At 36.0% G+C, this 144,179-nt stretch overlaps 2 protein-coding genes and 1 long non-coding RNA gene across 3 annotated transcripts in view; 2 read left to right on the forward strand and 1 right to left on the reverse strand.

The window, feature by feature from the left end:
• Nucleotides 1–17,916: 17,916 nt before the first annotated feature.
• On the reverse strand, nt 17,917–77,664 carry LOC115928856. Its single transcript, XR_004066253.1, has 4 exons — nt 77,469–77,664; nt 56,780–56,823; nt 37,977–38,030; nt 17,917–17,944 (listed from the first exon to the last, which is right to left on the reverse strand). It is a non-coding gene; the product is annotated as an uncharacterized LOC115928856 (long non-coding RNA).
• Nucleotides 77,665–116,745: 39,081 nt separating this feature from the next.
• LOC105441649 (calcyphosin-like protein) lies at nt 116,746–128,418 on the forward strand. The gene is made up of 4 exons (XM_030996457.1): nt 116,746–117,353; nt 118,099–118,276; nt 119,289–119,498; nt 128,057–128,418. Exons 1-4 carry the CDS (start codon nt 117,214–117,216, stop codon nt 128,156–128,158), a joined length of 630 nt encoding a protein of 209 aa, XP_030852317.1. The 5' UTR covers nt 116,746–117,213; the 3' UTR covers nt 128,159–128,418.
• A 7,001-nt stretch (nt 128,419–135,419) lies between these two features.
• LOC584895 (mucolipin-3) overlaps nt 135,420–144,179 on the forward strand; it is a 17,830-nt gene continuing 9,070 nt past the window's right edge. Inside the window, exons 1-5 of the mRNA XM_030996444.1 lie at nt 135,420–135,804; nt 136,820–137,160; nt 140,422–140,613; nt 142,462–142,615; nt 143,386–143,473. Coding sequence (XP_030852304.1) covers nt 135,552–135,804; nt 136,820–137,160; nt 140,422–140,613; nt 142,462–142,615; nt 143,386–143,473 — 1,028 coding nt within the window. The 5' untranslated portion in view covers nt 135,420–135,551. The remainder of the gene's footprint in view (nt 135,805–136,819; nt 137,161–140,421; nt 140,614–142,461; nt 142,616–143,385; nt 143,474–144,179) is intronic.

Here is a 144,179-nt window from a genome sequence, read left to right on the forward strand (position 1 = left end):
AATGAGAAAGAAAAAAGAAGAAGAATATTTTAACTACTTGTTAAGGCAATTTCAATAGCCTTGTGCATCACTTATTGAAATCTACGCACTTGACAATGACGCATTACATAATTTGAAGAAGACTTCTATGGGACATACAATAGGGTTGTTTAAAATAGATGTGATCGTGTTGAAAGGTGAACTTTCTTCAAAATTAGTGGACATATAAATTTAAAGACAGCACTAAGTTTCAATCATATGGATCCCTTCAGTAAATTAAAAGGCAAACTTGGATAGTGATGTAAAGATGTAGAATTAATTGAGTCAATTTTCTCAGTGTGAATTGACCCTAGCCATGACAATGGTACAGGAGTGGACCCCTTCTCATTGGTTGACATAAAGCATTAAACAGCAAATCACTCTTGTAAATCTACAAGACTTTGATGTACAAACATCCGGAGGCTGTGCCCTGCATCGTATTGCCCAAATAATCTTTCCATTAGACCAGGTCCACAATACAAGCCCCATGCCAATGATCTACTATTCCACCCATTCTCATATTTCATCAAATATAATTAATTTTCTTTTTTAGCATTATTGGACGACTTCAAAAGTCTGTAAACTTCTCATCTATTGAGGGCCAGCATGTTTAATAGTCAATGCCTTCCTCGCTCTGAGCAGGCATATGTAGTTTAAGCCCTCAGCCAATAATTGAAGTCTAATGTATTTTAAGTCCCTTGATAGAGCATTGTAACTACAGTTGCTTCTCTCCACCCATGAGTAGTACATAAGGGTAATGTACTATTGGGGGATCATTCAGTGATTAAAGTATGTTTTGCAGTTGTACAACCAGTGTAATACAAGGGGGCTAACTATAGACATCATTACACTCTTCTGATAACTAATTCCTGTGAAAAATACAAATATAAAGAACCAAATAGTCAATTTGGCATTACTCATAAAACCCTGTAATAGGGGAGGGTGAAAGTTAAAATAAATATAATTTTAATGATGTATTTGCACTTTTATGATTCAATACATAACCAATTTAACAGAGTCGATGACATACACAATTCAGACAATCACATATTTGTCAACACGATACATTAATCTCGTTGAACAATCGCTTCACTGCCAAGTTCATTGATTGGCCACTGTTCAATGAAAACCTGCAAACTATGATACACTGATTCACAAAACTGGCTTAAAAATGAGCTCAATTTTTAGCAGATCAAGTACGTATGCAACAAAAGCCTGCAGCAACTTCTCACTAAACAAAAAGTCCCAAATCCTTCCTAAATCCCCCCCGAATCGACATCCGATGGTTTTCTATTGTGCATATTATGATTAAAATCATATTAAGGTCAAGAAGATTGTTTTGGAAGTGTAGAGGGTATTTCCGGAGAGAGGGCTATGGGGGAGCAAAAAAAGTGCGGCTTGGCTTGGCATCATCTCCGTGAACCAGACGAGAATGCGGCCAATTCAGGAAGTTATGGTTATTAACGCAAGAAATGAACTTGCCAGGAATGAACCGAGAAGGATAAACGAATTGATGAGGGGAATATCATACAACAAATATTTTGTCTCCCATAATATAGCTCAAGGTAATGTTATGGTCTTAAACACTTCCAGAGCAAATGTATGTTAAACAACTAATAAACACACAATTTGCAGACCAATTAACAAATGGTTTCAATTACATAAAGATATAATGAAAAAGAAAGCTTTCCATTCCACTTTTATAAGAACAGTTACAATTACCATGCATCATCTATATAAATCTCAATATCATACTGAGATCTATGCTTTAGAGACTGATAATTTAAACTTGCTCTCGTAAAAACGTAATCTAAAATGGATATTACCTGGGGGGTGTTTCATAAAGAGTTTGTAAAGTTATGCATGACTTTACGAACGACTTGTATATGAAGTGCCAGATAGGATGCCCAAAGTTTTTTCTGATATTTCCAATAACCTCAATTAAATTATGGCAAAAAATATACTTTGCATTAAAAATGTTTGTTATAATAAGAATGTTAATCTACATCTGCACAGTTCAACTTAATAAATAATAATCAATAATGATTGAGCATCCCATTTGGCTTTTTATATACAAGTCGTTCGTAAAGTCATGCGTAACTTTACGAACAGCTTTATGAAACACCCCCAGATCTTAATTAGAAGGTAAATGTATATTAGATTGAAAGGCTGGCTACACGATGCTTCCCAACCTAATAAGAAAAGGTTCAGAATGCAATTAGTGGCAGAATGTGAAAAGAACATATGGTTACAGTAATAACTGGAGATATCCTTGACATAAGGAGATAAAACTACAAACCCTTCAAACATTATTGGGTCTTTGTTTATGATCTTCAAATAGATCCACCCATAATGTGTATATCACAGGTGTGTTTTACTGTCGTTCATCTCATGCTTCCTTCGTAGGAATGTTGTACCAAGGTGATGAAAATAACAAGTCAACAATAGATGCCAATATAAAGAGCTTGTGTTTTAATTAGGAAAGCAATGGCTAGATGATAAGTTTTAAAATAGCTACATTGAAAAAACACAATTTTATCCCTTTTTATAATTCGATTAATTAATTCATTTCCTTTTTTTCTTTTTATTTTGTGTTAATACTAATTCATGACTAAACAGGAGTTTGACAGAAAGATAGATATAGAGACACAGAGACAAAGAGAGAGAGAGAGAAAGGGAGAGACAGAGAGAGAGAGAGAGAGAGAGGGAGAGACAGAGAGAGCAAACGGGGGATAGATAAAGACAGAGGGGGAGAGAGAGAGAGAGAGAGAGAGAGAGAGAGATGGAGAGACACTTGGAGAGAGGAATGAAGAGAGACAGAGAGAGAGGGAGAGAGGAATGAAGAGAGAGAGAGACAGAGAGAGAGAGAGAGACAGAGAGAGAGAGAGAGAGAGAGAGACAGAGAGACAGAGTATAATAGAGAGACTGAGTAAGGGGGAGAAGCTAGGATACTGACCCAAAACTTTTCCAAAAAGTTCAAGAAGCCACCAGAAACCACAAGTTCAAAGCAAATACACACTTACATATCTTATGCACAAACCTATCACCCGGTGACCAAATCCTTTAGCCATACACAAGACCAGGAAGGGGATGGATACCTAAACAAAATGCCATTTAATACCAAAATAAAACTAGTTAAGTGTGAAACAAGATTAAAAGATGTCATCCAAACACTCCTACAAATCCTATTTGCCCAACAACTCTCTTTGGGTACAAGTTTGCTGGTGGTATTAGGCTAATAGCCAGTTCAGACTACAGGAGAAATGTCTACTAAACTGGCATAAAGAAATATAGTAGAAGAACGTAACACTTTTACAAATCATCTTTAAAAATTGTGGCATGAAAATTCAATCATTCAAATTCTATACACATAATGAATACACATAGTTCTGTTTAACTATATGTCTCAATCTGTTACGCACATGGTGAGCGTGTAGAATTTATAAACATCCCTAAATCTAGTCAGTATATATATTTATTATTACAAGCAATCATCAATCATCCTAGATATTCATCTAAGAAAGAATTAAAAATCGAAAGGAAATTATAAAGTTAAGTTCAACAAACAAAATGTCAACTGAGAGGTGTGGGTGGTTTTGAAGAACACTTGCACTAAAATCATATTTGCATTAACTCTTGACTTGAGAGTGATCACCCATCATAAATAAACATACTGAAAATGCTGAACAAATAGGAAAATCACGATAACGACCACTCCCAAAGCAAAAATGAAATATTTGATGTTAGATATCTCTCTCTCTCTCTCTCTCTCTCTCTCTCTCTCTTCTCTTTTTTTCCTCCCAATATATTCTTATCTTTCTCACATATCTATCTCACATTGAATTATATATTTTTTAGTTCTGGCTCTCTCCCCCTCTTTATGTACATTTCAAGATGAGCCATAACATTTTAGAAATCTAAAACATTTCTTCCACTATCTATAAAATACAATCTTAAAATTTCTTCAGTATTTGAAAATTTCTGATATAAATGAGAATTCTCAAGTGACAGTAGAGAAAACTATCTTGTCATATCAAAAGCTCAACACAAGCACACTCACAAAACAAAATAGTATTTATGTTTGAGATTAAGTATAGCACAACAATTTATGTACACATAATTTGGCATAGCAAATGCATTTTCCCTAAATATTCCATTAACCTGCCATCATAAAATGGGAAGGTTAAACTGACAGCCAACTCCACAACTCACAACTTACAGCTAACAACTGTGAAGTGACTGAAGCCAGAAATGCATGTACCGGAAACAATCATTAAAACCTTGATGATAATTATGTTCATACTTTGGATGGGTAGAAAATGTTTCATTTAAGGTCAAAATGAATGAAAGGACATACTTTGCCAAATCTCTCAAAGAAATCTATGACTATTGGTGAGTAATTCACACTTTAGATACATTAGAAAATGTATAGAGGGGTGCGGATGTGACAGTCAACCGATACGTCTTACATCAGATAAACATCCTCATATCCTTTATTCTATAGCCTACTTTCTTTTCTTCTTCTTTTTTTTTTGGGGGGGGGGTGGAGGGGCATATTAATACAAATATATTTCCCATTGTTTCAGATTGATGATATACAATCAAAGGAATATCTTTAGATGCATTAATATTATCTGCTGAAAGCCAAAAAAGCATTACATGAGTGATCTCTGTTCATCTATAAATAAGTCATAAAAACTGTAACATTGTAAGAAGACTTTCACAAATGTGCTGGAGACAAATTATTTTTCTAATCTGATGAAAAACTTCTTGAAAAACTTTGTCAAATGCATAAAAGCCTGAGATACAACTAGAAATCATATCAACAGCATTGAGAATGTTAATACTGCCTTACATCTAACATATACACAGGGACATAAGGCATAAATGCTTTCTAATGACAGTGAAAACTTTAGGGAAAAAATTGATTGATTTGAAAGGATGAACACTATTAATCTAGTGACAAATCTGAAGATCACAAATTCAAGCTTAAATCTCTGACTTGTCACTTGGTGATTCAATGGTTAAGAATAACAAATATTTTGCTATTTTGGTGCAAAACAAAAAGAAAAAAGCTAGCATCCGCATATATGACAAATGCTTCATCAGATGACTACATAGACAGATACAAAGGCATCCTCTTTGGGGATCCAAGCTAGATCAAGCTCAAGAAAGGGAAGAGTCATTTGGGCCATGGCAACAGAGGCTTAGCAACAGAATTCCAATCCTCTCCTTCCTCACTCCCACAACTGTATGGCGGCGCGGGGAGAGATGGAACTGAAATCACTTAAAATCACAAATCATTTATTGCAAAAACTCCTGGAAACACTCTCTTGGTATATACTGCTGGGGGATGACAGAGATTGGGTTTTAATTGGTCGGCAACTGCTCCCCACAGACCTGCATTGGCTGATGGACGGAATTCTGGGAGTGCTGGGTACCAAAGCAGGCGGAACTCTCTTTGCGTCAGGTCTTCCCTTGGAAGTAGCTATATTTAAAGGTAATACAAAGTTTTGGGAAATTTTGAAAATTTGGTAGATAGTGATTCTTTACAATTTTGATATATTTGGATGCCCCTGTAGATGAATTATAAGCACTAGAAAAATTAGCCCCCAAAACACTGCTGCTTTCGAGAAAAATTGAATATAAAAATTTACCGGTGCTCCCGGTAAATTTTTGATTAATTTCAAATAGCGCCTACGGCCATACCATAGTAGCTGCGACCATGAAAATCTCAGAATATGTAGTTGTGATATATAATTTTCATATGGGAATAGCTAATCGGTCGATTTTAGTCAACAAACATTGTGTTATAGCTTAATTAATATCTTGACCTTGAGAGGGAGCTATACATCATAAAGGGTTTATTATTTATAATTTCATAACTTTAGGCTCGATTTCAACCGCGACAACGATCACTGAATATTGTAGGATCGCATATGCTTCCAATTATGTGCATTTGAACCAAATTCATGACCCCATACCAAAACTTTGTAATACCTTTAAGTTGTTGACGCCATTCAGGTCGTATCTGCACAAGACTGCTCGGCTGGCAGTCTTAGTGTACGTAGGGTAACAGATATGACACAGAGAGTTTAGAGTAGTGATATTAGTTACAGTAATTTCCTCTAAAATTTCTTTATATTTACAGCTGGAAACAGAAAGGATGGGCTGTTCCTTATCATAGCCAAAGTTCTTAGATGATAACAATTTTCTTTCTTTTATTGCTGACTCTTTGACTGTCTATTGTTGTCTGTCTGAATGACTCCTTTTCTCTCTCTCTCTCTCTCTCTCTCTCTTTCTCTCTCTCTTCATTTACCCGTTTGTCTGCATCAATCCTAACTTAGTCGTACTTGGAGTTTGAAAGTCACAAATCAAAGACATTTCCCCCCTTAAAAACAAGACAGGATAAATCAAGAACAAGTCAAACATCCCAGTTTACAAAGCAAGTACCTGTTATTAAAGACCTTGAAATACATCAAAGATCAGTACCTGCCAATTAAAATGGAGATCTGAACTTATGAACCTATGACCAATAGATACCTTGGGATTAAAAGGTGTTCAGTGGGGGAGAAAGATGGATAAAGCAGGGATATCAGGCTTAATCTCTTGGATTAGAAGCCGGATAGGTGATTTCATTCCATCAGAATTCATTCAATTGTTTCATAGGCCCTATGGGCAATTACAAATTGACCTGTACAATTCTGTACTCGACCTTGACATACAAATTATTCCCCCCCCCCCCTAGCTCTCTCTCTCTCTCTCTCTCTCTGGTACTTTTCAAAAATTTAAAATGACACTTAAACATGATTTTTCACATCATATGACCAACAAAGATAGCCAACGTAAAAAGTGATAGAAACATTTCTCACTTAACTTATATGAATGAATTTATATAAAATCAAAGTGAGTTTTTATGTGAATTGTTATGTTTGCCAATGGAATGGATATAAACAGCATTAATAACAAGATACACAATCAAAATTCTCTTTTATTAAAATTAATTACCAACCATCTTGTTTAAAACTTTCTAATAGCACAAGTATTCTATGTAGATAATTAAAAAACAAAATCCCATATTGTTTGAACTCTTGGCAGTGGAAGAACTATGACCCTATTCTTTACACAAGAAACTGTCATTGCCAATAGACTAGGCAATATAAGATGACCTTATTTCAACGACGGAAGATAGCATAACCACAGCAACACTAGATTGCTGTTTCAACTATCTATTGGTGGTTTCAGTGGTATAGGTTCAACTATTGACTTTTTCCTGTCTGAAATACTGGATCTATACTATCCAGTCCTATCGCTATAAGCTTATAGGGTATTTCAGAAAAATATACAAGATTTTAAGCTGATATCAAGTTAATTATATCACATAATGGTAAGAGGGTCACCAAAATATAGCTCAGACTTTGACCTGTTTTAATGTCCTAAAAGTGCATTGCTCTGATCAAATATTGAGTTTGGTATTGCCCATAAAGTTCTTTTAATACATACTTTTTGAATGGACTAGCTGTAAAAGGTGACCTATAGACCTAAGCAAATTAAATTCTGAATGTGTAGAAATGCTTTAAAAATCATATCAATCTAACACAGTAAATACACAGAGGTCTCTTGTGCTCTAACTTACTTATACATACAACAAATGACATTTCATGAGAAGTTTTTCAATAAGAGTTCTCCTTTTTCATTGTTTATCTTGATAAAGTGTTCCTCCATGATAAATTCATCATTCATAACCTATTTTTAATTTCAAGACAAAACAGAAACTTCTCATTACCGGTATTCAAATTTGTATGTCTTGTGCAAATTACCTCAGGAAAACAAAGAGACCGTCTTTTAACTGCTGTTTACAAATATTTGGTTAACTTTTCAAATGTCATATAACAGCTTAATACTTAGTAGAGGACTGGTTTATTTATTTATTTCATATTACATGTTTTGAGGGTGAAAACCTGTTCAGGAATACTAAAAAGTACCAACTTGGTTTTGTTCTTGAAGATTTGAGTGTACAAGAATTCACTGAACGAGAGCCTGCATATTTTGAATGCTCAAAAGCTGGTCATGCAGTCTATGATCATGTCCAGTTCTATCCAGTTGTCACATAATCAAAGCCCTTATCATATCCCCATGTTCAAACATGACATCAATGGAGAGATAATGAGAGCATCTCTCTCTCTCTCTCTCTCTCTTTCTCTCTTTCTCTCTGTCTCTCTCTGTCTCTTGATTACATCATAGCAAATGTAAATGTTACTAGGACAATCCTCAAATCACTTCAACAAATATTGACAGAGATCGATATGAGTAGACTTTTATGAGCCCTTTATCTGCGTAATCTATTACCAAGTGACGCTATTCGCAGAGTGGACTTCATGATTATTGCTATGAAAACCCAAAACAGAGGCTGATTAAATAGTGATGAGATAATTGTGAAGTGGAGCATGTGACAACTGGCTAGAACTGGACGTTCTCATAGACTGACCAACTTATGACCAATTCAAAATACAAAGGTTCTTTATTCTGTGATTTCTGTATCACTAAATCTTCCTAAAGGTCCCTAGTTGATGACTTTTTATCTATGAATATGTTTTTATTTTAATAAGTAGTAGTGTGAAATAAGTACACAAATGAACCAGTCATCTCTCAAGTTGGCTCTTACATGAAATTAGAAAAGTTAACACAGCATATTCAGTCTTAACAGCATGAAAATGATTATCCCTTTTTTCCTAAGGTAAACTTACATGACACAAAATTTGCTGATTGTTGTAATGCACAGAATGGAAAAATGGAAAATTTAAAAATGCTATAATCTCTGCCAATAAAACCAGAAGATAATGATGTCCTTGTCAAACAAGTTTGAGTCAATATGGCTACAACTTTTTTTTGTAATAGAAGTTCAATTCATTAAAAGGTTCACACCTTAAAAGGCTATAAATGCTTACTAGAATATCAAAACAGTTAAGAAAACATTTTTTTCAAAAAAGTTGATCTCTTGTAATTTCTCTTCCTCTCATGGCAGGCAGGCAAAAAGTTTCTTAAAAAAAAATAATATTTTGAGCAGCTTACCTTCTTTTCCCGCCATAACTGTTTCTATTAATCCTTATCTAACCAGTATCCACTTGAAGATCCATTCATAACATATCATAACATCAATCCACAGTCCATTCAAATCTACCCACCGTCGGCCATTGTTCCTCGCAGACGCTCAGGCCTCGCCGCCGCAACCATAAAGATCCTCGTCCAATTCAACAAACTTTTTAACGGATTAAGATTACTTATCGACCTACGCGAGAGTGAGTCGCAGATCCAACTGACTCAGTGCCAAGAGTTGGATAATAGTCGCCCCACGCACGCCAGCCAGCGGAGCTCTGTAAATTGCGTTAGCGAGGGAGACAGAGGAGGGGGGCAAGCTTACGTCATGTCATGCAACGCTAGCACTGCGTATGGAGAGAGAGAAAGAGAGAGATAGAGAGAGAGAGAGAGAGAGAGAGAGAGAGAGGCAAGGGCACTGACGTGAAGCTCTCAGCTTTCAGCTCAGGAAGTTAACCTTCATTACAAGTTTTGCGAGACATATCTTTCCCCCAATCTCTCTCTAGCTTTCCCTCTCTCTCTCTCTCCCTCTGTCACTTTCTCTCGTTCCATTCTGCAGTGTCTAAAGAACACACCCTAACCTCGATTGAGTTGTTTCCGTCCAAGAATGTATCCTTCATGTTACAATGGAGATTATTACTTTCACAGTTAGAATGATGTGTTTGTAAATATATACTAAATCCAACAGAGCTCCAAAATCCTACATTTTCTCTCTTCTTGCATAAGGCCATTAAAAAAATATACCGTACATGTTTAGCGTCCCGCCCGCTTCCTTTTTGGGGCCGCCTCCTATTTTTTTTTTGTGAATTTTTTTTATTTTTTTTTTTTTTTATGAAAAACACTGCTAAAATGGATCTATTTCTGATTTAAAAAAAAAAAAAAAAAAATGTCAGCAGCCACCTGAAAAATAGCCCGACTGTCAGGGAAAATATACCGAGCGGCCATTTATAAAGGAAAAAAAGAAGAAAAAAAAGGGCCTCCTCCTTCCCATTTTTTGAAAAAACAGGACGCTAAACATGTTTTTTTTTTTTTTTTTTTTGTCTAATGGGTCCTTTTTGTCCTATGCCTCCTCCTCTTTCTTCCAGGTTAAACAAAAGTCCTATGCTATAATAGATACATAAAAGACCTTTTGGAAAAGATCCATAGACCCCCCCCCCCCCCCCCCCCCCCCCCTCAGGAGCCAAGTTATCTTTTTGTCACAGGAGGGGATTTCTAGGCTTCAAAAATATTTTTAAATGTGTATATATTTTTTGCCTTGCTTGGTTTTTATTTTACAGCAAAGAATGATAGATGTCTGATCTTCCCCCTTTCAGTTCCCCCTTTCAGTTCCCCCTTTCAGTCCCCCTATCTCTCTCTCTATCTACATCTCTTTCTCTCTATCTATATCTCTCTCTCTTAATCTCTCTCTCTCTCTATATTTCTCTATCTCTCTCTCTCTCTCTCTCTCTCTCTCTCTCTATATATAAATATATACCTTTCTCTATCTCTCTCTCTCTCTCTCTCTCTCTCTTTCGTCCTATCCCCCTATCCCACTGACCCTTCTTTCTGATAAGTTACCGTCACATGACTTACCAGGTGCACACATTACAATTCAGCTATGATGACTGTTTCACTCCATGCCAATTTATCAATTCATACATGACTATTAATCACCCTATTGGCCTTCTACACATCTAACTACCCTTTCCATACCCCACTTGTCTATTACTCTATTTGATTCCAAAATTTCTATTTTATGAGCCATAATTTGTGTTTCACATTGGGATAGGGTACTGGCAAGTTGCCCCCCCCCCCCCCCTCCCCCTCCTCTTTTTTCGCAGAGAGATACAGAACCATTGGCTTGCACTTAATTGTATACATAACATATGACTACAGGTAGAAATTAAAGAAGTGTCAAGGAAAACAGTTGGTGATTATCTAATTAGAAGCCATTTCCTTGTAATCGGAATCGTTGATTATTCTATTGACCCGCAGGTTGTCATCACTATTTCCACTTGCAAAAATTAACGGTCATTAGGAATGCTCTAATTAGAACATTAAGAACGATAGTATCCAATTGTAATTGGTATAATTGACATTACAAACTAGTTCCAACAACTAAATCAAATTTATGCTTTATCCAACAGTTTATTAGCTAAGCATAATTAAACATAATTAAATTGCCATTGTAACAGTTCCATTTTTAAGCATTTAAGAGAAAAATTCAGAAGTGTCTCCAGTCCTCGATTGTGATTTTTATTGCAGTTTTTACAGCTAGCCATGTTCAAGCCTTCAGCCTTCAATAACCACTTTTAAAATGTGAAACTAAAAGGCTTTCCTTGCCAAATTTCAGTGTTGCAGTCATTATTTAATTAGAATACAAAAACCCCAACCTTCTGTACTAATAATGGAGAATTAATCATTTAAGTAAGAATCTGCCAAAATATATCTTAAAGCAAATAACCTAAAAAAAAGAAAATAAACCTATTTGTTCTGGCGAACACATCTTCATAAGATGTAAAACAATAATACACGGTAAACAAAACTAAGTGTAGTTCATTACTGTGTGCTCTTGGATTCAATGCAGCACAAAGACCTATACTTTGTGTCTTTCTGATGAAAACTATGATTATGTTGTTGCAGGACTTATACAATTCTGTTTTATAAATGAAATGATAATTCTAGAAGAAAACTGACTAATTTATAAATAGTTTGAAGTCAGCACCACGTGAAATACAATTTAAAGCTACTTACCTCATATATGTCATCTCTAAACAAAGAGAATTTTGAATTCACTTATTAAGTGCATGGTAGTTAAAAACTAGCCATTTCCTTTGAAAATTAATGATTTCAATGACAAATACCAATACTCTGCAATAGCAGAATAAAACACACTAAATATCATTCATATCACATAAAACCACAGACATTTTTCTTACCAAATTCAAGAAATAAAGTCCTTCTCGAACCCCTGCGTCCGACAAATGAAAGAAAAATATTCATCCACTGGGTGAAGCTAGGCTTCTGAAAACTACTCCGTATACCTGGAAGTGGAAGGCCTATATACCTTGAGAATCTATTCAAACTTCTTTGACTACTGAATGAAATAACCCTAGATGTAACACGTTTTATATACCAGATCATTTCCTCTTTTATCAAGTACCTGCTTGTTTCCAAAACGATGGAAAAAAAGAAAGAAAACAAAGTCTATAAGAAAGCAAAAAAGGGAATGATTACACTGGGGCAGGTTTTTTTTAAAGCGTATTGTTTTAATCGGGTCAGAATTTTCTTGACTTTTCAAGTATGAACTTGTAATCAAGAGTGATTTTATATTTCTTTTAAATAGATGGATTCATGTGTACATTACCGGTATATATACTTTACTAATTTGAGTTCTGAAAATAAGTTTTCCACAATATAAACATTTTGGGTTATTCCTATTTTTAAATCATGACACCATTTCCCGCGTATTCATGCTACTGCAAGTCAGCAAAACAAGAAGAAAAAAACTAAATGTATATTCCCAGGTAAACCTTTTCCAAGGTCAATGTATATTTATGTAACCGATACCAAAAAAAGCTTTTGTGGTTGATACCATATGTTCAATGGCAATAGAATTCAACTTTAGCTTAACATGTGTCATACTATACGTACATGCACACGTCTTTCTCCTCATGTATTTGACTCATTTGTCTTTTTTTGTCTGTTTGTCTTCTTCTTTCTCTCCATACCATTCTCTCTCTGCCTCCCTCCCCCTCCCCGTCTCTCTCCGTCTCTCTCTCTCTCTCTCTCTCTGCCTCTCTATGTCTCTCTGTCTCTGCAAACTGAAGCAGGCACTAGCTTTGAAATTATCGGTAGTATATCATGTTCAGCTCTTCATCTTTAAAGAGCATTCTTTTCAGACTTTTTTCCCAATATATTTAGAGATTTTCTTCTTCTTCACAAGGTCTCCCGGGACATAAAATTGCCTTAAACGTCGAAGCAAAAAATCGCTAGCTTTGGGATTGATATCATGTTAAGGTCTTATTCTTCCAGACTTTTTTCCAAAATATTCAAAGATTTTCCTGATTCTTCAACAGGTCTCCCACTTCAAATAATTCCTCTAAACATGAAAGAAAAAACCACTAGCTTTGGAATCGGTAGAATATCATGTTCAGCTCTTCATCTTTAGAGAGCATTCTTCCAGACATTTTCTCCAAAATATTCAATGATTTTTCGTCTCCTTCGAAAGGTCTCCCGGGTCATAAAATTGCCCTTAACATCCAAGAATGAAGGCATGTTGCCAATTTGACGCTCCCAAGACTCGGTTACCGCTGTAATGGTTCGTTTAAAACTAAAATGCATGAAAAAGTAGTAGATGTCTAGGCATGATAAACACACTCAAAGCCCAAGGCAAGCCTACTCCTGTAACATTCATGATATCCTCGGAGTCAACCGGGAGAATTCTGAGACAAACATGTATAGGTTACAGCCACATTCGGTGTTAAATTTGACAGTTACACGCAAATAACACACAAAGGTAACCTACAAAAAGTGAACTTTTGTTTCCTTTCTAGCCCTTCAAGGATAGGAGAGGGAGAACTTGCTTTTTTCATGTAGAATGATATACATTTTAGAGGAACAGTTGTTTTTTATGATAGCTTCACATATTCCAATCCATGAACAGAATGTTAATGTCATTGCCTCATTGGAAACATTGATTCAGTTGATGCATTTTCAGAGATTTAATATCAATAATGAAAGAAATCTGGTAAATTCATTTTCTTTAGCTGACATAGGGTCATTCCCCCAAAAGCATGATGATCCAGGATTCCAGGGAGTGAGATTAATGTCCGAGATATATTAACAAAAAGATATGATATTCCAAACAGTAATAGACTCAGAAAATAGATATACCACAGGCTCGGGACTCAGGTACAGGATTATTAATAAATACTTCATATATGAAATAATTCTAGACTTGAAATCCTGGCCCAATTTTGAAGATAAATTTCCTGCAGTGACTTGACTTTTCATGTATTCACAAGTTTGTCATTGTTTCCATCTTTCCTCTCTCTCTCTCTCTCTCTCTCTCTCTCTCTCTCTCTCTCTCTCTCTCACAATAATAATAATACTTAAGGTCATAGAGATTCAGGAAATGGGAGATTCACAAGTTTGTCATTGTTTCCATCTTTCCTCCTCCCCCCACTCTCTCTCTCTATCTCTCCCTCTCTCTCTCTCTCTCTCATAATAATAATACTTAAGGTCATAGAGATTCAGGAAATGGGAGATTCACAAGTTTGTCATTGTTTCCATCTTTCCTCCCCCCCCCCCCCCCTCTTCCCCCCCTCTCTCTCTCTCTCTCTCTCTCTCTCTCTCTCTCTCTCTTTCACTCTCTCTCATAATAATAATAATATAATAATAATAATTAAGGTCATAAAGATTCAGGAAATGGGCAATACATCAACAATGTCTGCGCAGGAAGGTAACATCAGATTCCCATCCTCAAATGCTACAGGATTGTCCATGAATGACGTCATGGATCGATTCAACCTCCCTTGGATATTGTCTGCTGATTGGCATGAGGGCATTAAACGATATCATTCTGGTTCTCAGCAGAACATACTAGGCCTGTCCTCATCAGCTTGAGATTGCCAAATAGCCCGCTATTTCTGATTTGGGAAATAATCCCTAAGTTACAAATTGCATCTTCATCAGCTAGAGACTCGAGCTCAAGAAATTTTGCTCAGCGTTCACGCATAGTGCAAGTCTTTGGGCTGGGGCTGGTGAAGACGCACCGGAAAAATACCAGAATATTTTGCAAACTAGCCCAAGATATCTTGGGATTAATTATCTTTACCAAATATCCCGCTAATTGCAACTGTGGGCTGATGAAGACGCAAATTAGCTGGATAATTTGTGATCGGGATAGTTAAAATAGCGGGTTATTTGGAAATCTCGAGCTGATGAAAACAGGCCTATTGATGAAGTATATGGAAACTTGTTTCCTATGGCTTTAGACTAGTCATCTAATGTCCTCAATTTTATGGATGTCGCTTCCCGGAACCTTGGATAACAACCTATCAAATTTAGCAAAGAGTGATGAGTCTGCATAGCATATCTATGGATGGATTAAACACCTTGAAAACAAGAAATGTTGATATGTTGGGTAATGAATTGAATCTCGTAGAAACATTTGACTCTGATGCATAGGTGAATCATCTATCAAGTAATCCATTTGACTGACTAGGTGCATCTCATCCTTGGTTTATCCCAATTGAAAGCATCCTTGAGTTGAAGTTAAAAGTTGTGACTGTTTTTCTCTTGATAAATCACAAATTTACTCATAAATTGGAACGATAGATCAGAAAGCCAAGTTATATTACCAAGGTGAATGTGGCGCTACGTCAGAGGCAAAAACTGGAGCAATATGTATGACAAAACTTTAACTTTGTTTTGAGATATCTTTGTTTAAATTACCAATCAAGAATCATATCATAAGCAAGAAATGGAAAGAGTTTGTCATAATGTAAGAGGGCATGTGTGATTTGACCCCCCCCCCCCCCCAGAAGAAAAAAAAATGTAAATAAATAATTTTTAAAAAAATTACAATATACATCTGTTCATGCTGTTGAGAGACAAAAAGGATGTGAACTCTGTGAAAAGAACTAAACGTGTATGATTAGTCTTCTAGCTCTCAACAGGCAATAATCTATCTCTACTATTTTCTAGCACCTTTCACATATATGAATAACTTTGGATATGCCTGCTACGATTATTGTAACAATTTTGAAGAGTCAGCGTCGTCTGCCAAACCTTTAAGACCCTTTTGTGTATTCCAATGTCAGCCACTAATCTCATTATCAAATCTTCCATGTCTATCGCAGCTACGGTTTATGCAGATGAACGTGCACTTTGTGAAGGAGACAGGAAAAGAGGAGACAAAACTGGGAGGGGTAAGGATGATCAATGAAACAGAGGAAGGGGAAGATTTCCTCTGTCTGGTCGACGGCAATGAGGAGAGATTCTTTTCTAAGCAAACTTGGTAACAGGAACTGGGAGGTTTTTGCACCATTACCATTTTTTCTGGTTTGGATGTTATATCAATCTCTTAAGACAATGTTTTTTAATAACTTCTGCATATTGAATGAAAATGAATTAGAGTGGTCTGAAGAAAAAAATCACCAATGAACAGGTTACAAAATGACTCTGTCAAATTTGTTCTTCAGATCTTCTTACCATTAACCTGTTACAGAGCTATAGACAATGGAATTCCTACTGTGAGAACATGCAACTTTGCAAAGACCTATTCTATATGTCATGCTGGAATCGGTTATTGAATTTCATGTTTATTCATTCATTTTCATTCATGAATAGCTGTATTTCTAATATGCTGACAAGGCATGCAATTTGCACCCCCCCCCCACCCACACAAAAAATAGATGATAACTAAGAATTGTCCATTTCAAAGGCGATGCATGAAACATCTTTTTTATGATTTGGGGGTAAAGGAGAAAAGGGGAAAGGGTATCAGCCAGCAGGAAGGGTGATTCATTATTTTTTTTCACCCTCAAAATCTGGATAAAATCAGGAGAATAAATCTCGAGCATGGGACTTTGGACGGATCGAAGGACAGAATTTCTAAGGCTTCGTTTGAGGGAACTGTCAATGAGCATTTCAGTAGTACCAGGAGAGGGTGATTATGACAGAATGACTTAGGAGCTGATAGACAGAACGTCTGTGCTTGCTCGGTGATTGAAGGGGCAGGGAAAGACGAGAGGGTTTGAAATGTATTGGAATGGTCAATATGATAATTGATTTCAAATGTCTGTACTTTCTAGGCTTTACCTTCATCATCGCAAATCTGCAGAAAGGTTAACCGAGGATCAATGACAGTGTCATTCTGGGATTCCTTGAAGATGGCATCTATTTCCTGGATCCTTGTCTCTGGTGTTTCATACGATTCACCCAAAGGCCATGCACTGATCAGTTATGCCACGCCAATACATCAAAAGTCATATGCACTATCTGTCAAAGGGTCAGTAAAGTTCTTTGGTTCAAATCGGACAGAACTAGATAAATTGTTTTAAAAAATGTACATACAGTTAGAACAAGTTGCTCCAAAGTAGAGCGTATCTCCTCAAAGGCAGAAACACAAGAGATGAGGAAGATCATAAAAAATGAAGAGAAAAAATGAGTACCGGTACATCAACCTGTTGACTACTGAACTCCATCACATACAATGACCATCTGGTTCCCGTAAAGATGACAACTGTCTAGAAGGCATCAGAACATAGAAAGATATGGATAGGTACCTTCCAGAAGATCCTCCTTTAGTATTGGGAATCATTGACCCTAATATCATATCAGTGATTTTAAATTTCCTTTGAGCTTTATTTTGCCAGAGATGAAGGGATAGTTTTAGGGTTCCATTTAGGATTTACAATAGCTTTAGTACATATACATTGCTGAAGTATATAAGCATAAACATTTGATTGCTGCACACTTGTTGTCGAAATACACTTTATGCAATCGAAGAAAGCAAATTTGGTGAAAGACCACGAAAGTCGATGGAAGACGACATTGGTGGCTATTCATTGAATATCACTGAAATTTTAAAGTGGGGTAGAATGACAGAGGATTGTATAGAAACATAATTCAGATATAGAATCGGTAGTTTTAGGTCAATTTCTAGCCCTAAATAACATAGATTAGAGATAGCTACAGTATATAAATTCATACCACAAATACATTATGTACTATTTAAAGTAAATTGTGTAGGCTTTGGTACTTACCACATAGTATTCCTAGATGTAAGTATTCCGAGATGTCAGTATGTCCCCTAGTAGCTTAAAAGTCCAAGTCGAATGCACTGTAATGAGACAATGAGAAGAAGAATATAAGAAATAAAGTCAATGTTGCAAAGGCATTTCCATCTTATCCTGGGTAGAGAGATTCACATCAGTTGACCTGCTTACAAGAATCACAACACTATTCACTACTTCAAGGATAACAACATATTCAAAACCCAGTGTCAAAAATGCTTTTTGGTGTTCTCTGCATAACACATTTAAACATGAAAAGAATAACGCTCCTGTTCACTGTAATTATTCTGTTTGACTGAGAGAAAAAAACATACATCATGAAACATAGATTTCACTTTCAAAATTCTAAAGCACCAGCAAATTGATATCAAAATCCTTCTCTGCCAGACCTACATTATTTTGACAACTTCAAAACACAGTATCGTCCCTTTTTTCACGAAGTGACGGTAGTGAGGAAAATCGTAACGCAAAGTGAATGCAATTTTTTTCTCACTACCGTCACTTCGTGAAAACAGCGACGGTATGTACAAGTAGTCTACACAATCAATCAGTCATGCTTATTAACTTGTCAAGTGTGTCTAGCCTAACCACTGATGCATTCCAAAACATGCCAGTCAAACATTCTTTTACATATCTGCAGTAAAACTTTTCATCTTCTCGCTTACTAATCCACCTAAGGGCAAATTAATCCATTAATTTCTCACATTTTGAAATCATTCGGCACCAATGGATTCAGAGAATAACAATCAAATGTAAACATGTCTCAAGTTTGAAATAATTTCAAAACAAGCCAGCTCCACATTCTTCTAGAAACTTGGACTGCTGGTAAATGGCAGACATAGAAAACACCAGTAATGTTCATCTACCTCCAACATCACCTTTTATACTATTTGTTAAAAAGCTAGTTAAAATACTGATTGGAAGCAATAATACATATGGACTGCAACGGTTGTATGCAATTCCTTTCTCTAGTACTCTAGTTGCAATATCTATGTTACTAGGGTTATCCATACTGCGTTTTGAATAGAATGCTGATTTTGTGGAAAGCCAGAAATCAAGCAACATGAAACTTTTAAAAATAGTGAAGAATTGATCTGCACTGCAAGAAACTTTCCCAAATTGCAAAAACTTGTAGTAATGTTGATTATGACCCAAGCAATTATGTGCTGAGCAACTTTTGCAAATCTAAACCACTTGCGAAATTCACACACATTTCATAAATACTGGTTTTACAGTTATAACGTTATAATCTAATACTGAAACTGTATAATTATATAAAATGTTTCCATACTAAACATTGATCCTTTTTTTAAACTTTCAGGAATTTTTGAAATAATCTTTGCTAAACCAATTAAACTACGTTCATGGCCATGTGGAAATGATATATATATATATATATATATATATATATATATATATATATATATATATATATATACATGTAGAACTGTTAACGTACCCCATACAAGGTAAAACCTTGGCACTGCATGGATTTCAATTCAAAAGTACACTGCATGTCGTACTTCATGTTTCTAAAGGTCACCCCAACTATTCACCATGAGAGAGAGAGAGCACTTTAAATCCTTACAACAGCTACTGAGCACAAGGAGACAGCATAATCTTCGGCAGAGACAGGCCGGGCGTTACAGAGCAAGTAGCATTTCTGGATGCGATTTGCTTTGCGGCTAATCCAGGATGTAATTAATAAACAAGATTTCAAATGGGATCCCCCGCTTGCGACACCCCAAATCCATCCTCCCTCGCAAGCTACCACGTTCTGACATTGAAGCAAGATGATCCGAGATGGGTGGAGATACGGGATCAAGAGAGAAACCCAGAAAAAAATGTTGAGGATTGAGCTGAATGTGAGAGCAAGAAATTGGGCTTTGTGCATGTAGAGCCGGACTCACTAACAGAAAAAATTCAAAAGAAACTTTCAATTTGCTGTGATATTCCTAACAGCCAATATAATGATGACCAGTGGGATATGAATAATGCATAAATACTAAAAACAAAATAATAAGCCCCCCCCCCCCTGGAGTAACAATGATCTTTAATTGCTTTCAGAGTAAATTACAGGAGTGACAATACAGGAGTAACAATCTGTTATTGTATAATGCTTCTAGAAAACAAAGGGAAGTAATGAGAAAGCACAACAAAAACCAGACTAGCATTATAGTCATAACATGATCATGGGGAAAAGATATAAGAACAAAGTATCAATAAAGCAAAAAATATAGTATTGTTAGAATTTGACCCTACTGCTTCATAAATTGTCTTCATTGTTTCCAGTGGCACCTATGAGCTACTCATAGTATCCAGTGGACAGACAGTGGACTGAAACAAAGAGGGAGAACCATATGCCTGCAGAATAAAGACATGGATTAATCAAAGACTTAAATTTAAGCTATATGTCTAAAAGTTAAAAACCAGGATCAAGAAATCGGCAGAAAGGAGTATGTCAGTCTCTGACAGGGTAATCTTCCATCATTCCCAAGATGCGATGAGTGTACAATGGCCAACCCACACTAGATTATGATGAGCCACCTATCCCTCTTGAGGATGTCATCTGTGGGGAGCCAGAAGGGCCTTTTAACTCTGTGTAAAGTATATGAGTAGATGACCTTCTGGCTCTAGGCAGGAGATATGAACTTTGGAGCGGCATCCTTCTTTACCATCAAGTTCACAAGTCATTAGCTTGACCTTGAAACATAAAACATTGCCTTGTCAAACACAGAATCTATGGTCTGCCCTTTTACATCTTAGTAATGGATCTCTCTAGTCCTAGAGTTTGGGTGTAGGTCATTGATACCTACAGTGGTTAAATAGGTTAAAAACTTTAAATCTAAAACAGCAATAAGGAATATATCGTCCATTTGGAGCCAGAAGGGCAAAAACTCTTGTATTTCAATGCCCTTATGGATCGAAACAGGCATATTGTTGGTCCTATACTGTAACTCTGTCTCTCTCCGAGTCTAATTGTAGAAGGATAGAGTAGTGTCCGAACCCCAAACTTCACCACAGTCACCAGTGACAATACCACAGATCCTTCCGCGAGGCACACACACTCACACTCCAGTCACAGGCATCGGTCACAGCTGATGACCACCAATCCTATCTTCTATCTAAAGCTAACCCCCAAAAAGGACACTAGGAACTCTCCATAAGTTAGTTTGAACCCTAAACACCACCACAGAGTCACCCTACCACTAAACCACATATCCTTCAAACCAGCATACTCACTATACTCCAATCACCCTCTATCATCATCAAGCCTATCTCGGCATTCCCGCTGACACTAGAGGACACAGGGAATTCCCATATGTCAGTTTGAACCCTATAGTTCCAATCACAGAGTTACCCTACCACTAGACCACATACCCTCAAACCAGCATACTCACTACTCCAATCACCCTCTATCACCTTCAACCCTATCTCGGCTCTCCCGCTGACACAAGAGGACACGGGGAATTCCCGTAGGTTTCCCACGGATCCATCCCAATTTCCCTGATCTCGTCAAAGACTACGGAGTTAACGGTGGCATCTCGGCACCCGCTGAGATGCAACGATTACTGTCCCATACCCTCAGATCACATAACCACAGTATAGAGAGCCCACGGTGCAACCTCATGGTCTCACAGAACACTCACTTACTTCTCTCCCTGGTTGTTGCAAGGTGCAATCAGGCATAAATAAAGAACAGTTTCAACCTAAATTCTTCTTTTTTAACCCGATAAATTTCAGACAACTGTAGGATATCTTTGTAAAAAAAATGTAAAACAAAATGTATCATACTTTCAAAAAATGTCCCCATACTCTTCAAAGACACTGTACTTTTTGAAATATGAAAGCAATCAAACCATCTTTGATAATTAATTAATACCTCTTGATAGTTTCCTCTCAAATAATTTCTTTTCTACTATCTGTTTCTGTGTCATTCCTGATCAAGTCACATCTATCCCTAGTGTGTTTGATCAGATTAAAACATTGAGGATATGTACTGCAGATTTTTGCTCCTTGGAGTGAGTGCCTTCTGATTGATAAAGGGCTGATATCAATTAGAATTCAGGTTTACACTTAGATTTCTCAATTATGATTGATGATTTGAGAAAGCTCACAGATTAATTGCCTCAAGGGTCTAAGATTCTTGAGGAAAAGGGCAATATACATCAGTTATCATTTTGAATTTTAAAGGTCAAATATGTTCAAATACAAGGATCTTTATCAATTATCATGAAGTGACCTAAATATCATGTTCAAACCATGTGCTATTTCCCTACCTCTTATGGAAATACTTCAAACTTTTAATGAATTTGGTTATGTCTGATTGAGACTTGATGAAAGTGCTGTTAAAATGACTGTAAAAGCCTAAATAAAGTAATCAAAGTTCTTCAAATAATAACATACATTATGACCTTGAACTCTGATTAAGAAAGAGACAGAGATCAGAGTTAAACTAGATGGAATTTTGACTGCGCGCAGTCGAAAATGATGCCTCCGCCATAGAGCAATTTAAACAAGTTTGGAGTTTAAATCTCCAGTGGTTCTTGAGATATCATGATAACAATCTCAATGTATGGAATTTCATAAGTTGACCTCTGTGACCCTTGACCTTTGACCTACGTGCTCCAAAATCTAATCAGATTGTCTTCCTATGGTGATACACACTATCATTAAGTTTGAAGTTTAAATCTCCAGTGGTTCGTTGGTGATACATACTATCATTAAGTTTGAAGTGAAAATTCTCCAGTGGTTCTTGAGATATCGCGATAACGATCTCAATGTATGGAATTTCATAAGTTGACCTCTGTGACCCTTGACCTTTGACCTACGTGCTCCAAAATCTAATCAGATTGTCTTCCTATGCTGATACACACTATCATTAAGTTTGAAGTTTAAATCTCCAGTAGTTCTTGAGATATTATGATAACAATCTCAATGTATGGAATTTCATAAGTTGACCTCTGTGACCCTTGACCTTTGACCTACGTGCTCCAAAATCTAATCAGATCGTCTTCCTATGGTGATACATACTATCCTTAAGTTTGAAGTTTAAATCTCCAGTGGTTCTTGAGAAATCATGATAACAATCTCAATGTATGGAATTTCATAAGTTGACCTCTATGACCCTTGACCTTTGACCTACGTGCTCCAAAATGTAATCAGATTGTTTTCCTATAGTGATACACACTATCACTAAGTTTGAAGTTTAAATCTCAAATGGTTCTTGAGATATCGCGCTAACAAACTCAATACAAGGAATTTCATAAGTTGACCTCTGTGACCTGTGACCTTTGACCTACGTACTCCAAAATCTAATCAGATCGTCTTCCTATGGTGATAAATACTATTCCCGAGTCTTAAGTTTAAATCTTAAATGGTTCTTGAGATATTGTGATAATGGTCAAACGGGACGGACGTACGGACGTACATGTACGGACGTACGGACGGACAACCCGAAAACATGATGCCTCCGGCACCACCTTCGGTGGCGGAGGCATAAAAAGAAACACCTAAACCATTTCTATGTTCCTTTAACATAATTTAAGATTCATTCTCGCCCGACATACCTCACATTTTAAACTTTCTCTCTTTTTGGGTGTTATTTTGAAACAACATGTATCTGGTGCCTTCCTTATGCTTTCTAGATCACTTGGCTATGTCATGGATGTTTTTTGCTAAATTGTCTGGCAAGTGATTATTGATTTAGAACTACATAAAAGGAAATATTAGAGGTAAAACACAACCACACTTAATGGTCTTATTCTCCCTTGTCTGTCTTATCTCAAATAAACCATTCCTTTCAATACATTTTAACACAATTATATATTTCCTTTGTCTACTTGGGGTGCAATTATGTCAGAGCACATACCGGTAATGTCATGATGTCACATGACTGAGCATAATGTCATTGTATGTCAACTCCTCAACACATTTTAACTAGAATTACCAAGAATTGGATTTGCTGATATTTCTTACACCTAAAGTAATGGTGCATCCTTTTGTTACTAGTTTACTACATGTGTGTTAAGCCCACCAAAGAAACTTAAGAGCAATAGTATAAGATAAGAAATTATTAGCTTCCAACTAATGATAATAATACAAACAAGAATTTTAGTGCATTAAACTTTTTTAGTTAGAACAAAAACTGAATTGGCTTCACATCATAGATAATCTCACTATACTAGATCGACATCGATTACTAAAATCCTGAGCCAATTTCACTTTGCTTCTTCCAAGGAAACATGAAATCCCTTGAAATTTAGATTTTCTTAATCATGTGACTATTCAGATCCTCAGCAATAAAGATTTTACATGTTTGAATGTTCGTCACAAATGCTATTGAAAATTCTTCCGAAATCGGATTGTAGTTGGATCGTTTCGTGTGCCGTAGGCTGTAGGTATGCACAATTTATTCGATTTGAAACCATCATGAATGACCAGGAAACTTTCAGAGAATGTGAATCTAAAGAAAATTAAGTGTAAAACTTTTGAAAAAAGAGAGAATATAATTGAGGTTAAACAGTTCTTGAAACTAGCTGCATAATATACTTAATGGCCTCATTATCAAATTCTTCCTTCTGCATTAGCAGCATTACAAAAATATGCTTTACTTAAAAACAAGAATTCCATGAATGAAAAGAAACATACAATGGAAGACAAATGACCTATGCTTCATTCCGTATTTCATCTAAAGATTACTTTGAAGAATTCCGCAAACTATCCTTGCAATTGCATACTGTTAACATTCTTAGCAACTCTGGTTACATATGCAGAGCTCATTACATCCCTACCTCTCATCTCTTATTCTCTTGTGTGTTTCGTTTCAAATCGTGACATCTTGTGAGTTTGGACATGGTCATCAAGTGATCGAAGGTGTTCTTGCTATCAAAGTCCAAGTCCACTCCAAAAATAACTTACTTTCAATAGAAGCAGAAAAATCAGACTAACCAATCAAAAAAAGTCTAAGTAAAATCGGATAACTAATAAGAAAGTTATGAATTTGTAATGACATTACAAACTTTGAAAATCACTAGACAAATTGGCAACTCACTCATGAGTCTGTGGCGTCATGTCCTCACTATCCACTAATTATTTTCTTTATATTGATGATATAAATTTCCTATTTTCTTTTCAAGAATCTTATTTCTTCACACCAGCATCCAAGTTAGATTAATAGTAATATCGTCCTTGTTTTCACGAAGTGACGGTAGTGAGGAAAATCGTAACGCAAAGTGAATGCAATTTTTTTTCACTACCGTCACTTCGTGAAAACAGCGACGATATGTTTTTGTGTGGATGAACTAATATAGAGTAATGTTGTTTTCCAATTAAATCATGAAAAATGTGAATTTTGATAAACTATTTATATAAAAATCAATAATTATGAATATACAATATTCAGAAAATACTGAGTATAAATTCCTCAAAGTTCATGAAAGATTTTGTGAAATGTCATGCACGCCATATGGTACAAATCATATAACCTGGGCAAAGGCATGGGGAAGTCAAGTTTTGGGTAATAAAAAGGGGAATTAATGGGATTAAACCATATAGAGCAATTGATAAATAGTGAGGACATGACGTTATAAACTGATAACCATCTTGGCAATTTGTGTTGTGATTCTCATTGTTCCATAGTTTTACATACTTTTTCAAAAATTCATAACTTTCTTATTAGTTATCTGATTTTGCTCAAACTTTGTTGATTGGTTTGTCTGATTTTTCTGCTTCTATTGAAAATAAGTTATTTTTCGAGTGGACTTGTCCTTTAAAGTCCACTGATTCTAGTGATGTTCACATGGGACTGTTGTACTTTAAACATTTACATTAGCGAAAGTAGCCTAAGCGAAAACAATGACTTACTATTTCAAGATGATGTAGGTTCACAAAGGTTCGAAACAGCAAGTGCTTTAAAGCTTATCTGCCGTAGTTTACAGGAGGGATTAAACCGCCCTACAAGGTCACTGGACAGGTGGTTATCTCATCAACTCAGCTCTCAGTTAACATAAGAAAAAGAGGATCATGGTGGACCAATTATGGTCACCGATTAGGCATTGTTTGTTATATAGAGGGCGCAAGTAGCTACAAGTAGTGCAGTGGGCCTTTAAGATGTTGACAACAAGCCGAGCAAGTAGTCTTTGTAACTATACAAGCTGGCAAATGCTGAAGTTACCTGAGTCTGCACAGCAGGTAATTTTGATTAATGACCCTCCGAGGCTTGTAGTTATTGTGCCAACCAAAAGATCGCTTGTGGTTCAAAACTTTTTAAAACTTCAAATTTCAGACCCTCGAGTGCGTCCACACAGTCCTGAACTACAATATATCCTAAACGTTCAAAACCACAAGCATAACTATACCTTAATGGTCTCTCGTGTGGACCTTCTTGGGTGAAAGCCTAGCTCCTGGCATGTCCAGCTATTCTGATTTCAATTCATATTTGCCTGCAGGTGAGGAAATTCTAGATCCATGATGCCTGTCCTAATGATTTGTAGTTGACGTACTGGTGGGCATCGCCCAACCTGACTCAAAACGATTTGATGATTCTTTGAGATGGAAAGCATCTTGTTTCAATTAGTAAAGATGACTTGGTCATTGGGGAGAGACTCAATCTCTTCATGGTTCATCTTTCTCAAGTCTCTTTCTCTCTCTAATACTCACTAACTATTCTCTTTTTCATTTTCCTCATTGTCCATCACTGACTCATCTGATTTGTTTTTCTTCTCCATTCCCAAACTTCTCCAAAATTTTGCAATTAACTTAATCTAAGTGATTATTACTATATTTTTGTTCTCTCTTCCTTTCTCTTCTCCTTTTTCAACCTCCCTCTGATTTCATATGTTGCTCTATATCTCTCTGTATATACCTCTAAACCAAATAGTTTTAACATTATTAACTTCTAAACTGACATCAAGGGGATCTCCTAGCTTACGAACCTCCTCTTTTTTTTTCTTTTCTTTTTTTTTTTTATTTCCCCTTCTCATTTCTCTATGTATCTCATTCTAATTCTATCCCTTTGCGCCTCAGAATAGTTTACTAGATCAATGGCGCATAATAAATGCTGTATTATTATTATTATTATTCTCACATCTTTGATTGTATCAAAATGACAAACAATCGTTTGAGATTGAAACGCATATGTATTTGAAAACCTGAACAGAGCTTTTACAATGTCCAGTCAGAGCCATAAGATGATATGCATCAAATATATGACATAACAGTTACATAAACACCAAGACTAAATATCACATGGAGATCATCTCTTACATAACCCGTCACAAGACCTAGTAAGTCACCCTACTCAAGAACCCGTACCATGAAGTCCCTCAAAATGACTCATTTCGCACAAAGCCTGAAAACTTAAACCATGGCCCCTAACTTCTTCACATCAGGCCTGTTTTCATCAGACCAAAGTTGCAAAAGAACCGGCTATTTTAACTAGCCCGATCTCAAATTAGCCAGCTAATTTGCGTCTTCATCTGCCCGCATAATACTACATTTGGTTGAGAAAATATCCTGAGAAATCTTTGTCTTGTTTCCAACCTATCCCGCTATTTGGGAAATACCGGGCTAATTTGCGCCTGTCCGAGCTACAAGAGTTGAGCGTATCGGTCTGGTGAGAACACAATTTTGAGCTTCGGGAAAATACCCCGAGTCTGAAAATAGTGGGTTATTTTGCAACTTTGGTCTGATAAAGTCAGGCCTATCTTCTCCTTACTACACCTGTTGGTGAGCTTCCAGGTGATCATGTATAATCTTCTAGGTATGAGGAGATAACGTCCTACTATAATAGGTCAAACGGGTCAATGCCCAGTTGTCCACTCAGGTCACTTGTCGCCCTGTACAAATTAACTCCCAGCCATTGCCCATTTGTCCATTAGAATGGTCACTTTTCCACTCCAGCCACTTGTTCCTCTTCACAAATTAAGTTACAATTGTATTAAAGTGTTAAAACTGATTTATTCAAAGGAGCAGGACTCATGAGGAGGCGCAATGGCTCAGTGGTAGAGCAGTGATCTCGTAACCAGGAGGTCCCAGGTTTAAAACCAAGTCAACGCACTTGTGCCTTTGGTAAGGCATTAATCCTTATTACCAAGTCCCTCAGAGGTCCCTCTATATGCTTTCTTAGCTGTCAGGTAAAATGGTCATCATCTAACATCAAACACTTTGACTGACATACAAAAACTAGGCTAAATCAAGCTTCAAATTTATATGATATATGGCTACCAACAATGGGACAATTGAAGCAAACAGCAAATGAATGTCTTTGGAAAATAATGAAAAAAAATACTTTGTCTTGTTTAAAATGTTCAATGAAATTGGGGGGTGTGTGAGAATTACTATTGGTTATACATATAGCATGAAATTATTATATATTTTTTGGGACTCAAATTTCTATGTTTTTAAGGTTTTTATGGTAAAGCCTTACATTTGATTCAGTGGATCAATTTCTGATATTCAATGGAATATTCCTCCTCTAAATAACACTGATTTTGTTCCAAGAAACCTATAAAATTAGCCTACATTTCAATTATGTGCAGGCAATTACTGAACTGCCCTCCTTTCTATACAAGGGTTAAAACTTTACAGCTTTCTTAAAAAAACATTATGTCAAAAGCTGCCAAATTGTGATGACTTTCACAGACAGTATATTGCACAAAACACACGATACGTTAGAGAGGGGAATACCCATAGAAAGTTTGACGACGGAAAATGTTGCAATCTATTGCGGGCTTTGTTTTGAAAACAGGAATGATTTCGTAACCATGATCTATATAAAGTTAATCATTTTAACCCCCTGACTGCTGGATTTTCTAATTCCCAATAGGTTTTGATACAGGAACAACTTGAATCCAGGAAGGCAGTGTGTCAACCCAGAATTTTGTCTTTGTTTTGAGAAGACTTCATTACTTTTCACAGGAAGAGACTTGAGACAATGAGAATATAGACCCTTTATTGGAAACATAATGGTGGTTCAATGACTGTCAAAGACCGCAACCTAGGAAGGTTTGATGATAAAAGTCCCTGGTTCTGCTTAAGCTTAATGACAAAAATTGATTTAGCATGATAATCGAGTCTGTCTTGAAGTAAAGGTCGTGAAGGAAAACTTTGACAGAAAAGATTGAGAAAGGTTCCACAACCTTTCATATTAACATTTCTTTAGCTTGCATGGAACATTCTGGAATGAATTTAGAAAGAGGGCTCATGGTAGTGATGTGTTGTTAAAATTGTAACTTTGACTTCTTATGATAATCTAAAGAAATTACAATTGATACAAAGATAAATATGCAATCCGATAGCATTGAGCAAGTCGTATAAAGAAAATGCAAATTTAACTTGATAATAAAAACATAAAAAGTAAATGCAATTCACAGGTAAGTGATAACATACTGAGCTTTACCAACTCCTTTTACTCCACAATAGAGCAACAAGTGTTTCTATTTTAGTTCAGATTTTTTAAATGACTAAACCACCCTTGAAACAGAAATGAAAACATGTTTGCTTTTGATAAGCATGACATAAACAAATCATATAAAGTACTGTCATGAAAGGAGCCCAGTTTTAATAAATGAACAATTCCTCAAAACAAATATTAGCACCTCATGCAAACGTAATAAAAAACTCCCTTTCATTTCCATTCCCATCCTTTTGTATTTCCTTTGATAATTGGGACTAGAACCTGAAATCTAACCTACGCATGTTCTGTGCAGTGACAATGATTAGTGGTACGGAAAACACTTCAATTATTCTAAACACCCTCAGCAGTATGCCAATTAAGACAAGGAGGTAAATTAAAAAAATTGAAGAAAGCAACTGCATTTCCTTATCATTGAACCAACATGTAGAGAAAACTAATTTAATTTAGTGCAACACATTTTACAATTTATAATGAGAAAGATAAGGTGATGTAGGAGTAATTCCCTACCTCTGGTTAATCTAGCTCAATAGAACCCTAATTTGTATGCAAAATATTTCTTTTCAGGTTGAAGAAGCTATTATGAATAGCAATGTAGTTGAAAATAAATGAAATGCATCACTAAATTAACAATTAACATCCAACGCTTAGTATATATTTCTTGACATTCCTTAATACTTTACTATCTACTGCGGATCTACATTTGACTGGATTGTCACTTTTATTATTTGCAAAGTACAATAATTTACTAAATATTAACAATATGTACAGTAAAAGAACAAGTGTTTGATAGATTTTACTATGTATCAACTTCACTGCACATCCATTTTTCATGAATGATGACTTTTAATATCATAACTAGTTTTGACCTGAATATTCAAAGAGCAAATATTTTTACTATCTGCTTTGATAACATCCCAAAGTTTGGTGTCGAAGACTAACTCATTATCACACCTGTTGATGTGAAATTAAGAGCCTTGTTGGTTGTTACAGGTCTAATTGTGGTCATTGATGAGTCCTTTGTATATAGAGACCATGCCTTTCATTACTGAGTGATTACAGCTAAGTGTTGATTATACTGATAACCAAGCCAGGGACGTACATCTTCTTCGATTAGCTATGTTTGCACGAGACTGTTTGAGTTTTAAATATTAAATTTGCTGAACCTCAAGGTTTCAAACAACGACGGACTAACAATGACGCAGGTTCGCAAGGGACTGAAAAGAGTGTTTGAAGTTTTAAACTAGCATCCAAGCAAGCAGTCATTATAACTTCAGGCTGGTAAACCCTCAAAGTTAGTTGTGTCCACCCACTAAATAATTTGGACTGAGGACCCCTTGCTACTCATAGTTTTCACATTCATTTTATTTGCTCATAATTTAAAAATTGGAGTAAACTTAAAGTTGCAATACCATCTGTGGTACTAGATTATTTCAATGCTTAAACCACAAGCTTATTTATAAGTTTAAAGACTCGTGTAGACCTATCTATTGTCTATTCACATGTTATAAGTATTCATGTACAGGTAGATGACTTGAATAATTCTATAATGAGATGAGAATTTAGGGATATGAAACAAGTACTCATCTGTAACGTCAAAAATTAGGCGTTTCTTTCAAAACTAATTGTATAATGAAATGAGAATAAGCGTGGAGGACATGGAATTCATCTTAAAATGGTGTAATTACCTGTACTATCAAAGAAAATTGGTTTTAAAAAATCCACAAAGCAGTAAGTGAGTTAGACATTACAATTAGCATATTATGTAACAGGTTAACAAATATTTTGAGATTTAAATTCATGTCTGGCTACTGGAAAATGTTTAAAACTATTTCAACACATGTTTTATTCATAATATACCATTTGTATAATGTCTGCTGATCGAGAGCCAGAAGTGCATTAACTCTGAGTAAAGTGCTTTCACTTTTTGATTTCACCTTTTTGTATTATGTTCTCATTACAACAAAACTTTAACAACTTTTTAGAGTCTCACTGCACATATATATGTTATACACATGACGTATCACCCTTTTCTCACATCAACCACACTGTAAAGGTCCATTCGCGAAAGTCTTCACTGACTATAAAAACACAATATAAATATGCAAAAAAGGGAAAACTGCATAGCTAGACAAACCGTCCCATTCCCACACCTTTTAGCCAGTATGTTGATAACTTGATATATCAAAATATAGGCCAATATAAAGTTGACATATAAATGTGCATAATTTGGAACCCCCTTTCACGCTACATACATGTCTATGTAATTTCTCCGATACACACAGACTATAAGGAACACTTAAAAACAAAGAAAGCTTTTCGATAGCTGTAAATTGAAATAAATCTTAGTCATAAGTACCTATCTAAGCGATACAACACCGTGCAGTCTTTAGCCCTAATCTTCAGTCTTTAAACCCAGTGTGTGTCATATTTCTACGGATAAAGTAGAAAGTGTGTCTAAATATAGCGCGCTACTACAGCTCATCTCTTGACGAATGCTTTGCAATTTGATAGCCAAAGACAGTTGAGGGCTGTATTATGCGTGAAAGATACTTTTTTTTCTTATTGGAGCAAAATAAACACTGGGGCCTGAGTAATAGCTTATTTCTTCAACAGTTTCCTGTAGCTTTGCCGCAAAAATCCCGGGGAAACTATTTTGGGATGGCCTGACAGGTACTCAGGTAAGAGTACATGAACATCTATGAACATATGTTGTGTGTGTGGAGGGGGGGGGGGGGTAGTGTGAGCTGAATGTGCTGTTGCTCATCAGGCAAAGAACTCACAGAAATAATCAAAAAGGTCTTCAGAAATAGTATTGTACCTAATAAAGAAAGTAAAATTTAAGCATGCAGTATCATGTGTACTGAAATCATCAAAACAAGTATTCTTTGGAAAATATCTCAGAAATACTGAAAGAAATGTATTCATAAAATAAGGATATTTTTCATTTTTTATAACATTACTAAGGTCCAAATTGACTATTGTATTTTAATAGATATGTTCATGTGCCATGTACCGCAGGTATAATGATAAGAGAGTGTATTTGTTCAAAAATATATAATTATACAATTTAGTTCCTGAAGAACTATTTATAAAAAGTACAGGGAAAGGAAAAATATTACAGAGAGGCACAGAAAAAACAAAACAAAAATACAAGGGCAAATTATTAAAACGGACTAAGAAGAGAGCAAGAAAAGGAAAAGAGAGAGAGAGAGAGAGAGAGAGAGAGAGAGAGAGGGAGACAAAAAGAGGAGGAAGGCAACCTACACTTTTCATTTTTTCTCAATCTGTCTCAAAAACTAATGAAATTTTCAACTAGAAACAAATCATCTTTCACATACATCACTGGTAAAAAAAAAAGTAAGCTCCAAAACACAGTAATAAATTCTTCCACTATTCCTTGATCACATCCCAGATTCCTTCTACTTAAGGTTAATTAATAACTTAAGCTATTACGGTAATGGGTGTGGCTGAACAGTCGCGCTAATGACAACACGGATCATAGGATCGTTATAAACCCCTTCATTAGAGAACTATTTCTTGAGTTGCACCCAGCCTGCTCTGAAAGCCTCAAGAACCCATCATTATCAACACGCACCAGCCAAGATGGTGCATGAGCACAACGGAACAAATTCATCCCCGACTTTGACAGAAGATCCCAGCGGAGAGTCTAAGCGAGTGACGACAAGTTCCAAGTCGTGACATCATCCAGAGAAAGAGATGGAATCTGGAGATATATGCCTGTGACGCATCGGTCACAAAGACGGAGCCTCCACCGCTGCAGTTTCATCAAGTTTACAAGAGTTGTTGAAGGATGTTTTTCCTGCCGAAGGTTCCTCTTCCGACCCTGCCGACATTGCCGACCTTCTTCAGGGTGTCTTAGAGATGACTTTTAATCTGATTATTCTACTTTAGGGTGTGTCTTAGAAGCGCGATCTCGTAAGGAGCCAAGATAAGATCATTAATCTCCTCCAACATGTAGCCCTTTTGAATGAGATAATTTAATTATATCTCATGAAGTTCACCCAAACTATATCGGGATAAAGCTTGGGTAAATGGTCATATAGTGATAATGTTGTTGTGAATGAAGTGTCCTTACAACTGTCCAGAAGTTTAGATTTCACTTTTACAAGACTTAAGATCATCTTCATAAGATTTTGATCTCAATAATCTAATCCTGTTGTTTAATATGATTTTATATTATACTTCACACTAACTTTAAGCTTAATCATTCATAAAGTAATGTCCTTGGTATAATTTTAACTATATGATAACTGGTAATGTCAAGACTTTGTGAATAAAGTCAATATTTAAAAAAATACATGAGATTGTTGGCCACTGAATACTGCGAATATTCAGGAACACCAAATTAGAAATGACAGCTACCTAATTTGATTGCATCTTTTACATCCTCTTTCGAGTGAATATATTGAATGATACCTTGCATTTGGCTCATGCAGGTGCAACAATTACTGATAATCAATTTGATTTAAATCATTTTACTCTCTACCCTTTTCATTACCTGTTAGACAAATCACTTTAGTGTGACTAACTAACCCTAAACACAACATCCGTTGCCTTTCATGGGATGTCTTTTTTTTCTCTGCATGCAGGTACAACCAGCAAGGCACGCCTCTAAATGAATAGTTTTGGGAGGGGTGGGGTGCTGGGGGCGGGGTGCTGGGGGTGGGTTGCTGGGGGGGGGGGGGCTTGGGGTTTCTTACTTTCATTTTGTACATGTGCATCACTTGGGTTCATTTCTAATCAAGAACTTTAATTTTCTATTTTCTATTTCTTTGTTTCCTTTTTTTTTTAAATCTTTTATTATTCATATCTTTCTTCTTCTTCTTTTTTTTTCTTTTTTTTTTTTTTTTTGGGGGGGGGGGAGGGGGCTGATGGGGGGGGGGCTGGTTTTTGAGCATTCCAAGCCCCCTCTACAACCAACACTAGGCCATACTAGGTACATCCTTGTTCCGCTAACACTCACCATCGTTCTTCCGCTCTAAACATCGTCATCCTCCAAAATGACTGTACTAATGTAATGGGAAGCGGAATTTACCCAGTTACCATGTTTCTTGTCTCTTGGCAAAGTCAAACACAAGGGGATCCAGAGGTGATTCATGAATTAATGTTTCGCTGGATACCCATAATATTTGTCCTCGGAAAACTCTGATGTTTGTAAACTTCTAGAAGATGTGACTCAGAAACATGATTGACTTCTAGTAATTAGGCAGAGTACATTTCACCTTGTGTTTATAGCTTCTTCACACGCAGCGCTGCTATCAGAAAATGTTTCACATCAATCAAAAGATGGTCCATTTATATCTTAAAGTGGGACTGTCCTACTTGTAGCTACTTGCTCCCTCTATATAGCAAACAATGCCTAAGCGGTACCGGTTGGTCCCCATGATTCCCTTTTTCTTATGTTAATTGAGAGCTGATTTGATGAGACCTGTCAGTGACCATGCGGGGAGGTCTAATCCCTCCTGGCCAAAATAGTGCAGATAGATTTTAAGGTATACAATAAGTTAAGAAATTTCTTTCAAAAGTTTATGAATGTTTACATATATTAATTTAACTCTGAATATTAAATACAATATTGTTCCATGACATTTAGGTAGGCTTTGTGAAAATTTGTGACTATGGCAATAAAGTATTGGTGAAAAATATCCACTATCTCAGAGAGAACAGTCTTGCTCCATTTTCGTTTTCCTTTTAAATTGATAGAACTTACTACCATCGTAAAATGCAGTAATAAGAATTGTTCATGTTTTTAATTTCTTGACAACTGCACTTTTATTCTTAAAAAAAGAAGAACTATGATAAACATGTACATAGCTATTTGTCTAATAATTTTTCGAGGTATATAGCCCCTTGGTAAAATCATTAAAAAAACAAATAAAGTGAATTAAATAATAAAAAAAGTTCAAAACATATTTAATAAATCCTAAGTTTTTGTAATTGTCCAAGCTATTCATTGACCGTATTGCCGTTTCATGCACATTCACATCATAATTGATTACGTACAGCGGAATTCCGTTATGAGCAATACTCCATCCTAATTGATTACTTAAATAAGGGGAACTCCCCTCCCTTTCCTCTACCTTCGATGGAGTCACTGACCAATTGTTCTGGAGGATGGTGTCCTTTCTTAACCCTAACCCGATGTAGAACAGATCTGGAAATTATCCATGAGAAATGATTCATGTCTGTTTCGAATTAGCCTTATTAGCAAGCATAACTCATCACCCTGTGGTCAATTGCCCATACAAAAACAATTATGGTAATGATCATATATCCTGATGTATTTAATATCTATTACCTATTGAATACATAACATAATTGCATATATCCCGGAACAGCTTCAGAATAAGACTGCAAGGGTTATGGTAGAAAAAAACAAAGCCCCCTCTTCAGAAATCTCTTTTTACTTAAATGTATAAAAAGCGTACCAGTAGATGTATAGCTAGCATCAACAATTTTTATTAGAAGTGAGACAATATACCCCCCCCCCCCCTCCCAACAAACAAACAAACAAAAATATTCATGTTTTGTATCTAGCATCCTACTAATTCACAAAATAATAAGTCCTCTGAAAGGAACAGAACTGCACTATGACTCTGGAAAAATATGGAATTAAATTTGTTGTAGTTATCCCTAAAGGGAGAAGGGACATCCAAAATTCAATGTTAATCAATAAACCAAAGAAACTATATACCAAAAAAGCTAAGTTCCAAAAGTGTACATTTTTATTCTCCCACAGGTCTTTGGTGTCACAGACCTTTGGTCATCTGTGCTAAAGCTCCTAAAAATGGAAGTCACTGGTGATGAGTAGTGTCCTGAGCCTTGGTCAATATTTTTTTCTGTGGCTTTCCTCACTTAAATTGCCACTTCTGGGTTTTTTATAATTCAAAGCAGCAAACACTGACTGCACCCAAAGCATGCTGCACTTAGTCATAAATCATAAAATGGCATAAATGATAATATTTCAGCTTCTACACTAATTCAATTTTTTTCTTTCCAATTATCAATTGTCACTAATAATTTTGTTTTGTAGAACAAAGAATTCAACAGGCTTTGATTTTCAATGTTCTTGTTCCTGTTTTATTATGACTGTTGTTATTGTGTTTTTTTTATTGATCAGGATCAGGAAGCATTTTTCTCTCAGAAAGCCTTATGTCATATATTGTAAGAATGTAAATTCCTCTTTTATATTCCTTTTTTCCCTCTCCTTCTCCCACCCCCCCCCCCCCTCCCTTCCCCTCTCTCTCTCTCTCTCTCTCTCCCTCTCATTTCTCTCCATTCCAGTTTCTCTCAATCTCAATAATCTCTCTCTCTCTCTCTCTCTCTCTCTCTCTCTCTCTCTCTCTCCCTCTCCCTCCCTCCACTATGGAATAGCTGAACTAAAACTAGCCCAGTAAAACTAGCTCAGATTTCCCTAAAAATATAATTCTGAAATGCAATCTTCCAGCCTTCTTGGTTCATCCGTTTCAAGCAGTGAGGATAGACGAGACCTTTTGATGAATTTAAAACCAACATTCTTGACCCATGGCGGAATGGGGTATATGATATTGGTAACAAGGACAAATTCTTGCTTCTTGTTGACAGAGCCTCCTTATTAACATCCCTCTTCATCATGCTGATAACAAATTTTCAGAAATTAACTGAGACATGATTATACATCACAAAACACTATAATCTGCATCAGAATGGCTTTCAAAAATCATGCATAGCTTCCAAACAGAAAACAGCTATGTATTTAATACAATTTATTAAAACAAGTATCAAATAGTGAAGCCTAGACCACTTTGTGGTTAATGAGTGAAGTCAATAAGTATTATATATCTTCACTCATATATAAGGAGAGGATCATGATATAGTTAAGTGCATCATAAAACATTATAAAAAAAGTGAAAATTCTGCATCATGTATAGCTGTACCGGCCATACACATCCTACAATACAAATATCTACTGAAATATAATATGATGCCTTTTGTTTTCTATACAACAATATCAGACCTAACTTGGCAACTCCCAATCTGTGTTCATAGACAATATAATACTCGATTAAAAACTGGCAATTTTCAGTTACATGTAATGGCTGACTCATGCTACCGTCACACAAATGACAAGGCTATTAAATCATGCAATTCGTGCAAACTTGTTCTGAGCACGACATGTTTCAAGCTCTGCGCAAGAAAGATTTAAGCCAGACTGAGCCTATATGCAAGGTTAAAAGACTTCTAGCCAAACAAATTAATACAGGATCAATCTTAAAACCAGTAATTAAATTAAGCGCAATCTCCTACATTGTAAGTAGCCCCATTACAGCACAAGGATTTACAAACTTTTTCAAGCCGAGAGTAAAGAATTGAGAATGAGTTTCTCTTTCCTTCTTTCTATAGGCTTAATTAAGTTTAAATCTTGTTTTATTAAACAAGTTTTAAGATCATGTCTTGTTCAAGTACTTATCTTGTAAGAAAAATCAACATTCAGTAATACAAATAGATGATACCAGTAGCCAATATATCAATACCCAATAAGTGCTCATAAATTGTTTTCAACTTGCATACAAGCTTTCTGAAATTATGTAAAGAAGTTTCAAACTATACTCCTATTTCATTATTTCTTTTTAAAAACTTATACAAATTCAGTTTCTTACCTTTCAGTGCTCACACAGGATGTCTGTTACTCCCTGCCCCGATCAAATACAGATCTGAAATGACAACAACAAAAATTGACACAAATATGTAAAATATAGGCCTGTCAATATTTTCATTTCAAACACAAGGAAATCAATCTAGAAAATGAAGAATAATTACTAATCAATCTTTATCAATGAAAGTAAATGATTAGAAAAGAAGGCCAACAACTGTGTAGGGACACTGCTACTATATATGTTCCTTGGTATCTCATTTTTGCATCTTTCAAAGGGTTGATTTTGACCCCTTCTATCTTCTTCAAAACTCTTATCTGGGTGTGGCGTACGTATACAACGTACACAATTATAGATGCTGCTTTCTATAATGTAAGAGTATTTGATAAACTAGTGCTCTTTCTCAGTGAACTATACAAGCACTCAGTTACTTTATTTAAAAAAATATATAGAATATTAAATAAAGAATTAAAAAAGAGAAATGGAGAAAAAAAAAGTGTGATAGGGAATTATATCCATAAGGAAAAATATTTTAATGACAAATAAAGAAAGATTGAAGGATGGATGAGGAAAGAGAGGGAAAAGAGAGGAAAGAGAGAAGAGGGGTCTTATATTATACATGTAGCAGGGGGAGGGGGTGAGAGGGGTGATCTACAGACATCCAGGTAGAGAGACAGACAGAAACACAACAAGAGACAGAGACAGAGATAGACAGACGGAGAGAAAGAGAGACATAGACAGAGATGGACAGACAGACACACAGACACACAAACTGAAGGGAGAGACAAGGAGTAAACTAGAGAAGTACAGGTAGTCAGAATTTAAACACATGTATGAAAATATCAAGAAAGTGAGCTGTAGGGTATATACAGACTACAACAAAACACCACAAGATAAAGATTTAGACCAACATGTAACTGCAAGTAACCACAATAGTAACCAAAACCATCTCATCACAACACAGGTCATGAAGTACTCGTACCTGAGCTGATTCAATTCACAAGTTATTTCATGTTGGTAGTTGAAAGACGAAGATATACCAATCACTTTGGTCTAAGTGTACAATTGGTAAATGGTTGACGTGTTATGCCTGCTATCTCATTCATTGCATTCCAAACTCACCGCACATGTCAGTTTCAATACCAGTTATCTTAATGTCATCCAGTGATGGCTCTTAAGTATGTCTTAAAGGAAAGTATCAAGTAGGAGCATAGGCTACAGAAGTGAATACAATTTTTCATATTGTGCTACATGTATCAAGTGACTATTAAGAATGAATTCAATTTAGCAAAATTTTGCAGAGCTCTTTTATGTTTCTAATCCCACAAGATAAATTAACAAAGATCCTGTAATCAATTAAAATTGGACTTGCCATATGCTTTCGGTGAGAGACAAAGAGAGTGAGATAAAGAAAAAGAAAATATAGAAACTGAGAGAGAGAGAAACAGACAGATAGACAGGGAGAGAGAGAGAGAGAGAGAGAGAGAGAGAGAGAGAGAGAGAGATTGATGTTACTTGTGCTTTCAACTACTGAATACTATGTCCATCTTTTTATATTTGCTATATGGATTCATACAGTTTTATGTATGTTTTTATATATTCAGTGAATACATGAATTTAATGTAATTGAGAGAGAGAGAGAGCAAGGGACAGGGAATGAGAGAGAGAGAGAGAGAGAGAGAGAGAAGAGAGAGAGAGAGAGAGAGAGAGAGAGAGAAAGAAAGAGAGACAGAGAGGGGGTGAGGAGACTTATTGCGGATCAGTACCAAATCAATAGTTTATCTAGCTAAGATGTAGACATGGTGGATGTCTTATACTTATCTTATACCATTCATGGTATTTCTCCATTTTATTACATAATATTATGTTTCCTTCTATGTTTGTTGAGAAGACATTGGAGAAAAACGTTCTGCAAAATGTTCTGTAAAATGTTCTGTGTTTCCATTTCTGAGACACATTAAATTTAAAAAAACCTAAAACACAACCCTTCTTTACCATCTGAAGCTGACGGTCTAAAATACATGCAGAATGCTAACTTTTTACATTTTTACATTTTTCTTTAAAGTTTTAAAATCATCCAGTATTCCTACACCTAAAATGCAATTAAATCATAACAAACAAACCATATCAACAGAGATTTCTGTTTTCTCATCTCCCTATTGTGGAAATCATCTCAAAGAATTTTTATGAAAGAGTTACATCTCACAAATGAAATGTTGTAAGAGATGAATATGGTGACTCATTATTCTTGGTTAAGAGTCAGTAGGGCATTAGCCTTTTGATAAATGATATGTCACCTTGGAATTAAACATGATATATATATATTTATATCATATACATGTATATTGAAAATCAATGCTGACTCATTTCATCCTAAAAATAAGCCTTCCTAAATAAAGCGAGGTATAAAGTAAGGACAAGTTTTAATGTAGAAAAGTGAAAAGTAGCACTCAACACATACATTTGAGCGTTAAATGATCTTTTTATTTAATTATCTTGTCACTCTTCCATGTGACCGCAAGTACACTATGAAATGTCCGAACTAATCATATTACAGGTGTGTTACACAGTGAGCTTGTCATCATCGTATCAATTCACATTAGTGTAAAGCTAGTGAATGTCAGAATGCCTGACCTAGCAGTTTACGTAAGTAAACAGGTAGGTCAGGTATACAGCAACATGTAAATCACCTGTTTAGACAAGTAGCATTTAAAACAGCACATTTCTCACCTTAATTGGGCTTGCAGAAAAGAAAATACCAGTTTATAATGATGAAAATCATATGTGTAACAGGAAATCAAATAAAAATTGACTTTTGTTTCCTTCAAAATGACAATGTCCCTGAACATTTGCATTTGTTCAGGACTATGTCAAAGTTATGATTTAGATTCATTTATTTTCAGCAAAAATAGTTGGCTGCTGTAACTATTCATTGTACACAACAAGTCAACAAAAAATAGATTGCAATAGACTATTTAACAGTCCTCTGCAATCCTAAAAACAGTCTGTGTTACATTGTTGAGTTATTGTGATATAATGGTAATTTAATGGAAGGTTTGATATGATTATTTCTTTAATATATATCAATTTAGATTGTAGGTAAAAGAAAGCTATTCTCTACTTTGTCTCAATACCGTTGGCTCTTTGACATGAACACAGTACAATGTCCTCTATGTGATTTAGATTGAACTGACCAAGGTACTTTTGTAATTCACTTACAATTACAAATTAACACTTTCCACACAACAGATCAATGGTTTACAAAAAGAGTACACTTCCTGGTCTAAAACAATATTGTCTGTTTGGAACCAGAAGGCGTTACTTCATATACAATGTTCTTTGGCACAGAGATGACACCCTTCTAACACCGAACATATGATGTGTATTTCCCTTTCAACATTTAAACCAATTCCTTGCCATAAAACGCCATCTGGAATTAAAATAAAAATATCTGGAAAACACTAATAGAGTTGAGGTATACATGTACTTTACATTGAAGATTATCATTACTCTTTTCACCCTCTTCCTCAATATGTGTCCTTTTCTACTTGGTAGTTTTCTACAATCGCTCTCATATTCATGTTCTTTTAAATCATAAGAAAACACAATCCCAACTATTTTAGAAAAATCAACTCAAGGGCAAAAAACATCATATTCAGGTTACATAATACACCATTTTCACGTTCACACATTTCAATAGGTGATGCACAAGGCTATTAAAATTGCTTTAGGTTCATTTTTTTCTGAAGTAGTTGCTATTGTATTACGTACAAATTGACACTTTTTATGCGGTTCTACATACCAACAGTATGTGTGAGCATGTAAGTCCTTTAAAACCCATCTGTACTAGTGAACAGGAGGGATTAGACCACACAGCGAGGTCACTGGCAGGTGGCTATCTCATTAACTCAGCTCTCAATTAACATAAGAAAAAAAGGATCATGGGGGACCAACAGGCACTGATTGGGGAAGTTTTCTATATAGAGGGAGCAAGTAGCTACAAGTAGTGCAGTGCGACTTCAAAAGTGGCTAGGTGCATGTACTTTTTTGCCATCAAGTTTCCTATTCTAACACTCTCAAGATCTCTCTTTCTTTTCTTTTGTCTCATCTGAATCTTGTTTCTCCATCACCCTCACCCTACCCATCACTCAGGAGGAGGTTAGCATTCCGAAAGGACATTAATGTGTCATTCCAGTTCCTGGTGTGAGCGGTATAAAGCCGATGTAATTAGAGTTTAATGAGTCGTGACTGTTGCTAATGAGCACCTCTCACCATTCCTCTTTCTTTTCTTCAGATCATCTTTTGGCGCTAGAAGGGCATTGACCCATGTACTTTAACACAGAGTTAACACCTTCTAACTCTGAACAGATAACTATAATTTATCACTGTAGGTGTGCATCCGTTCCACACCGTAATGATCCCAGCAAGATCCCAGCAAGATCCCGGTATGGGGTCGATCGGTGTCAGGTAATGATCGCTGATGCGTTAATGAGTTAACAAGACGATGACAAGTTAGTGTCTACACAGATTAACCCTTACTGTGCTATCCAGTTCACAAAAATATTAGAAACTTTCAAAAGTTAATTTTAAATTTGTATTTTGCTGCGATGCCCTACTCACTAGCCACTAACCTCTCAAAACACAGCTAAAGAAAACTTTAGCCATGCCCTCATGTTATTGGCCTCTGACTAACCAAATTGACCTGCCCCTAAAACATTTATTCCTGCAGGCTATCTCACAGAGCATTTTCATTGTTCAACTGAGCATGTTTGTGCCCCTGGCATAAGACTATTTAAAGATTGTAAAGATTAAAATATCAAACTTTGATAAACTTTTTATGTTGAGAAATAATACAACTATCTAAATCTAATTTGAAAAATTGTCATAAAAGAATTTTGATTAAGAATGAATAGGAATTTATTACAAATTGTTAATTAGCTCTTTAAACCTGTTCATAAACTGACCACCAGGTATATGCATAGTGCAGAGATCATTTAAGGACAGATGAGAATCTATAAATATTTCAAAGCTTAATAAGCATTTGTTGATTTACATTATTTTGCCTTTGAATATGAAATACACTTCACAAAAGTGTATCATAACCCCTAGGGCAGTCTACACAAAATAATACACCTCCATGCATAAATTTAAATATATTATCTAACTCCTTATCAGTCTGCACTTGATATCCTTTTTAATGAGAACTCCATGTACAAGGGAAGTATGACTAACTTAACAATGAGCACCAAAAGGTTACAATCACACTTGATGATTGCTATTGAAGACATTTTCGTCAGATATTCAGGGTCCACAATAGAAGTACTTCAAGACTATCAAAACATTTCATGTTTGCCAGTCCTCGTTCTCTGTTGGGAAGAATAACATAGCAAACTGATTCAAGATGTTGATATTTCAAATAAAGGGAGGGCCAACAAACTTACTTTGTTTGATAAAGACACAAAAGATTGCATTTTCAACAAAAGGGAAGAGAAAGACGGAGAAAAGAAGTAGGTTTCGTCTATTTGTGTCGAGTCTCACACCTCTCTGAAAATGACCTAATATTTTGAATTGAAGATTTGACCTAATTCATGATCCCTAGATGTGTCATCAATTTTCTCTTCTGCAGCGCCCATCTTTCCTTTCTCTGTGTCAATATTTGCTGTTACCCGAATTGTTAACCAACAAAGTTCATCTACTTTGTATAGCAAGTCCCTTTTCTAAACATAAGTATTTTTCCTTTACAGTGGTTCCTTGGATTAGATGTGTAGAATGTTCAATATAATTGGAGGAAAGGTGAGATTTAAAACGACGAAAGTGTCAAGTCATCTGTGCAAGAAGGAGCAATGACCACAAGTGCTATCAACATCTAGGTTCCAGCTCTTATAACTCCCCCCTCCTCCCCCTTGCATTCCCCTCTTTCCTCTTTTACTCCTTTCAGTCCTTACATGCTTTTCTCTCATTCCCCTCCTCTCTAGTCTCGACCCTGTCTCCTTCTCTCCCTCCCCTTCCTCGCTCTGTATTTCTCTCACTCTCTCTTTCTCTCTCCCTCCCTTCCTCTCCCTTCCCTCCTTCCTTCCCTCCACTCTTTCTCTCTTCCTGTCTCCCTCTCTATACCCCCTCTCTCATTTCTCACCCTCTCTCCCTCCCCCTCTTTCTCTGATGATTTTCTTGCTGTTTTCGCTCTCTCTCTTCTCTCTCTCTCTCTCTCTCTATCTCTCTCTCTCTCTTTTCTTTTCTCTCTCTCCACTTCTCTCTTATTTCCCCATCTCTGATCTCTCTGCCCCTGTCTCTCCTTTCTCTTTCTCATGTTCATTGCTACCCCCTCCCCTTATCCCCCTTACCCCCTCCCCTTTCACACAGTCCTTCCATCAGTAGTTCACTCAGCGGGACGTCATCATCCAAATCATGAGTTTAGTATAAGCGAGCCTTGAAGCCCAGACGGCAAATTTCCTACGAGAGAGAGATACAGGTCAACGATCTTTGTGCTCCACACGCAAACAAGTGCTTTATATAAACCCTCTCATCAACTCATTATACCTTTCATATCCCTTTGAATTCACATTCCAAAATATTGGCTTTTACAAAAGAAGGATATACTCCTTCACAAAAATGACCCTGGGTGCCTACTTATTGTAAAGTAATTCCCCTTTTTTTGTAAGGTAGTTACAACTACTTGTCACAGTGACCAAGAGGTAAAGTGAAATTGTGTTGTGGACATATATTCCTTTTTATGGATATAGACATACATTATGTGGGTGCATGTATTTAGATTATTATGGCAGAAAAGGTACATGTAAGTTCAATAGATTTTTTCCGGGGGGGGGGGGGGGGGGATACGTATGTATTACTGAATTAAACAAATAATATAATAACTTTTAAATACACATATCAATAGCAAGCCTGCACCTCAGGAACTTTAGAAGCCTTGTGGTATATTGGTTGACTTTTCCCACTTTCAATGAAAATAGAGTTGATTGATTCTGGAGTATGTGTAGGACTTCAGTCGCTACTTCACAGGTAAAATGGAATGTCAACATCTACTTAAGATTAAAGATTAACTGACATTCCTTATAATGGGGAAGGGTGTCATTCCGTCCAAAAGCCATACCCTTTTATCAACAGCTATATCACTCCTAAACATTGAAATAAGAAACTTCATGACATGAAACTTTCATGAATTGGTAATGAAGGAAGTTTTAAGACAAATAGCTTTCGAAAATTGTGAAAACTCGTCTTGTGAATTCATTCACTTTTGTGGTACAAAAACTTGCAAATCCCCATCTCAATCAAACTTGTGAAAACTGAGACTTCTTTGCAGACAAAAGTTTCTGCCTTCACATGATTGCATGTCTACCCCCTCCTACACACCCTCCCACCCCCCCCCCATCACCATTTCCTCCCATTCATACCCCTTCCTCTGACGTCTACTCCATTTATCACACCCATCATGTCGCCATGATCATCTTTTGTTCCTCCTTTCTCTTTTCTTTCTATTTTCATCTTAATTCTACTGTCTCTGTGGCATCTGTCTCAGTTCCTTCTCGTCTTCACATCCCTACAAAATTATCACCATAGATACCATCACTCGCTACTAATAGGGCATCTGCCTATTAAACTGCAATCTTTGTGACCTAGTCAGTAGATAGGTTCACACGGCACCATTACAGTTCTTAAACTTTAAATTATTGAAGTCTTGAAAGTTTGAAACAACCCACTTACTATGATGCAAATTCACTAGGGACTGAAATAAAGAGTGCTCAGAGTTTTAAACTATGAGCAGAGTAAGCAGCTTGTTTCTACAAGCTAGCAAAAATTAAAAGTTAATGTTGTCCGCATGACACATATTAAATTCAAGTGAGGACCCTGCACACTCCTCATAGTTTTAGTAGTAACCATAAGACTACTTGCTGTTTAAAACTTCAAATAAACGTTGTGTTTCTGAAACAACAAAGCGTATACTAGGACCTTCAACTAAAACATAACCTCAAATTTATAAAAAAAAGAGCTAAACTTAAGTTAACGGGCTGCCACATGAACACATCCAGTGTCTAAATTGTCCAACTTCCCCTACACAGTGTCTGTTCCCAGACACCTGGGATAATAAATTCATGACTAACCTCGATAACCGCAAATATAAAGCAGGATATCTATTCTATTGTCCACCTGATCGGGTGCACACGCAGGTCCATTTATGCCAAAATAATAACGCAAACAGATTTTGATTGAATTCTCCTCAACAATTAGTGTTAGTTTTTGTATCTAGCTCACCCACATCCTGCTACACAATGGGATGGTATCTGTGGCATTGACTCTGTATCTCCAAACCTTTATCGTGTAGAGCAGGTCATTATAGATCTAATTTTTTGACCCCCGAACAAGAACTAAGTAAAAGGTCAGCAAAGAAACTATTTCAAAAGCCATAAGGGGTAATCATTGTCTACTGAGAGTTAAAAGGGCATAACTCATAACATTTAACATAAGTCTTAACATCCTACTGGCTCTCAACATGCAATATCCACTGCTAATGTATTTTTATTGAATTATTAAATAACCTTTTCTTGTTCTCCTGTACATATCCACAAATAGTATTGACATTATATGTCATTTTGCTAATATTTATATAAGTTTTGTTAAATAAATATCAGTATCAATGCCTTTTTCCTCTTGTTTACAATATAAATATCTTTTATATCTCAAATCTTTTCCACTGTGTCAAAGAATAAAATATCTACAATGTCACATAAAACAATAACTTCATTCAATCTAAAAGAAAGGAAAAAAATATGGCTAACTTTTGAAGAAGAAAAAAATTGTTAGAAGAGCTTGCAGGAGCTTGACTGCCCTGAATAAAAAACAATGCAAAAAAACATTGACCTGAAAACAAAAAGGTTTTTAGGAAAAATATGACATTGATGACAAAATAATCCCGTCACAAATTTACATAATGTAAAGATATTTCTATTCTACACCTGCCAAGCTACAATGGTGACATGCAACCCTTTATAATTATCACCTCGTTTGTGCCACGACTCCAAGTTAAGTGAATTTAGACAAAGATGACAACGTAACATAATTGTTGTCTCCATGACCTATTTTTACCTCAATTTTTTGTCAAGACACTAATAATTCAATTTTAGAAACCCCCGCTGTCGTGTACGTTAGTCAGGTGCTTGTTTGGGAAACCCACTTACACGATGACTAAAACAATTGACCTTTTTTATTAAAAATAAAACAATTTTCTTATCGTCTGTTTGGAGCCAGGTCTGCACAATACAGAGTCAATTAACACCCTTCTGGAGCTGAACAGATGATATATCAAGCATATGTTTCACTTACATTTTCTATTCTTAACATCTAGATTAAGTAATAAATTATTCCTTACACTGTTTTCTACATTCATATTAATTGATTTTGGCAAGGAATCATTTTTGACAAGACGTTTTTTTTTTTTTTGGGGGGGGGGGGGTGAATGTTATGATCTTCCTACTGATGTGTTAAATAATGATTTTTTTTTTTATTGATTTTTGTTATAATTCCATGCTTTCAAACTAGAGATGAATGATTAGATTTAATTTTTTATTAAACCATCTTTAATTCAGAATAAATTTCTAATGGACATGGCCATCTTCTTCCTTGTCTTCAAATTCATTTAATTTACGAGATTTTCTTCTTTAAATTGTGATGGAAGCATCTTCGGACCGAATACCAATGTAGCTTACTGCAAGAGAGGCAGACATCTATATTTCATATTGCTAAATCACCAAAAAATGAATGATGACACGATAGAAATACTTAGGGGATGTACATGTCATCAAACAACAGCAATAATAACTTAATGTTTCCTGTTCGACAAGCTCTGAACTGATCATTCTGAGCTCTTTAGAGTCTGGAGCTATGTTCATACAGGGGACCCTAAAATGGAAATCTGATCATATTTGAATCACATTTTACTGTTGAAACAGTGTAAGATCAACACTGCATTCAATTTTCTTGTTGGTACCATGTCTCCCGCAAACAGTGAAATTACACCTAAATATGCAGTCCATAAGCGTTGCAATAAATCACAGGATCATAACACCATAAAAACAAAGAAACAAGATTAAAGTTACACCCGATTAGAATCAGATCATGGAAGTTGTCATACATAAACACAGCCTAAGATGGACAGATCATTCCTATTTTCACGAAGTGACGGTAGTGAGAAAAATCCGCACGCACTTTGTATGCGATTTTCATTCACTACCGTCACTTCGTGAAAATAGGGACGAGATATCCACAGCACATCAAGCTCAAATATGTAGTTGTCTATTGAGAAAAGCTATGATGAAATATTTCTAATCTACAATAGAAATAATACCATATGGACTGTAAAACAAGATTTTTAAATCACTTCTTAGCCATTTGCCCATGATCATGTGGGGTAAGATTAAAATTAAACCAGATTAGAATCAGATTGTGGAAGCTCATATAAACATAGCCTGTGACAGACAGATGTCCGTCCACAACACATTAAGCTGAGATACATATGCATCCTCTTGTGAGGAAAGCTATGGAACATTCCGCTGATCTAGAACAGGAGGGATTACATTTAAGCATGGATTAGGACAGTTGTTCAAATCCAACATTCAATGTCTCTTTAGTCTCCTCCCAAGACAGTGTATTTGATTCTATCTGACTTCATTTTTGTCTCCGTTTATCAATAGGCTGAAAATGCTCAAACAATATTTTCAAAAAGTTTATAAACTGAAAAACAATTAAAAAAAAAAAAACCCAACACAACCTGATTTAAACAAACAGTAAAGATTGAATGTAAAGAAGAAAAAAAAATTACAAGTATACAAATATCTTATGTCTCTGACTAAGTCATACAACTACCATGGATTTTGTAAATCATAATGGTAACACAAACAAATCAAGAGAATACAACTTGGGTGACATGAGGTATAGACAATGGCTTGTTATCATTATAATGCAGATAAATAGGGAATATAATTAACTATTCAAAAAGGCAGAATAAAAATGATAAGACCAGATGTAATTCAAATGGACAAAAATGAGCTCATGGAAGGATAATTACATAAATATTAATCCTAATAAACTTCTCTTTGAAATCGAATAACTTTGGAACCACAAACGTTTACGGGGCCTCAAAATTACAGCAATTTTCACAGCAAGAAACATTTGTGAACTGCAAAAGTTCTAGGTAGTAATTATCATCTTTATGGCATAAGTCTTTCATGATTCTGGATCTCACACCAAATTTCTTAATTCACAAGCCCTAAAGTTTTCATCATTTTACAGTACTTGATGGTTGTGAACAGTCCTGCCATATCACACATGACAATTCAGTCTGAGGCACTACGATGACTAAGAACAATGCGTAACTATTATCTACCTGTCAACCTGACCATGGTGATAATCTCACTACAATGACCATCAAGATTTAAAAGTTTTAGAGAGAGAGTTAAGATGATTGTCACAAATCCCTCGTGCCTGGGCGAAGGCTAAGGATGGATAACGATGAGCAGCTGAGTCATTGTCATCATGTTTGAGTTTGTTTTACTTTTAGAGATTTGGTATATTCCAGAAGTTTTTTTGTCATGAAGAAAGACAATGGAATATTTCTACCTTGTTCAAACTCGTCAACACTACGAGAAATGATTAAAATAACCAAATACCATATACAGGGTAGTGGAACAGAAGAGTACATTTCAGCTGGAGTACCTAAGATACCATCTTTACTACGATTGTTGCAAGACTATTCAAGTTTGAATCTCAACCTCAATGGAGGAATATTGCTGCAAGCACAAACTATACTACTAAGTTTCTACACATCTAATCTACCCTCCAAGAAGTTTAGGTATCTAAAAATTAACTTGAAACATCTAAGCCGAGTTCCCTCTGAGCTCTGGAAAGGTTTAGAAGAGGAGACTGCTTCTGATCTCTTGAAGAAGCATCTTCATTGCCCGAACATCTAAGACTGATCCTCAAACATACCCTCCATTTATCCCTATAAGACCCTCTCCTGCATTAATTCCATGTCATAATGTAAAGAGCCGGAAGGGAATAAACTTTGTGTTCCAGTGCAAGAATTAATGAGCCGATATGGAGGTTGCTCCATAAAATCCAGTCACATAGTTGTCTGTTTCCTTTTCCCCTATAATAATGTGCCAACCATCAAGAAGCAAAAGACCATTAAGTGAAGTCATCATGAATGATTTGATGTTGGACAAAGATAACAGTCTTTTGAGAAAACACAACCATTCTGGATATGAAAAAGGAGAACATGTTTCCCATGACTGGTTCTTGACGGAAAGTTTATCTTGAAAAGGAAAGTTGTATAATTCCTTTGATATCATCTCCGTGCTTAAGTTAAGATGTTTAGGATTATGTTCTTGAACAGTTGCTCTGATTTGAAGCTGGAGCTCAGTCTCTCTTCTCACTGGCTTCCTTATTGCTCAAGCTGAAGATTCCTTTCATTTTCTCCACATTGCGTCCAAATCAACTCTTATGTAAAGTTTAGTACATTTTTGTTTCCAGAACACACATACACTGTCTACATCTTCTTTAGATGTAATGCATAAACTTTTATTCAAGCCAGGACGATGGTTACAATCGTCACATTTGACAATAAAGTAAACTTATAATCAAGAATCAAGACTTTTCTTTTCAACACCCATCCCAACGGATGAAATTAAGCTTGCCCCAAAGACTGGTTTTTTAGGTCATCTGTATCATAACTTCTCTCCCAAATGGACCACATGTGTTCTTATCCCCAGATCTTTCCTTTTTTAGAATATGGTACAGACCATGAGAGACATGAATTGGAGAATCTCATCTGTTAATTCAAAAAACTAATATTCAACAGTGTCCATATCTATCCAATGACATATATATTTATAGATGACTTTCATAAACTCAACATTAACATAATCTTAATTGACACACACCAATAGTCACCATCTCCCTTATGCTTTTAGCTATCTTTAATCTCTATCTATCTACATCTATTAATATAATAAAGTATACAGAGGTGAAAGGCTACTAAACTTTCCAAACTATGAGTTCAAACTTTTCCCCTCCATATTAAAGCACCCATTACTCATAGGCCTACTGAGATTTTGATTTCCCCCCTCGTTCCTGGCAATATTTCTCCCTCTCATCTGTTTCCGACCCCCTTGATTTAATTTCTTGATCGACACTCACGAACCCTGAGCTTCGCCGTCATGCCGGTCACGTACACTTCCATAAGCTAGTCTAAATCCAGACCTACTTCCATGTTCATTTCTGATTTAATGATAATAATAATAATAATAATTTGGTTTTACCCAGTTAAGACTCATTAGCTTCAACTGTTTTTCAAGAGAGCCAACAACCAGGTACCCATTAACACAGTGGCAATGTGGATTAATGTCTTGCCAAAGGATGTTGGTGTCGGCCTAGGATTTGAACCCTCAACCCCTGGATTGAGAGTCAAGTGAATGCACCACTAAACCATTTATTAGACGCTCACAAACAGAGAACTCCGCATCAACCCAGCATATACTCTTTCATAAGGTATTTAGCTCCAAACCCATTTTGCTTATTTATTGAAGAGGTTTGCAGCAATGTGTAATTAATGACAACTGAAGAGAGAAAATGTTAGTCAAAGCATAACTTTGGTAAACCTTAAAAACTGCAATTGATGAGGGTCAAATACTCAAAAACACAGCTGAGGTGCTCTGTGAAAAAGTATCAAGATCGCTGTTACAGATCTCAATTATCTTCTGTATTCCATTGTTTGTGTATGTCATGACAAATATTGTTAGCATTAAACTCAAATAATTGCAAACATTTGTTTGAAATTTGCCTAAATCCAAACGAATCTAGATGTTTTTCCTTTCTACTGTGTCTTGTAATACTCATTGGGGGGGGGGGGGGGGCTGTTATCAAAAATATTATTTTTCATAATTTTGCATTGAAAATTAGGTTTAGACCTTCAATTCTCTTTTGAATTTATGAGCTACAACAATTGAAAAATGATGCAATACAGATAACTCTGTTATGTCAGAGTTTCAAGGAAAAAAGGGATCAATATAGAATCATACTGACAGCATCAGCAGCCTGGTAATGTAACCATCTATGGATTCAACATTATGAAATTATTCCCTTTTTCTTCGTTTTCTCACCTAAACTCACCATCACAAGACTATGATGTATTTAACAAGGTGCACATGGTGCTTTGTCACTGTGAAAGAGTGCACTTGAACCACATAAAAATGGCTTATCCTAAGATAGATTACCTGCCGAGAATGTTTTGACGTTTGGGGGCAGAAGAGGTATTGGATATTCACTTTGTATTCCATTGGTGTACGTGAATGAATATTCTGATTTTTCCTTCTTTTCGACATTACCTCGTTCTATCTCACCCCTTCCCCACCCTCACTCCCTCACTCACTCACTCACTCACTCACTCACACATACACACACACACACTCCCTCTCTCTCTCTCTCTCTCTCTCTCTCTCTCTCTCACTTTGTGTGTATCTCTCTTCTCTTACTCTTTCAATCTTTTTTCTCTCTTTCTTTCTCTGTCACTCTCACTCTCTCTCTCTCTCTCTCTCTCTCTCTCTCTTTCTCTCTTTCTCCCTCCTTTGATCCATGCACACTCACATCAATTCATCCTCATCAATATCTCTGCAACTTTCCTATCAAGTTCTTTTCATTTAATACAAGTAGATTCTCTGAAGGGCAAGCATAGCAAATGTCTGATTATATGACTATCTTTAAAATATGGTCAACTTCTGAAGAAAAGTTCACTTTGGTATTTTTGATTCTACATACAAGCAGATCAGACATATTAGGGTTTTTTCAAAGCAATTTTCATTGTACCGCAAAAGCTTTGACTGATTTGTTACAAATCAAAAATAGAGTACCAAGAAAACTTTGTTCATCTTATTCTTTTGGTTCTAACCAATTCATAAGTAATATTCTCTCCAATTCCAAATATCCAATGAAAATCAATCAATTTAGTAGTTTATCCATAAATATATGTGGCTGTCATTTTATAAATCTTTTTTCAATCTACTTTTCTAAGTTCAAGACCCAAGGGCAAATGATCGCAAATCAATGATATTGTGTTGTATAATAATGTCAAATCCAGCTGTTCTTTTCTTGCATATGAACATTCATGTTCCCTATTGTCTGAACAGTCAAAAAAACATACATCAATCATGATAGTCAGCAATAGGAAGACTATTTCGGGGAACGATTTGAGATAAATGAAATTGTTCTTCCTCCATTCTATTCTCAGCTTTCCTCTACAAATCCATTCAAATTTCCTTCCCTAGCTATTTCAAGACTAGGTTCTTTTGATCGAAAACTGAAAAGTCATACAGAGGTCTGCAAGGTTCATACATTTATTGAACCACACTCATAGGGATAATTTAAAGGTAGTCTCTTGGTTAAACAAAAACATCTTTCAAATTATAGAACAAAAGCATGTTTAAAACCTATTGATTAATTGTAAATGTACTTGCTTAATAATTTGTTTATAGAAAGTTGCATCATAGCTGTTTAAAAAGCACAAAATGGTGGAAACATCCTTGTTGATTAGGGGACAGTTGATTGTCCCAAATTAGTGGATGCAAAGCATTAGACTGAAAAAATGGTCTCATGAATCCACTTACACCTTAGGGTCCATGAGACCGAAAGCATCGGTCTTTATATATAGAACTGTGGTCTCTGGAAGTTTCGGCCTTGTCAACAATCAGTTGATTGGAGTTCCCACAAATGTACAAGCATATCTATGATGGTGCTTTTTAGGTACTTGTCATTTTAAGCACATTTTGGTGTTACTTTCTGAAAAAAACTTCATTATGAATGTATGCATTCGTAATTTATTACGTGATTGCAGACTCTTAAAAATTATCTCTCAAATGCAATTCTGCTATCAAAACTTGAAAATGAAATTACCTTTAAAATTGAAAGACATGATTTTCTTATCCATCTTGGGGTGTGAAAGCGGTATCACGATCAATAGATACAATCACTGATGATGATGATGGATGTGTCCTTATCATGCAATCTCTGCATCACATAAATGTTCAGATCTGAAAATGTACTGAGATTCTGATCAGTCACACGCAAGCACAGAGAAAGTATATACATGCAAGTGCAGAAAAAGCACAATAGCTGATATATGTACCACCATTGTTCAGTAGTCGTTATTATGAATGCATTCTTATCCCTGCTGAAATAGGATCTTTCAATTACCAAAGCAATTGTTCCACAATTGCAATTATTTATCCTATTTATACTTTTATCTAATCAATGTGTATCAGTACAATGCCCATGAAATTCTCTTTCTTTTGATTTTCTACTTCTTATTAGTATGTGTCATAAAGATATTAAAGACTGTGGCATTTGCTTGTTGGATTGTTTAGTAATGACTAACGAGTAATGTTAATATTGAACTGGCAAAAGCAATATCAAATCTTCACTTTTTTCATAGTGACTAAAACAAACCCTCTGAATTCGCATTTAGCCCCCCCCCCCCCCCCCAAAAAAAAAAAAAATAAATAAATAAAAAATAAATAAATAAATAAATAAATAATAAATAAATAAATAAATAAATAAATAAATAAATAAATAAATAAAAAATAATGGTAGCTCTTTCAAATAGGACAAAATGGACAGTGCTATTATCTGGTTATTCAATGAACACCTAAACAAGTATTTCCAATAAAAATCCCATGTAATAACATAGTGATAATTCAATTTTCTATCAAATAATTATACACTGTTTATCCCCTTTTCTCCAATTTGAGTTTCCATCAAGAAATGTCTCTCAAAAATTGAGGTAGTTCTATGGCAGGGGTGAGACAAAAGAGATTGATTTCAAAACCATATACACATGTAACAGCATCTGACAAAAGAATTGAGGAGAGGGGGAAATGGTACTGCGTGAAAGACATCCAACAAAATGAGGTTGGCATACACCCTTTTGCCCGGGAGGCGATTGAAATTGAATAGGGGCTGGCTAATCGTTCCTAATTGTGCAAAATTGCGTTTCATGTATAGAGAACTCATGCTGCGGTCAGACTCGGAGCACGGTTGGAGAGTACTTCAGCGGGATGCCAAGAAAAGAGTTACTGTGTATAGATGCAGTGGTTGGGGTATGAGTATGGAGATTTGTATGGTGTACAGCTCCATAGCAGGAAAAGATACAAGGAGACAGATAGAGAGAGAGAGAAGGGGGGGGGGACTAGCTCTGGTTGGCTAGAAACTAAAAAGCATCAAAAGTTTTACAAATTTATGGGGTTCAAAAATACAGCCTGTAAAAAGTTCGATCCAGACCTCTCCAAAAACAATTTGTGTGGAGTCTGTTTATGGATACCTAAAAACAGAGTTCCTGTGAAAAATAAATAATGTTACACGCTCCCTAGACTAGTATTAAGCAGGCAATGGTAAATTCCCTGGCATGACATATAGTGAAGTAGCTCTATAGCCTAGGTATGTTTCCATCAGCTCGAGATTGCCAAATATCCCGCTATTTCAATCAACCCGATCGCAAATTATCCAGTTCATTTGCGTCTTCATGATCAGCCCGAAGTTGCAATTAGGGGGATATTTGGTAGAGATAATCATATCTTGGGCTAGTTTGCAAAATATCCCGCTATTTGTCTGGTGCGTCTTCACTAGCCCGAAGATTCACATTATGTGCGAACGCTGAGCAAAATATCCCGAGCTAATTTCCAAGCTTGAGTTTCAAGTTTCGAGACGAAGACGCGATTTTTAACTTATTTCCCAAATCAGAAATAGCGGGCTGTTTGGCAATCTCGAGCTGATGGAGACATACCTAGGCTATAGAGCTACTTCACTATTGACACAAAAAGAACTTAACAAAAAGAAAGACAGATATGCAACCAAATTATGAATTAAGGGAGAGACATGGACGAAAAGAAACAAAAATAATACAGAAGAAATATAGCAAAATTGATTAAAGATGAACAAAAGTTTTAAAAACTGGTGGAAAAGATATAGAGAAAGACAGAAACAGGCATAGGCACTCCAGGCTTCAGGAAAGAAAAATGAAATTTTCAGCTCGCTGTTAACTTTAGCTGATTTGTAGAGGTGCACTTACTGGCAAGAATCCATGTGTCCTACTGTTCTCATTCACAAAAAAATTAAACCAAAATCTAAACTGGGAAGTCCCCCTAGGCATTATTTGATTCAACTTCAGCAGCATTTTATGATTTCCAGATTAACCTTTTGAGATTGGAAAATACTAATTTTCAGGTCTTTTCATTGATAATTTTAATCCAATTATTGAAAAAAGCAATAACTCTTCTTGGGATTATTTGATCACAATCTCAAACAAATTGCAAGCCTATCTACCGAATAGGGAAAAGAATTATATTTTGCAGCATACAATACCGGTATATCTTTACTTTGAATATTGAGCAGCAATCATTATGGTTGGGGAAAAGAAGAATACGTACATTTAGATGCATGATATTGACAAAAAGCAAACTGATATTTTCATTGTGCAACCTTCATATCAATAGCTTCAAACTTAAATTTTATAAACAAATAAAAACCAATTTTAAGATTTGCTCAGTGCCATGCCGCATTTACCCCAAATATTTTGAAATTTCCACACATCAGCAGATTTTTAACAATTTATATGAGAAAATGGAGGAATGCCAAAACAAATATTAATTATTTGGTGTTTAAAACAAATAGCTTATATATGAAAACTATCAAGCATAAGATGTCCATGTAAATATTTTTTCAAAAAAAATATATATAACGAGACAAAATCTTACCCTTTCCTTTGCTTGTGATTTGTACTTTATGACTCACAGTGACCCTGTAATTGGACAAAAGAAGAGAAGAAAAAAACAATACACCTTGTAATTCAATAATAATTATGAAATTTCAATGTAAGTATTATAACCAACACACACAGACGTGATTTGTATAGCTAGGTTGCACCATCCTTGTTAATGCAACTATTACATTCCTCGTCCATGTTTCACACTTACCGCATTTACCCCTGGACGCAACACTATACCTAACCCTAACCCTAAACCTAACCTAAAACAGTAAACTCAAACCTAACCCTATACCTGTGATGAAATACCACCAGGAGCAATTACACAGAATCAAATGTTGGGTCAGTGTGTAGCTATGATAGTGAATGTGACTATCAAAACAGTGAAAAGGTAGACCAGCCTCGCTAAAAAAACTGCTGATTTCAAAACAATTCACTGAACGGCAAATAGATTTCAGGTCCCTCTACACCATTGAACATAATTTTCCACAATCGATTTCAATAATTAATGGCTACACTAAAATCATTATTCATATAATATCTGCTGCATTGATTAGTGGAGAGGTTTCATTGAGACTGGTTATTTCTCTCCATTCAGGGTATCTGTTTCTCCCGCCTTGACTTTTTCAAATCCTTTCTATCCTTTTTCTGGAATCTTTCTTTTAGATCCTGCCTGTCTGATCTATAAGGCTTGTATCCTATATACAGTCACCATGGCAATGCACTCATATCAATCAATACAGCATAGAGCATATAACACAAATTTGTGATCAAATGAAGAGCTTACTGTATTCTGGTTGTCCAAGTTCTTATGTTTTTATAGTTAAAAAAGTAGGAATCACCCATATGTATCTCTTTGTTTCATATATCTTACTTCTCAATTTTACATTTTATTAACCGCTTTTTTTTCTTCTATTTTGTTTCCTCTCTTCATTTTAGTTTTCTCCTTTTTTTTGAGGAGTGAGGGGGTGCATTTCTCATCTTTCTTTCAGTCTGTAACTTACTCTGCTCCATCTCTTCTCCTGTAAAATCATGTTCCTTTTCTTGCAATTATCTCCCAAACTTCAAAACCTTTACTTAATCCAATATAACTCCCATTTGGAGCTCAAAACAAGTTTTAAGTCATATACCTTCATGCACAATAAATGCCCTTCCAACTCCAAACAAATATATTGGTGAAATAAGTCAATAATCTTAGTTTTGAAGTTTGATCCCTTCCATGATTATGAAAGAGAGTTTTTCAATATTCACAATTAGTGATAGGTGCTGTCCTTCGTAGCACTGTATCTTACCGTTACAGATTTAAGTTAACCCATTGCCTACTGTAACCGGATGGTTCGTGTATAAAGCCTATGGGAAAGTGAGAATTTGGTAGCTCATGGGTTAATACACACTATGAATATGACTGACAAAGAAAGCGGACAAAATATACAGTTCCTCAGGTAGACAAAGGAACATCCCTTCACTGCTATTATGTAAAAAGTGAATATGCATGTGACACCTAGCTGTTCCACACATATTTACATAAGAGCAGTGAAGGGATGTTCCTTTGTCTACCTGAGGAACTGTATATTTTGTCCGCTTTCTTTGTCAGTCATGTTCATAGTGACAGTGGGTCTGTGACTCCATTGTATTAAAGTTACATGTACAATGCCCTGACACAGTATGTAACTCTTTGGCAACTCTTCCAAACCCTAATCCACAGACCTACGCAGGTTCAAGAAACAACAAGCAGAGATAACGAAGATGACCCCATCATCAAAATATTGATGCAGAAGTTCCTTGGATGCCCTTAAACTTTACCTTACTGAGGCAGTTGCCATGGTAATCCATATAAACCTCTCATCACCTCCAGGGCATCCCAAGTGGCCAGATATCCGTCCCTTGGAGGAAGCCAAGGGGGAAGAGTTTAGCACCTTAGGTGAGAGAGGGGGCTTCCGACCAGGGGATATGTGGGGGATGGGGGCTCAATGTGACTGAAAGATGACTTTGGAGTGCCACCTGACCACCCCTTTTAGTATTAGCCTAGATTCCCAGCAGAATGACTTTAGTATACAAATAATATACAGCAGTGAGGGCATTAGTAAGAATTACCTTTGGAACAGTCTAACATGCCCAAGGCGGTAGCCGAGGGTGTTTGGACTGTTTTGAAGGTACCGAGTGTGGGTAATTTTACTCATGCCTGAACAAAATGATGTGTATTATTTGTTTTGTAAGATTATGTTTTATTTGTTATATAAAATGATGTTCTATAACATGATTTTGCTAATGACGTGTCATTAGAATTGGATAATGACCGGTCACTATTCAAATTACACGTTAGGCAAAAATAATTGCCTGGTCACGTGTACACTTTCAACCAATCATTTGATTAGGATCCATGTCATCAACTTATAAAACCCAATATTTGGCAATAAGGTCAACTGGGTTTGGTGTATGTAGACTAATCTATTCCATCCTCTGTTTGTTATCTCCAAAGGGTTAAGTGATAGTCTTACACTCTAGACTCAGTTGAAGCATGACTGAAAACTGGAAAAAGAACATTTTCCCCTGGAAGCTAACTTTTTTAAGTTAGCTGCAAAGGTTGACAGGTCCATATTATTTGTTAGCCCTTCTAATACTTACATATATCATACATCGTAAACTTGGAAACTTTTCTTGATAATTACTTATATTGCTATTTCTATTTCTTCTTATTCAGCTAGATATAAAGGTGGAAATCATATATTTCTTTATGCTTGTCATGGGCGCTTTTTTTTGGGGGGGGGGGGAATCAGGAGGGGCTGCTCTTTAGAAGGTACCTCGTCCCCATGTGGATGCTAGTGCACAAATCACAAGTAGTGGTTAAACACAAAGAAAGATGAAAAGGTGCTTTGCTATATATTTTCTTCTCTAGTGTTCTTAGTCATTATTTATCCAATAGGGAAGTGTTTTCTGTCATCACGTTGCTTTAGGAAGAGGAAACACGCATGGGCAATGGTGATTGGGTCCAGGGGTAAGGAAGTCTCTGTAAGGGAGCTACAGCCTTTTCACACACAGCTAAAATTCATCGTATCTAGAGATGATTAGAATCACTCAACAGTTTTAAACATGTTTATAGATAAAATTTCCCAGTGTGAACATCGTTTATACGATGTTGGGATAGATACAAAGTCGCGATCCATACGCCCCTAAAAGCAGGCTGCAGATACGAATTTCGTATCTAGAGAGCTTGACATTTTGTGTGTGAAAGGAAATTCGTGTTTAAACGTGTTTAAACTGGATGGAGCGTGCGCTTTGATTGATATGACATGACCTTCAATGCGCAATGGCACTACTGCGCATTTTACGAGCAGTAGTTAATCACGAAACTATTAACGATCGCAACGAAATTTCTGTGTGTGAAAGGCTCGTGATTAGTTTAAACACGTTCGAAACACGTTTATACTAGTCATGTTTATAGAATTTTAGCTGTGTGTGAAAAGGCTGCTAGAGAAGGATTACCGGTAAGGAATACTTTGTCACTGGGAGGCTTGATCAAGGGTTTCACATCAAAGCTGATAATTAGGAGCCTCAAAGAGACCAATGTTGGAGGCTGCAGATGATTTAATGTACTATCAATGTACTATTTAAACAAAAGTATTGTTCTCCAATTGTCATTTTTTATTGATATATCATTAAATTATCATTGTCATTAATTATGAACTTCTGCAGACACCTACAGGTCTGGGTAAGTGATGTTACATTTGTTAATTAAGGTAAGCTAGAAATTGGTGCAGCTTTGAAACTTGTACCAAGCTAGCATGTGGTGTAGATTTGCACAAGTTTCAAGCCACAAACCTAACAAATTAATCATAACAATGAATTTTTGAAATATACCTAATTTTCTTTGCACAAAAACAGGCAATTTGTCCAAAAAATTGCAACTTACATGTCATGACTGTTACTGGCTTTTAAGTTCATTTTGTGATAAGTTGGTTCAAATTTTGAGATCTCGGGAAACTCACTCAGTATTTCAAAAAAAGTACAAAATATTTGGTACTAAATTAATTTCAAATAAATAGGCAAATATGAAACAGGCTTGTCCTTGTGAATGGGCCAACTGACAGGATAAGAGCAATATATCTCCATCGACCTCCAATTAAAGTGTTAATATGGTTCTGTCCGATTCTTCAGCTTTGCTCAATTACACACAATCAAGATATACTACTGATAGGGAAGGGATTTCTGTGATTGTGAGCTCATCACCATCAGAAAGAAACCCTTACAAAAGGAAGACCTCCTCTTTCACCATCTTTTAATTATACTTCCAAAGACTTTTGACGAATCAAACAAAGGGCAACTTCAAATGTTTTAAGCTGCAATATAAAGACAGAGCACTCTTTTTTTCCCATTCAGGAAAGTTTCTCGCTACGATAATGGCTGTTGACTACAAAACGTGAAGGTTTCCCATTGTAAAAAGTTCAGGATTTACAGTAAGCTTGTGTGTATGATTTATTTCTTCCCTACCAAATAAAATTTTCTTTTTCAGAAAGTTTGATGCCTTTAATACTCCCAGAAATGTCTTGGAGCATTTAGGAATAGGAAACATGGATGGACAAGAGTGATTAAAAGCCTAAGGATGAGTCCAAGGTGATTGGGACGGGTGTGCCAAGCAAACTTTTCATCACTAGCCTCAGAGGGATGCCGTCATTCAGTATATCATGGCTTACATCATAGCCATATTGTCTGTTGAGAGCCAGAAGGGCGTTAAAGGCACAATCAGATATGAAGTGTAGAACCGTCTTTTTGCAACTGCGCACAATAAAGGCCACACGCATATATGAGCTTTGTGTTACTGTGCATGAAGCATATTACACTTGTGCCATTATTGTAAAAAAACTGCTGCTGTTTACCACTGTCTGCATGAGGCCTAACTTTATGAAAATGATGAGTTAATGCTGTTCTGGTTCCAAACAGATCACATGTAAGAAGGTGTGGTTAGAGAAATCTTAAACTGTGGGGAGTTTGAGATTTAATTGAGGAAGTTTTTACTTTTAGATTGCATCAGAGATTAAAAATTCGGTTCCGATTCCACAGCCCCCACATATTAGCTACAGCCAAATACATTCAAAGTAAGTTCTAAGATCATCACACTAAGTAAATTGAAGAGTACATGTTGGAGGCGTGTAAGAGAGGGCCTAGGACTTCAGAGGCTCAAGTAAAATATATTTTTATGGGAAAAACATATGGTACCTGGAATATGCAGGGGCATGTGCCTTTAAATCTTTATCTTTGAAACATACCGTTTTCATAAATGTGAGTCTAACCTATTATATTGCCATCTCTAATCTCTTATTATAAAAAATTAAGAAATTAGAAGAATGTTAAAAATCGATAATAGGTAACATCCATGAAAGAAATGATTATAAAGAATATATATAAAAATTTCACCAGGGAAATGACTTGGTTAACTTGCAGGAAAAGAGGAATTCATTTGACATGTTTCGTCATTGATAATTCAGAATGACTTCCTATAAGGCTATACTTCCAATGACATTTAATGTGATTGCGAAGAGATGTTTTAATAATTGAAAATGAATTGACAAGTTTAATTTGAATTCTATAAATAAATTTGAATTCTACGAGTTTATGACTCAATCTTCTCGATATTTTTATTATGTATTGCTCATTCACAATTCACCTTGTATACTCTCTTTCTTTCTCTATTCGTAATCTCTTACTAACATTTTCTTTTCCTTTTTCCATCTTTGTTTTAGCTTCTACTTCATCTTTTGGACAGCCCATTTCCCCCCCCCCCCCCCCAAAAAAAAAAAACAGCCTCTTTAAGTTTTGAACATTAATCTCCTGCATATAAAATGTACAAGATTGAATCTGACTTTGGATTATGAAAATAGAATTAATAATTTATCATTACCCCAAAAAATGTAAAAAATAATATAAACTAAAACTTTCCATTCATAAAATACTGCACACAAAATACTGATTAGAAAGTGCTTTGTCCTACCAATCAATGAAAGCAAATTAACTAATATTAATAATCTATTTACAGGCTTGCCTCTGGGGAAAAGCAAACAAATGACTGCATTGGGTTTCTCATTGAGTTAGTACAGGTGTTAGTGACACCTATTGATCAACTAAGTTGAATATGACCCATATGTTTCCACCCTATAAAACATAGCATGAATAACTAACATTTCATGAAATAGCTGCATTATCATAACTGTTTCTATCCTCCTGTAATCTTATTTCACTTTCTTCTTTTAAATAAAAAGAAATTGTAAATATTTCAATTTCAAAAATGTTTATATGAGTAACCCTCTGTAGGCCCGCCTTCACTATCTCGAGATTGCCAAATATCCAGCTATTTGAACTATCCCGATCGCAAACTATCCAGCTAATTCGCGTTTTCATTAGACCGAAGTAGCAAATTAGCTGGATAGTTGGTCAGGATAATATCCAAAATATCCTTTTTATTGGCAAAATATCCAGCTATTTGTCCTGTGCGTCTTCAATAGACCGAAGATTCGCAATACACGCTAACGCTGAGCAAAATATCTCGAGCTAATTTCTCAAGGTCGAGTTTCGAGTTTCGAGGTCGAATCTCGAGATAGTGAAGACGCGATTTGTTACTTCGGGATTATTTCCCAAATAGCGGGCTATTTGGCAATCTCGAGATATTTGGCAATCTCGAGATGATAAAGACGCGCCTTGTGATGGTTTTGAGATCATGAATTGAACAGCTTGCTTATATTGTATAATTGTATAATCTCCCCTCTCTATCCCCTCCCCCTCCCCCCCCCCCCCTCTCCCCCCCCCCCTCCCCCCCCCCCCCCCCCCCCCCTCTCTCTCTCTCTCTCTCTCTCTCTCTCTTAAATACTTTTCTAGCTCTCTTTTCACCACTCATGCTCTCTCCAACTCTATTACCCATCCCATCCACATATCGTCGCTGTTTTCACGAAGTGACGGTAGTGAAAAAAAATTGCATTCACTTTGCGTGACGATTTTCCTCACTACTGTCACTTCGTGAAAACAAGGACGATATGCACACAATATTTCCATGCCATTGCATATGATCAATAAATCAGAGTCTCACAAAATCTATTTAGCCAAACCCAGCTGTAAACTTTCTTCAAAACATACAAAAAATGTCTTGCTTGAGCCCTTAGTCTATACACCCTGCAAAAGACATGGATTACTGCCAGCAACTGACATGAAACTGTCAGATCTCCGTCTTTATCTTTCTCCCTTATCTATTCCTCTCCCCTCTTCCACACATCACACACAGACTTGAAACCTAATTTCTCTCATCTTGAACGTCATTCTGACCCAGATCTGCGACCAGACTTGCTTCCTATCCAGCACTTTAAAAGATTTCCTTCGTAATAACGGCACCCAGCATGCGAATTAGAGCGTAGACTTTTCAAATTTAATTTTGCAGGACAAATTATGACATAAAGTGTGTGCTTCTCCTCCAAATATTTTCTAATGCCCTAATTATCTGTGAGCAAGAAAAAATCAGTAATTACAAGAGATTATTCAGCGAATTAGCAGTGAGGATGAAAACTGATCATAGTAGCCAGCATCAAAATGTGTATTGAGAGCCAGAAGGTTGTACTGTTGACTTTGTATAGGAGTGAAGTTAGTGAACGCCCTTCATGCTCTCCATAGACACAAACAAGAAATGCAAGAAGGGCTCAACTGTCCTCTCAAAACTAATAAACTATGCAAAATCTTTAATTACAAGGGTCTCTCTTTCCTTCAAATTGGTCATTGGGAAAGAATTTAGAGGCAGATGTTTGTTCTGAACTTGGCCCTGAGCTAGCAAAGAAAACCCTAGATAGGAAACATACCTTCTAGATATGTACAGTAGTAGAAATCTACTCTTTATAGAGGTCATATCAGTGATCACTTAAGTTTTAATTGCAATGCACAGTAAAAAAGAAATCCACTCTTTTAGGAGTCATATTGGGCATCACTTCCTATATTGGAGTTTATAATCTGCCCCAAAATAAGTGGAATTCACTCCAAAATAAAGTGGAATCCACTCCAAAATAAAGTGGAATCCAAAGTAAAAAAATTCTCTGCAGAGAGTGAATTCCACTCCTCTGCATATAAAGGAAAGTAGCAAATTCATGAAATGAAACAGTCTCTTTTGAGGCAGAAGGGCCCCAATTCTGTGTAAAATGATATGAGTCATAATGCCCTTCTGGCTCCAAACAGACTTCACAAGAAATGCAAGGTGCGAGTGCATCTCCACCCCAAATGGCCTAATTACCTAATCATCAGCGAAAAAAACAAAATTATCAATTACAGAGGTTACTCAGCAAATTGGCCACAAGGGCGGACGGAAGGTGTCAGAGAAAGTGTCCTGGTGAGGACAGGAAGGTCGTGATTGGTCGGAAGTTGAACAACCTCCTTCCAGGATGTTCATATCAGTGTGAGTGCTAGTGACCAAGGGATAGTTCATACTTGGAGTGTCAGTGCATGACCATGAAACAATTTAGTGAATTTGAATGTACATCATGTATCATAACATGTGAGTCAGAAAGACCTCAAATTTAAGCATCATTCAGACTCTCCTTTCATTAATTTTCCACCTTATTATGTATAGTGTTGATTTCCTCTTTGCAATTTTCAAAGAAGACATTATGTCATCTAAATCTAGAAACATAGGCCTATTATTTTTAAAAATATATGTTTTCTTAAATACATATCTAATAAAATCATACAATGAAATACTGATATCACGATAGCTTTCTAGCCATCAAACTCTCAACAGAGTTCTTTTTTACACTTACCTTACCACCTTTCCCATATCCCCCTTCTCTCTCTATCTCTCTCTCTCTCTCTCTCTCTCTCTCTCTCTCTTTCTCTCCCTTCCTTTTTTTCTCATCTCCATCTCTCCTTTTCCCCACCCTCCCCTCTCTCTCCCTCTCTCCCCTCTCCCCCCCCCCCCCCCCCCCCTCTCTCTCTCTCTCTCTCTCGTTCTCTCTCTCTCTCTCTGTCCTCTGCATCCTCTCTTCTTAACCTCAAATCTCTAGCCCTATTTACCCTTCCATCTCATCCACATTTAACAAAACTCAAATCCCAAGACAAAACCCACAGACAAGTCTACGCGTTTATGAACGATTGAAGCCCCTCTCGGCTGTATCACTGAACCTTACACACATCGTCTGTCACTTCCCTGCCAGACTCTCGGGCACGTAACAACCTACGAGATGGTCTGCTGGACCACGGACCTATGGCAGAGAGATGAGTGGACAGATCAGAAGCCAATAACCTCTCCGATGGACGCAACATCATTTCAGTGGGCATTGGGCCCAGATAATGTCAGCTGTGTGGAGCCAGAAGGGTCTTAAACTCCTATCATTTCACAGAGAGTTAACTCCCTTCTGGCTTTAAATATGTCCCATTTGCAGGCCAAAACAACTGAAAAGGTTAAATTCTTCACTGTCAGTCACTCAATAGTGTCTGACAGTGAAGTCTAGAAGGTTAACAAGATTCATTGCATAATTTGAATACTAGGACACTGCCAATGTTTAAATTTCACAGATAGGAGGACATCATAATTCCTGCAAATTTCTACAGAATTTGATGTTGGCTGCAAAAGAGACATAATATTCTTAAACAGAAAATGTCAATGAAATCACTATCATCATCTACATGCTTGTCCCAATGCCTTTCCCTCAAGATGATCATCAGTTTCATGAACTCAAGGTGTATTTGAAAATAATGTTTTTTTTTTCGTCAATGATCTGTATTTATGAAATATTTTGATCCCTATATCACATGGCATTCATGAACATAACCTTCATCTGAAATAACAAGAAAGTCTGTTAAAAAAAGAAGATTTAAAACTCAATTAATGGCTGAGATAATCTAAAGATAACATGAAGCAGTTTAGATTATGAGAGTATAAATGAAATACAGTTGTGAGTTTGATTTCATTATTCATTTGAATTTTCATTAGAAATGTGATGTCATTTCATATACCAGTACTGATATCAACATGAATTAATTAAATGATTGAATATACACCCTTGAAGGTCTGCACACAAAAATGAAATTAACTAAAAGTAGACATCCACATAATTAAATGAAGTATAGACCAGCAGAAGTCTGTCATAATATATTTTTAAAAAAGTTGGACGTACAATACAGTCAAAACACAATTTTGTATTCAGATAAATACCATAAATAAAACTTTGTATTCTGAAAGTTGAAAAATCATCCCAAAAATAGAATTCCAAAAATTTAGCCCATCTTTACCTCTAACAAAAGTCATGATGTCTTGACAGCTCATACACCTCCATTTCAAACATTAGTTCAAGTCAACTGATCAACAACAGTTTGGAAGGTAGGCAAGCTTGAAATACTTTGACAGATTACTTTAGAGATCAAGAAAAAGTGAAACGTGAGTAAATATCACAGTTGAAAGACTGATTGTTATACCATTCCATAATCATCAATAAAAACTACAGTTTTCAGCAATTGTTGTATCAAAACCATTTGATAAATCACCGCAAACATGCAATAAATGCATGTTTTATTCCTGAAAGGAATTGTTAGGATCCCATCAATGGGACAATAGAAAGTGTGTTGTAATCCAGACACTCTGATAATAAGAAGTGAAAAATATTTTTCGCTCCAAATATTGAGACATCTAACCATGAGTGGGAATCGTTCTTTACATCATCTAACTTCCCCCCAGGTAGATAAATAAATAAATTCTATTAGAATATTCACAAATTAGAGAATTTCAGAAGTTTTATTTCATCTACGTAGCTCCTCAACAATATCTGCTATTGTGCTTTCTAGTACAATATAATATCAAAAAGATGAATTTTTGATGATCTCTGCAGAAATTGAGATGTATTAGGAACTGAAGATCGTTTAATTGTGGATTTAGTCATTGCTTAAATACTCATGTTAATGCTGCTCCTTGAACTCCTCCCACCCTCCCTCTTCAGACTTTCTCCCTACTTCTCTCCCTCCCACATCCCTTTTTCCTCCTACCCCCTGCTATCCTATCCATCCCCCCCCCCCCCAACAAAACAAGACAAAACAAAACAAAATCTATATCATCGTTATCCCATCCTTCTCTGCATTATACATTCAGTATTTTTAATCTTTTCTTCTTTTTTCATATTTTTCTTCAAGGTTTTTACTCACGTACTCTATGATTCATCATTGCAATGAACCTTCACATTTAGCTAAGAATCATAAAAAAACACAAACTCATACACCTGTTTGTGTTTTTGTTTCCGTAAGATTGAAACAAGTCACTGCATCATTGTCGATGTGGAGAAATATTTAACAACAATTGCAATGTTCAGCACATATCCTCACGAACCAATGGTCCTAAAGTATATTTGAATTGCTAGAGATTAAGTTCAAGGTGTTCTCACAGCATGGTCCACGGTTGGTATCCTAAACGGGTCATATCATACTGTTATGGCTGGGAACAATAATATCAACAGTCTGCAATGTATAGGTCTATATGTTACTGTATGAATGCAATACATCTTGTACAGTCAAACTAACTGCAGGTTGAAACCACCTCTACAGATGGTCCACCTGTATCCTTCACAGCTCATATCAAAGGCCTGTGGGTATGGTGAGGGAACACTGGTGTAAGAAATCTGCTTTAGTGACCACCTGTCTACAAAGACCATATTTATTGTTTTCCTTAAAAATGGTTTTTCATTGAAACATGTACTAAAGGAACCTGTCTACAAAGACCATTTTTTGTGTTACCCTTCGGCGGTCGCTATAGACAGGTTTGACTTTGGCAATATAACTGCATCTTATGCAGGGGTATATGGAATATCACCTCTACAGAAAGACTACTGTATCTGTCGATAAGATGGGGAACAAAAGCACTAACAGTTTGTGTTGTACATCAACTTTTTATTTTTTTTATTTTTACAATATACATGTTATTACACGTCTTGTGTAGTGAAACTTGACGCAGAAGCATACATACATGTATATGGTGAAACCTGTATATAAAGACTGCTTGAAATTAAGAGACAAGAAAAGTGGTTTGTATTGGCAGGTGGTCAATACAGGTTCATTTAGTATAGATTCAATGAAGAATAATTTCAAGAGAAACAACGAAACATGTGATCTTTATATACAGATTATCATTTAAACAGGTTTGACTGTATCATATACAATTAATCTAGATATTATTGGATGGGGAAATGCGCCATACAGATCAAGGCTCTCCAGCCCTTGCCTTTATGCAATTCAGAAATAAATTATAAGTACAGCATCAACAGCAGTAAGAAGAAAACCATTCTTAAAATTAAACAAAGAATTCATCACTTGCTTTTTTAATCTCTACAATAACTGGTCATCCCACATTCACAGTTGCTAGCTGATTGACGTAGGGGAAGGTGAAATTGGCGATGAATAATCAAACTCAAAATGTCATCCATTTGCAATTTTTTAAACCAAATCCCATAAAAGGGGAATTTGATTGCGTGTCGTGTCACGCAGATGACACTGCCTGACAAGGAAGCGTCAAATTTGCTTCTCCTCGGCAGCTTTCGATGGACACTGCCAAGTGGCAAGCGATGATCAGTTTCCGATCATCTGAATTTCGAGGGACAGCTTATAGCGGATCCTGAGCCCTTTTTGACACTACACGCACTGATTGGCAGGGAAGGTGTTAATTGGGAGAGCCTGAGAAGGCAAGGTCGACACCCCCTTTCGTACCACCCCTCCCATGAGAAAAACACCCTATTGTAGGTGTAGGAATATATAATTATATGCTACTGTATTATCAAACATTGCATGATTTGAAGGTATTTAAAGTAACGTTCTGCATATATATATATGTGGTAAATATCTATAGCGTTATTTTGTTTCATTGTTACATATCTTGTACAATTTGTTAACAAAATGAGTGTATCTATTTTATGTAAGATGCTGAACTCTTAATGTAAAATGACACTGGCTTATAAAGTGGTCATTTATGGTAGTCATTGTAAAATGTTAATGTTAACTCCGCCCCCCTCCCCCTTTCCCCCTCTCCCATTTCCCTCACACCCCCCCCCCCTATCTCTCCTTTATACACTACCACCCCGCATATATACATCCCTGTTTTCAAACAGGAAGGCCAATCATTATAAGTTGTACTCGTTTGATTACAGACATGAAAAATTTCATGTTTTCGACAAATTTGTGCCAACATTTTAGAGAGGCATTAATCCATCTCTCATTAGATTCAAGATCACATTTAATTGGTTTGTCTACACCACAGATCACATACTGTGAGGCAATAACATTAATGCCATCAACTTTAGAATCTCTCTATCTCTTAATTTTCCACCATACAAAAATTGTTTGGAGGTTTGACAAAACTTCAGATAAACCCTGGACGTCAAAGTTTGTGAGAGTGCATTTAACCAGCTGACTACTGAATTCTTCATTCCCATAGGTTTAATACAGGAGCTGACTGGTTCCAGTAGCCAAAGGGTTAATATCATATGTTAGGAGCCAGACTGTTACTGTGCATAATAGTGTGTAAAAAAATATATGAGTTAACGTCCTTCTAACAGAGGGTTTGATCTGTTGGATACGCAATACACATACATTTTTTCAGATTTCTGACTTCACTTCAAAATCATAAAATATCACACAGGAAAATTCCAGATAGACGGTTACAAATACATGTATCAACTCTTCAAATTTCTGTAAGGATTTTCTCCAGTGATATCCCCCCCCCCCCCCCTTCTTCAAAAAAAAAAAGAGTACAATACTTGAAGCTACATCCTGACACGCAGGCCCATAATAAATGCCGCATTGAACCAGCAATACTCACAGAACAGACTGGAAACGACTGCCATTATACATGTTTAACAACAGGTGAAGAAAACAACTGTTCACATGTCTGAGGAACCATTTACCAATCCAATTTAAAATATCATAGACAGCAGTGATGATCAAACAAGGTGTTCAGACTTGCTATTAATTCATTGTTTTACAGCACAGTTCTTGTACAGCTATATTTTTTTCCATTTTGAAAATCGTATAATTAAACATAAAGCAAAATGAGTGTCAATTTGATCACCATTTCAAATGAAAACTTGATAAAGGATCAAAATCCATTGCTAATGTGAATGTTAATTGTATCACGCAAAAATTGTTTAACTGAAGGTAGGGTTTATAGTGAGCGCACACTGATGATCAGCCAGCTGACACGTATAACATGTCAACAGACCTCTTCAAAAATGGTTTCTTATAAAGACGACGTTCCTTTACACGATACCTCTGTTCGTGAATACACCACTTTTGCTATACCACAATTCTTTTGGAGCCGTTTCTTTGTACAAGTTTCATATACATTTCTTCTAGTCTGAACAGGTTTTTGATCTTTAATGATGTCCCCAACTGACGGTCATATACAAGTGACTTTCACCCGTCAGGGGCACCTACGTCAGGGCCACATGGCTCATATCCTTCATACTCATCTAGGGCAGTCAAACAACCTTATCAATCTTCTGAAAGAATGGCAAGTTCGTTGTTGTACCAGCAATAATGAAAGTGTATGGCAAATTCATTGGTATGAAATTATTAATCATTTATATTAGAGAAAACAATAGCTTGGTTTCTGGTACCCCTTTAGGTTTGTCATGGTATAGATCTTAAAGGCTTGATATCTTTTACATGGGGAGGGAAGACTTGGGGACAGCCAGGGGAGCACTGCCTGCCTACCTGCCTCACAAAGTTGACTGAGTCACCAGCAGAAAAAAGAATCTAACACAACAACTAGGAAAAACATTTGGCAAACTGTTGATCTACATGATGGTGTTTCCTATGTTTTGTTTGTAATCATAGCTTACCTGAGAGATACAAAAACATCCTTAACTCTGCATTACGACCAAACCGTGATAGGTTCTGTGCTTCCTCCCACCTAACCAATGTTTAGTACCTACTGTTCTTTAATTACCAACAGGATGACTATGAGAAACACCACCAAACCACAGGATGATGCACAAAGACATACAATATACAAGGCAAAAGAACATGAACTCTCACCTAAAATACTGTCTTCCGAAACCTCCTTTTGTTTCACTTAACAATCTCAAAGTTACACCGAACACTCAAAAAATATGCTACGCCATGGAACAGAATCCACAATGTTATGGTCATCCCCTTTCAATGAAAACAACATCTGAGCCGACTGGTATACGCAATGAACAAATAGCGGGAGGTGGTTTGACTTTCACCAGAGGAAAGGTGAGAGCTCGGTACCAACTTAGTAACTCGGTACCAACCAAGAGGCAACGCAGCAGACATAATTGGTCCAGGTTGTTGACGGTATCTTAGGAACGCTAACACAGGCAGTTTTTCTAATTTGACCTTAAGAGTTCATGGGGATGTATTGACCTTTGACATTGACCTTGGGACCCCCTGTCGAGGCAGCTGATGTTGGAGGAAGTGATTGGAGGGGTAGTGGATCAAACATGAATGATTTATTACAAGATGGCCTGAAAATAATGAAATATAAAAATGTACATGTTGATGGAGAGCTTACAAATGTATGTTGCACCAGGGAGTCCCTGGTTGCACATACACATTTTCTATAACCCTTGCTTTTGTCTTGCTGATCAGTTTTCAAAATACCTCCTCTTTTTTGTATCAGTACCTTTTTCTACTAAAAAGTGGAAAAGTTTTTAAATGACATGTTTCAGATATTTTATGTAAGAATAGTTTCTTAAAGATATCTGTATGTAAAAGATATTTGATAATTTCTTTTTTTGCCATTTGCAAAAAGTTAAGTTAGACTTTTCAATTTCAATGTCGTAATGTTCATTCATTTTCCCCTATAATCTATATTATAATGCAAGATTAATTTTCATTAACCCCCCAAAATCAATACCTGCCGACTTTTCATCATGATGACGTCTAAAAGAAAACTTGCCAACCTTCTAAAACTTCCACCGACATCTTTAAAAAAGATTATTCTAAAGATAAACAGTGACTTCTAAAGTTTATGCACACTTGCCAGCCAGCTTACGTCAAACTTTTCCTTTCAAATCGCTATTTTGATAGCAATCGCCTTGAGTTCAACCCAGGTATGCTTGTGGCATTGTTATAAATCCAAACCTACTCTAAACTCGAACAATAAAAGCCACTTTCAAACTTTCTTTTCTTAACTTCCTTCGGGAGTAATCCTTTCAAGGGCCTCTACATTTTTTTTCTTATTTTTTTTTCCTTCTATTTTTATAAAGGGTGCTTCCCTGATGTGATTGTTTTTACTCCAACAGGAAGTATGGAATTATTTTTGTTGTATGATGTTACAGTTTTGTCTTCACATTTTCTTTTGTAGCGTGTTAATAACATCCGGTACTATAGGGTATGGGAAAGGGGGAGTAGGTAATTTTCCTGGGGGGACAACAGGTGGGTGATATAATTGTTGTGCAACCTAGGAAACAACATGAACTTGTGATGCAAGGGAGAGTATCAAGGGCCCCAACTTACCATGGAAAAATGTCATTGCAAAAACAGGAAGGTGAAAATTAATGATTTCATGACCAGTATTATGATACTTTTCCATCAATAGTTTGATTTCTTTAAAATCTTTAGAAAAAATGCTGAACATAATGTCCTTAAAATAAGTTATCTGGTGAGTGTGATCCTTAACATAAATAAATGTTTATCTCTCTTGCAATACTCCTCTGTCTTTCTCTTTCTTTCTTTCATTTATACTTTCCCACCATTTTTTAAAATAAATTGGTTGCTTTATTGACACAAGACTCTGATGCTAGTGCATTTAATAATTTATTCATTTCATCCTTCTTTGTCATTCTCTTTTCTTGTCTTTCTATTCATGACTGTTTCTTTAGGTCTCCTTCTCCTTAAATACATGGCCATGTCATCTTTTTATTCTATCTCCCTTCCATTGTTCTTCAAAATCTTCTCATATCAATTCATCACATTCTTGCTACGTCACACAAACATCAGACAAATTCTCCTCTCTGCATGATGTGTCGCCATATCAATAGTTATAAACTAGGAAAATGAGACCTCGTTATGTCACGATAACACAACATATCAAGTATATCAGGTAAACCATCGGGAGCTCAGCGTCCAGCATTGTCATCATGACTTTTATCTTGTGAGAGCCAGAAAGGAGTAACTTATCTCACTTTACACCGAATTAAAACCCTTCTGGTTCTCATCAAAGTACTCAGTCTGGTAGAGTCTGAAATGCCAGTCTCAACAGGCGTACTTCCTCCTCTGCAGGTGTGGGCGGCTCTTGACATGCTTTGTGTTTTCTTCTACCTTGGACTCAAATAAACTTCTTCATGGGAGGAGATAGAAAGAATCTCAAGAAAACATAGAAAACTGCCCAAATAACTATCCTCCTCGTGATCTATTACTGTCTATATATAGTGCTTACATGTGATTCATCTGTTGCAATAGTGTACATTGAGCATTTGTTGTTAATCAACTTGGAAGGACAGGTATTATAATGTACATGTATAAGCCGGCCAAATAATTACTTTTTGGTGCGTTTATATCATGATGTACAACAAATAAAACAAAATAATCCATGATATGGTATGCATGAAAGCTTTATTTAATTTCCCATGTATTTGTAACTTATAATTTGTACAGTGCCCCTCAAGAAAACAGTTTTAATACTGAGAGAGTTACCCTGTTTAAAGGTAATACAAAATGTTGGTATTTGGTAATATTCAGAGATCGTTGTCACGGTTGAAATCAAGTCTAAAGTTATGAAATGGTAAATAATAAACTCTTTACGATGTATAGCTCCCTCTCAAGGTCAAGATATTAATTAAGCTATAAAAAAATGTTTAACTAAAATCGACCGATTAGCTATTTCCATTTAGAAATTCATGGTCGCAGCTACCATTGTACGGCCGTAGGCACTAATTGAAATTTATCAAAATTTACAGGTAACGCCGGTAAATTTTTATAATCAATTTTTCTCGAAAGCAGAAGTGTTTTAGGGGCTAAATTGTCTAGTGCCCATAATACATCCACATGGGCATCCAAATATATCAATAATGTAAAGATTCACTATCCACCCAATTTTCAAAATTTCCAGAAAACTTTGTATTACCTTTAAATAAAATGAATAATTTGATTAAAGATGAAGTTGAGTTCTGGTCATGCGATTGCATTGTGAAAGAAACGGTGTGGAATCGACCAGAAAAGATTTATCCTCTAGCATATAAGAATTTGTGTGTATTGCAAGGTTCTGGAATCATCAGAATGATAAGAAATTGGCCAAGTCTTGATAAAGTTACAAACACTGTACACAAAAAGATGTATATGGGACTACACGAACACGTGGCGTAAAAAACCTACCCCCCCCCCCCCCCCCCCGAGTTTTACGATGTACATGACATATTTAGAATATGAAGGCATTTGAAGAGCCATGCTTTTCAGGGAACATGTCTTATCTGATGTTCTTCCACACTTGCATTATAAGAATGATAACGCTCACAAACTATTTTTCACCTCTTCTCAGAACTCAACCTTCTCTTTAAAGTGGTGCCTTACAAATGTTATATGCTATCATTATCATTTCTAGTTTTATGCACTCTGTAGTAACCATTAGTTCAGAGCCAGAAGGGTGTTAGCTCTCTGTAGAAAGTATAAGAGTTGACAACCCTCAGCAGACGATTCTTACAGATATGTTTTTATTTTTCTCTAATGCAAACTAGATGTAGATATTTCAAGGTCAAGTGGTGCCAACACTTGTCTGGAGACGTGAAGGTCATCACGACTTTCTTGCAGATTGTCTGTCAATTTAAAACAAGTCTGTTACTTTTACACACACACTCGCTAAGAATAGCAACAAAATAAACAAATTTTGCATGCAAGAATGTGGATGAATGCTTTTGGGATTTTAAACAGTCACTAGGACATTATTTTTTGCTCTTTTTACAATAAAAACATGAGGAAATTATTTCTGTGGAAAAATATGTTTTTCACGAGTAGGGCAAAGTTTGTTTTCACACGTACACATCGAGTACTTATCTAATCATACCAGGGTAATATTATGCCACTCTAGGTCTAAAGACGATAAAAATGCTCTTGACCCGCTTCTCGTTACCTTGACAACCCTATCAACAAACTTTCAACGGGCCCTGGGGCTGCGGTATACGTAGATGTTGTGAAGTGCATCCTCTGTCCTGGCAGCTACACAAATTTTGTTGTTTTGCTAGAATTGAATGAGATATTAAGCTGTCATGTGATGCCAGTCTACTAAAGCTTTGCAAAGTCATTTTGAAACTGGAGACTTCGCAGGAAACCGTCTAGGGATTGGGTCTCTTTCATGTTGCCTTGAGTTGTTTGTTGATATGTTTTGGTTTATTAGACATTAATAACTTGGAATATGTGCCTTGACTCTTTGACATTAGTCGTATTATTGTCATCCAATACTAGAATGTTCCTATTCTATTGTTTTATTTTGATTGCTGAAAAGCATTATTTATGTGCGGGCTGACTATCTAGGCCGTCAGCCCCCTCTCCCTCAATATCAATATTTATGGTATCTCATACACATCATATCTCATGATTCATGCACATATATGAGGCATCGTAAAATTATCAGACATACAGAAATATGTTATTTAATGTTGTCCAGTATCAAGCTGGTGTGAGGATATAAACATGTAGAGTTTATTACCGTCTGCTTGTCCAGATTGAAAGCCTTTGATGACCATTACTACCAGAAATCATTTCTTGGAGATGATTGCAGAAGTTAATATAGAATCTGGATTTGTAATTATAGCTCTTCATATGAAATACCGTCTCTAAGCACTTTACAGATATTATTACCCCGATCCATTCACACACAATGTGCACCATTTAAAACTCCCTGGGAAGTATTCCTACTGTATCGGTCGCCGTGAGGGCATATATGGCAATTACTAACACAAAGGATTTGGTCATCCTACCAGAGGAGTATTTCAAAAAGACTAAGATTGACTTTAAGTTGAACTTAACTACGGCAGGCTGTTTATGCCACTGTTTGCTCTCACCATTTACTGGCATTGGTTTCTCAAGGGAAGTACAAATCATGGTCACAAATCTACAGAATTTACCTTTTTTGATAGTTCATTATTGAAGAAAAAATATTATCTAAAGATCATAATTGAGAGACCACTGGTGGGAGCAACCAGTGGCATGAACAGCCTTCGATAGTTAAGTCCAACTTAAAATCGATCTTAGTCTTTATGAAACACCCCCCAGGCCTCATTTCTCTCCTGGGTATGGATTGCCAAATGCAGAGTAATGTCTTGCCAAAGGACATTAGTGCCATGTCAGGGATAGAACTCACAACATTTGCATTGCAAGTCAAGTGCTTAAACCACCTCCAAAACACTTATATATTGCTTCAAATAATCAAAGGATCATTCCACTCACAAACATGATCTAAAGCATACACATATCAGTAGAGGGGAAACTTGTGAGAGTCCCATAGCCATTTTCACACATATCCTTCTTTACCCCCTTGCCAAACAGCTGATTACCCCCGTCTCCTTCCTCGCATCACATGGGAGGAAAACCCAAACTTCCTGGCATTCTTTTTAGGAGCGCACCCATCCCCCCTCTTAATCCCTTTCTCCCATCCCTAATCAAGATTTCACATTCCCCCGAATGAGACGCATGAATGCGGCACCTCAATGTTTCAGAAGATTACTTACTTGGCTCAAGTTGTCACAGCGATGCAGGAGGGGGAACCTTCCACAGACAGATCCTGCTTCGGAGATTGCGTACGGTTACCGTGGCAACAGACGATTTGGTACATCACCACCTCCTTGTGTCTTGGTTTGGTTTCAGACGAGGATGTTACTCATCAAGGGATACAAAGGGCCTGGCAGAGACAAGACAGAAACATGGTTTAGATTTTGGGCAAAGAATAATGTCTATTGAGAGGAAACGAGTAAGGGGGCGATGACTGGGACATATACAATGCACCCCTCCCCCCCCCCCCCAATCATTCCTCTCCCCCTCTCCCTGTCTGTCTGTCTCACTCTCTCTCTCTCTCTCTCTCTCTCTCTCTATCCCTCTCCCTTTGTCTGTCTGTCTGTATGTCTGTCAGTCTGTCCATCTATCTGTCTGTCTGCCATCTCTGTCTCTCTCTTTCTCTTTCTTTCCTTCTCTTCATTCTCCCATTGTTAGTCTGTTTATTTGTGAATATCTCTCCGTTTCACTAAAAGTATGCCTCTTCTCCTACTTCTCTCTCCCTCCCGTCTCCCTCCCCCCCCCCCCTCTTTCTCTCTCTCTCTCTCTCTCTCTCTCTCTCTATCTATATTTCTGAAATAGCGATTCCAAAATCCGCCCTTTTCTCTCTTTGTTTTCATGTTTTTCAACTTCTTCCCTTATCCTTTATTTTCCCTATTTTCATCACATTTTTGCTTCATCACATACATGTATCACACAACTTCTCTTCTCAGCATACTGTATGTCATTATCAATAATAAAACACAAGGAAAATGAGACCCAGTTATGTCACGACAAGATAATATCAAGTATACTATCGGGAGCTGAGCTCTCTAATTCTCTGGCATTTCATGTGGCACCATTTCTTAATATTTCTCAATATCTTAGGTGACAGAAATGGGACAACTTAACCAAATGCAAGCTGCTTTACTTAAAACAATAATGAGTAAAGCGTGGCAATCACAAATGACAGTCTGGGGAAAACCGGTTTCGATAAGTCTCATAAGTTTCATGTTCCTGCCAATTTAATGTTCTTTTATTGAAGTCTTCCTCTGCCAAACAATGCCATTCTTAGAAAGTTATGATGTTATCCCAAACTTATCTACAAACAAACTTTAGCTTGGAACCTTACTTTCTTATACTATTTAACAGAAAACAATGACTTCCAAGGAATCACATAATGGCACTTTCAATACTCTATTGTTTTGGCTGATTGTAGAAATCAAGTTTGGATTACAAAATATGTCTGTCAATGTAATATTTGCACATTACAAAAGGTGCTATTGAAATTACCTATCAAGTTAATTATTTGTTGTCTTTGCAATCCTGTTTCTTTCTTCTTTTTCTCAATATCATCTGCTTAGTCAAATCTAGCAAAATTGTTTGAAAATACCAAATACATGTACATGTAAGCCTATTCTCATTCTCAATCAAAAGTCACATGACTTCCTAAAACAAGAGGTTACTTTAATTCAAAAAGAGAAAATGCAATAATTGAAATATGATGCAAATTCAACTAGGATCTGTGCTTTGGTTAAGAAGATGCTCGAGGAGAAAGGGCGTTCATCTGGAAACCCTGCTGATAAAAATGAAACTGTAACTGTCATCTTCCATGGTATTCATTAAGTGCAAAACATGAGTTATTCTTCTTTCTTTTTTTTTAAACAGTGAAAATTAGTGACAGATTTTTGACTGATTTTAACCAGACGTTGGGATGAGAGCTAGCAAGGGAGGAAATGTCACTGCATCATTTCCCCCTCCTTCTCTTCCCTTCTCCTCCGAGCGGCTATTCCATTTTGTGAAACCTAGCTACCCTTGGAAAGGATGCTCTCATCTTACATTGTCCAGATGACTATCCCCCTGTCCACACACAACATTTTCCATGATTAGGCGTGATTAGCTACCGGTATACCGTTTCGCGATAGTGATACCGTTTCGCGATAGTTTTTACGATGAAAATTGTGTGTGTGGACGCTCACTAACGATACGTTGTATAACGAAACTAATCTAATGAAACGCAGGTTTGGGCATCGTTTCGAACTGAAACTCAATAAAGAATCACGCCTAATCACGCCTAATCACGCCTAATCACGCCTAATCACGGAAAATGTTGTGTGTGGACAGGGGGAGTGTAACTAGTGTAACTAACTGGGCAGGGCTTAACGTGACCTCGAGCGAAAGGAGACTACACCACTCATTTTCGCTTCCATTTCATGACCGCAGAAGCAAACTGCGCACCTATACGACATTGCGCTGTAGAGTTTCAGGATTACTTTCTTCTGTGTGTGGACATCCTGGAATTTTTACGATGATTATTTATACAACGTTTCTTGTGTGTGAACACTATGAAATTTATACGATGATTCTTTGACGACGTTTCGTTATAGAGTTTCGGGATAAATTGTTTTGTGTGTGGACATGCTGTTCATATGGTCTGTTCAGAGCCAGAAGGGCATTAATTATGTGTCAGGTGATATGAGTTAATGTCCTTCTGGCTCGAAAAAGATGATTTAACGTCAAGTGTGCTCTTGAGAACATCTTAAAGCCCATCTGTACTTGATTACAGGAGGGATTAGACCACCCTGCAAGGTCACTGGACAGGTGGTTATCTCATCAAATCAGCTCTCAGTTAACACAAGAAAAAGAGGATCATGGGGGACCAATGGTCACCAATCCCTCTATATAGAGGGAGCAAGTAGCTACAAGTTGTACAGTGGAGCTTTGAAAACAGGAATGACAGTGAATAGCTTGCAAAATGAAAAGATTAGAATGGATTGAAAGACATATGTTGCTAATATGAACAATTTTTAAAAATATCTTCTTTGTTTCTTTGCCTCTCAGGAGTTTAATACGAATAAAACAATTTGTCAGCAATAATGGTTCTACAATCACATGTTACAATATTGAATTTATATTTGATGAATTTTCAGGCAAAAAAAAATTATGTGATGCAACTAAGTGCTTTAAGAGTATTATCTAAGACAATCATTGGCATTGGCACATTCAACGTCATACTGTGTGCTAATGACGTCATCCATGTTGTAGAAAAGTAATCTTAACCTAACACATCCCTAGCAACTGCATCACTAGGCCAATTCATTTTTAACATGCAACATTAAAGTATATTCTTTGCAAATTATACTCCTGAAATGCCTAAATGATCTCAAATACTTTAAGAAAAACTAATTCGAATACCCAAAATCACCATTTGGTCATTTTTTGCAATTTTCATAAACTTAGATATATATTATTAAAAAATGAAAAACAATCGGACTAAAAAAATTTAAGAAACTGAACATCTTAAAGAGCCGTCACGCGGGAAACTCACAGATAAAAATACCTTCATGAACTTGGGTCTATTGCATCTACGACCAAAATACGCAATCAGAAATACCATCAACAAGCAAAGGGAAAGAAAGATAACTTCAGGTATATATAGATCTAGGTTCAGGAAGACCTGTAAATTGCAGAGGGAGACAAGATGTAGAGAGGCTGAATGGAAGTACTAATCTCTAATCCTTGGCCGTGAACTCCAAAATGAGTGAAACAAAATGGAGAAGAAATTATGAGGAGCCTTGAACAAATTGACAAACTCTGAAAATTATGTCCTTCCCTATCTTATAGAGAGGAGGTGTTGAAAGCTAGGTGCATGATAGTCTCAAATTGCAGTCATTTCTTACTGATAGCCTTTTAAGTTAATACCTTTACAGCAGTTAAAGAATCTAACACGTACAGAGAACTGTACCACTAAAGTTGTGTATATAATGAATACACAATTATAATCAAATAAAGAAACATTTTAACTTTAAGGGAAGAGCATGATTATGTAATTTTCTTAAAAGATGCACTGTTTGAACAGTGAGTCAACCCTGATTCTTCAATAAGATCTTATAAGAAGCGATATCCAAAACCTAATTTTTTCTTTATAAAGTATTACTATACAAGGCTTGCATTCCTTCACTTAGTTATTATGAATCATTTTTTATACTTAATTATCATCAAACGTTTTCATACATTGTAACTTAAAGCATAATAATAATAATATAATAATACAGCATTTATTATGCGCCAACAATCTAGTAAACTATTCTGAGGCGCAGAGGGATAGAATTAGAATGAGATACATAGAGAAATGAGAAGGGGGGGGGGGGGTGGAAATAATAATCATATCATACAAAACGTATTATTTCTCCACAGGGTTACTTTAATATATGTTCAATCTACCAATGAAGTCTACATTCTTTGTTAGGGGTGGAGGAAATAGTTCCAATCCATCTCAATCAAAAAAATTAAATTCGATAATTTCAAAGTTTCTTTCACTTGATTTACTGACTTTATTTATGACAGGAGCAGGATAAATAGGGTCTGTATTCTCACACTATAACAGCATCAGGTAAGGATAAACATTTGAACGAGTTTTTACAAAAATGAAATCCTTTTTCCCCTCGGTGGGAAGTATGCTCTCAAGATGAACCAACAAGATATAGGCTGTTAATGATTGCATTCACACACAGATAGATCTATGTTTTATTTATTTAAGAGAACATTTAATGGTACAATGTAAAACATACAGCTAACAAAAAATCAACATGTCAGAATCAATGTCAGAATCAAAATCAGAATCAATAATTCAAAGTTTAAAAGAAGTGTTTCTTTTGTTTAAATTCAAATAAAACCTTACAACTCAGAATCAACTACTTCTCCATTTTATTTATGACCCCAAAAAGGAATTGTCAGCAGTGCTCTTTATTCTTCATTTCACATGTTAGAAATGGCTATATTGGGGAGCAGTTGGAAAGGTGATAGAACTATTTCACACCTCTTAAACACATATTAACCCAGTAATAATAGACCTGACTTGAGAGAAAAAATGTTAAATCATTTTTTTTTATTTAGTGTGAACAACTTTCATAGGATATCTTCCATTGATGCGGACCTGCACCTTAGAGACTAAATATTCCCTCTCCAAACAGTCCAGGGACGAAAACAGCGCTGGTTAATTGGGCGTTATTTTTAATCTCGCCGTTTATGGAATGAAAATATCACGTGGGGAGAGGACTTGCGACAATCCGTCGGACTGGATGACTTAATTCTGACTTTATTAATATCACCCCGGTCTAGGATGTTTCTGTTTTGATTCAAAAGGAGATGGGGAAATATCGAGAGGAGGGGAGGGATAAATATAAACCTGTCTATTAGCTGATGCTAGAGAGTGCTCTTCATGATAGTTTTTCATCCCAATTCTTGGGTGAAGAGTTAGGCTCAATTTCAAATTCATGCATTGCTTCTTAATAATTCATCATGACAGTAACAGAGATCGAACAAAGATTATTGAATTCTATTTCAATTTTCAAAGTGAGAAATGGAAAACGAGAGGGAAAAGGATGAGAAAAGAAGAAGATATAGGATCCTTCCAACACCCTTTCTCTAATCAATGCTGATGTTCATTTCCGTAAATTCTAAGAAACATGGGTGAACCCCCCCCCCCCCCAATGAATAGACTCAAACTACGCCAATATATACTCAATATGCTATATTATACCTTTAACAAATGTTTACCCTCCCCAAGGTGTGACATTTACACATTGAGATACTTTATGAGCCTTGCTGAAACCTAACTGAAAAGTGCAGAAATTAATTTCCAGAGCCCAGGGATGTTTTTCCTTCTTGAAGTGGCGTGCAATACAAGCCAGGTGAGATATTAATAAGCCTAGTAAGAAAACGTTAAGACTCAAAGCCACTACTGTTTGAAACAGCCAAGGCCTAGCTGAGCAATTATATCTTGGTTTTCAAAGATACACCTTTACTTATGAAGAAAAACAAGGGGATATCGCTGAGGCATTTGGAATTCTGGGCCAGGGTGTTTAACCAAATTAAAACAAACAAGAAATTTTGCAAACATAGGTCGCAAAATGTTGTCAACAAAAATTGTGAATGCCATTTGTTATACATACAGTACCTACATATCCTTAGAGACACCCTTGTTGGACACATGCTAAACTTTGAATTTTCAGTGAAATTGTTTCAAAACTATACATATTTGTATGAAGAAAAATCATTTTATATAAAAGAGAAAAGACTGATCAGCTTAAATAAATAGCCCTATTAAAACCTTATTTTCATTAAATTATAACTGAATCTGCTTGTTACAGATGAAGAGAGAGATATATCAAACCTGCACTTTTATTTACGTCACTTAAGATTGGAATGACAAATGTGTCACTCAATAATCATATAGAGCAAATCCCAAAATCTAATTATTTGAAAAAGACTGCATCTAAAAAAAAGATGACCTGTCCAATCAATACTTTCCTTCCAGCATCTATTGATGAAATATTTCTGATCTATAGACACTTGCACTGAGCTTGTACAATAACCAACTGAGAAATAAATTAAAAACTTGATTTTTTTTTAAAGCTGAGGCCTGAGCGAACAGCTGTGTCACACAAAAAAGGGACAAAATTGAACAGGAAAATTTATGTTTCAGTCCAAAACATTTTTGTTAAATTTAGTGTCAGACAACTCCAGCTCTAAATATTGAATATTTGTCTGATATACTCCAAATTGACAGAAGAATCCCACAATTTCATATAATGACTCTTTGCATTATGACTTGTAATCAATATTTATTTCTCTCTTGTGACGAAACAATCAAGTTTTTAATAACAAATACCTTTCTTTTATAAATCATATTCTAACACAGACGTTCTGGCCCGATTTCACAAAGGAGGTTTGTCGACAAATATGACACGTTTTTACGCGTATTTTACAAACCTGGTTTGTAAAGAACAAAAGGAGGTTTGGCGAAACAAAAGGAGGTTTGTCGACAAACCTCCTTTGTGAATTCGGGCCTCTGAGTGTGATAACAATTTCTCTCATCATGAGAATTTATTTGAAATGTTACAATGAAAATTTTAAAAAAGATGATCGATATAGTCTGAAGCTACGTACTATAGCAAATGACTCAAAGCCTACATTTATTGCCTTGCTTGGCAATACTTTTTGATATCAAGAGTAGGCAATTATTGTTTCTTTCTTGCCTTGGTGAACATAACTCCAACAACACCAAAAAATCAAACCATACAAATCGACAAGCCAAATTAAAGCAATAGATCCCTCCCTTTCACACACCTCATTGCCTTCCAACAACTGGTGGCTAAACGGAAATACTCTCTATTCATATATCTCTTTTCTTCTAGTATTTACTTTTCTCACAATTATGTTGATGAAGTCAGAAAACCAATTTGTATTGCCTCTAGGTTCATTACCTATCCACAAAGCAAAAGAGCAAATAAAAATAAATCTGATCTGCACTAGTCCAAGGACAAGGGCAAACCTTAAAGATCATTTAGGAAAGAGCTTGAATTTGTATCAATTTGTGCACTTTATGGCAATATTCATCCTTCTCTTGGTTGGTATAATCCTAAAAAAGAAACATAATTCAAGATTCATTTTGATTTGTGGAATTCAAGGATTTAATTATTAGGAGCTGCACCCGCCTACTTCTTTCTAATCTTGTATCAATTGATGAACTTTCTGGCAATATTTATTCTCCTGGTGGTTGGTATAATACTAAAAAAGAAACATAATTCACAATTCATTTTGATTTGTGAAACTCAAGGAGTTGTAGCGAGCTGCACCTGCCCCTTTCTAATCTTGTTGAAATGTAATGGTGTGTGAAAAGTATATATTGGCTCTTCGTAGCCAGAACGGTGTTAACTCATATATTCTAACACAAAGATGATTACCCCCTTCCAATTCTGGCTCCACACAGTTGTTACATGTATCATCTGTGTAGAGCCAGAAGAAGAGAGTCAAATTTTTTGTTTCAAGTGGTATAAGAGTTAAAGGCCCATCTGGCTCTTAACAACCAATATTCTGCATTATATTGGTTTGATTTTAATTTAAAAGTAGATAAATCAACAAATGCAAGAATGAAAAGATATTTTGCCCTACCCAAACTTTAGCTATATATCGTTCCTATTTTCACGAAGTGACGGTACTGAGGAAAATCCGCACGCAAATTGTATGCGATTTTCATTCACTACCGTCACGATATATGTAATAACTAGTAAACCATAAAAAGTACATAAATACAATTATCTAACTCACCTCAAAATATGTTTACTTAATATTTCATGGTGCAATTGTAGCATTTTTTTATTACAAAAGCTGAGTGGCTTGCTTGTAATAGAAATCTTTTCTAAATCCACTCAATTTATTTTTTGTTAAAGGTAAAAATTCAATTGAAATTAAGCGAAATAGACATTTTCTTCAGATTGCCATGAGATCGTGAAGTATCTACATCCCAGCTAATAACAAGAAAAGTGAATAGTTTTCTTAACTTTTCGTCTCCCTTTTCAGATGTTTCTCTTATACTATGTTCCAGTGCAAAGAAGAAGAAAAAGTTCCTCGATCGAGAGAGAGAGAGAGAGAGATAATGTACAGCTCTTTATTTAGGGACTCCTACACTCCAACCCCCACAAATAATAATAATAATAATAATAATGATAATAATAGTAATCTGTTTCATGTTCATATTTAAATTTTGTCATTTATAAGCAGAAAAATAAACCTTTTCAGTGTTTTTTTTTTATCAAAAAACAATTGTTCCTATGAAAACTTCCTAAAGGAGAACAAGTATTTCATCCTAAAAGATATTTATGACTCAATTTACAACAAAAAAAATTCTGAAAAACACATGACTAATGACCCACAAACCCTACAAGCGAGCCCAGTGCACCAGAACAGGTTTCGTCTCTGCTCTAATAGGCTTTAAAAAGAAGCACAATCCATTAATTTACAATGGATATCAACTACAAATAACTAGAAAATAATTTGTATAGACTTGTTTATCAGTAAGCCAGGAAACGGAATGAAAAAAAAAATCAAATTAAAAAATTTGAACTCATTACAAAGGCCATAATGAATCGCTATAAAAAACAACATTTTTGTTGATAAGGATGCTCCGTCCCACACATGGAAAGAAAAGAAAGGGGAAGAATTTCCCCAAAAACAGTTGTCTGTGCAAATAAACATGACCTATTTCCCAATATATAGATGTCAGAGTTTATCAAATCGCATTCTATTTCGGTTACGTCAGATTCACAGGAGCATTGATGTAAAGAATACACATACCTACATGTACATGTATTCTTAGTCATATAGCGACTTCTAAATTGAAACTAAGCTGTAAGTTTTAAAAGATGTTTTTGAATAATACTTTTTATCAAAAAGGGGTCAATAACAAGAGGGTATTTAATCATATTGTGCCAGCAAAGGGGAAATACATATATGCATTCCTCAGATTAATTTCATGCTACATTACGATTGTAACTTTATAACTTTTTTTTGTGGAGGATGGCAAATCCACAGGCCAACATCAACAGGCTCTTTTTAGGCTTAGGGAAAAATTGTCAAAAGATTCTGTCTCTGGTCACATTTACATATTTCTAGCACAAAAAATTAATTGCTAGGCTTCCTAATAATAAAGCTATCTAGCATTTGTAGTATCTCTTTGCTGGAACAAACACACAAAACAAAGAAGAGATGAAGAAGTATCTCTTTGGTTCCACCAAAGTTTAAATATTTGACTACATAAACTACTGCTTAAAATAAAACATGGCACCTGTTAGCTCATCATTGAATCAAATCTTACAAATACTCCCTAATGATTTATATGTCTACTGAACTGATTAAATTATTTTTTAAATCCACTTTCATGTCCCCTTAAAAGATCCTTACCCTAAAATCTAATCTGAGATGATCAGAATCCCTAAGAAAGCCATCAAATTGGCACCAACTTATCTTGCTGTCAGACACCTTGGCATGTATGACAACAATGGTAGCTCATCATATTGTTCGGTCACACCCCAAATGCACTTAAAGAACAAAAGAATAATAAAAACAATCTTCTACAGTCCCTTTCTCCTTCAGTGTGTACAATGACATCAAACGATCTCGTTCTTCTACAGCTGCAATATTACTTGAGATACATATCTAAAAACCACTGAGGGTGTAAAAAGATGGATTTACTCAAAATGGCCAATTACAAGCCTTTCATCACAATACTTTTTGCAGAGCTAATTTCCAGCAGCCAACATAATTTGAAGAACAGATTTATCAGCTAAAACAAAGAAAATTGATTAGCATATTCATGATAATCCATGGCATTATCATAATTATGAAATATGACTTCGGCAAAAAAAAGTTGAAATCCTTTTCCTTTACGCACAAAAATACAGAATGCAATCAAATGAATACAAATCTTTATTGTCTTCACTACTTCAGAAATTATGTTTGCAAATGTTTTTATTTGTCTGATCATTAGTTTTAATGAGTCTATTTGTAATAAACATTCACAATTTATCTTCAGTTTTGTTTCCTGTCATAGTTCATTTTCTTACGTTTGAATGAATCTGTATCTTCTCTCTATTGTCTTCCTCTTCCTCTTATGGGTAATCTGCCTCCTTCAATACTGAAGATTCTTGCAGATTTATATACCATTCTCCAGTGATTCTGGGTATACAGGCATCCTACTCTAATTTCTCTGACCATTCTTCAGATGGTTCTAATTGGTACATCTATTTTAACATTTATTTATTTATCTTTAGTGTTCTATAAATATGTTTCATATCTTCTTACATTTTTAATTAATCGTTAAATATTCCCCTCGATTCTAGTTGAATCTACAGTGTTCTCTTCCATTTTCCAGCTATCCTGACCTAATAAATGTTAACATTAATTTTAGATTACATTTTTGTGAGTCATATGATATATATGATTTTATTAATCATAGGTTATAGATGATTTAACAAAGACAAACAATACTCCTCCACCAAAAGAAAAATCTAAAAAGTTTAAATAAAAAACAAATTAATAATCCCATACAGGATGTGGGTTTATAATTATCCTGAGAGCCACTTTAACTCATTGCTTACGTGAAAGGGTAGTCCCAGTATCAAGCCAATAGGGATCTGAGAATTTGGTAGTCAATGAGTTTAAAAACAGTTAACGCCCGCCTGGTTCTCGATCAGCAGACGACATTCACTCACAGTGTCTCACACCTACATATTTCTTGGTTGGCTGCACAGATAAACAAAGTTTCCATGCAATATTTCCATATTTGACTTACTCATCTCCTATCTAAACCCTTTGTTAAAATAACTAAATTGCTTGATACTAAATATTATGACACTGTTATGACACAGATGTCAAAATAAACTGGCATACTTATCCAACCTTGAAATAACCTCAGAATTCTTTGTTCACAAAGGACAAAGATGAGACAAACTGTGCAATTTTCTGCCAAAAAATTCCACGATTACATTCCTATAAGTAAACATGTTGTTTAAATACACGTTATCAGGATAATTTCCATGGAGATTTAAAGAGCGTAAATTTTGTAGTGCAATTTGTCTAATGAGCAAACAAAGCCCCACAAAATGAGACCGGGTCCCATATTCTGGTATCCAGTTTCAGCAAAGGTAAACTTTGAGTTATACAGTGCGTCCCAGAAAAAACCAAACCGAGAGTTATCAATGTTTTATCATAACTTAATCACAATTATACTTAATAAATGACACATATTTGTAAAGCTTAGATCCTCTTCTTCAAAACGCAGTTCATATTTGATTATCTATATTTCAATCATTTCTATTCAATAAGAGAAAATACTATTTTCATGTAGTAAATGAAACCAAAGTGCATTACAATGCAAGGTTGTTAACATGATGTCCTTCAGGTCATGTATAATCTAAACGAATATCACAACATTCTTGTCTTCTCATTCAAGGAAAGAAAATATCATACTTTGCAAGGTTAAATCACACAAGCATTAACTTGAATCAGAATATCAAGCCGAAATAGAGAGTCTGATTTGAAGTGTATTGGCTTTAAGATGGTGTCAAGGATCCTTGGAACTTGTCCGAGATCTAGCCGCATCTGATAGCATCATCCTATCCAGTCATACGCTGTGTAAACAAAGGACCTGGGTATCCTCGCCTCCTTCCAATCCTCTTGCTCCATTTTATTAAGTGCTCTCGCTTTCTGTTCTCATTGCACTCTCTTCTCTCTCTATCTCTCTCTCTCACCATTTCTTTTTCCATCTCCGTCTCTCTTTCAATCTCTTTCAATCTCTTTCGAACTCTCTCCATCTCTTTCCCTATTTCTGATTCTCTCTGTCCACCTATCTGTCTCTCTCTTCAATCTCTCTCCATCTCTCTCCCCATTTTTGATTCTATCTGTCCACCTCCATGTCTCTTTCTCTCCCCCCCCCCCCCCCAATTAATCTCTCTATTCCTTCCCCCTTTCTCTCTTGTTACGTCTTCTCACCCTTATTGGCTTTCCCTCCCTTATTGGCTTTCCCTCCCATTTTGTTCACCCTTTCTCTCTCTCTCCCCATTTCGGATTCTCTCTGTCCATCTCACTGGTCTCTCTCTCTCCCCCCCCCCCCCCCACCACCCCCATTAATCTCTCTATTCCTTCCCCCTTTTCTCTTGTTACAGTATGTCTTATCAGTTATCACCCTTGCTCTCTGTTAATTTGCTCTCTGCTTATTTGTTCATCCTCGTTCAGCGTTGTTTCTCTCACCCATCCCCCTTGAACTTGACTTTTTTTCAAGGAAAACTAGAGGGCTTGTGAATGGAGCACAAGGCCAAATACATGTACATGGAGGAGTATAACACCAATCTTCTATTTTGAAAAACACTCATCAATCAATGTGTTGTTTGCTCATGTGCTACTAACAAGCATTTATGCTTTCTTAGCAGTCAGGTAAAATAACCACCACTTCTTCTAATAATCCATGATATAGAATATTACTTACTGTCAAAACAAACAGCCTATATTGTTTGTATATAATTACCTATTTCATACTTCATTGATGAAACTGGATGATACATAGTATTAATTCTTGTTTGCCATCTTTGTACCATAATGTTCTCTCTCTCAAATAAATGAATGAGAGAAAATAGAGTGAAATTCACTCTCCTTCTTAAGAGCACTCTAAAATAAATCGATATTCACTCCTGAACATGTCATCACCGACAGACTAGGGAGTGCAAACAGAGTAAAGATTCACTCTTTTCTTTATAGAGACTATACCATGTACATCAACAAATGAATTCCTCAAATCAAAATCATGTTGATAGTCTTTTGTTCATGACCTATATTACATGTAGAAAGCAAGTCAAAAATAAAGCCTTGAAAAACCAGCAGAGCTACACTTTTGATGGTCCAGTTCTAAATATATCATATGATGGAATGTCAAAGTTGCAATACCTGCTTTGCTGTTCACTTACCTGGGAACATGGACTGCAACAAATAACCCATTTGTATCAATTGACAGAACAACTAACCACCTGTAACATAGGGCTCATTCAATGTAGAGATTTCCGGTAATCCCATGATCATGACAATATTTTGATCACAATGAGGCAGTCGATTGACACATTCTAAGCTCATTCATAACAATGATCCTGAACTTGGGATGACATGCTTTATAATGAGTTCCTAAGCTCCCCTCCCATAGAAATACAGCATATAATAAAAAGGATGACAATAAGAATTTTGTTTGAAGAAAGGAATAATTCATTTTGAACTTTGAATGACATAAGTATCTACATATGTAGGAGCTAAACTACCATCAAATATGAACTATATTACCGTATACAAAAATTGCCACTATGCACTTCAGATGACATAAAAAGTCATAAATAATCTCCCTTGAAAATGTACCTTATAATATGCCTAAGGATGACAATTTCGGGGTCACGATAACTATGCGAAATATAAATTTCTAGAAACTAAGCAACCATTAACAAAATACAGCTACAACATAGGATAAGAGGAAGCTTAAGAAATGTTACAGCACTATGCATTTAATATCCATTTACAAGAAGTATAACATGTCAAATTTATTATAACAACTTTTCATAAATCATGTTTCTATCATCAGCGACTAAAATAAGTTAGTGTGTCTTGTCTAAATAATGCAGCTCATTGTGGAATTTGAATATGGGATCTATTTCATATATTTTCCTCATTATTATAATTCGTTATTAACATTATAATACTGCTGGTGTATTATTGTACAAAGTAGCAAACAATTAGTTTGTTGATAGCACACAACTTCAGGTTCAATGTGTCACTAAGTACACAGTCATTTCCCTCCGATTCCTTTCCTTCCCTTTCCTTCCCTTCCTCATGTTTCACTCAGCGGACATCGCTTTCAATTTTGCAACCCAAATGCCCGAATCCATGAGATAAGGCGCCAAACAGCTCCCTATCAATATCCAATATTTCCCTTAAATATACCAATACCACATGTGATAATAATGGTCATAATTCCCCAGAAGAGAAGGTAACTGATAGCACATTGACAACATATGGTTAGTGTCCCAACTGCGTTGAATCTTGAATTCTGAAAGACTGTTTATCTAAAGATACTCCTTCATCACATGAGTATTATTTTTTTCTGAGGAATAGAAAATAAATCAAGATGTTCTCAAATATGGAAAGCTTCTCACGAAAAGAGAAATTGATGTCACGACATGGGCACAAATGCATATGCAGTGAGGCAATTTTACTAGATGAATAGGAAAAAATATCTCTAGAAATGATCATTTTAACCTATCTTTCATCAGTCTTCCTCCTCAAAAAATAAATAAAGAAATAGATTAGAGATTATGATTTATATGGAAATATCAGACGAGGGCCTTGTTTCATAAAAAATTGTTATCAATAAACTATCAATAACAAGTTTTAATAGCTGCTATAAGCTATTGAAATCATTGCATCTGATTGGCTGACAGCAAATTCGTTATAGAAATGTGACACTTGTTATTGATAATAATAAGTTTTATGAAACTGGGCCCTCGGGATCAGGAAAAGGGGGCTGCTGACCAGGTGCCCCACCCTGCTCAAAAAATTTCAGAAATGGTCGGCTGCCCGCAAAAAGGATGTTACTGCTATTGTCAATACATACATGTACATGTAACTCTTATGGCTATCTTGCGAGCAGCCCAAGATATTCATTGGTTTCTCATCGGTTTGTACCTCATATTATCTGCTTCTCAGAACAACAACTGAACAAAAATTAACAGGAGATTTCCATTTTACTAGCTCTTAGCAGACAATATGCTATTGGTATTCGAAGAAGAATCAAACAACTTTTTTCTCAACAGTAAGTAAGAAAAAAGAAATAAGACATTGTATTAATAAAAATTTGTCCCTGTTCAATTCCACCTTCTTTTAATCTATTTTTTTTTAACAGATCAAATAGCTACATGTCATGATTTTTTTCTTTGTAAAACATTAATAAAGAGGAAGATATAACAGATTCTGAGGAGCACATAGTCAGTGTGAACTAAACTCAACACACTGCAGATGCAGACGAAATCTAATGTAAAAATCATCTTTCATTTCTTTCTCCCCCCCCCCCCCCCCCCCTCTCTCTCTCTCTCCAATCCTATCATTCCGCAAATCATAGAAAATAAATCAAAATCCATTTTGAAATACTGCTCTATCATGATGAGATGATGGAGTACTCTAGTGACAAGAATTTATTAATATTTGTTCCCCAGGAGGAATAGATGGAAACAATTGGCACCTTCAAATCCCATAATGCTCTTATCATCTAGTCTCTAAGAACAGACCCTGTTTTATCCTAATAATCACACATACACATACTCTTGTTTGGAGAAGAAAACATTTGAATGAACACAATTTCAAGAGAAAAGTGAAATACGTGTTGTTTGGCAATCCTTGTATCAAAGCGATAATAGTGATTTTCAAAATATTGTGCATCTTATAATTATTTTTATAATCCCTCCCCGTAGAATAAACAAACAAATAAATAAATGAATATTAAAACTATGTATATTAACAAATAAATATGTGAATAAATAAAAAATAAAAAAAAATAAAATAAATAAATAAATAGATAAATAAATAGATAAATAAATAGATAAATAAAAAATAAATAAATAAATACATAAATCAGAGTGATCTCAGTCATTTGTGGATGCAGAATGTAGACTACTAAACAACATTCATGGTCAATGCGAGCCATATAAACTTGCCCTACAGCGACAAATTTTCAATAATGTGTGAAGCTTTTATGAGTATCACTCTTGTCAGATTTCATTTATAAATCAAAACTGTCAGTAGCTTGAGCACAATAATGAAGAGATTTGTTTTTCTTCCCAGAATCTAAAAAAAATGTATTGTGAATAGAAATCCTCTGAGATATATCAAATTGAGATAAGGTAATTGAAGATTATACAGAATTGATATCATATTTCTATCACATTCTCTCCCTTCTCTCTCTCTCTCTCTCTCTCTCTCTCCATCTCTCTCTCTCTCCATCTCTGTCTCTCTCTCTCTCTCTCTCTCCATCTCTCTCTCTCCATCTCTGTCTCTCTCAGTCTCTCTCTCTCTCTCTCTCTCTCTCTTTTTATCTATCTCTCTTAAATGCACCAATCATAACACAGCCATAAAGTTTGAAGCATTTAGGCAAATGACAATAAAAGAAAAGAATATAATGTTAGCTTATAGCCAGAAAGGCATTTACTCATATAATCTTACATAGAATAATGCCCTTCTGGCTTCTGGCACTCAGGAAATGACAAGAAGCAAACAAATACAATAATGTACACTATGTCCACATACATCTAAGGTCATGTTTGGTATCTGGTGCCCTGAACAATTCTCCTGTAAATCCTACCCCAATTTTTTTGTTGTATCTGTGAGTCCTTGGAATCTGAACTATTTGAGCAATGAAATGTGAATAATCCATGATTTACCTGAAGAAAGCTTGTAATGGTTTCTGAATCCCGCTTAATATTCGACTCTGTAAATCATAGCTTAGTTATGGAACTATGATCAGTAGATTGAGGGATGGACAGATTGTGGTCCTACAATAAATCATCCACTGTAAAGCTGAAAAAGCCCATCAGACATTTACTTTACCATATTTGGTCTATCCATGGTGCCTTTGAAGATCTTTCATGCATCTTTTTATATTCCTGAAAATAACAGTCATATCAAAGAGATATCTATATCTTGGTCTTCGTCTGTTACAGTAAGACCCAGAGAATTGAGAGGTGTCAGAGTTAACATTCATCTGGATCTCAGCAGACCCTATTCATGCATGTAAACCTTTTTTTCTTCATCAAATAGAACAAAATGTTTTCAAGATTCACATAGTCATGAGCAAATAATGAACAATGCAGACAGCAAATTTTCTGAAAAATCCTCTTTACATAAAAAATTTAGCCATTCATTAATAGCGATTGCTTGAAGTTAAATCTCTTCTAAAACTAGAGGAAACTGTTCTATGTCCAAGTCTTCAAACATTGTCTAGCCCTATACTCCCCCAAAAATGGGAAGGCAGCATATAAACAAACTAAACACTTCATGAATGTGTTATCCCATTCATTCTATCTCTTTAGTTTAACCTGTATTATATATCTTTTCATACATGTTTGAAAATGTATTAAAAGCTTTAGAATCAAGCTTTTAGTAGCAAAGGCTATTAAAGAAGCCATTTAAAGGTACTACATTTATATCCCTTTTGCAGCCAACCTCTAATTGTGTAGAACTTTGCAGGAATTATGAATATGTCATGTATGTCCTATCTGTGAAATCTAAACATTGGCAGTGTTCTAATATTCAAATTATGCAAGGAAACCTGTTTACTTGCTAGACGTCAATGTCAGACACTATTGAGTGAGTGGCTGGCTTTTTTCTTCTTTGGTAATAACATACATAACATGAGCTGTAAAGGGTACATGAGCATTTGTCTACATCAATAACCCACTTCTAGTGATGACCAAAATTAAACTGATTGAATCTTTGTGCAGCATAAAACGTATGACCATTCGGTACAATGGTCTGAAAATCAAGACTATTACTTATTGACTTTATAGCTCCTAAGTTGATTTGACAACTAATAGTCGTTATTTTCCCACTTGAAGACATTTTCAAGCCCCACCTTTTTTAGGGAAGTTCTAAATTAGTATTATCTTTCAAATGCCGTTGGAATTTAACCTTTTCATTTTTTTGGCCTGTAAATGGGACATAGAAATGAAATGAATTGTTTCATTTTCTAACATCAAAGTTAGCCTTTAAACAAGGATTAACTCCTTCAAATTTCTAATATAACTTTCAATCACTTATCTCTGAAAAAGAAACCCCTAAAAGGTAATAATCCCAACATTCAACGTGAAAAAAAAGAAACATCCACATCATGCAGTATGAAAAATAAGGTGAAGAGAGTATTCAAGAGACATGACGTGTCAAGAAGTGTTTGATGAATAATGCTACATGAAGATATGAGATACTAAAATGGTTGATCAGACATTATCTCAAACCAGTGATAATGATCATACTGTACAAGTCACAAATGAGCAAATCTGCATGTGGGGAAAAGGCTAGAGATATGAATTTGAAAACAAGACTCCTACCCAAATGAACAATTGATACCGTCTCATTAGAAATTCCTCTCCAAAAAATATTTCATCTTATTGAATGACGATGAATCTCACAATGAATGACCACTGGTAGAAACCTATCTTGGGGTGGGGATGGGAGGATGATAGGAAAAGAGGATGAGAAGAGAAGATGGGGAAGAGAGGATAGGGAAACTATTGGTTTCATGTGAGTCTATACAACATCACAATGAATGACCACCAGTAGAACTCAGGCTCAGGCTTGGAATGAGAATGAGGAAACGAAAATGGAGGATGAAAGATAGATAGATAGATAAATGGTATTTTATTGCATCTTTCATGAATGGCAGTTTCACAACTGAATTGCACATGAGTTACACGGATTGGATATATACATTGTAAAAAACTTACATAACATTTAGTTAAAAATTATTAAAACGTGACACGTTACTACTGCCTAAATACCATAAACAATTAAAAAACACTTAATGAACATAATTTCTACCAAAGAAAAAAGAAAAAAGGTATAAACATAATTACATGCCAACATAATATGGACTAAGGCAAATCATACAACAGTTCGTCATGTTACAATATTGCAGTAGTGGGTATGGTGGTAAAATAATCAATGATAGCGGCAAAAGCAGGTGTATGAACATTTAGTAATATTTGAAATAATTATTCAAATTTAAAAGTAAAAAGCAATTCAATATCATTAAAACATACCGGTACGATATACACAATTATTACAAGAATGTACAGGAATCGAGTCATTTCAATGATAAATCATTACAATAAATATAAACATGAGCAAATTAACTGTTATTATACAGGCGAATCAAATTTGGAATAGGACTATTTTGCATGCGACTGGTTTTACATTTAAAATCCGGAATTTTCTTTGAATTTCTAAGTGTGAGGATGAGGATGAGGATGAGGAGAGGTAATTGTTTGAGGAAACGACTGGTTGATGTGTCCCTCCCTAAATGTATGAAATTAGGAACTCTTCTCCCAAAATATTTCCTCATCCTCGCACGACAATGAATGACCACCGGTAAAACCCCCAGCTTAAGATGGAGATGAGGATACAGAGATGGGGGAAGAGAGGATAAGAGGATGAAGAGAGGTTGATGTGTTCCTCCCTAAATTTACGAAATTAGGCATTCCTCTCTCAAAATATTTTCTCATCCTCGTATCACAATGAATGACCACTGGTAGAAACCCCAGCTTAAGAAGGAGATGAGGAGATAGAGATGGGGGAAGAGAGGATGAGAGGACGAAGAGAGGTTGTTCGAGGAACTGTTTAATGTGTCCCTCCCTTAATGTATGAAATTAGGAACTCCTCTCCCAAAATATTTTCTCATCCTCGCATCACAATGAATGACCACCGGTAGAAACTCCCGCTTAAGATGAAGATGAGGAGATGGAGATGGGGGGAGGAGAGGATGAGGCTGAGAGGACAAGGGAAACGACCGGTTGATGTGTCCATCCCCAAGTTTATGAATCCTTTATGCAAACATGACTCATGGTTATTAATATATGCCCTGGGCTTTGTGGTGCTTGCCCAGCTAGCCTACACTGGTAGCTCTCCAATCTATCTAACCCAGTGTTTTGTTTGAAATTGGCCAGATTTACACTCATTCTCAGGATAGCTAGCGCAAGGATTTTCATGTCAAGTCCTGTAAGACAGCAGGGGTGGGTTCTTTTCTACTCATAATGATTTCAAGTGGTTTTATTTTAAATTCGCCATAGGAAAAATCTAGATTAATGCAGCCATTTCTCTTCCTCTTATCAATGGCCAATTTCCCCCTCCGTTTCAATTCTCTTCCTTCATCATCCCTTTTCTTCTCCTTTTCTTCAAATATATTGTTCCTCCTTCTCCTCCTCATTTCCTTTTTTTTCAATCTATTTAGTTCTCATGAAGTTTTCATACTATATTAAATTGCAAATGCACATCTCTTGCCTTTTCCACGGTATGTAATGTGTTTGCAAGTACAGAACTCATAATCACATTTCAATCTCATCATTACTTCAACTTGAATTTCTAGACATTTCTACCAGCATCTAAAATGCCTTTAAGAGTAAAATCCAAATAAAGATCCGGAATGGACAGAAGGAGACAGGTGTACTGTTATAGCTAAGCTATATACATACCTTAGCTCACTTCCACTTGTGATAGTTCATCCAGTCATGCTATAGTCATTTTTTTCCAATATTCCTCAGATCTGATCTCTGTTCGGATATGTTCAAAAAGACTCCTGATCACATGGCTGTATGAGCATTCCTTGTATTTCCCATATCCTATTTTGGAGAGAATAATAACAAAGGGGAAAATATGAGGCTCAAGTCAATCAAATTTACAAATTCTTTGATTTTTAAGTACACTGTACATCAACACATACTGATTTTTTTCTTATTGTATATATATACAAATTTTTCACTGAATATATGAAAATAACTTTAAAGGAAAATGTTAACACTCAACAGCCAATTGTTCTCTTCGCTTTGTTTTCAAATCATCATAAATATATTTATTTATATTCTTATATATAATTATAACTACCATGCACAGTGAAAATAATTCCTTCAGGAAACAACTTACATGATCTAAATGTAAAAGTTGGTGGTGCAAAAGCCTATCCAATTATTCCATAAGTTATCATAAAAAATTGAAGTGTCGATGTATCTATCCAAGCCCTAATTGAAGAAATTCCACCTACCTAGACGTTGAGCTAACCAATTATTCAGCAGTGAGACACTAATTGATCAATTTGCCAGTTTGCCAAAGCTCAACAATGAGATAGCTAACAAGTGAATCCGAGAGTATGTTCAAGCAAACTGGCATCCATTCAATTCACAGTATAAATGAGTTCTTTTGATGGCAAGATGCGACTGGAGAATGTCCAAAGCATTCCAATGAGAAAAGAAGAAGTATGTCCACAGAGGATGTGATCCCTTTATCACAAACTTCTTGTAATGAATCCAGGAAAGTGAACAAGTAGGAGGGCTTCACATGATGTTGAAATAACAGCCTAAACGCAAGTTGAAAACAGGTTGATTTGGTGGACGAAGGAACAACGAGATGAAGGAAGTATTCAAATTCAAAGTCAAATTCTTGATTGTTTCTTGGTCAATCCCTGTGATTTTCTCCAACTAATGCATTCACCCTTTTAAGTTCCGGGGTATAATTAAATAGATATCCAGAAAAGATCACCACCAACAAAATTAGAATGCATCCAACAAACAAGATTCAAAGAAGATGCAAAAGTGTCCCATGCACGTCAGAGAACAGAGCAAGATCAAGACGGACTAGGATTCCCAAATGCTGTACACCATCGATGGCTTGTTGGATGCACGTTTGTAAGACGACCAGACAATGAGGGTGTATATCGCCCCCTGAATCGCAAGCACGTGCCAAATGTTTTCATCTGGTAGGTGCAAGGTGGATGTTGAACCAGGGATGTGCTGCTCCTCCAAGCTAGCAGGCTGACTGGCTGACTGACTGGCTGGCTGCCACTGTCGAGCGCAAGATCCAGGCAATGCTTAAAGGTATAGACCAGTTCTGGTCATGCGATTGCATTGTGAAAGAAACGGTGTGAAATTGATAAGAAAAGGTTGATCATCTAGCATTATGAGTATTGGTGTGTACTGCAAGGTTCAGGAATCATCAAAATGATAAGAAATTTGGCCCAGTCTTTGTAAAGTTACAAGCACTGTACACAGAAATATGTATATGGGGCTACACGAACATGTGGCATAATAATCTGACCTGATTTTTATGATGTTACATGGCATATTGAAAATATCAAGGCATTTGAAGACCCATGCTTTTCAGGGAACATTTGTCATCTGATGTTCTTCCACACTTGCATAATAACAATGATAGCGCTCACAAATTTTGTTCACCTCTTCCCAGAACTCAACCTTCTCTTTAAGAAATGAATGAATGGATGAAAGGAAGGCATGGGAGGAGGGGTTGGAGCGTTTAGACACGCATGAGATAAGGAAGATTTTGCCCCACTTTTCAATGATTGTCCACTTTCATTAACTCTGTAGGAGAGAGTTATATGTTTACGTTTCTCTTGATTAATGAATCATGGAATCAAACACGATGAAATACTGACAGGAACAATTAATGAATTCAATTTTTGAAGAAAAATATCTCAAAGAAAGGGAAATAAATTAATGAGGAATATTGAAACTGGGACATGCTTTGTGCTTGTCCCAATTTCACCTTATGACATGGTATGAAAGAATTGAGAATTTTCTTTCAAATCATCAACTCCATATTCTCGCTTTCTTCCCCTACCCCCCCCCCCCCTCTCTCTCTCTCTCCCTCTTGTTCTCTCCTTCTAACAGTTCCTCTCTCATTCTACTATTTTTTTATCTTTGGAATCTCTTCCACTCTCTCATTCTTCATTTCTCTCATAATCTTAAATTCTTCAACATCATCCATCATCATGCATACATGTTGTTTTACTGCATAAACATGAACAAATGAATACCTCTGCTACACCCCCCCCCCCCCTCCCAACACACACACACAAAGACCATAGATACTAATAAACAAGCATGAATGAAGGCTTTTTAAAACAAAAACAAAAACAAATTTGATTAAGATTCATAAATTCTTCCAGTTGAAGCTGTATGAATCACGGACTTAATTCTCTCAGGAGCACAATATTCTGAGACACCATTCAGAGTATCAGCGTACCTTTGTTGTGGCACCCAGGCATGCTTGCATGAACCGATAAAACCCATTTAGGGTAGACCCGTTCTCATGAATTATTAATCCAACCATTTCAACTCAATTTCACGCAATCTCTGCAAAACTGGCAACGTTGTTATTCATCTCTTGACCTGGAACATTCTCTTTTTGTTTCTGTCTCTTTGTCTTTAGTCTCTCTTTTTCGTTCTCTTTCTCTCCTTCTCTCTCTCTCTCTTTCCCTCCCCTCTCCCTCTTTCTCTCTCTCTCTCCTTCTCTCTTTCTCTCTCTTTCTTTCCCTCTCCATCCCTCTTGTTTGCATCTTTCAACTATTCCTCCTCTCCTTTTCGCTATGTTTCTCTCTTTCCAATTTTTCAGGATCATATATCTCACTCTTGAGCTCTTTTCTTTTGAGAAGTATTACAAGATGATTAGGATAAAGGTGACAGTGGTGAAAAACAACCATCACAATCAACGGCAATGACAGAGCCAAAGATTCTCTAAAGATCAGCACAATAATGATAATTATCAGGACCATGATGATGATGGGGTAAAGATGATAATGATGAGGATGACGATGATGATGTTGTTGAAGATGTTGGAGTAGTTGAAGAAAAAAAAAGAAGATGAGGAGGAAGAGGAGGATGCAGAGGAGAGGGGAGGATCAAAGGAGAGGATCAAAGGGGAGGGAGAGGAAAGGGGAGGAGGAGGAGGAGAATATGAAGAAGAAGAAGAAGACGAAAAAGAAGGTAATGTTCACTAATCATAGTCATGTATTAAAATGCCAATATATAATAAGGCGGTGATCGCAAACTTCCATTAGGCATGGTCTTCTGATCAAATCAAGACAATCCGATTTGATTTTAAGTGAGAGTAACGATGTGAAATCAATTACTACGCTCTCGTGAAGTGAGTAATCCTTCAATCTGCTCACATCCCATTCATAAGAGCTGTCTGAAGATGAGAGCTGAATACACATACACACTCGGTTAATGGTAATGCTTTGATCTCTTCCGGGATTGACAAGCCACAAATAAATTGGCAAAATTCATGTAATTCTTTCTCCGTTTCTCTCCGTCTCTTCCTTCCTCCTTCTCTATTCTCTCTTCCTCCCTTCCTCCAGGCCCTCTCTTCCTCCCTTCCTCCAGGCCCTCTCTCCCTCCCTCCCCTCCCTCTATCTTTCTCCCTTCCTCCCTCCCTCCTCCCTCCCCTCCCTCTCTTTCCCTCCATCTCTCTCTCTCTCTCTCTCTTTCTTTCCCTCTCTTTCTCTCTTTCTTTCCCTATCTTTCCCTCTCCTCTCCCTCCCCCTCTCTCTCTCTCTTGTAAATCTTCATGCCTATACATTCTATTCATAAGTTCATAATTTGCACACTTTGCCACGTTACTTGTAACTAGCAGTAATGTACACATTTGCATTCCTGTGTTAATGTTTTTAAAGGCATTTATAACCATTCCTTCATGTTTCACACCTGCAAAACACACCTTCAAGCCCTTTGATTGGATTCTAGAGTGTGCTATTGTACATTCAAGGGACAGTCAAGTGCTGGTGGTGGGCGATTGTACCATCAACGACAAGCTATACAGGAGTAGCATGCAATGTGGCGCTGGAAAATTCAAAAAGAGCTCTGGCACTCTCGGTGAGAGCTATGTGACTTATTACATACAGAGAGCAAAAAGAAAAAGCTCCTTTGATAACTCTGATATGAAATGCTACATGAAGAAAGATATTTTCTTTTTGTTAAATATCTTCTCATTTTTATTTATTCCAAAGTACAGTCACATAAATTAATCACATTTAGAACTACATGTAAAATGTCTTCGGCTTTCAGCAAGAAGGCCGTTTCTGCAATTGACAAAATATAGCTCTAGTGACGGCCTACTTGTAGACAGAAGACGATTTAGTCAATGAATTCATAATAATTTTAATAACAATTGAAGTTACTGAACTTCTCTTGATAAGGAAAAAAATATTTCTTTCTATGGCAGATACAATGCTGCACTTCTGCTACTGATGTAGGCAAAACAATGCAATATTTTTTTTTTAAAACCATATTCACTTCAAGACTGTGTGGGTTCACTAATGAAAAGCACAGCATGACATCTTTCCTGATACCTGTTCATGTGTCACTAAAAATAACTCTACATTCATCTTCTCTGGTAGTCATCCCATGTTACAACAAACTCATTTATTTACATGATCATCTGAGCTTTACAGAAAAACATAAAATGTTAATCTTGACATCTAAAGTTCCACAACTAGTAATTAATATCATTAGCTTAGAGATAGACAGTGTAGTATCACTAGCATTCATTTGAAATGAAGTTTGCATTCATCACAAAGTCCATCCTCATCATCGCAATCATCATCTATCGCTATGACAACCATGATGATGATGAAGATAAGCTCCTCACGCACAGCTAGCTCACTCACCCTGAAATGTTTTCGTAGGGATACAACGAGCATGACGGGGCGAGCTGCCGCCAACGAGAACGGTAAGATTGATGACTGGATCGACACGAGGGAAGACAAGAGTCTTCCATGCTAACTGCCCGGATGATTTATGGCTGCATCACTCAGACCGGTCTTGGCTTGATGCAGCTCATCAGTACTACAGCTGAGCCAATACTTACAGAAACCAATTCATTCTGAACTCCCCTACCCCATTCAGAATACCAAAATCAATTGTACGGATATATGAAAACTGTATAGCGATACGATAATGGATTAGTAATTAGTTTTTGTCTGAATGTTTTTTATCATGAAACGTTGTTTAAAAAACATGCGACCGTCATTGTTGGTCAAACAGTTTTTGAGCGTCAAGTAATGCCTGGCTGGAATGCTCCCCAGAGAGTGGAGATTGTACACACAGTATGTGCGGGCAAGCACTGAATCCAATGACCGGGACAATAGTATACCTGTAAAGCGCTTAGAGACATTGTAAAAGCGCTATATAAGCGTAATATTATTATTAATATTGTACCGGTATATCAAAAAACTCAAAATTCAGATTTGTGTATCGTTTTGAGTGAAATCTTGACAACAAATCAGAGTCCCATTCTAGTCTGAAATTTGTTGCATACGAAAAAACAAAATAGGTGGAGCTTATCTTGAGCACGCAATGATGATTGGCTAGCTGTCATGTCAACGTTTCTTCATACAGGGTTTTCCTCGGGTCTGAACAGACCATAAAACAGGAGGAATTATCAAAACTTGGGGTTGTCATTAACGAAATGGGCTCACTAAATTGGACAATGAATTATAATGGAATCAATAAAATTTGCTGAAGATAAGTCTTGGGGTTGTATTGTCTCATCGAGTGGAGAAAATGTGACTTCATGAGTAGGATGGTGCTTTTGGAATGTTCAAAGGGAAAATAGGAAAAGAGGGTAGTTGGTAGGTAGTTTGATGAGAATGTCAAATATTGGACAAATTAGTTATGCAATCATTGACTCATTATATGTTCTGGTTGGAAATTCATATTAAATGAAAGGTTCTCCAGTTATTTTGAGATTAAATGAATGATGTCTGCAGCATCTTTTCAACCTATAAGTTATATATTTCACTGGTCAGAAAGGAAAAAGTTGCATTAATTAAAAAGAAAAAATGGCACATCAACATTGTTTCAGGTGTGAATAGTAGAAAAAAAGAGGAAAAAAAGAGGAAAAAAGAGTACCGATACTGCATGTATATCAACTACCGGTACCTTTAAGTGATAAGTTCAGTAAACCATGTATGTAAATGTATTGCAGTTTGAAACTTGCATAATAAAAAGATTATGAATATTTTAAATAGTAATTGATTTTTTTCATGTCTGATCACATGTGTAACTTCTATGACACAAATTTACATAAATCTTTTTGTGTGTGTGTGCTAATATTCACAGGTCTGGTCCATACCTGCATGTTCAATTAACACTAACAGTGAATTTTGAACTTTTACTACGAAAAAAATGGATTTACATTTTACCATTCAACTTTGTACTTAAAGCCAGTATGGCCGGCAATATCAACAAATATGAAGGACATGTATGATTTTGTATGAAAAACGATTCTTAATTTTCAGGATTAAAGCTCAGAATACGCATTCATGTATGTCTTTAGAAGAAAGCATTAAGAGGGTGGATTTATAATTGTTTCAAGCATGCCACCTGCAAGGCTTGAAAGCTTACTCCTTGGATTAAGAAATCCTCTCACAAATATCCTTTGACCATTAAAGGGATTAGCTATTTAGACACGATGTGAATGTGATAGCCATATCTAATGACAAGTGTTCATTATACATTAATGTTATCATGTTTAAACCTAAAGCAATCATATTCAACTACATTTATGTTGAGGCCTAAAGTTCAATATCAGATATAAATGTAACATGCCTCTTTTCAGAACCAGAAGGGCAATAACTCTGTGACAGAGAACATGAGTTAATGCCCTTTTAGCTCCAAACGGAAGGTATAAATAAGGCTATGTTAAAGCTCTTAACCCTTTGCCTATGGGAGCCATGTTCTTTCTGTAATATGCCTATGGGGAAAAGACAATGCAGTATTCAATAGGTTAATGAATGAACATGTCTACATGTCATGTATATGGATTTCTTTAAAAAAATGATCTTGTTTGACCAGCTAATTTTTCAAATATCACATCCAATGAGAAAGTAACGATATCTTTGATTTCAAGTGGTCATACATTAATTTGATCACATCCAACCCTAAACAGTCTAATGCATTAATGTTCACACCAAAATCGGAATTGAATATCTGAGCTAAAATAAATTCATCTACAAGATCTTGATATTAAATTAACTTGTCTACATAGATTTCATAAGTAAATAATCTTGTTTTAGACAAGTGGAATATTCAAATAGCATATCAAATAAGAAAATAACTATCTTCAATTTCAAGTGGTCATAACGTTTCAACTGAAACAGTTTTATGCAATAATGCTCAGCCAAAACATCAGGATTAAATATCACATATTATTTACAAAAACAACAAAAAATTGCCCTTGATATCAAATTAACTTGTCTACACAGGTTTCATAGGTAAATAATCTTGGATTTGACCGACCAATTATTCAAGAATTGTATCAAATGTGAAACAAGTACTACTTACATGAATGCAAACAAGAATGAAAATAAGATTAAGAATGTTAAAGAATATCCTTTCAAAACACGGACATTATATATATTCTCAAATTATCAGAGTCTTTCCATGTAGATCTTGATCACGACAAATGTTTGGGCGTGTCACATCCTCGGGCTAGGGTGCTGGGATTAGTGAAGGGATCTAAGACAAAGACACTTGAACCGAGAACGGATTAACCCAGTTTTCACGATCACGCAAGACGTTCCCAACCTTGGAAGGACAGTGCATTGGCAATGGATTCTCTGATTAAGTTCAACTAAATACAGTGTCGGCCAAGCAACAGTGAAAGCTGCCCGACAGCTGTACGCTGTATATCCTATATCCTAAGTGGAGGACTTTATAAAGATACCAGAAAGCTTTATTAATCCATGAATAATCCATTAATTCATGTTATTTTTACTTTACAGTATTTTTTATTTATGCTGCATTTAAAATACAACTTAACCCATAAATGGAAAGTTTTTAAAATATTCCCGTTTATGAAGTATAGCCAATACATGTAGAAGAAATTGATCCTGAAGTCTCAAGCTAATCTGTCTGCAAAATACAATCTTTAAATTTTAATTCTTCAAACTTGTATAAGAGCTTGAATATTAAAGTGATATTGTTGTTTAATCATTTCAACATATAATATTACACAGAAACGAAAAAGTACACTTGTCCAAGTTACCATTATGATCATACACAAAAGAATGTAGTATAATTATCAATATCAGTATTACTTCCAGCATTATCAATATCAATGCTCTATTTCTATCAAAATAATTAACTGAATATCAAACCATAACCATAAACAAAGACACAATTACATAATAATGTAGTTCATCTTTAAATAATGTCACACTCTCTGATGTTGCATTCATGATATCCATTTTGGGGGAACCAACTTAAAGGCGAATTGCGACATGCTTGGAAATACTTTCACATATGCAGTTACCCCTCAACAACAAATCAAATCTTCCCATCCCATAAATGTTAATTTCTCCCTAAGTAGTTCCTGATTTTTCCGCCATTCTTCTCTTCCATCCATCTTTTCGAGTCCGAGATGATCTCATCCATTATCAAGGAAAGCATCTGGCCCAGACCTTAATTGGTTCAACACATCCTATGATTGGATCATAAAGCAATGTGAGTCATATCATACTAGTCTCTCTGGAGACAGAAGGGCCTAATTAGCTCTGTGTTGAAGTATATATGGGTTAACGCCCTTCTGGCTCCAAACAGACAAAAAATAGTACATCTCACGAAATGTGATAAAGATGTTCGCATGTGAAGCTGTCCTTAAAGACACAGATGAGTATTGGTCATGTGATTACATTGCCAAAGAAACGGTCTGGAAGCAAATTGGAAAAGCGTATTTATCCCTATCTTTGCCTCAATGGGCAATTTTTATATTTATAACGACAACAACCAAATCACATTTACACTTTATACATTGGAAAAGCTTGATTGATTGATTGATTGATTAGTTATGTAATGCATAAGAATTGATGCACCAATATACTTTGGAATGATAAAAATGACAAGAACTTGGACCAATTTTGCTGAAGACCACATGCACTACACACGGAAACGAGTATATGGGACTATATACATGTACAGATGTTTGGTCCAAAGTTCCAAACCTTTCAGTTATTTCCTATTACATATCGATCAGGAGACATTCTACTCTGATATTTACCCAAAGTGACATCCAAAGATTTAGAATGCTAACCTTTCCCAACATATCATATAAAGTGTACATGTAATTTCTTTTTTGTTGTTGCTATAAATATTATTTTTTTAAATTCCCAACTTTACCAGAACTCAACCTGATCTTTAAACACAAGGGGAATGACCTACATGCATATATAAATGTACAGAGAGGCCCACCAAGAGTTGAACATTTACGAGGGTAAAAGATTGAATGAATGGTACTAATCTTGTTACAATCCTCATGCCACTCGGGGCAATATGATTTATCTATAACTTCAAGAATATATTGTTTTGTCCCCTTCCTTCCTATTTTGTCTCTCTTCTCCATAGAAGTTTTTCTTACCCTTTTTCTCATGTAATGCAAATCTAGTTTGTATTTAGTTTAGCTTCTTTTCTCTCTTTTTCTTCCCCCTCCCCTGCTCTCTCTCTCTCTCTCTCTCTCTCTCTCTCTCTCTCGCTCTCTCTTTCTTCCTCTCTCTCTCTCTCTCTCTCTCCTCCTCCTCTCTCTCTCTTTCTCTCTTACACAAATGTACTCCTCTATAGTATCTATCTAAGTATTTATATATCTATCAATTTCTTTCTCTCTTCATCTCACTCCTTCTACAGATTTGAATATTTTCCAATAAGCAGACATACTAATTATCCAATCAGCTGTTCAGTACTGGCATTACATCCTTCCAACCACCAGCAAAAATGGAAACATTTCCTTCCACACAAAAAAACAGTAAACATACATACCACATACAATCACGCAAATAATATATCAACAATTTATAAAGACCAGCACACAGAGTCCATCAGAACGACCATACATCAAACATTTGCCCTCAGATCTAATTTCATCAATTTTTATGAATGCACATGATCATTCCTCATCGGTCCATTACACCATCCATCCTTCCATCCTTCCATCCATTCCCCCTGCCATCTCCTTGCCCCCATCATCCCTAGCTGGTAGGGATCTCCCTAGGCCTGTCTTCACTAGCTCAAGATTGCCAAATATCCCGCTACTTGAACTATCCCGATCGCAAACTATCCAGCTAATTTGCGTCTTCATCTGCCCGAAGTTGCAATTAGCGGGATATTTGGTCGGGATTGTCATCCCAAGATATCTTGGTATAGTTTGCAAAATATCCAGCTATTTGTCCGGTGCGTCTTCACCAGATCGAAGACTCGCACTATGCGCGAACGCTGAGCAAAATATCTCGAGCTAATTTCTCAAGGTCGAGTTTCATGTATCTCGAGCTGATGAAGACGCGATTTGTAACTTCAGGATTATTTCCCAAATTAGAAATAGCGGGCTATTTGGCAATCTCGAGATGATGAAGACGCGCCTCCTGATTAGCGCCCTGGCGTCCTCCATACTGCCTCTCGATCATTATAGATTGAGAGCATGATGGAGCCCATGGGCAATATGATACAGAGAGAGAATACAGATGAGATGAAGAAATTGAAATCTGAACTCATAGGAGGGAGGAAGGAGCCTAGGAGAAACATTGTCTCAATATGGTAGGTCATTTAAGCCCTGTTCACATGTGGCGTGGTTAACCATATTTTTTATATTTTTTATGGCAGCTGCCAAAAACCCACATTTTACATCAAAATTAATTTCAAGTGGGAAGGCAAAAAATTAGCTGTACCCGGTATGCATATTAATATTAATACAACCCTATTAAGCATGCTGATTTATATTCTAAAATGCAAAAATGTGAAGTGCATGATACATGTATATTATTCTATTTTGTTGTGGGCGGGGGGAGGTTTAGAGTATCATTTATGAATGTGGCTTTAGTCTCGACATCAAACTATATGCCATTAGCAACAAAACATAAAGCTGCATTAATAACACAATTATAAATGTATAAATCATATTTTCATCAAGTGCGACATTTGTTTTCATCAATGATGCTTCCATTGTGGTTCACTATTTCAAAAGTGACCCATGATAGCTATTTATGAACCTGTCAGAAAAGAAAAAAATAACTTAGAAGACATATCACAAATTTGTCATTATGACTTCTTTCCTAAAATGTAGCAAATGTATCTTCACTTCTACAGTTCATTCTTCTCTTTCCTAACAGACCTAAAGGAGTATAGTTTGTTTAGAAATCCAAACTAAGTTATACCTCTCTCTCCATAACAGTATCAATACTTACTAAAGTCTGTAAAGAACCTAAAGTTAGCCCCATAGGGTACTAAAAAGTCAAATCAGATTATTCAGAGGTTGAGTAATTTTCCTCTATCCTCTCTTAATCATCTGCTTCCAATTCCAATTTGTAGAAGATAAAATTCATTTCATTCGGGCAAAACCGTGACAAACCAAACAAAGAGTTAACCAAGTCACAAACGTGATGCTTCAAAATTCGATGCAGACCTTATTTTGATGAAGGTACCACCTGGGGAAAATTGGAACACTTTTTTATCATCACAAGCACTAGATTTCCCTTAACAGGACATTATAGTTGGGTTAATGGATTAGAATTATTCTAAACCAAGACATTGAATGATTCGCATTCCAATCGAGAGGTGACAGGTCAGAATACCAATTAATGCAATTGCTAACAGACCTCTCTGTTTTCTTTACCATATTTTTTCAACTACTGATTAGCAGTTATTTTGACAGCAACTTTCAATAAGTTATAAAAGTGGAGATAGTTTCCAATTAAGCAATTTTGGCTAAATTATCAAAGACTCTCTACAAAGAAAAGACCCTCCTAAGACCCGAGTCATACATTTTGAAAAATTGATATTTTGGTCATTTTGTGCGTTAGAACAAATAGGAAAGTTGTTTGGCAGTACATATCACACTGCAAGAATCTTCAACTGTGAAGGAGGTAGACTTAACCCAAAGAAGAAGAAGAAGAAGACACTTAAGAATAATGATTGCAAATTTCCAAAAAATTATAACTTGATTTTTAGTGTGTGTCCGATTTCATTCAAACTTTCACCAGTTTCCTTCTTTGATTTTCCCGCTTGCTTCTAGAGTATTTAACTATTAATGTTGGGTTTTATTAAATTTCAATTTGAGATAATTCAATGTAATCAAAAGCATCACAACTAACTCTAAAGAAGTTACATTCATGATAGCAGTTCATTTATTCATTACTGAGTTTCTGCTTAAAGCAGAAAAACCTATAAAAATCTATAAAACTACTCATAATATATTCAATACATTGCATATAGTTTCTGCCCTTCCTAACCCAAACATTCAATTTGATTAGAATTTGTCATTCTCGTCCATACCCATGACTAGCTGGCTCATCCCACAACTGGACGTTAATCATCCCTCTCTCGGCACTCTAATCAAATTAAACCATGCAAAACATATTTCATTATACCGGGCCCAGAAAACACTTCATCTTTGCGCATTGATAGATAGCGGCAATTATGAAAGTGAGTCATCCCGTAAAGCGCAGCATATATACCAGTGATGGGGTGTCGATCCTGCCAGACAGGGGATGGGATGATGCGTATCATCATGGCGATTGATGATGATTCTATATTTGTAGAAATCATACTGGTCTGTGCCATGGTATCGATTTCTCTAATTTCATCAATTTACTATGACTCTTACTCCATCTCTCTCTCTTTCTTTCTCTTCCTCTCTCTCTCTCTCTCTCTCTTTCTTTTCCCCTCTCTCTCTCTTTCTTTTCCCCTCTCTCTCTGTCTCTTGCTCTCACCCATTCACTCTCATCCTTTAACTTTCACTCTCTCTCTCTCTCTCTCTCTCCCTCTCTCAGTTGCTCTGTTACTCTCTCTCTCTCTCTCTTTCTTTTTCTCTCTCTCTCTCTCTCTCTCTCTCTCTCTGATCTTGACCAATATTCTGTATTACATTAAATGCCATTTAGATATATTTTGTTTTTCATTACAATTATTTCACCAAAGCAATATCATTTGTTTGGGCTGCGGACTACTTATGTTGACATCAATTATTTGTTTGTTTGTTTGTTGGTTATTTAGCAATTACGAAGAATTTACCATTCATGCCACATGATAAATCATTCACTCTATTTTAAAGATTTTCTTCTTCTAATAACTTTCAGGTACATACATGAACATGAAATAACTATTTCTTCAATCACAGGAAATAATAAATTTGCATATTTTGCCCAGCTGGTTGTACAGGTTGTACACCATTTGAAGCAATCGCCAATTATTTTCATAAAACTTTTCAACCATAGATGGCGCTATGAAATATTTTTCCACAAGTCCTTTCCAAACTACATGATCAACCTCTGATAACATTATGATAAGTCCAATATAAAAAAATATGAGAACAAATTTGCATCCATCGAGGTTTAAAAAAGGCCCAGTTGTAACCAAAACTCTTATTGCTCTCCGAGTCCAACATTGTTAGCAAACCAAAGAAAAACAGTTTCCTTGTATTTTACTCATTCTAATGTCCCTCTTGTATCTCATTTTCTTCTCTTGACTCTATCTCAGTAATATCAATCGATTTAAATCCCGTTCTCGGTTACCTCATTCCAATCCTCTTTTTTCATTCATTACATGGACAAAATTGAAACTTGGCATAAATTAATTTTCTGATTTTTTGTTTTGTTTTGTTGTTTAATTTGTGATGCTTTGGAGTTTGGGTTTGGGGGGGGGGGGTCTTCTTTTTCTTTTATTTTGTTAGTTTTTTTTTTTTTAGTTTTTTTTTTTTTTAATTTGTTTATTAGGTCTAGACTCTAGATCTAGATCTAGATCTAGACTAATCAATCCTTATTCCACATGAACACACATCATACTAAACAAACAATCCATATTGAAACTGATATCACGTCAAAAAGGGTTTATTATTACTTGATGAGGAACAGCTCAATTCCATATATTTTGATGCGACAGGCACAGGCCTTCTAAAAATAAAATTAAAATTAAAATAAATAAAATTACTCCAAATGAAGCATCCGAGTATAACGCGGCCGACTTTAACCAAACACGGTCAAAACAGGGGGTGCTAGGCCGCCAGCGCAGGCGACTGAACGTACACCACTCCCCCTAAACAGGTGAACAGCTGGCTACTAAAACGGGACTTAATATTCAAGCTACTCGTATGACAGACTATTTGATAGTATGATAAGCAATCGCCATTTATCACTCTGCGATATCATGAACATTTCGTGACTCATTAACATTTGGTCACTATGAAAACTGTAAAATATTAACCCAAACAACTCACCAAAAAGTTTTGACATCACTTATCGTCTTCGCGAAGCTAGTCTGTTGCTGCCCTCTCTCGTTTAAGGACAGAAAGGAATATCTTCATGCAACGCACGAGTTTTATGGTTTGATAATCAGTTATTTTTAATAATTATGATTAAATTATATCAAAGATCATGATATTTACATCAGAAGTGGAATGTTCTTAAAGACTGTAAAACAGATATGTCAGTAACAAACTCAATGTACTAAATTATTGTTAAAGTTCCCTTGTTTTATCTTTCTTTCCCTCTTGTGGAACTTTCTTTATATTTTCTCATTCTGGTTTTGTATTCTAACATACCTTTTGTGATTTTGTGATCCCGCTACTATTACTACATTTACAATAATAATTGAACATCATTATTCTGCAATAGAAAATATTTTGATTTTATTTGAATTAATCTGATCTTTGCAGTGGATGCTAGAAATGCCCTACGCAAGTGGAGCTGCCGGGAAAGAAAAACAGAAGTAAAAATGAAATTGAAGTAAAATGAAGATTGACAAAGAACAAACAATTTTGTTAAAACCACTGATGATAGGCGAAGCTGAAATAGCTGAATCCAGTGGCGTAGACAGGTTTGTACACCTGGGGGGGATGACTCAGGGACGGATCTAGCTTTTTGCTAAGGGGGGGGGTTGACCAAAATAATGACGATGCGGAGCATCGTCCACGAGCCGCGAAGCGGCGAGCCGATTTTTTTGGGGGGTGTTTATTTGAACCCCGTAAGTGATGTTTTCCTGGCATCTATTAACACAATGGAGACCATAAAAAGCAGTGCATGATAACGTCTTTTTAAATCAAGTAACAGTTAAATACACAGTTATATCCAGAGTTATCATGTGTTTGGTTAAGTTACCAGATGAGTTGAATATCTTCTCACAATATTTGCACTTGAAAGGGTTTCTCTCCAGCGTGCGTTCTTTTTTCTTTCTTTTTTTTTTTTTTTTTTTTTTTTTCCCTTTTTTTTGTTGTTTGTTTTTTGGGCCGCCCAAGGGGGGGGGTTTAAACCCCCTAAACCTCCCCCGTAGATCCGCGCCTGTTTAATCTTGTGGTTATCTTGTGGTTTCCAAACCACATGCTAACCACAAAATACTTGTAAGATTTTCTTTTTCTTACCGTATGAATTGGCTTTCACCTTGTGAATGCGGCTAATAACAATAAACACAATTACAATAATGATGAGGATTATTATTATCATCATCATAATTATTATTATTATTAATATTATAATTGTTATCATTATTATTATTACTATTATTATCATCATTATAACTTATTAAGTAAGCAAATATCATTCCCCAAAACCTGGGGGGGATGATTGTACATGCCATCCCCCCACCTTGTGAGGTGGGGGGGATGCATCCCCCTCATCCCCCCCGTTGTCTACGCCCCTGGCTGAATCAACCATGTTTTGATATACACGACTTACACGTTGCATTGGAAAATGGAAATGAAAGACCAAGAAGACAAATATGGATAGAGAGCAAAAGGTCCTTTCTTACTAGAGGACTTGTTGAAGGGGCATCAAGTTACGGGGAGACGGATTGGAACTAAAAGACGACACCTATAGCTACAAGCTGTTTGAAACGATTACATTACATTACATTTTCGACTCTTGTTTTGCAATTCCAATGGCAATAGGTATTGCGAAATACCTCAAGATTTAAAGCGTTTCCAAACCTATATCTAACACACACAATGATTGTAGATGAAACTCACAATAACGAAGAATAACGTATTCCAAAGGAAAACAAACAAATTAAAAGGGGGAAAAACGACAATTCTTTTTTTAATCCATTTTTACTCTTACTTATTTAAAAATTATTCTAATAATCGTTTTTGGTCTTAAACAAGCGACATGCACTGGATTAAAAAAAAAAAAGATCTATGTGACATTTGCCCAAACTTTTGTTTCTATTTAGGCCTATATTACACCTGGACAGAGGTGGGCAAACATAATGGTCTAACCAAAGGACCTTAATTACTCTCTTTAAAAAAAAAAGGTGTGAATTTTCACTCTATTTTCACTTTCTTGGGAGTGACGTCCGTGATCACTTGTTTAGGAGTGAAAATCGATTGATTTTAGAGTGCTCTCTAAGAAGAAAAGAGTGAATGTTCACTCTATTTTCACTACATTTTCACTCTCCAGAGGAGTGACGTCCGTGATCACGCGATTTTTTTTTAGAGAGTAAGTTATGTATTTGGGGCTCGAATCCATGTTCTTAGCACCCCCTGTTCGCTCTGATCGAACCACTGCACACCATGCTTCTACTTTTTCTTTTTGTTCTTCCTCCGCTATTTCGAGACCATGACAGGGGCTTAGGATTAGTCCTTCATGGGGTTTAATAAAATGCTACTGAACCCCGCCCCCGCACCTGCCCCCACCCCTATATCCACATGATTAATACATATTTTTTCTTCAAATTTCAAATGATTTTATTTCTCATGCAAAACATAATATAATTAATAATTATATTACAGAAAAATATGCAATGAAACGACAAATATAATATAAATAGCACGAGAGAAGAGGAACTAACTAACTAAAAGCGGAGCTTGTTGAAGTGTTTATAGTTCCTCAGATGCTGTTTTACAATATAACATGAACAGAATATACTTAGAAAATCAATAAATATAATTAATATGTGGCTAAGAAATTATGGATTGGGGGGGGGGGGGATTAAAGAGAGGAAAATAGTACTAGAAGGCAAAAATAAAGAAGAATAAAAAAAAAAAAAAGGAAAAGGAATGATTGCAAAAGCTCTGGAAAAGGAGGTTACATCAGTAAAATGAGGGAGAAATAAATTGGGTCAAGAGTCAAACAAACCGAGATACATGTATATGTGTTTACAAAATTATTTTTTTAGCTTTTTTAAAAATGTGTGCAGCGCGCTTTGTAACTGCAAGGAAAAGGCGCTATTTCAAATATCTTTTGGACTGGATTGGATTGAATAGACTTGGTACTTTGTTTAAGAGATATATCCATGCCTATTCCAAAATACTGGACCGGTGTAAATAATTGTTTTTGGTGCGAAGCATTATCTGTGAACACATGGCGATAACATTATATGTGAGCACTTTAAAATATCATTTAAGTGGGAGAGTAATTTTATTATTATTATTCATTTTATTGATTTATTCATTAATTTAGAATTGGCCACCTCGGACAATTGTTTTTTTTTGTTGTGATTGATTGTCGGATAAATTTCCCGAGTAAATTTCAACACTAATTTTAATTATCACATACCCTTTTAATATTTCACGTTTTGCAGATCGGGAGGGTCAAACATAAAATCATTGTTGGTAACGGAATTATTTAGGGAATCTGGCTAAATGATTTTGGGCTTGACATTTATTCTGAAAAACAGGTTAAAGGTAAAGACCAGTTATGGTAATGCGATTGCATAATTGTGAAAGAAACGTTGTGGAATCGATCAGAAAAGGTTGATCATCTAGCATCTAGCATCTAGCATCTGCAAGGTTCTGGAATCATCAACATGATAAGAAATTTGGCCCATTCTTCGTAAAGTTACAAGCACTATACACAGAAAGATGTATATGGGACTACCCTATATCTCTCACAGACCATGAGAGAAACAAATTTACCAAATAGAGTCTATATGAATTAGTAGGCGGTTTCCCGGCAAATTTGTTATCATCATGTATTAGTCAAAACATATTCTTTCACATGATTGGTAATGAGAGCTTCCATTTCATTTTTTGAAATTGGGGCGTTTCCAATACTGGTCTTTACCTTTAAACCAAACTATACAACAAAATCATTCTGAGTTGCAGCCTTTCAGCAAAAATATCGTTATATTCATGTGTGTTCATTTAAATAATGAATAAAGAAACGGTTTATTATAATCATTAGGGTTCCTGTCTATTTTTCCTTGCTCTAGTTTTATCAAACATTTAATTTTAAAATGTTATGAAGATCTTTTCCCTCGGCTTGATAATGCTTTTTTCTAAGTCTATCTCTAACAAGTTGTGGTCTCTGCTCTAGCGCCATCTCGTGACCAAGTCGTGTAGAAGTTGAATGACAGGTGTATGGGGGTTTGAAGCCATTTCCATAGAAGCATAACATCAATCAATTAATTATCTGTGCGCATATTTTCAGCGTGTATATTCTGGACGCCGTTTCACACATATCCTACGGTTAGGTTCAGCGTAACAATATTTAGGAGAGATTGATCCTGGCCCATGAGCTTCATTACATCTAAAATATTAACCTTATACTGATATTACGGCTTTTCTATCTCCATTTCAAACGGAATGTGATTTAGGTCTGCACGTCTGCAGAACAATATAGATTTCAAGCAGGATAGAGCGACCCATCCGGCCAGCAGTTCCGGCGACCATCGCATTCGTTTTGTGGTAACAGTAACGGGTCCAACGGCTTTTTTCTAGAGACACGTCGCGTCATTTTTACCAGGTCACAAAAGCTTGATCAGTTTTCGTAGCTGGCCTGAAGTAGAACTTAAATAACTCTTTGACAAGTGTGTCAACAATCAACAACTCAAATTAAAAATGGCAGCAACAGCAAGGCATGACAGAGAAATGCAGCAAAAAGCAAAAAAGAATTTGGGCAAGAAAGATTTGGATCCGATTGAGAAGTTGAGATGCCAGTGTCTTGCAAGGGGTTCTAAAGGCATTCTTGGACTTGGAAGGTGAGTCTTGTTCTTTAAAAAAAAAATGATGTTACTCTTTTTTAAAACATTAACATTTGTATCAAGTTAGACTTTCAAGTTTCAACAAGGCAATTTTTTACTTTTAACATGTTTTGTCTTTTAACATTTCCATGCTCATGCAGTAACACGTAACATTCAGAAAAAAATATGTTGTACAAAAAATAGGCAGTACTGCAAAGGTAAAGCCTAAAATAAGGTTTAATTAACTTCAACTACATTTTATTCCGATTAGGGCATCTACCCGCGTGTTATCTTTGCAGGTGACAGGCAGGTAGATAGATCCCAATTGATGTTACACTAAAAAAGAAGAAGAATGAAACCACTCTCAGCTCTGTCTCTCTTTTGCATACAGATATTGTATAATTGTGAAGAATTTTTTTCTTTCAAAACCAAGATAATAATGAAACTTCTATCAATATGTCATATAATTCAACTGTTACATTTGGATTTATTGGTTTCTAGAATTATATATTTTTAAATAACCCATCAAAATAATGTGTATTTCAGGGAAAAGATAAGTGTGAGAGCTAAGTTTTATGTACCGGTAAGCTGTTGAAAGCTCTAAATGAGATCAAAATAATTTGAAAATTATGAAAACACAAAATGTTAATGACATAATTTTTATGATGTAGGTGTTATCATGAAATAACATAAACTGTCATAATTGTGTGACCAGACTTGACTGTACCCTGAAAAGTGATGTTCATATTTTTGTATTCCACAGAGTATTCAAGATCATGGATGACGATGGTAATAAAAATCTCAGCTTTTCAGAGTTTAAGAAAGGGTTGAACGACTATGGTGTCCCTCTAGAACTTCCGGATGTCAAGAAGATGTTCGCAGCTTTTGATAGCGATAACAGTGGCACCATAGATTTTGATGAGTTCTTGATTAAACTTAGGGTAAGTCATGACAATGATTGTGCTGATGATGGTGGTGGTGGTGGTCATGGTGATGATGATGATGATGATGATGATGATGGTGATGATGATTGCAATGATGATGATGATGATGAGGAGGAGGAGGATGATTGTCATGACGATGAGGAGGAGGAGGATAATGATGATTGTGATGATGATGATGATGGAGGTGATTACACCTTGGCCGGGTGTGACAAATCAATGACTTGCCAAAGGACATTTGTGCCTTGGCAGGGAATTGATTCCTGTACCTACAGCACCTACATAAAAGACTGAAAGTGAAAATGATAAAGGTAATATAATTCAACACCGTCTAATCTTCTTTAGCGATCTTTTTTTTAATCCAGCTTCTAAATCTGCTGCCCCCATGCTCCTGCAATACCAACCTGTTTATTATTCTACATCAAAAGTACCAAACAAAAGGGGTTAGATGTGTGTTCTTGCATGTGTTCTTCTGCATGTTGAATGAAACATTAAATCAATAACTTTGTATATCTAGGGAAGCCTCAACAGTACTAATACTGTTCTCCTCGGGGGGCCCTGCAATCATATTATCACCCGGGCTTAAGCTGAGCTACCATGATAAATTGATAATGCACTCATGATTTCAAGGAATTTCTTCCTATGGGGTAACCATTCATTACACCTGGTGGAGAGTGGCAAATGTAGATTAATATCTTGCCGAAGGACACAAGTGCCGCAGCGGGATTGGAACTACAAATGTATGTGATTCACAGTCCAGCTACGTATCCACTAGACCACAACACCTCTGCTCTCTCTTTCAGTGAAAAAAATACACGGGGGCTCAGGGCGATTTAGCCCCTGAAATGCCCAAAAGAGCCCCTGAAAATCAGAAAGAGCCCCCAAAAATTTGCATAGAGTTCAGTGCAAAACAAATATTAGAATGTTATTTTCATGCAGGCAAGCTTGAAAAGTAGCCCCCGAAAAATGAATATTAATCTTTTCCCTGCTCTCTTTCCCTCTCTTCACCCAGCCTCCGATGTCACAAGCGAGGAAGGGTGTCATTCACGAGGCCTTCCACAAGCTGGACAAGACCGGAGACAACGTCGTAACGGCAGAAGATCTTAAGGGGGTCTACAACGTCAAGAAGCACCCCAAGTACCTCAGTGGGGAGTTGACAGAAGATCAAATCTTTAGGACGTTCCTTGATACGTTTGACACACCAGGACAGAAAGACGGAAAGGTAAGATGTCAATGAGGATGTTTTTGTAGCTGTGGATCAGGGCTCCACACTTACATTTTTGGAATGGGGTGCAGATCGAATTTGTTGAAGTGTACAATGTACATGTAAAGTCAAACCTGCTTTAGTGACCACTTGTATAGAAAGAACACCTGTCTAGAAAGACCACATTTTTTGTTTCCCTTGAAAATGGTCTCTCTTCGAAACATGTACTAAAGGAACCTGATCATAAAGACCACCTGCCTATCAACATCACTTTTCTTGTCTCCCTTGGGTGGTCTTTATCTTGTACATTCATTACAAATTTGGGGGTCAGGGCCCGTATTCAATAAACTTCTTAAGCTTGAAATCTAAGTACTTTTTCTTAAATTTTGGCTAAGAAAAAATCTTAGCCAAAAATCGTATTCTATAACAGCAATGGGGACTTAAGAAATTTGCCTTAAGATTGGAATAAAAACAATGCAGCGCGAGCGCAGGTTATCAGTTGACCTATATAACAACATAAGCTTTGCGTAATACAGCGTCGACGGCGCAGCGCGCAGGAGCGCCATAGGCTCTGTGTACTTGTACTTGTGTGTACGTTTGTTTGTACACAAACTAAACGAGTAGTAGCATTTACATGCATAACACTAAATCATGACATGGCTGTCGTATATAAAGAAACCGTCTCTTACTCTTTGGCGCTAAAGTATGGAAACAGGGAATAATGTGCAATCGGCATAATTATTAGGTGAGACAAAATTTGTTATACTATGAGTCTGATAAAGGTTACATCTAGCCATTTGATTAATTTTAGGCCATCATAACACTACAGTAGACGATGTAAAACAATGAAAGGGTAGCTCCAAATCCAATGCTAGCGCTGGTCGGCCGGCTAGCGACGGCGCTCCCTTCATACTCACAGACCCTGCGGCTGCGACATAATAAGTAAGCCCGGTTGGGCTCCTCGGAGTTGTTTGACAGAAAAGTATAAAAAGCCTACAGTGGATGTTAGATCTAGCCTCAGGTGGTCTTGACTAGACTGTTTTAGTGTCAGTTGGTCAATCCCGAAATAATTATGTGAGCATCGTTCCTCCCTTACGCTCTCCCATACATGTTAGTGTATAATTTTAGTGCGGTGCGATTTTTATTTTAACACGCAAATTACATAGGCAAATCGAGTTGCAATTAATTCGCTCGAGTCGACCACATCAATTTTCCCACATGACGTCATCGGGTCTAAAAATTTGTCTTATCTTTCGTCTTAGCTATTAAAGACAAACTGCTTTACGTGTTTAGAATACGGCTAAGGCAACTTTCTTAACCTAGACAAATTCTTAGACATTTTCTTAGACTTAAGAAAAATGTCTTAGAAGTTTATTGAATACGGGCCCTGGTCTCTAGACCTAGATTTTGGGTGCCCATGTGCCCTGGCCTCCTGGGCGCCTCTTAGTGTCCAGTCCACATGACTAGTCACTCGTAAAGTCATTTAGGACTAACTTGAGGTTAATACACATACTAAACAAGACCACAGCGATAGGGTGTCAGAGAGCTATTTAATAAAGGATGGGTTTGCAGTTACACTAGCTTTATGGGGAAGGAAGACATGCCGCTCATGATTAGGACAATAGCCCTTTCCAAACCCATGCAACCAAACTGACAAGCATAGTTTTTTTCAGAGAATTACTTTCTTTTTGGGGCAAAGTCCAATGTATTTTCCTTTTCTGAGCTGTACTTAAAAAAAACATGCGCATCTAATTTGCTGATTTTTGTTTTGTTATCTCTGTATCCCTTGTACTCTGTACTTTGAACATGTTTTATTGTAAACTTATCTACTTGTACATGTGGCAACATGAATATGTACCGGTACTTTAATAGTTGTTTCTTTTCTTTTTTCTTCAGTTGGGCACGTACATTTGCATGTGCCTCTTTATGTTCTTCTATTAGAAGTTGTGTTGAATTGCAGTGAATTTCTTCGTACATGTATTTGATGTAATCGTTGTACTTCTATGATGACTTTCCTCTAGATATTGGATGTTTCTTTAAATTAATTTATCCTTCATTAAGCTTGTATCATACTTCCCATTCAACTACATTGTACATGTATATATTCTATGAAGACATTTTGGAATTTTGTTATCTTGCAGCATTCCATGTTAATTTCGGATCGAAATAACTTACATGGTATAGCCGCAAACCTCGCTCAAATCCTGGAATTTTGGTTTTGATTCCATTGAAGCACATTTATTTCAAACTAGTTTCTAATTTATGCGTAACTAACGTAATGTGTCCCGGGATCAAAAATGACTCTCAACTGTAATACATCTTATTCATCTTGAAAACTGTCTGAATGAAATGAAAACCATATCTATCATTTAAAAGCACAAAATTGTTTGATTTAGTTTTCTTTGTTGATGGCTTTAACAAAATTATTTACAATGTGCAATAACTTTTTTTCTGCTAGATTTCTATCATGTTCAATTGTTAATTTACATGTACCTATTCTAATGTCTTTTCACACCCATTAAAGGTTCGTTCAGATATTATGCAATATATTATGACATTTTAATAATGATTAAAGAAAAATATGCTCATCATATCTGTATCTGTCTAAAACGGTGATATTTAGTAAGATGCTTAGGAATTTCGTTGTCTGCAGCTATTTGTTTTTCATCCTGACTTGCCATTCACTTTCATTATATATGTAAAAATAAAAACGTCATTAAAATAAAACACTAGTTTCTTAAAAATCTGTGTGAACGGGCGTTATAGCTTGTTCAAATGCACACTATATGGTACAGTAACCCAATGCCCCCCCCCCAAAAAAAAATGTGTAAAAGAAACAAAGGCCCTACACGTATTCACCAAGCTCTCTCTTTTATGATACAAATATGAAGCATGTTATAAACACATCATCATGAGAAGAAAAAGTTGCTGTTAACCATGCCATATATCTGAACGAGTCTTTAAGATTCTGTTTCTTTTCACCCATTAACATTTCTTCCATTTTCATCCACAAGAGGGTTCAGACAAGTATTTAAATTGTGTTAATGAGCACCAATGTTTTTGTTTTGAAGTGTGAAGAGAAACATTAGGAATTGCTTTGAACAGTGGCTGAGCAATGCAGCAATATGGTGATTGATCGTTTAAAACGTTTTTAAAAAGAACATATTCTGCTTCTCGTAATTTATAAAAATGTCCATTAGTTGCCAGTTCATGTTTTGATACATGTAGGTAATGGCTGTATTTCAGCCCAGAATCATGCCAGTGAAAGACATCTTGTTTTAAACCTGGTAGCATCACTCGCATGCATTCATGAGACCTGTTAAAACTATGCTAGGGCACATATGCCATGTACAACTGTATGTATGTACCCAAAGTAACAGTTTGTGAGAAAAAGGCAAATAATAATCAAATTAAGATGCAACTTCTGTCAAGAAATATTCAAGTTCTAGTTGGGATTGAAAAATCACCTTTCTTGTCTGAACCTCCTTGTGTAAGGCCATTAAAAAAAAAAAAAAACATGTTTAGCATCCTGCCTTTTTGAAAAATAGGAAGGAGGAGGCCCATTTTTTCTTTCCAAAATGGCTGCTTGGTTCATATTCCCTGACAGTCGGGCTATTTTTCAAGCTTGCCGACAGTATTTAAAAAAAAAAAGTAAATCAGAAATTGATCATTTAAGAAGTATGTTTTTCATACTTTTATTCATTGAAAAAAAAAAAAAATAGGAGGTGGCCCCCAAAAAGAAAGCGGGCTGGGAGGCTAAACATGATTTTTTTTAAAAAATGGCCTAAATGTTTGCTATCACTAGATCACCAAAGAGGAGTTTGAAAACTACTACGCCGGTGTGAGTGCCTCCATCGATAACGATGCTTATTTTATACTGATGATGAGAACTGCTTGGAAGCTCTAGCGGTTCCTTCCACTTCTCCATCTCTATGCTTTTCCATCTCTCCAACTTTCATTTGTGAGATTTCTTCTTTCTTTACGCCTTTTTGTTTGTTTTTGTTTGTCTGTTCAGCACTTAATGGTCACTACACATTAGCCCATGTATGATTTAATATCAGGGATTAAAATTGAATGTCTTTTACAACCGGTAGTTTTTTAGTTCTTTTATGAAAGGTTCAGTTGTTGTAACAAGATGTAATTTCTAGTGCTAATATGAGAGAAGTGCTACTAATGTTCAAAGCAACCTGCTTGCTACATGTATTGAAATTTTACCCCCCCCCCCCCCCCCAGTGCTAAAAGGGTAATTTGGAGTTGTAGGCCAAATTAAGGTAGGACCAAGTAAAGTGAGGCCAAATTATGGTGGGACAAAATATAGTGGGTCAAAATATGGTTTGACAAAATATAGTAGGACAAAATATAATGGGACAAAATATGATAGGATAAAACATAGTAGGTAGGCCAAACTTAAGTATTAAAGACAAAAATTGTTATGTAAAAATACAGTTGGACAAAATGTGTTAAAACAAAATATGGTTGGATGAATGGGGGTCACCAATCTAGAGATTTATCTGTTTGTTTACTATTTTAATAAACAACAAATGAATTTTAGTGTAAATTTAACATTAAATTCCATTGATGTAACCCAAAGTATGTGTCGTCTTTTCAGACTTAAAGCCAAAAGGGCGTTACCTCGGTGTTAACACCCCTTCTGTCTTCAAACAGACGATGTACATGTAGGGTTTCATCTAGGAAGGCTTAATCTAATTCAGGGGACGTTTTAATGTTGTTTGGGTAATGTGCTCTTCTAATTAAGCCTCGCAGCATTAGATGGACCGGAATTAATGAATTGGCTACTAGTATGAAAAGAACAATGGAGAGAAGTATCATTGAGATGCTGTATGTACAATACTACATAATATGTACAGTACAATGGCACGATAATGATACATAAGCACATGCAGGAGGCTATGTGAGGACACATCCATATAACTTGGGTATCGGTCATAAGTATAAATTAGCCTCACAAGGTTTTATTATGTAACAATTATCATAATATGACAAGCAGTAGCCAGTAGGTGATATCTTAGTGAAAGGAATGGTAGAAACTCGGTATAAATCCAGATTGATATTTTATCTATCCTGATTTTATCATTCAATTTGTGATCAGTATAACAAATTGTATTCTTGAGCTAATAACTTCTATCATTTTACAATATTTTGTCACTTTGGAGTCAGAATGGCATTAACTCACATTGGTCAGTTTTAATACACAAAATGAATGCCTCTCTGGCTCTAATCAAACAATGAACAATTCTATTGGGCAAACATATATGCCGTGTATCTTAACTGTATGCCTGACTGTTGCATGCTTTTTTTCTTCTCAATAAACACTTCGTAAATTAGTCATCCCAAAATAAATTCATCTTAAAGACCGTCAATACTACTGGGTCAGAAGGGATTAGACCACACAGCGAGGTCTCTGACAGGTGGCTATCTCATTAACTCAGCTCTCAACTACCATAAGAAAAAGAGGATCATGGGGGACCAACAGGCACCGATTGGGGAAGTTTTCTATAGAGGGAGCAAGTAGCTACAAGTTGGACAGTGGGGCTTTAATAGTGCTATTTATTACCTCATAACATGCATGTACATGTATATGTTTATTTTGTTGTTGTTGTTTTCCTCATGTATCTATTTGCCTGGTGCATGTACTGTATTTATTAATTATGCATCATACTGGACCAAATAAACTATTTCCTACTTTCAGTTTCTTGTCCCCTCCTTCGAGACCTGCCGCGGCATTAATGTCCTTTGGCAAGACATTGATCTACATTTGCCACACTCAACCCAGGTTATGTAAATGGGTACCTGGCAGGAATTGATTCTTTGAAATGCTAGAGCGCCACAATGGCAGCACAGCTAAAGCCGGGGTGATAATCTCCAAGTGTGGAAGCGCTTAGTGATTCTAATGAGCGCTATATAAAAAAACTGAGTATTATTTTCCTTTTCTTTTTTTTTTGGCATTCCTCAATTTCTTCTCATTTGAAATTATTGTTCTGAAATTGAAGTATTTATGACTCTGTGAGCATATTCAGCATGTCTTATTCATTACACATATTGCTTCTAATCTCCTGGGTATGATGCATTTTCCCTTTTACTTAAATACCTCAGTTAAAAACAATACCAGGTACAGTATTTATCTTTCCTTGGGGGTGCACTTAGCTCCAGTATATGTGACAAAGAAAATTCTCATGCACTTGTTTGCTTAGACATCATTCATGTTGCAATTACAGTACAGGTAAATGATACTAGAATGTACAATGTAGAGAATTAATTGGAGACTGAAATGTAGGGAAGCTGTCTGGCTTGAAGAGAGAGAGAGAGAGAGAGAGAGAGAGAGAGAGAGAGAGAGAGAGAAGATGGAAGGAAATACACATGATTGATATGAAGAAACAATACTAGAAAAGAGAATGAGAGAAATAGGAGAGAGAGAGAGAGCGAGAGTGACAGAGAAAGGTGGAGAAAGAGAGAGAGAGAGAGAGAGAGAGAGAGAGAGAGAGAGCGCGCACTGGTGGGCAAAATTGACAATGCTGAAAATACTTCAAGTATTAAAAGCAACAAGACATTGTGGAGCTGTTGTTGCAATCTTAAGTATTTGAAGGAGAATGAGAATGCGAGAGAGAAAAAAAAGTTGGAAATCCAACCTCTCTGCATGTGAATGTTTTGCAGTCAACCTCTTCTCTACCATAGACAAACACTTGGTAATCTTGGTTGCCATGGTAATTACATCCTGTAGCATCAGGTTGTTTTTCCCCTTCCTCTTTTTTTTTTCTTCTCATGAATACATTGGATGAATCCAAATTGATTGAGTATAACTTCACAGCACAGCTCAGTCTCATTTCGAAAGGAAGGAGAAGGAAGGAAAAAAAAAAATCTTTTTCTTCTCCTTATTAATGAAATACAATTCAATCTTGTATTTGGGGTTTACTAGATTTTCATGGGGATTTGTTTTGCATCTAAAATTAACTCATGCTGGAATGTTTGGGTAGGTTGAAATAAGAAATTAAATTAGTTTTTGTAAAAAGAAATGCATGTTCACACTATTACTGCTCCTGTTTTGACAATTTGCTTTAAAAAATTCAAATGAAGGATGTACACGTAATTTGGAGATGAAATAAAAGAGAAAAAATGAAAGATTTTATTTGTATCCTCAGATATTGTCAGATATTTTCTACTACAGTCAAACCTGGCTATAAAGGCAAGCCAAGTGAAACAGAGAAGAGGCCGATTTGCACACGTGGCCTTTCTAGACAGGTTCTACAACACACCTTTCTCAAGCGAAACAAAACTCATGGCCACTATAGACAGTTGGCCTTTATAGATCCCAGAGAGGTGGTCACACATAGACAGGTTTGACTGTATACTATAGGCCCTACTGTGATATAGACTTTTACACTCTTGTGTGGTTGTACAAGTTAAATAAAGCAACAATTTTGAAAGTCTTCTGGAAGTTAACCTTTTGAAGTACAAACCTTTTCATTTCTGTAAGAATGTGGGGACTTGCTTGTATGCAATAATAATAATAATAATAATAATAGTGGGTTCTTGTATAGCGCTCGTGTCTGTCAGACTTGACACTCCTGGCGCTCCTGATTATTATTCCAGGTGGCTTTAGCACGGCTGTCATTACGGCGCTTTAGCATTTCAAGGAATTAATTCCTGCCTGGTACCCATTTACAATAGTACAGTATGTTCCAAAATGTCCTTTCTGAATGTTATCTTGTATCTTGCCATGTGGCCAATATAGTGTAAACATGTAGCTAGCTCTGTCAAGACCATTTTGGAGGGGTAACCATGCAAATATCCATGTATCCCATCATGCAATATAGTTTCATGTATTAAAAGGATATTGAATGTCAGGCTACTCATGGAAAGAGTTGTTTTCTCCCCCCCCCCCCTCCCCCCTCCCCTAAAAAAAAGAAGAATTAGCAGTGTTCATGCATGTGGCTACACCAACCTGGGCTACACCCTATATTGAAATCAATATTCCTTTATTTTCTTGTCTGTGAGCTTTCATTCCCATACATCTCCAAAGTACTCTCACCTCCCTCAGGCTCCCTGCATGGACCTCAATGTGTATGCATGCATGCGCTCATCGGGGGAAAAGAAATTGTCTGCACTGCGAAATGTATCATCTGTACCTCTAATTAGTATATTGTAGCAAAAATGTCTAGCTAATTATTTGTTTGGAGTGAGACGTGCTTATGGAAAATATCCTCCTGCCTCCAAACAGAAATGGCAATTAGTGATTTAGTATCTTTGATTGTGTTTACATACTAAATGAAACGGTTTAAATAGGTGTTTTATATATATCTTACCATATTATCATGTGTCTCTCATCAAATTATTTACATTCTGTTTGAAATGACATAATCAGTTTGCTATAAATGTTGACTGATATTATTATGGTATTGTTTTTTTTTTTTTTTTTTTTTTTTTTTTGGGGGGGGGGGGGTCAAATGTTGCAAGTGGGGTAAAGCCTACAAATGTAATTCATTTTTCTAGTGGATCCGCACTCGTAACTGTCACTCTAAATTTAATGCACTTTTCTCGTCCTTTTTTGTCTTCTCTAGATCACGCAAGAAGAGTTTCTGAACTACTACTGCGGGGTGAGCGCTTCGATCGACAATGACCCCTACTTCCTCCTCATGATGAAGACCGCCTGGAAGTTATGATTCCGCCCTCTACAGGCAGTTTTTGAGTAGCTTTTGAAATATCGCGGCTATCGCCAGAATGTGGGTCAACGACGGGTGGGTCAAAATTGATGCAGAGCTTAGAACAGGGCTTTGCCCCGAAAGCAAAGTTTTAATCAATGTATTGTGCTTCTGCTGTTAGATATTTTTGTAAGATAATGATTCATTTTCTCTATGTGTTTTAATAGCAGTTGGTTTATTTTTTAAATACCAGTAGATTTGAGAGTCACATTAATCTGAAATGTTATTAATTTGTTGTTGTTGTACAGTTAGCTTCTTCATATTATGAATTGGGTTGGGGGGGGGGGGGGGGGTGGGGAAGATAATAGTCTGAGAAAGTCACTTATTAGCTTTTCATTAGTGCATGTAGCATGCTTTCTAACTCACATTGTATAATACATACATACTAGGGATATGCTGTGACATATTGCCGTTAATTCAGTACAGGCTCTAAAAGAGAGAAAACGGCTCATTCAAGGCTCCTAGGTAAAGAGCTAAGAGATGACAAGGCTTTTAGTCCGTTTTCATGTATCTAGGTTATGTCATCACCACCCTGCTATCACAATACTCGCTCTATAGGGAGAGTTCAGAAAGACAAACAGATCAATACTGTTAGTATAGGATAGTATGAGAGAGAGAGAGAGAGAGAGAGAGAGAGAGAGAGAGAGAAAGAGAGAGAAAGAGAGAGAGAGAGATGATAGTGTAGAGAGAGAGAGAGAGAGAGAAGGGGTGTGGGAGAAAGATACAATACTGAATAGGAGGATAAAGAGACGGAGAGAGAGCGAAAATCAGAGAGAGAGAGAGAGAGAGAGAGAGAGAGAGAGAGTGAGATAGGGGAAAAAATATTGGAAAAGAATAGTGAATGAATTTAGGAATAAAGAGACGGAGGGAGAGAGAGAAAGAGAGAGATGTAGTGATGTAGGAATAGAGGACGTTTGCCATATGGGGAGAGGAAAAAAGAGCATTAAGATGGAGGGGGGGGGGCTACCTATGTACCAAATAAATAATTAAATATCTATTATCTCGAGCAATCCTTCCTTTCCTTTGTAACTTTATTGAAGGAAAAGGGTGGAAAGACCTACAAGCAACGAAAGAGAGTAATGACGAGAGTAAGACAGGATAGCAAGAGACCAAATGAGTTGGAGGGGGGGGGGGTGTGATTGAACATACACCTAGAATAAATCCAAAATGTAGACGGCAAATTATGAAGAGATACACGGATGAAATTATTGCCTAAAGCAACAGATAATGTGAAATATGTATGCTCTGCAAATGATTTTTTTTCTTGTTGCCTGTAAAGCACTGGAAAGAGAATCATGAAGGAAATTTGATACAAGGGCTCGAGTGTGCCTGTTCAGTCTTGTGAACGTAATTTTCCTCCATGTACTTGACGACGTCTAGAAGCACACATTACTTTGGGGGTTAAGAACAAAATCGATTGTCTTTTCAGAGTTTGATATTTAAGAGCAACAAATGATCGCCTTTTAACCTTTTCTTTTTTTATTCAGAATTAACACTGCCATTGTGATGCAAGAAAGATTGGAGTATTAAATTTGTCACAATGAGGAAATTTTTTAAATGCTCTGAGAAATCTTCCTTATTCAAGTTTTTTAATGTCAGGTGTGTCGTTCGGGGGGGGGGGGGGGGGGGGGGAGGGGCTAGCTCCTTTGTTTCAACCACATTCAAAACTAAATATTTTTGTTTTAATCCAGAATTTTTTACGATCATGATTTTGACCAATCACCACTTTAGTTTTTTGTCTAAGCCATGGATACAAAAACCCAGTGGTATAATAAATCAGAGTTAATTTAAGGTACTCTCTAGGATTTTAATATATATATTTGTTGCTGCTGTATTGTTTAACAACATTGGAGAAACGTGAAATACACAATCAGTGGTTTTTATTATCGTGGTTGCTGTTTTTGTACAGTATGCAGTATTTTAAGAATGTGAAATAACACAGCAGTGGAATGAATACTAGTATGAAGTGATAAAATCCCCTTTGTGCTCAAATTTCACATTCTTGTGATATTATGTGGGAGCGTTTAATTCCAACAAAACATTACTATGTGATCATAAATGATGATAATTATAAGTGGGGTAGCTAAATTAGGGCACCATGAGTGCGCCCCCCCCCCCTCCCTCCCTCCAGATGAGTGATGAAAACAAAAGAAGGAGAGAGAAAAGGAAAGGGATAAGAGGAAAAGGATGAGCAAAGAAGGTACATGGACCACCTTCCGCCCCCCTCCAGCTCTCAATGGATGAAATCACGCTACACTACTGATTATTGAATGTGTTCACTCATGTAAACCTTCATGTACACTGTAAACCCCAGTCTGTCATTATAATTAGAGAAAAAGAGAACGTAATTCTTGGTTCTCATTTTACTAATTTCATACCACAAACCACCTGATCAGCTGAGTTTTAGAAGGGCGCTTCAGAGCTGCCAACCATTCAGTTTTTGCCGGAATTACTCCGTTTTTTACTCCACATTACGTTTTTTCTTCATAAAATACTTTAAAATTTTTTTTTTAATTCAATTAATTTTTTAATTTTTTTTTTTTTTACATACCGCACGTCAAACAACTGCCCTAAAATGGTGATTTGATCACAAATTCAATAGAAAACTAATTTTAAAACATACTTGAAGAGAAAAATATTCTCAAAAAGAATGAAATGCCGATAATACCAAAATAACCACCAAAAAAATTACCTGCTTGTATGGAAAAAAACAGCATGATGAATGAACATTTCTGCATTGGAAGTGTGTCGCGCGTGGTTGTAAGTTTCGTTTTGATTAATTCCTTTTTTTGCCTGAAATTCCTTTTTTTTTGCCATCATGATTCCTTTTTTTAGTCGCTCAAGGTTGGCAGCTCTGCCGCTTGGTCTAGTAAAATATATATGCAATAATGCCCTTCTGGCTCTCAGCAGACTGAATACTTACATTCTGTTTTCAAGAAAAAATCACTAATTTGTTTTCATTAGAAAGATGCACATACTGGATAATCGGTAATTCTTTTTTTGGAATTTTTAAGAAAGAGAGATGATAGTGTGTGGGTTAAAAAAATAATAATCCATGCTTTGTTCAGGGTAGGCCTATGTTCTATGCTGTTCTATCTTTGGTCCAGATATGTGGCACTTTGAATGACGATGATCATATTTATAATGCCCCCCCTCCCCCACCCTCACAATTCTCTTTATTGTACATAATTGTTATAAATGATGTAAATATTACTAAAACATGGCTGTGATATATATCCTATAAAGCATACATGATTTCTTTTGTAAATATAATATACCTTAATTGTCTGATCATGGAAATATGGATGAGCTAGAAACTGAATCACATAGAATCATCATTTCTCCGAAGACCCAACCTTTTATCCAAGCGTAGACCATAATCGTAGCACATATTTGTATATTTGAATTCAAGACATTATTATACTTGCTCCATGTGCAACATAACTATTATTGTAAATTTATTCTACCAATATACATTTGTACTGTACACTTATAAAGAAACACTATTTCTGAATGACTTAAATTATATGTCCACTGCCATCCTTTTCCAATGTTCCATATATTGATTTTAAAACATTTTAATTAAAAATATATTTATGGTTGATTTGGTTGTTAAAAAATGTGCGGCAATTATGCAGCCAGAATGTTCGTGTTTATTAATCACTTTGCCAAATTCACTCTTATTCAGAGGAGCTCCAGACTCCAGTGAAAATTGAAACAATTGTAAGAGCTTTTTTTAAATGGTGAGAGAGCCCAATCAGCTGCAAAAACAAAGTGGGAAAAAGTGTCCTTGGGTATGTCAACCATGCTTCCTTAAAACAGCAAAGTCGTCTGTTGAGAGTTAGTAGGGCATTGGAGACAGAGTTAGCGCCCTTCTGGCACAAAATCAGACAAAATATTGATAGAACTCTTTGCTTGGAGAACTGCATGCAACTGCCCTGTGCAGTGCTATTTGTTTACTGGAGAAGTAGTGGAAATTCTACCAATAAAATGGAAATTACAGTAATGTATAGCTCAATGTATTCATATTAAAACAAGTATTCAGATTTTACCTTGCATGGTAGGAATGGTGTGTCATGAAATGCATTAAATATTATTTCGAAATGAGCAAAACATCTGGATCGTATATATTGCTATTTTCCTATGTTTCGTTCATGATCTCTCATGTTTTTAAAGTTACATGATCAGAACAAAAAGAGATGTTTTTTATTTAGCTAAAATTAGAACCATGTTTTTTGTTTTAAAAATACCAACTGAATCCCACAGTGCCATTTGTACAGTCTTTCTTATCTGATCTGAATAATGTGCCTTTGCTTGAATAGGGAGAAATAGTAAAAAGCATCACAGCTTAGAAGCCGACAAAACCTCTACAAGCGACTCCTGGCTATGTGTGCACCAAGTAGTGTTTTTATAATTAAAAAAACACATTGTTACATGTATTGATAGTCAATAGAATATGTTTTGTCAGCAGAATGTCCAAAAATGTCGCCAGAATATCAAAATAAAAAAATCTTTTGCATGTGGATTTTCTTATATTGATCAGTCCTCTGATTTTTACGCTTACTGTTTTTATTTTTAAGCATATAGATTAAAACAGTAAAATGTGTCCATTATATCTGCACATTTAAGATTCTTTTATTACACTGTACCTTTTTATCAATTGGATTTTTCTCTTTGTTGTATTGAAGATTTACTAGCTTGTATTGATATATATATCTGCACCTTGAATTACAATCATTCCACTGCATTACCTTTTAATCCAACTAATTGTGCTAAAGCCTTGATGTTTGTACAATTGTATACCTTGATATTGATGATTCAGTAATTTATTTATTTTACCTTTTAAATGAAGAGAATTAATGGAAGAAGATGAAGTTTGAGAAGCCAATCATTGAATTTTTTTTTTAATATCTCTCAATTTGTCTGGAAAGATACATGTATGAAACTATTGAATGCAAGAAGTAGAGACCATTGTGAAATTTCTCATTGACTTTATAATTTTTGTTTATCATATTACTAGCAGCTATAACATAATTTTTAAAGGATTGATGTCCCATTGTATCTTTTAAGATTCATATATGATGTGAAATAAGTTATAGTTTAAGTCAGCAATTCCATTTTGATATGTGATACTGATTTCGGGCTGTCTAAAATGATAAATCTACTTGTATTTTATTGCATGGCAGTCACTCTTACTTATTGCTGTGTCATGGAAACATAAGCTTTGTGAGTCGGTAAGAAATCATGTTGACATGCTTATGGCTACCCTAGTAGTATAGTGAACACTAATGTAATGCAGGGTTTTAGGGATATTTGCGATGTGTCTTTTTTTTAATTTGCTTGATTATTTTGAAATTGGTATTTGTATGCAAGTTTTAAATGTTTTTTTATCAAGTGTCACATGTATAAGAAAAACAAGTTTTGTTGTTCAGATCCAGTGATGGTAAGTCATTAAGAAAAGATCAGTTCTCCTGAGTGTCACAATTGCATTCAATTTTATGAAATTAATACACTATTGTGCATGTTGTGTCTTATATTCATAATGATAATAATTCTTTTTGACATCTAAATGTTGCGAATATCAATCTTGCACATGTTTTAAATATTTGGCAAAGAGTAGATGGAAAGAGTCTTTATGAATTTAATATGAATGGGTTGCATTTAGTGTATCCTCATAAAACATGAAGATCATTGCTCACTTGAAAGGGAATTGCATGGAAATTAAGATAAAATACACAGTGTTTGAACTCAAATTGGATCATGGATTTTTTGAACTCTGATAAATTCCCTCGATAAAGGTCTTCACCTGGTTGCCATCATTTTGACGAATATGACAAAATAAAGTGATTTTAATATCTGTATAGAAATGAACTGAAATCTTCTTTATTGCACATGTCTCGATTAAAGTGTATTCAGAAAATAATTGACAGTGGTGGTGATGATGATGGTGATGATAGTAATCGTGTTGATGTTGATTGTGACTGATATAAAGGCACTGATGGTGATGATAATGATAATTAAGGTTGTGGTAACAATGATGTTACTGATGATCATAATCATAAATGTGATGCTAGTGACCATAATGATGATGCTGATGGTAGAGAGTGAGCATGATAGATTGGATTGTGATTGATCAAGGGGCTGATGGTGATGAGGAGGTGAATTGAGGATGGTGGTAGTTATTATGAATATAAAGATAATGGTGATGATAATTATTATAATATTATTAAAGCCCCTCTAAAGTGATGGGAGGTCAAAACAATTGATGGCAAAATTGTATCATGATATGAAAGAGGATGTCATTTATAACACATTTCTGCAAGGGTTTTCAAAAAAAATGTTTAACATTATAATACAATTTAAGTGATATTTGCCATCAAATTGTTGGCGAATGTGGGGCTCCCAACACTTAAAGATAATGACGCATTCAAAAATTTGCTTTTGGTGGGTTTTGTCACACAAAGTTGTATCTAGTGTAATGTCCAATTTGGCGAATTCCCAATAAAAAATGCAAGTAATTACTTTATGGCAATTTTGATAAGGTGACATAGGCTGAACTGCAATGCGAAAGATTTGAAAGAGTAAATATTATTATCATTACAATTATCACAAGATGAGCATGTTTGTACATTGTGATTTATTAGCCATTCCTCATAAGGCAACATAATTTTGATAAAGGTAATTTAATGTTAACACTGAATGCGATGATAACAGTGTAATTGTACTATTAATTGATTGTTAATGATGGGGAATTCAAGTTTATTTTTATTCCCAGGTTATGTTCCGGATATCACTTTTGTGTTGCTTGTTTTCTAGCAGACGACGAACTAATATGGTTATCTATGCAAATACTGCCCGGCCCCCCCACTCCGAGAACGGACGGACCCCATGCGTGTTGCCAAAATGTCCTTTTCGTAACAAAAGAAAAAGGTCGACCCGTATTGACTTGACACATCGGACTTTTGCTGAAAAGGGGGGGGGGGCTGCTGAAAAAGGCTCATATACAAAAGAAAAAGGTCGAGCCGTATTGACTTTACACACGGAACTTTTGCTGAAAAGGGGGGGGGGGGGGGGTCGGTTGGAACACGCATATGCGTACCCTAAATAACACTGAGTGGGGGGGGGGGGGGGCGGGGAATACTGTACCTTTGGCCAGCTTTATCGGTACTCTATGTGAATTAGTTATACTGCCCTCTATCGAGCCTATAACCGACATGATCACTTAATAACAATCACATGATCACAAATTATGTTGCCGTGTCAAGTTGTTAGAACAAGAGCAAGCATCCGTTTTCTGTTTTAATACTTAGTCAAGTTAACTTTGGATTCCTGTGTAATCCCGATTGAAAGATAAATGAGGGCGTCCAGTCGGACTTCAGCAAGGGAAGCAGAGAGACGAAACAAAACTGTCACTCATTCTGCAAACGGACCGTATCTTGAGCCAGTTGAGGCAGAGGATTCATCGGGTTCGTGTCGTCCTCTACGCCGGCAGGAGCGGGTTTGTTTGGGGGCGGAATCAGCTTCTTCTGCTGCAGGGCCAGGGGCGTATTCTGACTGTCCACCCTCTGTTATATTAACGTCAGCTCGTGGAGATATTAATTGTTCAGGTATTTTCAGTTACTCACTAATCTTTTGAATGGATGAAGACCTCTACTTTGGATAATACTTAATCATAATGAAGAGCCAGTTTAGACTCGACTACTAGTCTAACTGTTAGGACTTAGGCCTAACGCTAACGTTACATTTTATATTTGTTGGTGTGTGTTTTGAAAATTTTATGTTTTGTGTGATTGAAAATCAAATATCTTTACTTTCATTTGATTTTGTATACTGTACAAACAAAAATACTAGCTGTAAGTAATCTTTTATGTACGTAAATATGGAATCAGTCTATATTGTTACCAAATCTGTCTGTATGAATAATTGTAGCAATATTAAGGAGATGATTCAATACACATACATTTCCCATCCTTTTTAGTATTTAGTTTATAAAGGTTGCCCAAAGAATATATATTTATTTTTCCTAGGACAGCTAGCTAGAAACTGTGCCATTTAAACTAAATTGTATCGCTACTTTTTATGAAGCTATTAAATCGGTAACACAAAATCAGCCTTTTATTTATAATATCATCGACCATAACTGAAATTTTACATGACAAGAAGATTTTGTTGCACAGGGATTTTGTTGCACTTGGCAAAACCAACCTTAAAGATGAAGTTGAGTTCTGGTCATGCGATTGCATTGTGAAAGAAACGGTGGGGAATCGACCAGAAAAGGTTGATCATCTAGCATATAAGAATTTGTGGGTATTGCAAGGTTCTGGAATCATCAAAATGATAAGAAATTGGCCAAGTCTTGGTAAAGTTACAAACACTGTACACAGAAAGATGTATATGGGACTACACGAACACGTGGCGTAAAAAACCTACCCCCCGAGTTTTACGATTTACATGACATATTTAGAATATGAAGGCATTTGAAGAGCCATGCTTTTCAGGGAACATGTCTTATCTGATGTTCTTCCACACTTGCATAATAAGAATGATAACGCTCACAAATTATTTTTCACCTCTTCCCAGAACTCAACCTTCTCTTTAATGACAATGTTTTTTTTCTCACAGACCCAACCATGAACACGTTAGCAGCCCAGACAGCCTGCGGTGGGGGCAGCTCCAGATCCCTCAACAGAATCGGCCGTTCCGAGTGTAACCATGACAACTTCAGCAACCTCAACAACGATTGTAGCATCCAGAATGAGTGTCACATTGGGAGCAAGCCTACATCAAGTATGGAGGAAGACGATGTGTTTGGCGCTTCGATAGGCACCCTGAGGAGCAGGCAGGAGATGCGCTGGGAGCTGAGGTACTTCTTCATGAACCCGTATCTCAAGTACAAGAAGCGAGGCCGCAAACCCTGGAAGCTGGGAATTCAACTCCTCAAGATTATCTTTGTTACTATTCAGGTAAGGGGGAGAGACTTGTGGGTCACAGTGGTTAAGTTTGCTTTTCTCTTTTCAAGCACAGGTAATGTCAAATCATCAAAGCTTGTAAAAATGTATACAGTTTCGTTAGAAAAGAGGGAAATAGAAAGAAGCATGTTACATTGTAAATATAGTCTCATTTTGTTCTCCTTGTTTTAAAAGAGATATGTACCGGTACAAGATTATTTGACATTCTATCCATGATTAATTGAGATTTATAGTGTAAATATCTGCAAGGAATGCTACATAACGGCTGTACACTCCCCTAAGCTACAACTCTTCCGTAATTTATTTTTTACAGACGTGTATCAATCAGAAATGATTATTTACGTCTGGGGACCAACTTTTAACGTCACTACCCGAAAGACGTGACTCAGTTTTGAACCTGCGTCCTCAGCAGAATCAGTTTGTAACTTCCATTATAAGCTGGATTACAGGCGCACGCCACAACGCCTCGTTGTGGCAATTCAATCTCAGTGTCTTACTCTCTGCAATGTACACACAACACACACACACACATACACACTGATTAGGGAACTTTCTTTGCATGGATTTACACAACGAAGTGCGTTCATATTTTGCTTGTTGCAGGCTGGCTTCATTTTGCAGAGCGGAATCGCAGAAACCGAGATATGATTGAAAGTACATTATGGAGCTGCTTTCAAGGCTCTTGTGTATTATCTTAAAACAGAATCAACTGTCAGAACCGTAAAATCAGGAGTCTCGAGCGCTTGACTCTGAATGAATGGGAGTCGACTCCTCAGTTCTCGGAACTCGAGTCGGGTAGAGTCGATTACTCGACCAGCATTCCAAGACTCAAATGCTATAGTGAATATGCAACTAAGATAATAAGAAAAAAGCTCTATAATTACTTTTTCCTTTTCCGGTATGTAACAGTCTGTATTAATGAATTTAATTTTAAGTGAATCATTTGCAAATGGTATGGGGTCACTGATGGGCTCAAGGTCAAAAAAGGAACGAACACCTCAAGTGTACGTGCTTTCAGTTTCAGTTCAGCTTAACAGTGTTTGTAATACAATCCCAGAGAGGCAAAACAAAGCACTTGTAAAAAGTGATACTTATGGTACTCAAAAGTAAAGCACAGCTCTGTGCAAATTTACTAATATAGGTTAAGTTCCTTTTCTGTAAGGTCTTAAAATGTTTTTCAATGACCCCAAAACAACCTTCAACAATGTTACTGAGTCTCTTTACGTGTTATAAGCTACTGAAATCCTTACATTTGATTGGCCGAGAGCAAAGTTGTTATAGAAATATGACACTTGTTATTGATAACAAGTTTTATGAAACTATTACTGAGACACTTCTATGCTTCCAAAGGAAACCACAGTACATCCAAGGCTAGAAATCACATGGGATTTTCTAATTCTGGAGTTCTGGGAAGTCCACCCTGACCACAAGTTGGTATAAACGAAAGCAGGAAAATATCAGAAATGGATCAGTAGAAATCAGAGAAAATTTCAATGAGAAAGGAATGAGTATTGAGAATTATGATTAAATGCAAATTGGCACTTCTACTATGATTGCCCTCTCAAATTGCATTCTCGAATTTTTCAGAGATTGTTTTAATTGTACTGAGATTTGCCACATTAATGCTCTCCTTCGTTGTTGATGAATGGACCCACTTCAAAGAAGGGATGTGTAGAGCATGTTTTCTTTGAGAACGATTGGAGAGAAATGAAAATTTAAAGGGGGTATAGCATGATGAGACTACGGGTATGTGTCTTTCCCCTGGCCTGACTACGAACAACACGACCACAGTATTCATGTGCGTGCAGCATACGCGAAACCAAGGCATGAGGAGAGCGCGTGCTGACCATTAATCAAGTCCATACATGTACGTTTACATTCAGTTGTCCAAATGAAATCGTAATGACATAAGGTTCCAGTATTAGCCATGCTACACCCCTTTAACATCCTGAAGGCTTCTGGATTCTTGTTCTAATCTGGGATCTTTTTATTTGAGTATTTAAAACAAAAATGAAAGCAGATTTATGTCATGAGGATAAGGGGGCTTCCTGACATTTTTCCCCAGTACAGAGTTTTATCATGCAAATTGAAAGACAAATAAAGATGTACGTGTTTAGCGTTTGGGGAAGTACAGTCTGATGAAGCTGCGAAGTGCAGGAAGTGAAAGTACAATGATTTGAACAAGGAATGCCCTTTTTTTCCACATTTTAAATCAACACAAAATTTAAAACAGATGGAATTGTAAAGCGCAGAAAACATAGAATGTGAAATCACTCTATGTACATGTACTTCACAAGACAGCTAAAACAAAATGCAATTACATGGTTACAGTTTAATTGAACAGATAAATTGCTTTATAATAGAAAGCGAAATTATTTACTTGGGCATGAATGTACTATAATATTGATGATACAGTAATATTGATAACTTAAAGTCTAACAAATAAGATGCCATATGAATAGGAAAACTGAACTCAAATATCTGTTTCTAATGATACACACCGGAACCCCATCATGAACACCCCCCCCCCCCCTCAAAAAAAAAAAAAAAAAAAAAAAGAAGAAGGGAAAAAAAAGAAGAAAAGGAATATGAGTAAATAATAACCAGCTATAAATGTATTTGAGTACCGCATTCCTTGTGTCAAGAGCAGGAATAATGGGCACGTTATGGTCATTTCATGTGATTGCATTTCTACCTACATGTTCAGTAGTACATTTCTAAAAGTGTGATGTAGAATTATGGAAAGTACATGTACATGTATGTGTATAACGAGGATGATAATGTTACAGTTTTAATCAAGGAAGACTAGACTACAAACCTTTCCCTGAATAGAGAATGCATGTGTAATTGAATGTACATTGACAATGTATGTTTTTGTTGACCCTTTTGTGACAAAGAGTCCACTTTTTGTGGTTTGGCTCAATATGGCAGATGAATGAGAAGAAAGGGCAAACATTTCTGCAGAGACTGCATCCATTTTTGTTCCACGACTGCATTGCATTTGATGCTATGAATTTTAAAAAAGAAAAAATATTTCTAAATTTCTTAAATTGGCAACACAATGAAAACAAAATTTGGCAACATTCTCGTCTGTGTGTATTGTTTCCAAAGACATCAAATTTTATTTATCATTGAAAGGATAAAAGAAAAATATAATTGCTGCCAATTTGAAGAACAATATGTGATCAATTTAGCCCTATGAATACACCCTGTCCTTCAAAGGTTAATGATAAAGTCTGATTGCTTTCTTCACAGCTGGTCTTGTTTGGAACAAGCCAGTTCTCTCTGAACAAGTTCTACGAGGGAAACCAAGAATCCTTTGAACATTTGTTCCTGAAAGACTGGAATACGGGCTATGACTCCACGGCCTACCCAAAGAGCGATGAACTTTACGCCATCTATGAAAAAGAAGTCCTCTTCAGACACCTTGACTATGTAGCATATCAGGTAAGTTTGCTTTTTACTTTACTGTGTTGTTTTTCAGAATAGCTATATACAATTGTACATGAACATGTACACACTGGACTGTCATAGTCTTGAACTTGACAACCTGGACCACTTCAAAGCTTCACTCAAAACTCACATCTTCCTTCAGACATTTAAATGCTAACTTTATTGGAGGAGCTCGCACCTTTGAATGTTTTTTTAAAACAGATATATGGCGCCATACAAATGTTGTGAATCATCATCATCATCAACTTTAAAGATAAAGTTGAGTGCTGGTCACGCGATTGCATTTTGAAAGAAACGTTGTGGAATCAATCAGAAAAGGTTGATCATCTACATGTAGCATATAAGTATTAGTGAGTACTGCAAGGTTCTGGAATCATCAACATGATAAGAAATTTGGCCCAGTCTTGGTAAAGATACACACTGATGCACAATACACATGTGTTATTTGTGTATGCTTTAATACAGAAAAGTTGCTCTCGAGTTTTGAACATTAAACAAAAAAAGAGCATTAATTTCAAACCATCGTTCTAATGAGCTTTCAGCTTGAGGGTTTGTTTGAAGTAGGCTTCATCAACGAGGTCAGCCTTGATAAATCATCGTCACCTGATATAGTTAATAGATGATCATGTGATTATTACAGTATATATATCAAGTTAAAGGTAAAGACCAGTTATGTTCATCCGATTGCATTGTGAAAGAAACGTTGTGGAATCGATCAGAAAAGGTTGGTCATCTAGCATCTAGCATCTGCAAGGTTCTGGAATCATCAAAATGATAAGATATTTGGCCCATTCTTCATAAAGTTACAAGCACTATACACAGAAAGATGTATATGGGACTACCCTATATCTCTCACAGTCCATGAGAGAAACAAATTTACCAAATATATGAATTAGTAGGCGGTTTCCCGGCAAATTTTTTATCATGTATTAGTCAAAACATATTCTTTCACATGATTGGTAATGAGAGCTTCTATTTCATTTTTTGAAATTGGGGCGTTTCCAATACTGGTCTTTACCTTTAATTAATCAACACAGACATGACAGCCGAGAGAGCAAAGCTTGTGGGGTGTCAAATTGTTCACCCCCATATATGTCTGTATGTCTACTACATGTATGTACATGCCTCATTTTATTGCCTATTTTACTGCTTATTAAATATTAAATTTATGTTTATGAATACTTTAACATGTATGTGCCTTCAGAAGTAAATTGTTGTGGTTTTATTTTGTAATATCAGTGCACACTAACATTGGTATACCATGTCTACTACATGCCTCAATATATTTACTGATTATCAAAACATTATATTTTTATGTTTATGAATATGTACCAGTATGTGCTTTCAGAAGTAAATTGGGCCGAGTTTGGCTACCGGTATATTTTTTTATGCATTTACATGTATACATTTACATTATACTTTGGTCATTTAATTGTAAATACACACTGTAAGCAGAGTGTATCTTGTTCAAACTTACAGACTGGCACACACTGTTACATGTTGTAAATGTATGTGACCTTTGATACCACAGTCAAATTACCATCTCTTGATTGTTAAATTTCTTGATTTCGGTATCTTGTGTGGAGCACCTTTAATGCAATAGCATGCTGGGAATGGGTAGAAACAAGGTCACAATGTTTTATATTGTAATTACTATTGTGTTTCTATCAGACTTGTTCAATGTTAGAGGTCAAGAGTTTAAATTTAGGGTCCTGGGTTCATATTTTGGGGTCCATGTTTACCCTAAATGATCCCTGCTCGTGTCAAGTCCTACATGTACTTTGGTGAGAGATTTTGTTTCAAATATAAACTCTTAATGCACTTTACATATTTCCTCTGTAGTTTTCAAACCTGGAAACGAATGCAATAGGGACGTACGGCTATGATCGGCGAGAAGAAGGGGAGGCTCGCTCTCTTCACGTCTGTCAGGAGAATTATAAAGAGATCAAGATAACACAGGATGGGCAGTTTTTTATCAACGAGACAATTCATACCAGTAAGTCACATTCTTCCTTCCTCCACCTGTGTCTGTCTTTCTGTCTATTTTTCTGTCTGTCTCTCTGTCTGTCTGTCTTTCTTTCTGTCTGTCTGTCTCTTTGTCTTTCTGTCTGTCCCTTTGTCTTTCTGTCTGTCCCTCTGGCCTGGATTGACAGGTTTACTAACATGATTCAAATTTTATGCATACTAATTTACTTTTTAAACAAAAACTGCTCTGGCGAACCTGAAAGCTTGTCCGAGGCTTGCCTGACATAAATTTGTGTATAAAATAATAAACCGGTCTATTCACCAAGGAGGTCAAAACCTTGGTTATGGTTTAAACCTCTACAATGGACTAAAATAAGCATTTATTTATATAACTTAGTCATGGACGTATTATTGGCTATTGGACATGAAGACACACATAAACTACACTTAGGCCCCCCCTTTAAAAACTCTTTATTGTTCAAGTTTTTTCATATACAAGGTCAAATCAAATTGACTCATTTATTGGTAAATGGCTATACTTACTCGTGCATGAATGGTATGATTCCAATAGCATGTCGTCTTAAAGAGGATTGATTGATGTTTGATATTTGTGAGATATATTCAAGATAAGTTTAACCAAATATTTATTTGAAATCTTAATTAAAAATAGTATCTACTTTATTCTTTGGCTGAGTTTATTATGGGTCTTTTTTCTGAATCAATAAAAGCCTTGTATTATTAAACTCTAGACATATCTACAATGACTAAAATCTTGTATCTCTCTTATTTTTTGAACAACAGGTTTCTTGGTCATCCCTGTCAACACGTCACAAAATATATCTGTCAAAGATTACTTAGAGCAGCACAACCAAACCCTCTGTGTTGATACGTAAGTCACAATCGGGTAAACTGAATTCACACAAGGATTTTTTTCGAGAACGATACAGCGAATCGTCTTCTTTGTCTAATAATTTAATGAAACGTAAAAGCTTTCAAAACAAATGGGTTTAAAGTCAAAGATTGATGAAAGAATACAAAATAGGCCTAGGCAAAATATTGAAAGAGGAATTGTAATTGGAAACAATGCAGATACAGGGGTCTCCTTTGTGGAAAAAACAAACAAAATTTGTCATGTGACTGTCTGTGACTAACAGCTTGTTCTCACCTTGCTGATAAAGGCCATGAGGAAACCATTGAAATAGGAAACCAGAAGAGGAAAAAGGAAATCATTTAATACTTCACTGGAAAAGCCCGTGTGATCAATTGTTTAGAGAAATGACAGTGGACTCATATCAGCCAATTGAGCTTATTTTTAACTTCATGTTTATCTTTTTATTTCCTGTACAAGAGCACTTGTTTTACTTCATGAGATCGTATGATCAAATTTAGCTTTACCGGTAGTTAGATTGATAGCCTTGTGGATGCTTCTCACAAAATGCCCATGTGTTCAATTGATAAGGAATAGTAATGGGCTGGAGAGTTTCTCCCATATCAGCCAATCTAGCTGATTTTTTAAGCTTCATGTTTATATTTTTTTCTTGTAAAAAAACAAATAAATAAAATAATATTCCGCTTTTACATAGAGGTTATTAAAT

Source organism: Strongylocentrotus purpuratus, unplaced genomic scaffold, assembly GCF_000002235.5.
Source record: "Strongylocentrotus purpuratus isolate Spur 01 unplaced genomic scaffold, Spur_5.0 spur5_scaffold_3, whole genome shotgun sequence".
NCBI lineage: Eukaryota > Metazoa > Echinodermata > Echinoidea > Camarodonta > Strongylocentrotidae > Strongylocentrotus > Strongylocentrotus purpuratus.

Coding starts and splice junctions, on each gene's coding strand:
- LOC105441649 (XM_030996457.1), top strand. CDS start 117,214: ATGGCAGCAACAGCAAGGCATGACAGAGAAATGCAGCAAAAAGCAAAA. Junction 117,354..118,098: donor GGCATTCTTGGACTTGGAAG/GTGAGTCTTGTT, acceptor TGTATTCCACAG/AGTATTCAAGATCATGGATG. Junction 119,499..128,056: donor CAGGACAGAAAGACGGAAAG/GTAAGATGTCAA, acceptor TGTCTTCTCTAG/ATCACGCAAGAAGAGTTTCT.